This window comes from Saimiri boliviensis, chromosome X, assembly GCF_048565385.1.
Source record: "Saimiri boliviensis isolate mSaiBol1 chromosome X, mSaiBol1.pri, whole genome shotgun sequence".
NCBI classification, from domain to species: domain Eukaryota; kingdom Metazoa; phylum Chordata; class Mammalia; order Primates; family Cebidae; genus Saimiri; species Saimiri boliviensis.
The window spans coordinates 116,803,071-116,947,249 of NC_133470.1; the positions used below are offsets into that span (position 1 = coordinate 116,803,071).

The following is a 144,179-nucleotide window of genomic DNA, read 5'->3' on the forward strand; positions in this document are numbered from 1 at the left end:
CAAAGGAAGGAAGGAAGGAAGGAAGGAAGGAAGGAAAGTTGGTTTACATGTCAGCTCTGGTTTCACAAATGAGGCAATTGAACACTAGAGAAGGCAAGTGACTTGCTGCAGGTCATAATGAATTTGATACAGCCAAAATTGGAAGCTAGGGCTCATGTCTCTTTGTTTATAGGAATTTTTCCATGTGATCAGAAAGCTAAAGGGCAGAGAATATCTCTTTCTTCTTACTTATTGTAAGAAATTATTTCAGATTTCCCACCTACAATTTTTCATCAGTTCAACAAATATTTATCGAACATATGCTATGTGCTAATGGAGCTGGCATTTGTAGGGCAATAATAGGATATGACACAGTCTTTATCCTCTAGTAGCTAACTGAGGAAACAAGAGACAAAGATTTAAAAAATAACAGGCAGTCTGGAAGAAGTGCCAAAATTAAGGGAACAATGTGTCCACGGAAGCCCTCAAAGGGATCAGACTGCAATGCAGTCTCATGGAAAAGGTGCTTTTAAGCTAGGTTGGAGAGGATTTAAATCGACAAGTGACGGGCCACTCTGTTGCTCAATACCAGGGGACTTCCTTTATATTGGGGGATAGGTGGCCAAGGAAAAAGAGAATACCAAGTCAGTTGGACTGGTCAAGTGCAGTGACACAATCTCAGCTCACTGCAACCTCCGTGTCCCAGGTTCAAGCAATTCTCCTGCCTCAGCCTTCTGAGTAGCTGGGATTACAGGCATGCATCACCATGCCCAGCTAATTTTTATATTTTTAGTAGAGATGAGATTTCAGCATGTTGGCCAGGCTGGTCTCAAACTCCTGACCTCAAGTGATCCAACCACCTCACCCTCCCAAAGTGTTGGGATTACAGGCGTGAGCCACCGCGCTGGGCCAGGAATTTGTATTCTTAAAGGCTACCCATGTGATTGTGATGCTCAGTTAAATTTGATGTTCCCCTTGTAAAGGATGACGCAGAATACATTGGAGGAGTTTACCCCGGTCCTCCTCCCACTATCTCATCCTCAGTTCCGCTGGGATGGTGGCATTAATAATTCTTCCCAACATTTTACTGAAGGGTAAACGGAGAGTCCAGAGGCTTTCAATGACGCGCAGAAGGTCATTCAGCCAGTAGTAGAGACTTTGGCCTCCTGTCAACCCCTAGAAACAGAAAGATTGCAAGATACTATCCCAAGGAAGATTTTGCTTCATTTCTCTGCAAGACAAGTCAGACCCACTTGGTTAGCCAGAGAGTCTATTGCCCAGGGTACAAAAAGGAGTAAGTCTTGAGCTGCTCGTTTTGTGGAGCCCAGGGCGAGGTTAGTCGCTGGAAGGTTGGAGTTCCAACTTGGCTGTGTGACTCAGTCCAAGCCACGTCCCCTCTGTCTTTATGTCTGTTCTTCACCAATAAATAACAATGCCTAGTGTCACTGTTGGGATTAGCTACCAGTGATGGAAAATGCACAGTGTTCTTAGTCCCGATGTGAGATGTGATTCCTGGGAACAGAAGGGATGCACAGCCATCTGTTAATTGTTGTGAGTAAGATTTGCGCTGGCTGCCCTCAGAGAAAGCGTTTTCTTCCCAAGAGGAGAGTAGGCAGGAGACTTGAGCCTGGGCCCTGCTCTCTTCAGAAACATTGACCAATGTGGAGGCTCTAGAGGATCAGACAGAGCAGTCTGGTCATGGGAGGAAAAAGAAACAAAAGGCAGGTTCTCTGGAGGGAAAGCGTCAAACATTCATCAGGAACAAATGATCTGAAGGCTTTGGCAGGACTGAGAAATGGTTAGACTCAGGGCTTGGATCTTTTTATTCAATTGTAGTAAATATATATATAACATAAAATTTACCATTTTAACCACTTTTAAATGCATGGTCAGTGGCATTAAGTACATCCACATTTTCGTGCAATCATCATCATCATTCATCTCCAGAACTTTTTTTATCTTGTAAAACCAAAACTGAATACCCATTCAACATTAATTCCCCATTCTGTTTCCCCCCAATCCCCTAGTAAGTAACTATTCTACTTTCTGTCTCTTATCAATTGGACTACTCTAAGTACTTCAAATAAGTAGATACATACAATATATGCCTTGTTCCGACTGGCTTATTTCACTTAGCATAATGTCCTCAAGGTTCAACCACATTATACCTTGTAAGATTTCCTTGCTTTTTTTTACTCTTTCTCCCTTCCTTCCTTCCTTCCTTCCTTCCTTCCTTCCTTCCTTCCTTCCTTCCTTCCTTCCTTCTTTCCCTCCCTCCCTCCCTCCTTCCTTCCTTTCTTCCTTCCTTGTCAGAGTCTCACTCTGTCGCGAGGCTGGAGTGCAATGATGAAATCTAGGCTCACTGCAACCTCCGTCTCCCGGGTTCAAGCAATTCTCCTGCCTCGGCCTCCCAAGTATCTGGGACTACAAGCATATGCCACTACACTCAGCTAATTTTTGTATTTTTTGTAGAGACAGTGTTTCACCATGTTGACCAGGATGGTCTCGATCTCTTGACCTTGTGATCTGCCCACCTCGGCCTCCCAAAGTGCTGGGATTACAGGGGGAGCCACCAGGCCCAGCCAAGAATTTCCTTGCTTTTTAAGGCTGAATAATATTCCATTGCATGTAAATCTCACGTTTTGTTTATCCATTTGTCTGTAGATGGACACAGGTTACTTCTCCCTTCTGGCTATTCTGAATACTGCTGCTATGAACATGGGTATACAAATATGTCTTTATTTTTATTTTTATTTTTTGAGACGGAGTTTCGCTCTTGTTACCCAGGCTGGAGTGCAATGGCGCGATCTCGGCTCACCGCAACCTCCGCCTCCTGGGTTCAGGCAATTCTCCTGCCTCAGCCTCCTGAGTAGCTGGGATTACAGGCACACGCCACCATGCCCAGCTAATTTTTTGTATTTTTAGTAGAGACGAGGTTTCACCATGTTGACCAGGATGGTCTCGATCTCTCGACCTCGTGATCCACCCGCCTCGGCCTCCCAAAGTGCTGGGATTACAGGCTTGAGCCACTGCGCCTGGCACAAATATGTCTTTAATGCTCATTCATCATCACTGGTCATTAAAGAAATGCAAATCAAAACCACATTGAGATACCATCTCATGCCAGTTAGAATGGTGATCATTAAAAAAATCTGGAGGCAACAGATGCTAGACAGGATGTGGAGAAATAGGAACACTTTTACACTGTTGGTGGGAGTGCAAATTAGTTCAACCATTGTGGAAGACAGTGTGGCGATTCCTTAATGACCTAGAAATAGAAATTCCATTTGACCCAGCAATCCCATTACTGGGTATATACCCAAAGGATTATAAAACGTTGTATTATAAAGATACATGCACACGTATGTTCACTGTGGCACTGTTTACAATAGCAAAGACCTGGAACCAACCCAAGTGCCCATCGATGATAGACTGGACAAGGAAAATGTGGTACATATACACAATGGAATACTATGCAGCCATAAAAAATGATGAGTTTGTGTCCTTTGTAGGGACATGGATGAACCTGGAAACCATCGTTCTCAGCAAACTGACACAAAAACAGAAAATCAAACACTGCATGTTCTCACTCATAGGCAGGTGTTGAACAATGAGAACTCATGGACACAGAGAGGGGAGCATCAAACACTGGGGTCTGTTTGGAGGGACTAGAGTAGGGACAGCAGCGGGTAGGGAGGTTGGGGAGGGATAACATGGGAAGAAATGCCAGATACAGGTAACAGGGGATGGAGGCAGCAAACCACATTGCCATGTATGTACCTATGCAACAATCCTGCATAATCTGCACATGTACCCCAGAACTTAAAGTGCAATTATATATATATATATATATATATATATATATATATATATATATATACACACCAAGCAATGGAATTGCTGGTTCATATGGTACTTGTATTATTTTTATTTTTTATTTTTTGAGGAAACAGCACACTGCTTTCTACATTCCCAGCAGCAATGTGTAAGGGTTCCAATTTCTTCATACGCTGGCCAACTCTTGTTATTATTATTATTATTTTTTGTAGTAGTCATCATAATGAGTGTGAGTAGTATCTCATAGTGGTTTTGATTTGCATTTCTCTAATAATTAGTGTTAAACATCTTTTCATGTGCTTTATTGGCCATTTTTATGTCTTCTTTGGAGAAATGTCTATTGAAGCCTTTGACTACTTTTTAATCAGTTTGGTTTTTTAAAAAATCAATTGCTGCTGAGTTTTAGGAGTTCACCATATATTCTGGATATTGATCTCTTACTGGATATGTGAGTTGCAAATATTTTCTCCAATTCTGTGGGCTGCCTTTTCACTCTGTTGATAGTTTATCTGAAGACTTTGGCAGGGCATGGATCTTGAACTTGAAAAATCTGGATTCAAAAATTGGCTATGTAACATTGGTCAAGCTGTGTTTTCATCTGAAAAATAGGGACGATGCTTATAATAGAACCTTGCTTATAAGATTGCTATAATGATAAGTAAATGAGACTGTACATGTAAAATCTTACTGCAGAGCCTGGACCAGGTTAAGTGCTCAATAAGTGGTAGCCTTTATTATTAGGCTTAAGAAGGAGGCAGAATAATGTGCTTGAAATATGATATTCTTTATTCTCAAATGGGTGAGTATGCCAACAATAACTAAGCAAACAATCTGAACACAATAATGTTACATAATACTTTAACACTTGTGTAACAAGTTGCAATTTACAAAGCATTTAAACATGCATCATTCATTCAACGAGCTCCCCTGGGGACATAATGATGAGTAAGACACAGTCCTGCAGAAGTGAGTGGGAGAAATCAACAAGGAAAAAGGCCGTTTAATCAGGCTGATGAGTGCTAAGGAGACAGAAGCATAGGATGCTGCGGGGGCGTGACGGGGGAGACACAGAGGAAGAGCAGTTCAGACTCGGGAAGGGTTTCCCAGGTGGGTAATATAGATACAGAATATTACCGGGTTAGAGGAAGGAAAGTGGGAGCGGAAGCTGGAAGGCACTGAGTGTTCTGGGAATAACAAGAAGCTAGTGCAAAGGCTGGAGGTGAGAGAAGCTGGCTCACTCAGGAACAGCTGTTTATTATGGCTGGAGCCTAGGAGCCTAGGATTTAAGAGGGAGGAGCAGTGTGGGATAAGTCCAGAGAAACCAGCAGATGCTAGACCATGAAAGGCCTTGCAGATCAGGGTAAGGAACTGGGATTTTTATTATGAGAATAACAGAGGCCTATTGAAGGGTTTTGAGCAGATGAGCTACGTAACTGGGTTTGCCTTTTCAAAAGATCTCTTTGGCTGCAGTGTGGAGAGTGAAATGACGACTCAGCTAAGGAGAGAACAGAGGATAGAGAGAAGAGGCAGTTAGGGTTAAGACAGAGCAGATGTGAAGAGTGATTGATTCTCTTTGGGAGTAACTAGATATTAGCATCAATGGAATCTGAGGAAGGCTAAGTGATTTGTACAAGGTCTCGCAGCCAAAATAATTTGATCAGGGCTCCGGCTCTCCACCTTGACATCTTTTGTTCACTTCATCAGAAGTTGCTGTTAGATGGGGTGCTAGAACTTTGTGTGTAAAGCCACTTCAAGGAATTCAAGTCCTGTTTTTCCATTGACTGCTATGCAGCAAATATCACTTCAGAGGTATAGTACTTCATCTAAATATTGAACTGGTCATCAGTGTACTATGGTTTGGAATCCTTGAGCTTCGGGTCACTCTTTTACCTTCGATTCTCCCTTTAGTGTTTAATGGGTAGCCTGTAAGCAAACTCTTCCAACCCAGGGAGGCTCATATAAAGAGGCCAAGGCTCAGGAAGAAAAAATGGTCTTTGCGTCCTAGCCCAGACCACTAATTAGCTGTGGGATGTAACTAGCCACTTTCTTTTTATAAACTTATATCAGAAAACCCAGGGGAATAAAATAAACAAGTACATACTCACTCAAATTCAGTAATTTTATGAATGTCTTTTAAAATAACTGCACTTTCAAACTGTGAGTAGCCACTCTCTCATCAATCTATTTGGTAAATTGGGTCTCTGACCTCATAATATACTCATACTTGAGAGCAATTTTCTCTGAACCCTACTGTTTGCTCACCCGGGAGTGTGTCCCTACCCTGTAATTGCTGAGCATGGTGTTAGCAGACTCAAAGTGTCAACCAAGATACATGGGTATGTTTGTTTTTTTCTGACAAGCTTGTACTGCTAATATATTTTTGGAGGGGGAGGGGTACTCACTGAGTTAGAAAACCAGCAGGAAGGGGGAAAATGACTGAGGAAGGAGATGAAATTACAGTTTATGAAAAACCCAACTGATATGCCAATCCTGAGACATCAGGAGCCTGTGGTGGTACAGACTTGTCCAGAATCAGGGCCCAGTGGGGCTGCAGTTCCTGCTCAACAGGAAGGATGGAGCCTGACATGCAACTCCGTTCCCAGGGGCTGAGCTCAAGGTCACAGAGCCTGTGCAGTGACTGACCCCTTGGGATGTGGAAATCAAGATCAAATTCCAAGAGAGACCAGCATTCCAGACTGTCCCCTGCTCCTCCCGTGGCTTCCACAATCAGCAGGAAGTTCTGGGCTTGAGGACAGTGGGCTCTACCCCGCCTGGAGGGAGATGGCACTCCTGCGCTGGTGTTTCTCTTCGGTAAGCACCTGCAGCCTGCTGTGGCCCTGACACAGTAGGAGGCCAGCAAGGGACCAAGTCACTCCCTGTATGTCGGGGGTGGGGGCAGGGTCTCCCCTGAGGGGTGAGATCCCTCATTGTCCCCAGCCTCACAGGAGAATCACACTAGACCGCAAGAGCAGAAATCTCACTCAAGGCAGAGGAGACGATCCCAAGAAAGAAAGGAAGAGGGGATTGCAAGGCCCTTTGTAGACAGTCAAGCCCTACACAGGTAGAAGAGAAACACCGTTCACGGTGATAGTGATTCCAAAGCCCTTTGATTCATTCAGCAAACGTTTACCAAACACTGACCTAGTGCAGAGCCCTGTGGCAGCCACCGTGGGTGTTAGAAACCTGAAGCAGGCCTGGCCCTTCCCCCTAAAGGGCCTGTGCTTTCTCAGAGGAGCTAAACCATGTCTACACATATCACTGTCATTCAGGATGGCCTCTGATGAGGGTGGTGGGGGGCAGATATAGAAAAGGAGGCTGCCTGGAGGTGGTGAGTTTTGAGCCAGGCTGTGAAGGAGCTCTTTGGGCTGGTCTTCCAGGGGTGTTCCCTGTCATCCCAACATTAAGTGGAAACCTCTGCGGATTATTGTGGCTTTAGGACTCTCCCTCTGTCCCACCCTGACCCTGATGGTGGGTCTGCAAATGGAAAGGGCTTGGCCACTTCTGTTGACTGACAGAGGGAGTAGGTCGGGGAAAGGAAGCACCTTTCCCTAAGGAAAACTGTCATCATCGTCCAAGTGTCTATCTTCTCATCTAGACTGAACTAGGGCAAGCCACAAATCTTAGGCAACTATGAGTCCCTAGCCCCTAACACAACTTCAGGCATATAGGAGATGCTCAATCCATGCTCACTGCATGATTGCATGAGTAGAGTCTAGAGTGTTTGTCCTGCAGCTTTGAGTGGACAGCTCTGCTCTTCATAATCTGGGAAGACACTTTTTGCTTTCTATGAAAACTGTCTACCTAGGTGGATTTGATTTTGCAGTAAGCATAAAGATGCCTTGTTATCCTCTCACCATAGAACTTCCATTAAATCTAGCTCTGGGCCAGGCGTGGTGACTCACACATGTAATCCCAGCACTTTGGGAGACTGAAACCGGCAGATCACGAGGTCAAGAGATGGAGACCATCCTGGCCAACATAGCGAAACCCCGTCTCTACTAAAAATACATGGTGGTACACACCTGTAGTCCCAGCTACTTGGGAGGCTGAGGCAGGAGAATCGCTTGAACCCGGGAGGCAGAGGTTGCAGTGAGCCGAGATCACACCATTGCACTCCAGCCTGGCGACAGAGCAAGACTCTGTCTCAAAAACAAAAAACAAAAACAAACAAAAATCTTCTAGGTCTGCCCAGCGGACAGGACAACATCCCTTTTCTTCCTCTCTACCACAAGGCTCAAGCTTCTTTTTCTTTTTTTTCAGCCACGAACCCTCTGAGGCCTCATGTGCATTTTGACATTAGTCCTGTGGAGACAATGTCCTGCATTTACTGCCCAACCAAGTCAGGGGATTCTGCCTATATTTTGAAGTCCAAGTCCCTCCTCTTCTGGGAAGCCTTTCTTGGGAAAAGGCTACACACTGTGCCCCTTCCTGACTCTTGGCTGCACACTTGAGCAAGTCATTATATTATAGGTAAACATGATTGAGTCATGTGAGTCATAGAGATGTTTCAAGTGTAGCCTTTTCTCCCAAATAGGTGGTGGTGACCACCCCCCCACCTCCCAGCCCCTAATTGACAGAGTTGGTAGCACTGACTTCTCTATCCTTGGTAGTGTCTCCCAAAAGGCATTGTGAGTAGGTATGTTGCAAGTACTTGCTGATGGAGGGGAAGGCAGATAACTGATCTGAACCTTTCAGGGATTGTCAAGTCACACATATTTGCTTTTTCTATGGCTGATTAATCAACCTTCTGCTATCAAGTTGTCCCAGAAGTTAGATAGACAAGAAAAAATTCTGTCTCTACTGCAGATTAGAAATCAGGGAATCTTGGTTATAGTCCGAAGTCGTGTGAACTTTGGCAAGCCAGTTAGCTGCCTCAGTTTCTCCAGTGAACAAATAGGGAGACTTCCATTTCTGGCAAAGATAGAACAACAGGGTTTGTATTTACCCTCTTGAATGAAACAACCAAATAAAATCAAATAAAGACAGACAACATGAAGCAAGTTTTCAAGGCACTATATATTAATAGTAAGTGACGAAGGATGGTGATCTCGGGAAGATGGGAAACAAGGTGAGCCCTATGAATGCCCCAGGTTACTATTATTTTTTAATTTTAGCAACTTTATTGAGATAATCCATGTAAATACAGGTTATTTAAAGTGTACAATTTAATGGTTTTTAGTATATTAACAGAGTTGTGCAATCATAACCATAATCCATTTTAGAATATCCTCATCACTACGAAAAAACCCACACCCACTATGAAGAGCATTTATTACTCACAATAAGTGTCAAATTAATACTATTATTTTTCCATTACAGATTCAATAAGTTGAGTCCTAGAGAGGTGAAATAGTGAGCAGTCCCTCCCAACCACTCCCAGCCCCTGGCAACCACTAAATATTTCTTGTTCCTATATGTTTGCCTATTTGGGAACTTCATATAAATGGAATCCTATAATACGTGGTCTTTTGTGATTAACTTCTTTCACTTAGCTAGGTTCATCTATGTCATAACATGTATCAGTTCTTCATTCCCTTATCAAATAATGTGCCAGTTTAAGGATATATCACATTTTGTTTATCCATTTATCAGTTGATTCATATTTGGGTCTTTCCACCTTTTGGCTGCTATGAGTAATACTGCTTTGAACATTCATGTACATCTTTATTGAGCTATAATTAGCATACCATACAGTTTACCCACTTAAAATGTAGAATTCAATGGTTTTAGAATATTCACAGATACTGCAACCATCACCAATTTTGGAACATTTTCATCACCTCAAAAGGAAATCACATGTCCTTTGGCTATCACTGTTTTATTCCCTATTCCCCTCAGCCCTAAGCAACAATTTACTTTCTGTCTGTATAGATTTCCCTATTCTGGACTTTCAAATTAATAGAATCATATAATATGTGTTTTTTGTAACTGGGTTCTTTCACTCAATATAATGTTTTCAAGGTTTATCCATGTTGTAGCACGTATCAGTAAGTATTTCATTCTTTTTTAATGGCAAAATAATATTCCCCTGTACGGAGATACCACACTGTGTCTATTCATTCATCAGTTTATGGACATTTGTGTTGTTTTTCACCTTTTGGTTATTATGAAGGATGCTGCTATAAACACTCATGTACAATTTTTGTACAAGTTTTTGTGTGGACATATATTTTCCTTACTCTCAAGTATATATCTAGAAGGGGAATTGCTGGGTCATATGAGAACTTTATGTTCAAACCTTTCAGGAACTGCCAGACAGTCTTCCAAAGTGGCTGCATCATTTAACCTTCCTGTCAACAATGTAGGACAATTCCAATTTCTCCACATCTTTGCTCATACTTGTTATCTGACTTTTTAATTATAGTCATCCTCGTGGGTATGAAGTGGTGTCTCATCGTAATTTTGCTTTGCATATCCCTGATGATGTTGAGCAACTTTCATGTGTTTATTGTCCATTTGTACATCTTCCCCCAAAGGAATGTCTATTCAGATCCCTTGCCCCTTTTTAATTGGTTTGTCTTTTTATTATTGATTTTTATATAGTCTAGATACCACTCCCTTATAATATTAATGAACTGAAAATATTTCCCCCATTCTGTGGGTTGACTTTTCACTTTCATGATGGTGTCCTTTGAAGCACAAGTTTTACATTTTGATGAGATCAAATTTAACTGTTTTTTATTTTGTTATTTGTCCTTTTGGTATCATAAATAACAATCCCTTGCCAAAGCTGAGGTAATGAACATTTAACGCTATGTTTTCTCGTAAGAGTTTTATAGTTATAGCTCATATTTAGCTTTCTTTCTTTTTTTTTAAATGGAGTTTTGCTCTTTGTCATCCAGGCTAGAGTGCAATGGCATGGTCTCAGCTCACTGCAACCTCCACCTCCCAGGTTCAAGCGATTCTCCTGCCTCAGCCTCCCTTAAAGTAACTAGGATTACAGGCTCCCGCCACCATGCCCAGCTAATTTTTGTAATTTTAATAGAGACAGGGTTTCACCATGTTGGCCAGGCTGGTCTCAAACTCCTGACCTCAGGTGATTCACCCGCCTCCGCCTCCCAAAGTGTTGGGATTATAGGCGTGAGCCACCAAGCCTGGCCATATTTAGGTTTTTGATCCATTTGAATTCATTTTTATATATAGTATGGGACATGATCCAATGTCATTCTTTTCTGTGTGTCTATGCAGTTGTCCCAGCATTATTTCTTGAAGACACTATTTTTTTTCCTCATCGAATGGTCTTGGCACTCTTGTCAAAATCAGTTGACCACAGACAACATGGTTTTATTTTTGGACTCTCAATTCTATGCCATTGGTGTATATGTCTATCCTTATACCACTACTGCACTGTCTTGATTACCATTTGTTGTAAAATTTGAAATCAGGAGGTATGAGTCCTCCTGCTTTGTTCTTCTTTTTCCAGATTGTTTTAACTATTCTGGGTCACTTGCAATTCCATATGAATTTTGGAATCAGCTTGCCAATTTCTAAACAAAAGCTAGCCGGGATCTGACTGGGATTGCATTGAATCTGTAGATGACTTTGGGAAGTATTATCATTTTAACAATATTAAGTCTCCTGACCCATGAGCATAGAATGTGTTTCCATTTATTTATATCTTCTTTAATTTCTTTTAACATTTCCTTGTAGTTTTCAGAATATGATTTTTGTACTCCTTTTCTTAAATTTATTTCTGAGTATTTTATTCTTTTTGATGATACTGTAAATGGAATTGTTTTCCTTAATCTCATTTTTGATTGTTTATTGCAAATATAGATAAACAATTGATTTTTGTACATTGATCTTATATCCTGCAACCTTGATGGACCTTTTTGTGTGGATTCTTTAGGATTTTCTATATACAAGATCATGTTATCTGCAAATAGAGGTAGTTTTACTTTTTTTCTTTTCCAGTCCAGATGGCTTGTATTTCTTTTTCCTGCCTAATTGCCCTGGATAGAACACCCAATACAATGTTGAGATGCTGACATCCTTGTTTCGTTCCTATTTTTAAGAGTAAGTCCTTTACTCTTTCATCATTAAGTATAATGTTAGTTGTGATATTTCCTTGTTGCTCTTTATCAAGTTGATGGAGTTCCCTTTTATTCCTAGTTTATTGAATATTATTATCATGAAAGGGTATAGGGTGTTGTGTATTGGATTTTGTCAAATGCTTTTTTTTTTTGAGATGGAGTCTCACTCTGACACCCAGGCTGGAAGGATGGAGTACAATGGTGTGATCTCGGCTCACTGTAGCCTCCACCTCCCGGGTTCAAGCGATTCTCCTTGTTCAGCCTCCCATGTAGCTGGGATTACAGGCACCTGTCACCACGCCTGGCTAATTTTTGTATTTTTTTGTAGAGACAGGGTTTCATCATGTTGGTCGGGCTGGTCTCGAACTTCTGACTTCAAGTGATCCACCCGCCTCGGCCTCCCAAAGTGCTGGGATTACAGGCATGAGCCACCACGTCCAGCCTGTCAAAAGCTTTTTCTGCATCTATTTGAGGTGATCATGTGAATTTTGGTTTTTATTCTATTGCTATGATATATTGATTTTCAGATGTTAAATCAACTTTATATTCCTGGGATAAACCCACTTTTCTTTTCTTCCTTCCTTCTTTTTTTTTTTTTTTTTTTTTTTTTTGAAATAGAGTCTCACTCTGCCACCCAGACTGGAGTGCAGTGGTGCAATCTTGGCTCACTGCAACCTCTTCCTCCCAGGTTCAAGCAATTCTCCTGCCTCAGCCTCTCAAGTAGCTGGGACTACAGGCATGTGCCATCACGCCCAGCTAATTTTTTTTATTTTTAGTAAAGATGGGGTTTCACCATGTTGGCCAGGCTGGTCTCAAACTCCTGACCTCAAGTGATCCACCCGCCTCGGCCTCCCAAAGTGTTAGGATTACAGGTGTGAGCCACCATGCCCGGCCAAATCCCACTTTTCCTACTGCATTATTTTCTTTATGTTGTTGGATTCAGTTTTCTAATATTTTGTTTTGGATTTTTGCAACTATATTCATAAAAGTTATCGATCTTTAGGTTTGTTTTCCTGTTATATCTTTGTCTGATTTTAGTATCAGGCTAACACTGGCCTCACAGAGTAAGTTAGGAAGAGTTCCATCATCTTCTATTTTGAGATACTTTGTGATGAACTGGTGTTAAATTAACTCTTCTTTAAATGTTTGTTAGAACTCAGCGGTGAGCTATCTGGGCCTGGAGTTTTCTTTGTGGGTAGTTTTTAAAAATTACTAATTCAATCTCTTCATTTGTGATAAGTCTATTCATATTAGTTTTTTTCTTGAGTCAGTTTCAGTAGTTTTCAGCTTTCTAGAAATTTGTTCATTTTATCTAATTATTGATGTCCAGTTGTTAACAGTATTTCTTTATAATCCATTTTATTTCTGTAAAGTCAGTAGTAATGTTCCCTCTTTAATTTGTAATTCTAGTAATGAAACCAACCCAATAGTTCCAGAGACGGTTTTTATGGATAAACATAGAAATGGAGGCTTCTGTTCTTAAAGCTTGAAACTTTCATTTGCTTCATTTGAGTTCCTTCCTCAGGAAAAGACCCTCGGGCCTCTCACAAAGTATGAAAGAACTGAAACTCACCAGATCACTACATCCAGACAATGAGATGCCAAATCCCTCATTCCTCATGATTGCTTCTTTACCCTTCCCTAGTTCCTGATTTCCCACACAGTTACATTTCTTCCCCACTAAATAAACCCCTAATTTTAGTCAGCCAGGGAGACAGAATTGAGACGGATCTCCCAACTCCTCAACAGCAGCACCCGCCACCCACCCTATTAAAGCCTTCTTCCTTGCAATCCTCATGGTCTCAGTGACTGGCTTTTTGTGCTGGGAGCAGCAGGATCCTAGACCAAACCTCGGGTGTTTTGGTAACAGTAATTTGAGTCTTCTTTCTTTTTTTCTTGGTCAATCGAGCTAAAGGTTTGACAGTTTTGTTAATTTTTTTTCAAAGAAGCAGCTTTTAGTTTCATTGATTTTTCTCTATTGCTTTTCTATTATCTATTACGTTAATTTTTACTCTAATTATTCCCTTCTCTTAACTTGCTTTAGGTAAATAACACTGAGTCAAATGTTTCCTTGCATTATTTGTTTTTGTTTCAGCCTACCTTTCCTTGTTTGAAAGCTATCACATTCAATCACTGGGTAAGCTTAAGTTTCTTTATTGCTGCCCAATATAAATTAAAATGTCAAAACAATATCTGTAAAGACAGAGATGGACGTCTTGCTTCTCATACCTTGCTACCAAATATGTGGTCCATGTATCAACAGCATCAGCAACACCTAAAAGTGTTTTGGAAATGCAGAGTCTTAGGCCTTCTGTGAACCTAGTGAATCACAATTGCACTTTAACAAGATCCACAAGTAATTCCTGTACACATTAAACTTTAAGATGCACACTGTTATTGAAAGCAGCATTATCAAAGAAAACCAAAGTTATGATCCAGATAAGCCTAGAAGTCCATGTAATGTTAAAGAGCCTAGGCCCAGATTTTGGTTTAGAGAGCAATATGGGAAGAAGCTGAGCTTCGTTTAAGGTAGGGCCAGGCCTAATTCATCGGCTTGGGACTGTTGCAGGTAAACTGAATAGAACACCAAAGGCTGGGCTGGGGAGGAGGCTAGAAGTTACAGGGGCTATGAGAGAAAGACCTCTTGGAAGAGCAAATACTGAGTGGTGGCAGTAGAAAATGAATAAGGGAAAAGCTAGTTCCAGAATGATACAAATATTGCAATAGCACTTATATGGATTTTTTTAACTTTTTTTTTTTTTTTTTGATGGAGTCTTGCTCTGTTGCCCAGACTAGAGTACAATGGTGCAATCTTGGCTCACTGCAACCTCTGCCTCCCAGGTTCAAGCAATTCTCCTGCCTCAGCCTCCTAATACCTGGGATTACAGGTGCCTGCCACCACGCCTGGCTAATTTTTGCATTTTTTTTAGTAGAGACAGGGTTTCACCATGTTGGTCAGGCTGGTCTCGATCTCCTGATCTTGTGATCCACCTGCCTCAGCCTCCCAAAGTGCTGGGATTACAGGCGTGAGCCACCGCGCCCGGCCTTTTTAATACACTTAACACAACTTATTTATGCTTCTTCCATGTCAGACAGGAATGAAAATATTTAATCAATTTATATATATATATATATATATATATATATATATATATATATATACACACACATTCATGGGAATGATCATACAAATATTAAATATACATATTTATAGACATGTATGAGATTGATAAACAACACATTTAGGACAGTGGTTACCTCTTGGAAGGTATATTAGTTCATATTGCATAATAAATTAATAAATTACCCCAAAATTCAGGAGCTCAAATCATAATCCAGATATGGCTTCGCTGAGTCTTTTTTTTTTTTTCAGGGTTTCTCTCAAGGCTGCAATCCAGGTGTCAGCTGGGGGTTCAGTCTCATCTGAAGACTCCACCAGGAGGATCTGCTTCCAAGTTCACTCACATGGTGTTGCCAGGATTTGGCTCTTTTTGGGCTGTTGGATGAAGGACTCGGTTCTTCACAAGGTGTTGGCTAGAGGTTTCCCTTGATTTCTTGTCATGTGGGCCACCTCATAGAGCATCTCACAACATGGCAGCAGGCTTCATCAGAATGAGCGAGTCCAAGTGCTGGCAGGATGGAAGTCACAATCTTTTGCGACCTAATTACAGAATTGACATCCCACCATTTTTGTCATATTCTATTCATTAGAAGCAAGTCGCTGAGTCCAGGCCACAGTCAGAGGGAGGGGATTACACAAGGGCATGAATACCAGAACACGGGGTTCACTGAGGGTCATCTTTCAAAGCTGCTAGTAAAAGCAGAGGATGGCAGGGCACGGTGGCTCATGCCTGTAATCCCAGCACTTAAGGAAGCCAAGACGGGCGGATCATTTGAGGTCAGGAGTTTGAGACCAGCCTGGCCAACATGGTGAAACCCTGTCTCTGCTAAAAGTACAAAAATTTGCCCGGTGTGGTGGCAGGTGCCTGTAATGCCAGCTACTTGGGGGGCTGAGGGGCTGAGGCAGGAGAATCGCTTGAATCTGGGAGGTAGAGGTTGCAGTGAGCCGAAATCACGCCACTGAACTCCAGCCTGGGTGACAGAGTGAGACTTCATCTCAAACAAACAAACAAACAAAAAGCAGAGGATGTTAGTAAAAGAATTCTAGTGTGTGGATACTTCAACTATATCTGTAATGTTTTATTTCTCAAGTGCACACACGGGTTATTTATTACGGTTTTTTAATATACCATTTGCAGGTCTGAAGTATTTCCTAATAAAGAAAAAAGAGAAAAAATTAAAATTCAGTGGGCCTAATCTCTGAATATGTTGAAGAAAAATAGGATGAAGCGGTAGTTGTTCAGAGAAGGGGTAGGGTCCAGGGATTTGAGGATCGGTAGCCTTGTTTCTGCTTTTAGTTAAGGCTTCCTAGGTGCTCTCTAGTTAGCATCAATGCCTCCTTCTCCCATATTAAGCAATAGTATATCTCATAGTATGTCTTGCATTAATATTATTTACATACGTATGTGTGTGTAGTGTCATATGTGTGTGTCTATTTATCCCCCTTCTAAGGACTGTCAGGTTCTGGAAGGTTCAGATGGTATAGAATTTTATTTATCTTTCTATCCTATGTCACCTACACTGTGCTTTATACATAGTACATGCTCAGTAAACACTTGCTAAACTTAAGTGGATGTAATACTTCCCCTCCTCATTTTGGCATTTGTGTTAACATTTTAAAATGTATTATATCCTGGTATGTGTTATAACCATAGCTACAGGGTGAAATAAAACACAGATATCCCTTTGTCATCATTATTAAACAGACAGATCAAGAAAAAGAAGTAGTTGTCTATATCATGTGGTGAAGTACCCCAAAATCCTCTCCTAAATAATATGTTCCCCATCGCTAGAGCCTACTTTTCCCTTATTATAGAATTCTTAGCCTGGCATGGTGGCTCACACCTGTAATCCCAGCACTTTGGGAGGCCGAGGCAGGCAGATCACGGGATCACGAGGTCAAGAGATCGAGAACATCCTGGCCAACATGGTGAAATCCTGTCTCTGCTAAAAATACAAAAATTAGCTGGGCATGGTGGCACACACCTGTAGTCCCAGCTACTTGGGAGGCTGAGGCAGGAGAATTGCTTGAACCCAGGAGGCAGAGGTTGCAGTGTGCTGAGGTCATGCCAGTGCACTCCAGCCTAGCAAGAGGACGAGACTCTGTCTCAAAAAAAAGAAAGAAAAAAAAATGCTTTCTTTAGGTTAAGGGATTCTTTCCAGGAGCTCTCGGAAATGAAACTATATCATTTGAAATGAACTGAAACTATATCAACCTTAGTGCCTTAGACCTTAGTACCATACTTCTTAATTTTTGGGGGGAGATACTGATCTCTTTGAGAATTCAAAACAACCTTTGAATATCCCTACTCCAAATGCATAACATTTTACTTTCAAGTGATGATTCATGAACTTTCTATAGGAACTTCTTTTTCTTAAAAAGATTGAATTGTGGTCTTGCAGAAGGGAATTAAATAATAGCAATAATAGTAAAAACAAAACCTTAAAATTTGTAGTTGCTGTATAATAAATTTTGCTGTGTTGTATGCTGTTTAATATAAAACCTAACCCCCAGCTCTGCTTAAAATTCACTCCCTGTAAAACCTACCTTATCTGTTCTCCCCACATTCTCAGCAAGGTTCCCAGGCATCTCAAGACTCCTGTTTCTCTTGGTGACCACCTACAAGGTCACGGGCAAGATAATATCCAAAGAATGTACAATGTGTTTCTCAAAATGCTATTTTTCAAACGTACATCACAAAACATGTTGCAAATTAATTAACTGTTCTTTGTTCTGACTTCTGTAAATCTGTTAGCTATGGCATCCTGGATGTATAAAAGTAACCATTTTCTTTCACCAGGGCTCAGACTTGGAATGCTAATCCTCTGAGCCAGTGGCCACCTTAATAAAATCCTCCTGTTTACCCACTGGTCTCTCCAGCGTCCTGGATATTCTGTAACAGCCTTGAGGGAACAAATATCCATGCTTGCATATTTTACGCTTGAGGGACCATAGAGGAGGGATAGTGATTGGGAAGTGGGAGCACTGCCTAGAGAGAATTAGGTGGGGCATTGCAACATGGAAAGGACTCAGGCAGCTCTGAGGTAGCAATCATGACTGAAAGTGCATGCTTGGATTTTTTGTTAATCTTGATATTAGAAGGACAATAAAAGTTATAGTAGTTTTGGTTGGTGAAAAATTCATTTTCCGAATCTTTAGGAAGTTCTGGGTGAGGTTGGAAACCCTAGGAATCATTACTCATGTCCAGAATGGGTGTTAATCATGTGCATGCTCAGAATGCAGGGCTTCCTCACAATATTAATACGCTTTATGATTGCTCTATTCATGATCCATGTAGCAGAATAAAATCTATCACTTTACGATAAACTGTTAATAGCCGTTGAGGGGAAATAAAGATGACAGCTGTGTGCTTGTTTTGTACAACTTAGAGTGGTATCTTCCCCATTTCCAAAATAGTAATTCCAAGCTTTAAGCAGAAAATTCAGTTCAACTAAGTAGACCTGGAACAAATGCCAAATATAGTACATGACCCCAATTACCAATTCCATATTCCGTTTCTCTTGTGGAAGAAAACACATGTGGGGCCCCACCACAGATCTCTTCTTAAGAATTGATATAATAACCGACTGGAGATGGTGGCTCATGCCTGTAATCCCAGCACTTTGGTAGGCCGAGGCGGGCAGATCAACTCAAGTCAGGAGTTCGAGACTAGTTTGGCTAACATGGTGAAACCCCATCTCTACTAAAAATACACACACACACACACACACACACACACACACACACACTCAAAATAGCCAGGCGTGATGGCGGGTACCTGTAATCCCAACTACTCAGGAGGCTGAGGCAGAATTGCTTGAACTCGGGAGGCAGAGGTTGAGCCGAGATCGTGCCATTGCACTCCAGCGTGGGCGACAAGAGCAAAACTTGGTCTAAAAAAAATAAAGAATTGATATAGTAACTTTACCTCCTTCTTCCTCTCTTGTGAAAGAGAAATGTTTCAGCAAGCACCCTACCTCCTGCTTGCCCTTGGGCCCGGAGCACAGAGTATGTCATTTTGGAAGGGTTGCTGGCCCACACTGTTTCTCTTTGTAATTACTTTAATTCCCCCAAATTCCTTGACTTCTTCGAACTTCTCAGAAGAGAAACTGAAAAGATGGGTGTGCAGGAACATATATGTAACCACATTGTTTCATGCTATGCTTATTACTTCAAGTCCATTTTCTTCACAAAATGAAGCCTTTGCAGAATTCATAAAGGAGGGCCTGAAATAAGCCCTGAAAGGGTTTTAAAGTTCTTAAAAGTTCAGAGTCTGGTGCAGTAGCTCATGCAGGTAATCCTAGCACTTTGGGAGGCCGAAGTGGGAGGACTGCTTAAAGCCAAGAGTTGGAGACCAGCCTGTGCAACATAGCAAGACTCCCCCTCTAAAAATAAAATAAAATAAAAAATAGGCATGGTGGTACAGGTTTGTGGTCCAAGCTACTCAGGAGGCTGGAGTAGGAGGATCCCTTGAGCCCAGGAGGTCAAGGCTGCAATGAACCATAATTGCACTCCTGCACTCCAGCCTTGGCAACAGAGTGAGACCCAAGTCTCAAGAAAAAAAGTTCAGAAGTAAGATTTACCAAATGTTCAAAAATAATTACGATGAATCACAATCTTGAAGAAACAGTTTTCTGTCTTTATTACAAGGTTATTTTAAAAAGTGTTTCTTCATGAATCATACAAAATAACTGATTGCAATATATATTGTCATCTTCATAACTACTTCTGAGAGAGAGAAACGCTAGTTAAAAAAATGAAATCAATATTTTAATTGAAAAATATTTTCTGCACAGTAAAATAAATGACAGTAATGAAAGAAACAATATACTTCCCAAATGTAGATTATGCCATTATTAATAATACTGTTCTTAAATTTTGATTCAATTTTAATCCATAGTAAAGCTGTAAGTTATTTTGGTAAACTGGCAAGCCCTTCTAGATTATTCACTTCGAGGATCAGAGCAGCATTATATCTTTGTTCTTGAAAGTGAAATTGATTTTTTTTTAAAATATAGAGACATATTAATGGTAAAGTCTATGAATTCTCTGTCTGGAATGGATTACATTCAGAGTGATGCGTGGAACATTGAATGCTTTCACAGGCATTAACATCACACACCATTACTTTGTTTAAAAAACAAATGGGCCAGGCGCGGTGCTCACACCTGTAATTCCAGCACTTTAAGAGGTCGAAGCAGGCGAATCACCAGAGGTCAAGAGATCGAGGCCATTCTGGCCAACACGGTGAAACCCCGTCTCTACTAAAAATACAAAAATTAGCTGGGCATAGTGGCATGCGCCTGTAGTCCCAGCTACTTGGAGGCTGAGGCAGGAGAATCCCTTGAACTCGGGCGGCGGAGGTTGCAGTGAGCCGAGATCGTGCCACTACACTTCAGCCTGGGTGACAGAGTGAGACTCCATCTAAAAAAAAAAAAAAAAAAAAAAAAAGTAGGGGAGTATTTTAGTCAGGTCTTTCTGCTCCCATCACTATCACTAGGCTGAGGCAGGAGAATCGCTTGAACTGGTGAGGCAAAAGTTGCAGTGAGCTGAGATTGTGCCATTGCACTCCAACCTGGGCAACAAAGCCAGACTCCATCTAATAATAATAATAATAATGACAGCTAGATTAATACCTTATTTGTCCAACTTGTTTCTGAATAACATTTGTTTTCCAAAAATCTTTCTCCATTAAAAGAATAAAAATTTGCTGTTGTTGAAGACGGTCCAAAAATGTGATCCCAAGATATTTTTCAATCAACTAATAAACATTTACTGAGCAACTAGTCCCGTACATGCTTGGTCCCAAAGGTACAAAAACCAAACAAGACATCGTCCCTATCTTCAGGGAGCACTCAGTCAGGTGAAGGAGAAAGATAATCCAGTGTGGCAAGTGCTTTGACTGATGCAAGCACAGGATGCCACAGGAGCCCAGAAGAGGGGCATCGACCCCAGGCTTAGCGGTGAGAGCCAGCTTTTGGAAAGAAAGAAGCGATATCTAATTTTAGTACCAAAAGACAAGCAGTTGTTGCCACATCAATAGAACAAAGGCATGGACTCTCAAGGTGACTACATTAAAGGGGAGATTACATCTTTGAATGGGTACACCTTATTATGTTTGTTTTGAAAAGATAATAATCACATTATTTTATAGTCACACGTGGTACTCAAGTTGTTTTTGCCTTAAAACTGGAAACATTTGTAGACGGTGGTTTAAAAGTGACCTGAGTTGTAAGTATGTTTGAGTGTTGTTTGTTTTTGTTACTGAACGAGTTACATGAGTTTCCCTAAAGAAGTTTGCTGATGGGACCGGGCGCAGTGGCTCACGACTGTAATCCCAGCACTTTGGGAGGCCGAGGCAGGTGGATCATGAGGTCAGGAGATCGAGACCATCCTGGCCATGGTGAAACCCCGTCTCTACTAAAATACAAAAAATTAGCTGAGTGTGGTGGCACGTGCCTGTAGTCCCAGCTACTCAGTGGGCTGAGGCAGGGGAATCGCTTGCATCTGGGAGATGGAGGTTTCAGTGAGCAGAGATAGTGCCACTACACTTCAGCCCGGTGAAAGAGCAAGACTCCGTCTCAAAAAAAAAAAAAAAAAGAATTCTGCTGATGGAGTAAACAGAAAACAAAATGATACATTAAGAAGTTAATTCTATCAGAATCTACCACAGTGGGTTAATAGGTCTCGTATATAGCAGGCATATGATGACCATTTGTTTGAGAAACTAAAGGAGTAACTCCTGAGTACTGATTCTCCATCTTTTTTTTTTTTTTTTTTTTTTTGAGATAGAGTTTCACTCTTGTTGCGCAGGCGAGAGTGCAATGGCAGGATTTCAGCTCTGCAATCTTCGCCTCCCGGGTTCAAGCGATTCTCCTACCTCAGCCTCCCAAGTAGCTGGGATTACAGGCATGTGCTACCATGCCTGGCTAATTTTTGTATTTTTAGTCAAGACAGGGTTTCACCATGTTGGCCAGGCTGGTCTCGAACTCCTGACCTCACGTGATCCATCCCCCCGGCCTGCCAAAGTGCTGGGATTACAGGCACGAGCCATCGCGCCCTGCCTGATTCTTCACGGTTTAAACAAACAGCTTGTTTCCTTCACTACTGTGAGCCAAAGTAAGCCAGGATAACCACACACTGGGAGAGAAATGACTGCTCTGGTAGTGGCTTATGCTTTTTTCTCAATATATCAATTTGAAGGACCGTAACTTTGAGCCATGAGAGGTGGGAGATATGATAACTCAAGAAACGGATGCCTTATGTTTCTGTAGCTTATCTGCCCTTAAAAATAAAGTGACTTGGGCTGGGCGTGGAGGCTTATGCCTGTAATCCCAGCACTTTGGGAGGTCAAGGTGGGTGGATCACGAGGTCAGGTGTTCAAGACCAGCCTGACCAACCTGGTGAAACCTCATCTCTACTAAAAAAAAAAATACAAAAATTAGTCGGGTGTGTTGGCGTGCACCTCTAATCCCAGCTACTCGGGAGGCTGAGGCAGGAGAATCTTGTGAACCCAGGAGGTGGAGGTTGCAGTGAGCCGAGATCACACCACTGCACTCCAGCCTGAGGGACAGAGTGAAACTCTATCTCAAAACTTAATTAATTAATTAATTAAATAAAATAAAATGACTCTGGGATCACACAAAACTGTCCTTTGCGGGAAAAAAGGTCTCGGGAGGTAAGTGTTGTTCAGCTTGGGTGGGGCTAAGTGCTTAGATACAATGAGACATGGTGGGCACTGTTCTATTCTAGTTGCACTCAGAGGCAAGAGTTTGAAGACTCGCTTTTCTGTCATCTTCTTCCTCTAGGTGGCCTGATGCTAACTCTAAGACTTACAGAGAGCAAGAAGTAGGACTTACAACAAGGAAGCCTAGAGGTCCTAGAGCCCCTTCTAGAGGATTAGGAAAGGTCTGAGGAATGAGATACTACATGGGAAGAGAGCCCTTTCTGGGATTTGAGAGTGAAATGATCTTGGTTGGGAGGATACACTGGGTACTTGGGAGAAAGGAATGCAAAGAGCACCAAAGATAAACTTGATCTGACTGTCTAGAGCCGAGTCCAGTGAGTTTGAAGAGTATGGGCCAAGAGATAATTGGAAGGAAAAGGTAATTTTCCTGCTCTATCTGCCTTCCTACCATTTATTGACTCATTTGCACATGAAATATTTACAGAATCATGACAGGCAGCTGAAAGAGCTTACAGAAAAGAAGGTAATAGAGTTTCTGCCCTCAAGTAGTTTGTAATCCTGAGGGACTCTGTTACTGTACAGAAGTTGTCTTGTTGCTAAGATGTAAAACAGTCAGTGAAGTAATACACTGTCCTTCCCCAGACCTGCCCCACTCCCTCCCCAACACTGCCCTTAAAGGCTGCTCATCCAGCACACTCTTAATTATTTCAGACTCACGAAAATCCACAGGTATGGATTTTACAAAGAATGCAAGAACGTTCTTTCAAAAGGTTTCCCTGTGTGTTCCCAGTGCATAGAGAAATAAAAAGTTAAATTTACATTCACATTTTCAATCACTTACCTATTATATAAAGCAGGGCTGTTCAAATACATTTTTTTCTTAGCAGTTGAATTTTTTTTCACATTTCACAGAGAATATCCACACATAAAATACGAAAACAGAGCAATTCTGACTAAGATAGTGTGGGGGTCAAAACTCTGACTTCTCAGCTCTTTTTTAATACTTTTTTTTTTCTTTTTTGAGACAGAGTCTCACTCTGTTGCCCAGGCTGAAGTGCAGCGACACGATCTCGGCTCACTGCAACCTCTGCCGCCTGAGTTCAAAGGATTCTCCTGCCTCAGCCTCTGAGTAGCTGGGACTAAAGGCACACACCACCACACACAGATAATTTTTGTATTTTTAGTAGAGATAGGGTTTCACCATGTTGGCCAGGCTGGTCTCAAACTCCTGTTCTCAGGCAATCCATCTGCCTCAGCCTCCCAAAGTGCTGAGATTACAGACATGGGCCACTGTGCCTGGCTTTTCATCCATTTTGTAATGAGACCTGTGAAATACCTCTGTCAGTCTGTTAGAGTGGGTATAACAAAATACTTGAGACTCAGTGGTCTATTAACAACAGAATTTTCTACTTCACAGTTCTGGAAGCTGGTAAGTCCATAACCAAGGCAATAGCAGACTGGTGTCTGGTGAGGGCTTGCTTCCTGGTTCACAGATGGCAACTTCTCACTGTGTCCTCACATGGTAGAAGAAGCGAGCTAGCTCCCTGGGGCCTCTTTTATGAGGGCACCAATCCCATTCAAGAGAACTCTGCCTGTATGATCTGATCACCTCCTAATACCATCACCCTGGGAGTTTGAATTTCAACATATGAATGTTTGGAGGACATGAACATTCAGTCCATTGCAACGACATTCTGCAAAATGTAGTTCAAAAAGCACCGATGTCAAATATTTTGTGTGAAATCATTGATTTTTCAGGTTAACAGAAAATAAAGTGGAAACCTTAACAAAAAGCTCTGCTGCTCTGGGTTACATTTAAGACTACTTACACCACATAGTCAACCTTCAAGTTTCCATCCAAAAAAGTGAAAGCAATAGCATATGAAATCCAAAAGTCAATAGTATTGAGCCCTGGAAAGCATGACATTCTGTTCTGGGGCTGCACAGCAGATTTACATTTCCCTTTGAGCTCAGATTAGGCCAGTGATTCTCAACCTCAGCACTTACGACATTTAAAACCTGGTAACCCTTTTATTGTGTGATGTTGTCCTATGCCTTGTAGTGACATTTAAAAGTAGCATCCCCGGCCTCTACCCACGAGATTTGACAAACCCCCTCCCCAAATTGTGACAACTGATATTGTCTCCAGACATTGCCAAATGTCATCTAGAAGGCAAAAATTACCTTTAGTTGAGAACCACTGATAAAAATATGTACCTGATTGAGTACACAAACATATCTGTTGTTGCAGGTGGCACAAATGATGCAGGGTGCATTTAAACGATGATGAGGATAATTTATACTCAGATCATAAAAAGTTGGCCATATCAGGTGTTAGATCTGATCATGGTTTCATGCCACCAAAAAAAGGTCAGTTTTAACATTCCTCAGCTTGGGTCCATGCAGAAGTTACTCTATTGGCTAGGCTGGGGCAATCAGAAGCTTGCCTCTACCACCAATATCTCTTTCTATTGACCCTACCATGGTATCTAAAAAGGAACTTTCTCTGGTTTTCTGGGAAAGGGAACATTCTATGCCATCATAATCCATGAACAACGAACTATTTTTTTTTCCATTTTTAAATATTGTAGTAAAATACATATAACAAAATTTACCATCTTAATTTTTTTTTTTTTTTTTGAGATGGAGTCTCATTTTGTCACCCAGGCTTAAGTACAGTGGTGTGATCTTGGCTCACCACAACCTCCACCTCCAGGGTTTAAGCAATTCTCTGCCTCAGCCTCTCAACTAGCTGGGATTACAGGAGCCTGCCACCATACCCAGCGCATTTTTGTATTTTTAGTAGAGATGGGATTTCACCATCTTGGCCAGGCTGGTCTTGAACTCCTGACCTCGTGATCTATGTGCCCCGGCCTCCCAGAGTGCTGGGATTACAGGTGTGAGCCACTGCACCCAGTCCATCTTAACCATTTTAAGTGTGTAGTTCAGTGGTATTCACTGCATTCATAATGTGCAACCATCACCATCCTCCATCTCCAGAATTCTTTCATCTTATAAAACTGAAATTTTATACCCATTATCAGCCTTTATTTATTTACTTACTTACTTATTGAGATAGAGTTTCACTCTTGTTGCCCAGGCTGGAGTGCAGTGGCATGATCTCAGCTCACTGCAACCTCCGTCTCTCAGGTTCAAGTGATTCTCCTGCCTCAGCCTCCCAAGTAGCTGTGCTTACAGACACCCGCCACCACATCCAGCTAATTTTTGTATTTTTAGTAGAGATGGGGTTTCACCATGTTGGCCAGGCTGGTCTCGAACTCCTGACATCAGGTGATCCCCCCGCCTCAGCCTCCCAAAGTGTAGGGATTACAGGTGTGAGCCACTGAGTCCGGCCACCCAGACCTTAAAGAAAGATACCAGGAAAAAATATCTCCTAATTTGAGGAATTTATATCGTAGTAAGCAAAGAGGATTATAATCTGGGATGCACAGCTGTGGCAAGCCACAGATGCATCTGAAGAAGGGAGGGGAAAGGGAAGCTTTTATTGGTGAAAATAAATTCACATAAGCTGTTAGAAACAAAGTTTATCGGTTCAGGAGGCCCAAAATGAGAGTTGGCATTAGTTCGTTGATGGAGATACTGTGCTAGGTAAGTGTTCTTTCCAGAGCATCTTATCTGAATTGCTGCAGTCCTATAAAAGGAATATCTTATGGGGTTATTGTAGAAAGTCCTTGAGACATAGTCTTTATTTCATACATGCAGGCATGAACTCTCCTCCTTCCTGCTTTCCTGGCTCCAGTTTGTTTGGGTTTGACAAAAGTGAATTTATCCTGGTATCTACAACATTTAAACCATTAAACATTAACTCCCCATTGCTGCTTTCCTCTGGCCCATGGGAACCACCTTTCTTTCTCTATCTATTATTTCGACTACTCTATGCATCTCATACAAGTGGAATCATACAGTCTTTTTGTGACAGGTTTATTTCACTTAGCATAATATCCTCAAGATTCATCCATGTTGTAGTATATATCAGAATTCCTTTCTTTTTTAAAGCTTAATAATATTCAATTGTATGTATATACCACACTTTGCTTATCCATTCATCTTAGGTTGCTTCCATATTTTAGTTATTATGAATAATGATGCTATGAACATGGGCATACAAATGTATTTTTGAGACTCTTAGAGAAAAGAATTAAATTGCTTTCTTTTTTCTATTTTGAGACAAGGTGTCACTCTGTCACACAGGCTGGAATGCAGTGGCATGATTGCAGCTCACTGCAGCCTCAACTTCCCTGGGCTCAAGCGACCCTCCGACCTCAGCCGCCTGAGTAGCTGGGACTACAGGCACGTGCCACCATGCTACACTAATTTTTGTATTTCTTTTATAGAGATGGGGTTTCACTGTGTTGCCCAGGCTCGTCTTGAACCCCTGGGCTCAAGCAATCTATCCGCCTCAGCCTCCCAAAATGCTAGGATTACAGGTGTGAGCTACCACGCCCAGCCTGGACTGCTTTCAATCTTTTGAATATATACCCAGAAGTGGAAGTGTTGGCTCATATGGTATTTCTTCTTCTGGTTTTTTTGTTTGTTTGTTTGTTTGTTTTGAGACAGAGTTTCGCTCTTGTTACCCAGGCTGGAGTGCAATGGCGCGATCTCGGCTCACCGCAACCTCCGCCTCCCGGGTTCAGGCAATTCTCCTGCCTCAGCCTCCTGAGTAGCTGGGATTACAGGCACACACCACCATGCCCAGCTAATTCTTTTGTATTTTTAGTAGAGACGGGGTTTCACCATGTTGACCAGGATGGTCTCGATCTCTTGACCTCGTGATCCACCCGCCTCGGCCTCCCAAAGTGTTGGGATTACAGGCTTGCGCCACCGCGCCCGGCCTGTTTTTTTTTGTTTTGTTTTGTTTTGTTTTGTTTTTGAGATGGAGTATTGCTCTGTTGCCCAGGTTGGAGTGCAGTGGCATGATCTCAGCTCACTGCAACCTCCACTTCCCAGGATCAAGCAATTCTCCTGCTTCAGCTTCCTGAGAAGCTGGGACTACAGGCACACACCACCATGCCCAGCTGATTTTTGTATTTTTAGTAGAGACAGGGTTTCACCATGTTGGCCAGGCTGGTCTCAAACCCCTGACCTCAGATGATCCACCTGTCTCAGCCTCCCAAAGTGTTGGGATGGTAGGCATGGGCCACCATGCCTGGTGTCATATACTATTTCTAGTTTTAATTTTTTGAGGAACCATCATACTGTTTTCCATAGCAGCTGTATCATTTTATATTTCCAACAACAGTGCACAGGGGTTCAAATTTCTCCACGTCCTCATCAACATTTGTATTTTCTGTTTTCTTTTTTTTTTTTTAATAGTAGCCATCCTAATGGATGTGAAGTAGTATCTCATTGTGCTTTTGACTTGCATTTCTCTAATGATTAGTAATGTTGAGCATCTTTCCTCATGCTTTTTGGCCATCTGTATATCTTTGGATAAATGTCTATTCAAGTCTTTTGCCCATCTCTGAATTGGCTTGTTTTATTGTTGTTGCAGTTGACTTTTAGGAGTTCTCCACATGTATTCTGGATATGAATCTCTTATCAGATACATGATTTGCAAATATTTTCTCCCATTCTGTAGGTTAGCTTTTTACTTTGCTGATTCTCTTTCTTTCTTTTTCTTTCTTTCTCTCTCTCTCTCGCTCTTTTTCTTTCTTTCTCCCTCCCCCTCCCCTTCCTCCTCCTCCTCTTCCTCCTCCTTCTTCTTTGAGACAGGGACTCACTTTGTTGCCCAGGTGAGAGTGCAGTGGCATGACCATGGTTCACAGCAGCCTTAGCCTCCCAGGTTCAAGTGATCCTCCCACCTCAGCCTCTGAAGTAGCTGGAGCTACATGCATGTGAACCACCACACCCGGCTAATTTTGAATTTTTTTTTTTTTTTTTTTTTGGAGAGATGAAGTCTCATTATGTTGCCCAGGCTGGTCTCAAACTCCTGAGCTCAAGCAATCCTCCTGCCTCAGCCTCCTAAAGTGCTAGGATGACAGGCATGAGCCACCACACATAGCCTGATGCTATTTCTTTTATTATGATGATGTTTTAGAGACAGGGTCTCCTTATGTTGCCCTGGCTGGCCTCAATCTCCTGGACTGATCCTCTTGCCTCAGTCCCAAGTAGGTGGTATCAGAGACACATGCCACTGTACCAGGCTGATACTATCTATCTTTCAATGTTCAAAAATTTTTAAATATTCATGAAGTGCAATTTGTTTATTTTTTCTTTCATTGCCTGTGCCTTTGGTGTCATATCCAGTAAATCATTGCCAAATCCAATGCCATGAAGCTTTTGCCCTATGTTTTAAGAATTGTATAGTTTTAGGTCTTCTGTTTATGTATTTAATCAATTTTTAGTCAATTTTGGCATATGGTGTTAAGGGTCCAACTTCATCTTTTTAATGTGTTTTAATACAGTTTTTTTAGCATTGTTTGTTGAAAAGACTGTCTTCTCCCCATTGAGCAGTTCTTGGCACCATTGTCAGAAATCATTTGACCATATATGTGACAGTTTTTTTCTGGGCTCTCGGGCTCTCTATTCTATTCCATTGGTCAATATGTCCGTCTTTTGCAGTACCACACTGTTTTTACTGCAGCTTTGTAGTAAGTTTTGAAATTAGGAAGTATTAGTCCTCTCGCTTTGTTTTGCCATTTTTTTTTTTTTTTTTTTTTTTTTTTTTTTGGAGACAGAGTTTCGCTCTTGTTGCCCAAGCTGGAGCACGATCTTGGCTCACCACAACCTCCACTTCCAGTGTTCATGTGATTTCCTGCCTCAGCCTCCCAAGTAGCTGGGATCACAGGCAGTGTGCCACCATGCCCGGCTAATTTTGTATTTTTAGTAGAGACAGAGTTTCTCCATGTTGGTCAGGCTAGTCTCAAACTCCTGACCTCAGTTGATCTGCCCACCTCAGCCTCCCAAAGTGCTAGGATTACACGTGTGAGCCACCATTGCCCTGCCTGCCATGATTGCTTTTTAAGATAAACCTTTATTGAAAAACAGTCCCAATGAAAAGTGACAAACATATTGTGGTTTTGACAGGAAGATGGGAAGAGATACTCCGGGAGGCTGTTGCTGAGAAGGATAGATCTAAGTGCTTGAAGGATGATGATGAAGAAATTAATAAAAGGAAATACTACATATTGAGCATCTACTCTGTGTCAGATGTTTTCATAAATCATCACAACAAACTCTGGGAAGCAGGTAATATTATTCTCACTTTTCCTGGTAACATTCTCCTCATTTTTCCTGGTAATATCCTGAGAATTATAGAGATGAAGTAATTTGCTTGTACCACTATTAAGTGACAACTGAACCCATGTCATTAAGATTCTAAGGCCTGTCACCATACTGCCTTGATAATGAAACTACCTGAATAAACGTATCAAGCAAGGTCTAATCAGAAGAAAGAAATCACATGAGCTATTTGATCAAAGACAATTTAATATAAATAATTATTAACTAGATTTATAATTGTTAACTAAGTAGCTTAAAGGGTAAAAAGATAACTTTTTGCCCAGCACAGATAAGACAGTGCTGTCCAATACAATAGCTACACACAGGTTTTGAGTGCTTGAAATATAGCTAGTACAACTGATGAGTGAATTTTAATTTTTATTTAATTTTAATTCATCAAAATTTATATTTAGAAATCATTAGTTGGTACTTCCACTTCTAGCCAGTATAAAATAATAGAAATTGAATTTACCCTCAGATTTGAAACGGCTGAATATTGGATCAAATATATGAAATGGTTTTCAATACACTGGACAGTAGACAAGCAGAGCAGTGATCCCTGAGAGAAAAGAAATAAGTGAGGTGAGCTCTAGGATTGTCTCAGATTACTGACTGAAGAAAGTTTTCTGTCTGTGGCACAGGGAATGAGAGGTAGAGCCAGGAGGACTCCTTGAGTTGAAGAGACAGGCCTGAGAGTTCAGGGAGCTCAAAGCAGCTAGACTTTGCAGGGAAGAATACCAGAAAGGAGAGAACTATACAGAGGAGAGCTCTAGAGAGCTTTCGTGGGTCACCTTCAAGTACTGATAGGTATGTACATATGAGGAAACTACCAGAAGCCAAGGAAAGGACTATACAAGAGGATTAAAAGGAACAGTACCCAACATATACGCTAAACCTGGAATAGTGTCTGTCCCGAATAGGTAGACTGGAAAACCTCATAATTCAATGTAAATTGATAGATTATTCAGAAGGGTCTTCCCCTGTAGTGGGGAAATAATTAGTCCTAGAAAAAAACACTGCTGTGCTCCAACCTAACAGATATTAAAAGAAAGACTGAAAAGGATAAACCTACGTCTAAGTAATTTAAAAATCAATTAATTAAAATGGACCCAGAACTAACATAGATGTTAGAATTAGTAGACCAGCATATTTAAAAATTTATAATTGTATTCTAAATGGTAAAAAAAAGTTATGTAGAACCACACAAGTATTAAAAAGATGAAAATGAAACTTAGATATGAAAATTATAATTTCTGAGATAAAACACACTGATAGGATTAACAATAGATTAGACATTTCAGAAGGAAAGATAAATAAACTTGAAAACATGTCAGTAGAAACTATCCAGTGAAAGAGAGAATAATAAAATAAATATTAAAAAATGAAAAGAGATTCAATGAGCTATTAAACAACTTTAAGCAGGTTGATATATGTGTAATTGTAATCCCCGCAGGAGAGGAGGAAAAAAAAACATTTTCAGAAATATTTGCCCGTGTTTTGCAAATTTGATGAAACCTATAACCTACATATCACAGCAGCTCAATGAACTCCCAGCACAAGAAACATGAACAGAACACCATCAAGGCAGGTCATAATCAAATTGTTCATAATCAGTGATAAGGAGAAAAAGTTAAAAAGCAGCCACAGAAAAAAGACATGAACAAAGGAACAAAGATAAGGATGGTGGGAGATTTCTTATGGGAAACAATACAACCACAAAAGCAGCGGAGAAAGATCTTTAAAGAGTTGAAAGAAAGAAGAAAAAGCTGTCATACCCAGTACAAATATTTTTCAAAAACAAAAGTGCCGGTCAGGCGCCATGACTCGTGCCTGTAATTTCAGCATTTTGGGAGGCTGAGGCAGGTGGATAACGTGAAGTGAAGAGTTTCAGACCAGCCTGGCCAACATGGTGAAACCCCATCTTGACAAAAAATACAAAAATTTTCCAGGCGTGGTGGCAGGTGCCTGTTGTCTCAGCTACTTGGGAAGCTAAGGCACGAGAATCGCTTGAACCTGGGAGGTGGAGATGGCAGTGAGCTGAGATCATGGCAGTGCACTCCAGCCTGGGCAACAGAGCGAGACTCTGTCTCAAAAAAAAGTGCCACCTCACATCCATTTGAAATAGAAAAAAAAAGTGTTGGCTAACCTGTGGAGCAACTAGAACCCTTGTGTACTATTGGTGGGAATGTAAAATGATACAGTCTTTACTATGGAAAACAGTATGGCAGTTCCTTAAAACGTTAAAAACAGAACTACCATATAATTCAGCAATATCACTTCTGGGTATATACTCAAAAGAATGGAAAGGCAGGATTTTCAAGAGATATTTGTATACTGGTGTTAATGGCATCATTATTCACAATAGCTAAAATGTGGAAGCAACTCAAGTGTCTACTCTTGGATGAATTGATAAACAAAATGCAGTATATACATACGATGGAATAGTAAGCCTTGAAAAGGAAGGAATTCTGACATATTTTGGAACATGGATAAACCTTGAGTACACTGTGCTAGGTGAAATAAGTCAGTTACAGAAAGACAAATACTGTATGATTCCACTTATATGAGGTACTAGAATGAGTCAAATTCATAGTAGCAGAAAGAAGAATGCTAGCACTTAGGGAGGCCAAGGCAAGTGGATGATCTGAGGTCAGGAGTTCGAGACCACCCTGGGCAACATGGTGAAATCCTGTCTCCACTAAAAATACAAAATTAGGCAGGCATGGTGGCAGGTGCCTGTAATCTCAACTACTCAGGAGGTTCAGGCACGAGAATCACTTGCACTCAGAAGGTGGAGCTTGCAGTGAGCTGACATCATGCCATGACACTCCAGCCTGGGTGACAGAATGAGGCCCTGTCTCAAAAAAAAAAAAAAAAAAAAAAAAAAAAAAAAAAAAAAAAGAAAAGAAAAAAAAGAAAGAAAGAAAGAAAGAAAGAAAATAGAATGTTAGTTGTTAGGGCTGGGAGTAGAGGAGAATGGGGAGCTGTTGTTTAATGGATACAGAATTCTAGTTTTGCAAAATAAGAACAGTTCTGGAGATGACTGATAATGATTCACAACAATGTGAATATAGTTAGTGCTGCTGAACTACACATTTAAAAATGATTAAGATGATAAATTTTGTTTTACATGTAGTTTGCCATAATTAAATTTTAAAAAAAAAAAAAAAGGGTGAAAATAAAGACTTTCTAAGCACACAAAAGGTTTAAAAAGTCATCACCAACAGACTTGAATTATAGCAAATGTTGAAAGACATCCTTTTTTTTTTTTTTTGAGATGGAATTTCGCTCTTGTTGCCCAAGCTGGAGTGCAATGGTGCAATCTCGGCTTGCTGCAACCTTTGCCTCCTGGGTCCAAGCAATTCTCCTGCCTCAGCCTCCTGAGTAGCTGGGATTACAGGCATGCGCCACTATGCCTGGCTAATTTTGTATTTTTAGTAGAGACAGGGTTTCGTCAGATTGGCCACGCTCGTCTCAAACTCCTGACCTCAGGTGATCCACCTGTCTTGGCCTCCCAAAGTGCTGGGATTACAGGTATGAGCCACCAAGCCTGGCCTGAAAGACATCCTTCAAGCAGAGGAAATGACCCCAAATGAAAATATGGATCTATATTAAAGCAATAAAGAACACTGGAAACAGAAACTTCATGGATAAATACATATTATATTTTTCTTATTTCATAAATATCTTTAAAAGATAATTGACTAAGCAAAAATAGTAACAACGCATTGCGGGCTTTATAATTTATGTGTAAGTAAAATATGTGCAAACAACAGCATAAAGGCCAGGAGAGAGGAAATGTAGGTATACTATTGGAAGGCTCTTATATTATTTGTGAAGTGATATAATATCATTTGAAGGGAGACTACAATAAGATATATATATGTAGCTTGAACCCAGGAGTTTGAGGCTACAGTGAGCCATGATCAGGCCACTGCACTCCAACCTGGGGGACAGAACAAGACCCTATCTTAAAAAAAAAAAAAAAGAAAGAAAAAGAAAAAGACCATCAGACTGGGTAAAAAAGCAGGACCTAAGTGAATGCTGTTCACAACAAACACACATTAAATACACAAACCAGTGGGAAAAAAAGGGATGGAGAAAGATATACCATGTGTAGTTGACTCAATGGTGGCCCCAAAGATATGTCTATGTCCTAATCCCCAGAACCCTGTAACTATTACCTTACATGCCAAAACATGTGATTAACTTAAGGCTTTTGAGAGGAGCTTGTCCAGGTAGGCCTTAAATGCAATCACATGTATCCGTATAGGAGAGAAAGAGAACTAATTTAGCTACACTAACACAGAAGAGAAGGCAATATGAACACGGAGCAGAGAAAGAGAAGGAGCTGTAGCCACAAGACAAAGAATGCTGACAGACACCAGAAGCTGGAAGAGACAAGGAACCTATTCTCCCCTAGACCCTATGATGGAAGTGTGGTCTTACCTATACCTTGATTTTGGACTTCTCACCTCCAGAACCATGGGAGAAGAAATTTTTTTTTTTTTTTTGAGACAGAGTTTTGCTCTGTTGCCCAGGCTGGAGTGCAGTGGTGCAATCTCAGCTCACTGCAACCTCTGCCACCTGGGTTCAAGGGATTCTCCCGCCTTGGCCTCCCAAGTAGCTGGGATTACAGGCACACGCCACCTTGCCTGGCTAATTTTTTGTATTTTTAGTAGAGATGGGGCTTCACAGTGTTAGCCAGGATGATCTCGATCTCCTGACCTCGTGATCCACCTGTCTCAGCTTCCCAAAGTGGTGGGATCACAGGCGTGAGCCACGGTGGCCGGCTGAAATTTTTTTTAAGGCACCAACATTTCAGTAATTTGTTATAGGAGCCATGGGAAACTAATAGATCTAGTTAATTAATGCTAACACCAGATACAGGAAAGACAGATGGCTATGTTAGTGACAGACAAGTAGATTTCAAGGCAGCAAATATCATAGTAGGATGATAATAATAAAGGGGTCAATTCATCAAGAGTGCATAACTGTCCTAAATGTTCGTGTACTTAACAAAGCTTCAAAATACCTGAAGTAAAAAGTGTATTTAAGTAATACAAAGTATGTATTCTGATGTCAATGGAATTAAATTATATTCTAATAACAAAGATAGCTGGAAAATCCTCAAATATATGTAAGCTAAATGGCATACTTAAAAACAAAACATGAATCCAAGAAAAAATCAAAAGGGAAATTGGAAAGCATATTTAACTGAATGAAAATGGAAATACAATATATTAAAATATGAAATGCCATAAAGCAATATATAGTGGAAAATTTATAGCACTACATTCATATGTAAGAAAAGGAAAAAGATTTCTGATCAATGACATCATTTCCACATTAATAAACTGAAAAACTAGATCAAATTAAGCCAAAAGTAAGAAGTAGAAATTGATAAAATAGAAAACAGAAAATCATTAGAGAAATGTAATGAACCCAAAAGCTGGTTCTCTCAGTTAATAAGCAAAATTGATAAAACTCTGGCTATGTGGATCAGGAAAAAGAGAAGACACAAATTACCAATGTCATAAATGAGATAAAAATATTAACACAGATTCTACAAATATTAAAAGGTTAATAAGAGAATATTATAAACACATTTATATCAATAAATTTGAGGACTTAGATGAGATGGGCTAATTGCTTGAAGGATATAAACTAGTAAAGCTCATTAAAGGAAATTACATCTATCTATCTATCTATCTATCTGTCTATGTATCTATCAATAAATACATACACATACATACAGACAAACACACAAACATTAATACCCGAAACCTATCATAGAAATGGAATTTGTAGTTAAAAAGCTTCTCACTAGTAAACTGCAGTTTAGTAACTACAGACCCAGATGTTTATACTGGTTATCACTACCAAAAACTTAAGGTTTGAAATAACATCAATTTTACCTAAACTCTTCCAGAAAATTGAAAGGAGGAAGTATTTCCTAACTCATTCTATGAGGACAGCATTACCATGATACTGAAGCAAGACAGATAAAACTACAAACCAATATCCCCTCGTGAACTTAGAAACAAAAAACTCCAACAAAATCTTAGCAAATTGGCTGGGTGCGGTGGCTCACGCCTGTAATCCCAGCACTTTCGGAGACCAAGGTGGGCAGATTACCAGGTCCGGAGATCGAGACCATCCTGGATAACATGGTGAAACCCTGTCTCTACTGAAAATACAAAAAATTAGCCAGGTGTGGTGGTGGGCACGTGTAATCCCAGCTACTCGGGGAGGCTGAGGCAGGAGAATCGCTTGAACCCTGATGGTGGAGGTTGCAGTGAGCCAAGATCCCACCACTGCACTCCAGCCTGGGTGACAGAGCAAGAATCCATCTCAAAAAACAAAACAAAACAAAACAAAAAAACAACAACTTAACAAATTAAATCCAGCAATACAAGCATATAAAAATATAATAGGTCTAAAAAAAAAAAAAAAAAGTAGAAAGAATGACTAAGACCTAATATTTGATAGCACAACAGGGTGACTATAGTCAATAATAACTTAACTATACATTTAAAAATAACTCAAAGAGTGTAACTGAATTGTTTGCAACTCAGTGGATAAATGCTTGCGGGGATGGATACCCCATTCTTCATGGTGTGCTTATTTCACATTGCATGACTATATCAAAACATCTCATGTACCTCATAAATATATATACCTACTATGTACCCACAAAAATTAAAAATTAAAAAAAATATATCATGTGTAAGTGTGGTGTATATCAGGAATGCAAGGTTAGTTTACATTTGAAAATCACTCAATATAATTGACCGTATTAATAAATTAACAAAGAAAAGCCATGGGCTCATCTCAATAGATGCAGAAAAACCATTTGACAAAACCCAACATCTATTACTAGTAACAACTCTCAGCAAAATAAGAGTAGAAGGAAACTTCCTCAACCTATTAAAGTGCATCTGTGAAAATCCTATACCTAACATACTTAATGGTGAAAGACTGAATGCTTTCCTTACACAATCAGTAACAAGTCAAGGGTGTTTTCACCTCTTATAGTCAGCATTGTCTTAGTCTGTTTTGTGCCATTATAACAGAATACCTGAGACTGGGTAATTTACAAAGAACAGAAATTAATTACTGATAATTCCGAAGGCTGTGAAGTCCAAGATCAAGTCAGTGGCATGTTAGAGCCTGACCTCTCTGCTGCCAAGATGATGCCTCTAACACTGCATCCTCTGGAAGAGAGGTATGCTGTGTCCCCATGTGGCAGAATAGAGCAAACCCACTCCCACAAACCCTTTTTATAATGGCATTAATCCATTGAGAAGGCAGAGCCCTCAAAACCTAAACATCTCCTAAAAGGCTGCACTTCCCAACACTGCTGCACTAGGGATCAAGTTTCCAACACATGAATTTTGAGGAATGCATCCAGACCACAGCAAACATTGTATTGGAGGGTCTGATCAGATAAATTAGGCAACAAAATGCAATAAATGCTCACAAATGATAAAGGAAAAAGTACAGTTCCCTTTACTTGCAGATAACTGTTCATATGCAGAAAATCATTACAATCTAAAAATGTTCTAGAACTGAAAAGTGAGTTTAGCAAGGTTGCAGGCTACATCATTAATGTCTTTTAAAATTTCATTTCTATATACTAGTATTTGACAATTGAAATTGAAATTTAAAAACACCATTTAGGTAAGGCATGTTGGCTCACGCCTATAATCACAGCACTTTGGGAGGCTGAGGAGGGTGGATTGCTTGAGGTCAGGAATTCAAGACCACTCTGACCCACATGGTCAAACCCCATCTCTACTAAAAATACAAAAATTAGTTGGGTGTGGTGGCACACACCTGGAGTCCCAGCTACTCAGGAGGCTGAAGCGGGGGAATCGCTTGAACCTGTGAGTCGAAGGTTGCAGTGAGCCGAGATTGCACACTTCACTCAAGTCTGGGGATCGTACCACTGCACTCCAGTCTTATATACAAATGTTCATAGAAGCTTTATTTTCAATAGCTACAAACTGAAAAGAGCCCAAATGTGCATCAGCAGGTAAATGGATAAATTGTGGTATAGCCATATAGCAAAATACTACTCAGCAAAAAAAGAAATGGACTACTGATATATATAGAAACATAGGTGAATCTGAAAATTACTATGCTCAGTAAAAAAAGTCAGAAAAAAGTGATGTATGATTTGATATATGAATCAAAATGTATATATATATATATATATTTTTTTTTTTTGAGATAGAGTCTTACTCTGTTGCCCAGGCTGGAGTGCAATGGTGCAGTCTCGGCTCACTAGAACCTCTGTCTCCTGGGTTCAAATAATTCTCCCACCTCACCAAGGTAGCTGGGACTACAGGTGTGCACCACCACACCTGGCTATTTTTTGTGTTTTTAGTAGAGGCAGGTTTCCACCATGTTGTCTAGGCTGGCTGTGAACTCCTGACCTCAAAGTTATCTTTGGTCTCCCAAAGTGCTGGGATTACAGGCGTGAGCCACCGTGCCCAGGCAAAACACATAAATTCTTAAAAAACACAAACTAGGCCAGGTGCGGTGGCTCACCCCTGTATCCTAGCACTTTGGGAGGCCGACGTGGGAGGATTGCTTGAGTTTGAGACCAGCCTGGGCAACACAGTGAGACCTCGTCTGTACTAATTTTTTTTTTTAATTAGCCAGTCATAGTGTGCATGCCTGTAACTCCTGGACACTTAGGAGGCTGAGGTGGGAGGATCATTTAAGCCCAGCATGTTGAGGCTGAAGTAATCCATGTTTGTGCCACTGCACGCCAGCCTGGGTGACAAAGTGAGACCCTTTGAGGATCAAAATAAGATTGTACACTTAAAATATGTGCAGTTTATTGTATGCCAATCACACTCCAGTAAAGCTGTTAAAAAGAACTGACCCACACAGATATGTCCAACTGACGTTTGACAAAGATGCAAAAGTAATTTGGTGAAGTATGAGAAAAGGCTAAGGCCCGACAGACTTTGCCAATAAAAAAGACACCATGAGTGCTTTTAAGATTCAGACAGTTTACTACTTATATGGAGAATGAAAAGAAGAGTAGCCAAAGGTGCCAGCTCCCTGTGGTCCTTATTTCACACACCAAAAAGGACTACATCAAAACAAAAGGGACCGCTTATCCTCTTGTATACTGAGAAGATCACAAGTTCTGCCAAGATTCAGATAAACTGCAGGTCAAGTCTTTGTCTGTGTGGTCTGTGTTGCCAGGTTGCCATGACAGAGCTGTTCCTCTACACATAAAAGCCTCAGACCCCAATAACAGGTTTCTCTGGGCAGAGTTATTCCTCACATGCTCCTGGAGTTCCCTGCAAGAGAGAAAGCACATCCTGTATGGCTTCAGATGGGGAAGTCTATGTCTGACGTCTCTGGACTCTGTCCAATGCATGCATTTTTCCTGTTGATTTTGCTCTGCTTCCTTTCCCTAACAAACTTTAGCAGTGAGTAAAACCTGCTATATTGACTCTTGTGATTCCTTCTAGTGAGTCACAACTGGGGTGGTCAGGGGACCCCAGAAACACGGGAATTTTCTTTTCAACAAATGGTGCTGGGAAATTTGCACATCCACAGGCAGAAATAAACAATAAACCTATTCCTGAGCCTCATACTTTATACAAAAATTAACTCAAACTCGATCCTGGATTTAAATGTAATACTATAAAGCTTTTAGAAGAGAACACAGGAGGCTGGGCATGGTGGCTCACACCTGTAATCCCAGCACTTTGGGAGGTTGTGGTGAGCCAATCATTTGAGCTTAGGAGTTTGAGACCAGCCTGGCCAACATGGTGAAACCCCGTCTCTAAAAATATAAAAATTAGCTGAGCATCATGGTACTCGCCTGTAATCCCAGATACTCGGGAGGCTGAGGCAGGGGAATCACTTGAAACTGGGAGGTGGAGGTTGCAGTAAGCTGAGATCACACCACTGCATTCCAGCCTAGGCAACAGAGTGAAACACTTCATCTCAAAAAAAAAAAAAAAAAAAAAAAAAAAAAAAGAAAAAAAGAAAAAGAAAAAAGAAGAGGCTGGGCATGGTGGCTCACACCTGTAATCCTAGCACTTTGGGAGGCTGAGGTGGGTGGATCACCTGAGGTCAGGAGTTTGAGACCAGCCTGGCCAACAGGTGAAAGCCTGACTCTATCAAAAATACAAAAATTAGCTGGGTTTGGTGGCACACGCCTGTAATCCCAGCTACTTGGGAGGCTGAGGCAGGAGAATCCCTTGAACTTGGATGGTGGAGGTTGCAGTGAGCTGAGATCACACCACGGCCCTCCACACTCCAGCCTAGGCAACAGAGGGACACTTGGTCTAAAAAAAAAAAAAAAAAAAAACAGTCTCAAAATGTCACATAATGTATGAATCCATTTATATAGCATTCTCAAAATGACTAAACTATATAGACGGAGACTATATACGTGGTTGCCAGGGTTAGTTGTAGGGAAGGGAGGAAGTGAAAATAAAGGAACTTCCACTGTACTAATGGAACAGCCCTGTCTCTTCATTGTAGTGGTAGTGGTTACACAAATCTAAGCACATGAGAGCTACTGTATGATCAAGCAATCCCACTACTGGATATATACCCAAAAGAAAGGAAATAAGTATATCAAAGAGATATCTGCACTTCCATGTTAGTTGTAGCAGTGTTCACAATAGCAAAGGTTTGGAAGCAACCTGAGTGTCCATCAATGGATAAATGGATAAAGAAATGTGGTGCTTACACACAATGGTGTACTATTCAGCCATAAGAAAGAGAGAGAGCCTGTCATTTGCTACAACATAGATGGAACTGGAGATCATTATGCTAAAAGAAGTAAGCCAGGTACAGAAAGACAATCATCACATGTCATTTATTTGTGGGACCTAAAAACCAAAACAGGGCCAGGCGTGGTGGCTCATGCCTGTAATCCCAGCACTGGGAGGTCAAGGTGGGTGGATCATGAGGTCAGGAGTTTGAGACCAGCCTGGCTAACATGGTGAAACCTCATCTCTACTAAAGATACAAAAAAATTAGCCAGGTGTGGTGGCAGGCACCTGTAATCCCAGCTACTCGGGAGGCTGAGGCCGGAGGATCACTTGAACCCAGGAGGCAGAGGTTGCAGAGAGGTGAGATCGCACCACTGCACTCCAGCCTGGGCAACAGGGCGAGACTCTGTCTCAAAAACAAACAAACAATTAAACTTGTGGAGTTAGAGAGTAGAAGGATGGCGGCTGGGCGTGGTAGCTCATACCTGTAATCCCAGCACTTTGGGAGGCCAAGGCAGGTGAATCACTTGAGGTCAGGCGTTTGAGACCAGCCTAGCCCCCATGACGAAACCCCATGTATAGTAAAAATACAAAAATTAGCCAGGCATGATGGCACATGCCTGTATTCCCAGCTATTCGGAAGGCTGAGGCAGAAGAATCACTTGAACTCAGGAGGTAGCGGTTGCAGTGAGCCAAGATCTTGCCACTGCACTTCAGCCCAGGCGACAGAGTGAGACTCCATCCAAAAAAAAAAAAAAACAAAAAACAAAGAGACTTCCAGTCTGGTTAGTTGCATTATGTTCCAGTTTTGACAATGCACTATAGTTACAGAAAATGTCACTAATGGAAGAAGCTGAGTGATAGGTACATGGAACCTCTCTGTACTATTTTCAACTTCTTCTGAGTGGATAATTATCCCAAAGCAAAAAGCTAAAAATTTATAATTCAGCCAACGAAAAATGTTAAGTATACTTGGAACAACTTGAGTATGTGAATCCATATTTTCTTTTCTTTTCTTTCTTTCTTTTTTTTTTTTTTGAGATAGAGTCTCGCTCTGTTGCCCAGGCTAGAGTGCAGTGGCACAATCTCAGTTCACTGTAATCTCTGCATCCCAGGTTCAAGTGATTCTCCTGCCTCAGCCTCCTGAGTAGCCGGGATTACAGGTATGCACCAGCACACCTGGCTAATTTTTGTATTTTTAGTAGAGACAGAGTTTCGCCATGTTCACCAGGCTGGTCTCAAACTCCTGACCTCAGGTGATCCACCCATCTCTGCCTCCCAACATTCTGGGATTACAGGTGTGAACCACCATGCCTGGCCAATCCAATTTCCCCGCAAGCCTAGGCTAGGGGGGAAAGGGAAGGGGTTGTAATCATTAAAACTTGGGGGAAGGGCTCCATGGAGCTAAAATCCATACTTCTGAAAAGGGGTCATCTGCTTACTTAGTACTGAAATCTCTGAGCTTGGAAGAGGGTCCCTGTGATGTTGGGACCCAGACTTCTAAGGAGAAGCACAGGCTGTTGGTGTTGTGTATGAGCGGGGTATGATGAGATTGGTTCTTTCAAGTGATGGAAAAACTGCAAACTGGACTCATTCAATGCTATAGGAAGGACTTGCTCTTTCCAGGGTAAAGAGGCAAGGTTGGGGTGGTGCTCATAGGAACGACAAGCAGACAGGACAGGCAACTCAGTCAGCAAACACCTCGAAGCAAGTCCTTTTCTCCTTCAGCTTTGTAATCTCCCTCTCCTGCCCCCAATTGGCAGAAGCTAACACAAAGCCACCAGACGAAATTGACTTGTGGTTTGCGGTGTCCTATTGCTAGCATCACAAAGTAGGGTATAGAAGAGTGGGTTTGGGGCCGGGCACAGTGGCTCACTCCTGTAATCCCCGAACTTTGGGAGGCAGAGGCGGGTGATCACTTGAGGTCAGGAGTTCAAGACCAGCCTGGCCAACATGGTGAAACCCCGTCTCTACTAAAAACACAAAAATTAGCCAGATGTGGTGGCAGGTGCCTGTAATCCCAGCTACTCAGGAGGCAGAGGCATGAGAATTGCTTGAACCCGGGAAGCAGAAGTTGCAGTGAGCCAAGATCGCACCACTGCACTCCAGCCTGGGTAATAGAGCAAGACTCAGTCTCAAAAAAAAGAAAAAAGAAAAAAAAAAAAAAAAAAAAGAATGGGTTTGGAGCTGAGACAATAACCTAATAACTGGTAAAATACAACAGTGGCAAACCCACTTAGCTATCCCCCAAATATCAGCACTGCCTTTTCATCATGCTAAATTTTGGCAGTGAGGTGACTCTGCAGATAGGAACTTATGACAGGTATTTGTGACATTCAGGTCAATCTAAGAAGCCACTCTTTCTCGTTTCCCATGTGTTGACTGGTTGTCAGCATCCACAGTGACTTTGGATGCCATATGTTGAAAGTGACAGAGCTAGTGTTACCATAACAGATACATAATAATTCTCTAGACAACTTGGCACTCCTCATAATTGCCATGAGATTGCTAAGGAGGTTTTAAAATCCACCAGCAGGGAGCTCACAAATGCTTATCAAAACACTACTCCCAAATACATGCCACCTTCAATATAAGAAGAAATATTCTTTTTACCTTTCGAACTTAGCTTATTTAGCTGAGAAAACTGATACTCTTAAGAGTTTGAGAGAGTTTATTCATGCATCCTAAATTGGAGAATACATAGTACTGATAACACTTATTAAACTTGTAAAAACATCGTGTGGTTTTCTGTAAAATACACTGGGTGGGGAGTGGACAATAGGGATGAATTCCAGTGCCTCTCTCTTCACCAGAACGAAAGTGCTGTGTTTTTTTTAAATGATGCAGTGTGAAATTACTAGCAAGAAGCCATCTTCAGATTCTTATTAAAGTCACATGTTAATACACAAATTTGAACTTCTACCAGCTCCTTCATTCAACAAAGGTGTAAAAAAAAAGGTGGGGTTTTCCTAAGGGAATGACCCTTAGGCACCAATCCTGGAAAAAAAAATGATGTTTAAAATTCTCTCAGCTATGGGGGCTAGATTCAAAGGAGATAAAGGAAGATTTTTACCGGTTAGTCAAAAAGCAGTTGCTTTAAAATCTCCCATCCTTTTGTAAAAAAGGAAGCCTAGACCCTCTGCAACAAAGTCATATGTTTACTTAAATTCCCTTTTAGGTTGTTCAAATTTATTTAAAGTTTAAGTTTTCTGCCTTTAAATTTTGAAATATCATGAAGAAATCTGGTCAAATACGTTTTGAGAAAGGTAACCAACAACCTCTTGTGAAGATCATGTTGAATGCTGGCTCAAGAGGCCAGAAAGTGAAGAGGAGGGAGCCATAGCAGTGGCTCAGAGGAGTGGTTGGAAGGTCTTCCCGGACCTCAGAGATCTGCTTCCCAAGGGACAGATGTTCTGGAAGACGAGTGAAGATGTCTTAGAGAGAAATCTGATGCTTCTTCTTCTTTCCCTTCCTCTCAGTCAAGTTTCCCTGGTAGCAGAGAAGCGGAGTGATTGACAAAGGGACTAGAAAGGGGATTGGGGTGGCTTTGATGACTAAGGACAAGCATCAGGAGGGCTGTGACACAGTTACCAGGTGTGGGAGAGCAGCAGGCTTGCATGAACACGTGGGTGCACGTGTGTGTATGTGTGTGTGTGCCTGCTCCCTCCTTCTCTCCTCTTCCCCGCTGCTCCTCCTACCTTTTTTCTCTTTTCTTTCTCTCTCCCTCTCTCCCCTCTCCCCTTTTCTCTCCCTTCTTCCTCTCCCTCTACCTAGGCACATGCTGACATACCTTGATATAAACTTGAACTCCCTGAACCCCGATCCTACCAAGTGCAACTCTTTGCTATGCTCACTTTACTTTCACTTGCTTGCTTTCTCCTGAGACATCCCTATAAAAACGTTTGCTACTTGTATGCCTACGCTATTATCTTCTTTTTAAGTGTTATCAACCCCCAGTTCTCTCTTCTAAGTTAGGCTCAAAGGAATGATATATAGTTGTTGTTTACATACAATAGAATCAAATTTACAAAGTTGTGCAAAAGTACACAAAATACATTTATTTTATTAGAAATCTGTACCAGTAGAAGTAAACAGGTTTACCCACTGAAGTTTAAGGGGCAGTCAAGTCACTCAGAGATCAGTGTGGATTAAGGCACACTAAGTGATTAAACTATTTGTATCTGAGACTAGCTGCCAACCTCCAAAATATTCCCCTCAGTAGCTTTCCACTTATCCTTGAAATTCTCATCAATTCCCAGCACAGTCATACAGCTCACTGCAGCCTCGAACTCCTGGGCTCAAGGGATCCTCCCACGACGTCTCGCAGAACCTTTCCTTGGAAGGCAGGGCCTTCCAAAGAGATACAAATAGGTTTCCAGGGTCTTGGCACAAAACAGTGAAGTAATTTACATTTATGATAAATGCTTTGGTATAGTCCTGGTCTAACAACTGAGTAGTAATTAAAGCTCTGAGCTTTTGTTTCTTCATTTGTTTAAAAAAATTCTCTCTCTTCTTTGTACCTGACACCCATTTTGTGGGGTCCTTGAGCAGCTGACATTAATTATCCAATAAGATGCAAGCTGACAAGACTGAAGGTGGTCTCTCTTCCTGTGATATCTGCATTTTAATAATAGTATCTCAATAACTTATATCTAATGGATATTTGTGAGCTCTCATCTAATCCTCCCACTAGCTATGTGTGGTAGCCTAATTATAAATCTATCTTACTGACAAGGAAATGATCAAAGAGAGGCTTAAATGACCTCACCACCATTATAGAACAAGTTAGTAGTAGAACAAAGATCAGAAATCATATTTTCTGCTGGACATGGTGGAAGGATCATTTGAGCCTAGGAGTTCAAGACTGCAGTGAGCTATGATCGTGCCTGTGAATTGCTACTGCACTTCAGCCTGGGAACTATTACAAGAAATCGTCTCAAAAAAAAAAAAAGAAAAGAAAAGAAAAGAAAAAGAAATAATATCTCCCACTCCTAGCTAATGCTTTTCCCTAGGGGTGAGCATTTTCAGTCTCTGAGTTTCTGGACCTTCCATGGTTTGTTTCTGACAATTTGGACAGAAGAGAGGACAATTCCAGTCTTGCCCTGAGCATAAAACCACTAGCATTGACCCTAGTTTATTATTATGGCATACTACGTCCTTTGCCTCACTTCCAGATCTTCTTCCTCAACTCTGGAACCCCCTACCAGTCCTTCATGGTCTGGCTAGAGACTTTTCCAGGCTTCTCCTGATCAAAACCACTGTAGATTCCTTCTTTCTTCACATTAAATCCCCTCAGCACCTGTGAATTCATAACCCTCCACTAGCTGGGCTTTTGTGTGTGTGTGCTGGTGGTGGGTGGTAGGTTCCACACACCATCTTTTAGGGAAAAAAGAAAAGTTACAAAATAACAGACTATTAGTTCAACTATTTCGTTCAACTGCCAGATTTTAGTCAGTGACTGGGATTAATACGTGTTCAGTTCAATTTCATCCATTTTCTCTTTCTAACTAAACTTCTGAGAAGTGATCACTGATGATAACGGGGTTGACCTAGAGGCTCTTCAAGATCTTCAAAGGAAGAGAAAATCAATTGTCGCATTTGGGGACATTCGTTATCACAACACTCTCCAAAGGTGACCTGGGCATGTCTGATAACTACATTTTTCATCCATTTGACAAATAAAATTCATCTCACAAAGGATCAAAGCCCTGGGATGCTGAGAAGGAAATTTGCATAGGAATTTCAATACTGAAAAGGTCAGAGATCCATGAGACTAGCTAGCCCTGGGGAGTTCTGAAGCCCTTGTTCTAAGGAAAGGAAATGAAATGGGGTTCTCTTTCATTTTGAATGATGATGAGATGACTTACGATAACAAGTCTCACTTCAAAGTGATGAGTTATCCCATCTGAGCTTCAGCTGCATTAAAATTGATGGCTTCAAGGACCAGAAAGATATGCTTATTAGTTGCATGACTGGAGAGTTACAGGGCTATCTACTCTTCGGAGGTAAAACTCTTTTGGGTGCCCTAAGCAAAGTAAGGTAGCACATTCTGCTTAACTACAGAGAATCATTTCTGAAGTCATATATACTAAGATATACTTCAGATATCTATGCCAGCCTAAAGTTTTCCAAAATAGTTCAGTTCAACAAATAGTTCTCAAGTGTCTATTGTCTAGGCACTGTGCTGGTTGCTGGAGATGCAGAGCTATTAATAACAAGTTATAAGTGTCAGGCATTACTCAGAGTTTCTTACTATGTAAGACCCTCTGCCAGGTGCTTTAGATACATCATCTCATTTCATTCTTTCCATTACCCTGTGAGGTATTCTTAGCCCCACTTTATATGGTCTCTAGCCAGATCATGAAGGATCTGTAGGGGGTTCCAGAATGAGGAAGAGGATATAAACTAGGGTCGATGCTAGTGGTTTTATGCTTAGGACAAGGCTGGGATTGTCCTCCCTTTTTCTGTCTAGATGGTCAGAAACAAACCATGGAGGGCTCAGAAATAGAGAGATTGGAAATGTTCACCTCTAGGGAAAAGCACTGGCTAGGAGTGAGGAGATATCACTTTACAGGTGAAAAAAGCAAGTCATAGAAAGGTTAAATAATTTGGCCAGGTGCAGTGGCACATGCCTGCAATCCCAGCGCTTTGAGAGGCCAAGACAGGTGGATCACCTGAGGTCAGGAGTTCAAGACCAGCCTGGTCAACATGGTAAAACCCTGTCTCTACGAAAAATACAAAAAATTGCTGGGTGTGGTGGTGCACACCTGTAGTCTCAGCTACTCGGGAGGCTGAGGTGGGAGAATCACTTGAACCTGGGAGGCAGAACTTGCAGTGAGCCAACATCGTGCCACTGCAGTCCAGCCTGGACAACAGAGCAAGACTCTGTCTCGAAAGAAAGAAAGAAGAAAGAAGAAAGAAAAGAAAGAAAGAAGAAAGAAGAAAGAAAAGAAAGAAGAAAAGAAAGAAAGAAGGAAAGAAAGAAAGAAAGAAAGGAAGGAAGGTTAAATAATTTGCCTAAGGTTACACAGCCAATACATAGCAGAGATAGAACTTAACCCCAGTTCTGTCTAATTCCAAACTCCATGATCTTAACCACTATACCATACTGCCTCATATATTAATATGTTTTAAGACCTTCATGGTAGACTAGCAGACACATACGCAATGAGACATTTTTGAATTACTATGCTAAATACTAAGATAGAAGCATGCCTGGGATGCTGCAGGAATACAGAGAATGTGCCCTTGGGAAGTAGCACTGAATATGGATTAAGAGCACAGAGCCCAAAACTGCCCAATGGGTTCTTCTGCCCACAGCACAGACAAAACTAGACCACAGCATTGCAAAAGAGAAAGAGTTTAGGCTGGGCACATGGCTCATGCCTGTAGTCCCAGAACTTCAGGAGGCCAAGGTGGGTAGATCACTTGAGCCCAGGAGTTGGAGACCAGCCTTAGCAACATGGCGAGACCTTGTCTCTACAAAAAATACAAAAATTAGGCTGGGCACAGTGGCTCATGCCTGTAATCCCAGCACTTTGTGAGGCCGAGGCAGGTGGATCATGAGGTCAAGAGATTGAGACCATCCTGGCCAACGTGGTGAAAACCCGTCTCTACCAAAAATACAAAAATTAGTCAGGCATGGTGGTGCGTACCTGTAGTCCGAGCTACTCAGGAGGCTGAGGCAGGAGAATTGCTTGAATCTGGGAGGCAGATGTTGCAGTGAGCAGAGATCGCGCCACTGCACTCCAGCCTGGTGACAGAGTGAGACTTCATCTTAAAAAAAAAAAAAAAAAAAAAAAAAAAAAAAAGCAGGGTGCGGTGGCACATACCTGTGGTCCCAGTTACTCAGGAGCTCAGGAGACTGAGATGGGAGGATGTCTTGAGCTTGGAAGTTTGAGGCTGCAGTGAACCATGACTGCACCACTGCACTCAGCCTGGATGACAGAGTGAGACCCTCTCCCCCACTCCCTCCGCCCAAAATAGAATTTAGTAGATATGAGGCCAGCCATACCATGTGGGAGATGGAGTCATCACTTAAATCAGTCTCCCTGATAATTTTGGGGCTAGGGTTTTTCAAAGACAGTTTAGGAGAATGGGTGGGGGTGGCTAGGCAATGGGTGCTTGCTGCTGATTGGTTGGGGATGCAAACATAGGGGTGTGGGAAGCAGTCCTCATGTGCACTGAGTCAGGTGGAGTCATCAGTCCGTCAGATATGGGAAAAACCTGAAATGATAGCTCAAAAAGCCAATCTTAGGTTCTACAATAATGATGTTATCTGCAAGAGTAAATGGGGAAGTTGCATATCTGGTGACCTATAATGGTTGGCAATCTTTATGTCTACACTTCGGCAGGATTCAGGCTACTCTACCCTCCTAACCTGGTGGTCTCTCATTAGCTTTTAAAAGGCAGTTGAGTTTTGAGGAAGGGCTACTATCATGTAAACAATAGGTCCAGCACAGTGGCACATGTCTGTGATCCCAGCACTTTGGGAGGCTGAGGCAGGCAGATCACTTGAGGCCAGGAGTTTCAGACCAGCCTGGCCAACATGGCGAAATGCTGTCTTTACTAAAAATGCAAAAATTAGCCAGGTGGGGTGGTGCATGCCTCTAGTACCAGCTACTCAGGAGGCTGAGGCACGAGAATCACTTGTACCTAGGATGCAAAGTTTGCAGTGAGCTGAGATTGCACCACTGCACTCCAGCCTGGATGACAGAGCAAGACTTTGTCTCAAAACAAAAATTAACTATAAACTAAATATCTCCCAAAATTACGTTGGCCCAAGCCCAAGAATAATTAAGGGCAGCCTGAAGGCTAAAAGCAAGATGGGGATTGGCCAGATCAGATCTCCCTATTGCCATAATTTTCTCACTGTTATAATTTTTGCAAAGGCAGTTTCAAAGCCAGACAGCCTGGATCTGAAGTGTGGATTTGTCATTTACAAATTATGCAAATGTGGGCAAGTTAAACCTCTATGTGCCTCAGTTTCCTCATCTGAAAATCAAGATAACAAAACCTTATTCATAGAGTTGTGAGGGTTAAATGTGCTTAGAATAATTCCTGACACAGAGTAAGCACTATACAAGTGTTAGATAAAATGAGTAAGTTTAACTCCAAATGAGGTTACAGGAAAGGCTTTTTGAAAGGATTGATGCCTGGAGTTGAGTCACAGAAGATGAGTAAGAGTTAGCCAGGTGAAGGTGGGAAAGGTGTACCAGGCAGGGGGACAGCATGAGCACAAAACACAGGCATACTGCAGTACTGTTGATGAGGCTAAGTACAAGCAGTTTGGCAATTCTCCACTAGAGCATAAAGCACAAAGAAGGAGGAGGTAGGGGCCATTCTGGACAGGGGCAGTTCTGTATGCCACTTGATGGAATTTGGACTTTATTTTGTAGGCAACAAGGAATCATGGAAGAAAAGAGTTTTAAGTAGGGGAACAATGTAGACGGATATATATGGGAGGGTAGACTTGTTATACAGTGTACAATTTACTCAAAAATACTCAGGCCAGGTACGGTGGCTCACATCTGTAATCTCAGCATTTTGGGAGGCCAAGGCAGGCAGATCACAAGGTCAGGAGATCAAGACCATCTTGGCTAACATAGTGAAACCCCGTCTCTACTAAAAACACAAAAAATTAGCTGGGCGTGGTGGCACATGCCTGTAGTCCCAGATACTTGGGAGGCTGAGGCAGGGGAATTTCTTGAACCTGGGAGATGGAGGTTGCCGTGAGCTGAGACCATGCCACTGCACTCCAGCTTAGGCAACAGAGCAAGTCTCCGCCCCCCAAAACAAAAAAAAAAAAACCAAAAAACTCGGCAGAGACAGTGTGAGATACACATACACTTATACGCATGTACACGTAGATACACATATACTCTAGGGGCAGTTAATATCTGAAGTACCCTCAATGAGGAACACATTCCAGCAGCACTTAGTTTGCATATAAAGACACTAACTGTGAGTCCATACTCCAGAGGCAGCTACTAAAAAAATGCAACCAATCTACCTAAACCTACACTACAGGGTTTGCTCATTAACATAAAAGAGTCATTCATTCATGAAATAAATGGTGTTTTACCACATGTTCTCACTCATAGTGGGAACTGAACAATGAGAACACATGGACACAGGGAGGGAAACATCATATACTGGCGCCTGTCGGGAGGTCGGGGCTAGGGGAGGGATACCATACCTAATTTAGACGATAAGCTGTTGGATGCAGCAAACCACCATGGCACACGTATACCTATGTAACAAACCTGCACGTTCTGCACATGTATCCCAGAACTGAAAGTATAAAAAATCAGTTAATTAATTAAATGGCTTTTGAGATATATGGATGGACACTTCTCTCTACCCACAAATGAATGAAACCTAAAAAACTGGTTATCCCAGAGTGGCATCTTAGTTCTAGGAATCTACTAGTTCCCAGAGCCTAACACTTAATGAACGATCCCATCGCCTGGTCTGGCCAGTTAGCTAAAACGCTACTACTGGAGAACTGCTGCATGTGCTTCAAGTGAACTGTTCTGACATGGGGTTTAATGGAGCTTATGAAGACAGGTTTCAAGACCATGTCTAAGTGCTAAAAAAAAGCACAATTGTTGGGAGATTGCGGGAGATGATGAAGAACTAAATCCCACAGCTACCTTGAGTCATTAGAAGCTACTGAGATCACTGAAAAGTACCTGATGTTGTGAGAGGCTAAACTGGCTTAAATAAATTTGCAATAGAATTGAAGAAGTGCAATTACAGAGGCAGGGAGACAAATTAGGTGGAGATTCTGCAAGTGGTTCTATCAATAGATGATAAACTACAGAAAAATCAAATAAAAGATGATAGCAAGAGAGAAGTGAAAGAACTGCAAAACAGATAAAAAACAATAAAATAGCAATAGAAAGTCCTTATATGTCAATACTTATTTTAAATGTTAACTAATTAAACTCTCCAATCAAAAGGCATGAAGTGGCTGAATAAGAAACAAGATGCAGTGATATGCTATTTTCAAGACACTGACGTTAGATACAAAGACATGCATAGGCAAACTATATATCCAATAAGGGATTAATATCCAAAGTATATAGGTAAGGAACCCATATAGTTCAATGCCAAAAACACAAATAAGCCAATTAAAAAGTGGGCAAAGGACCTAAATATACACTTCTCAAGAGAAGAAATTCAAGTTGCTAATAGGTATATGAAATGATTTTCGATATCTCTAATCAAAGAAACAAAAATCAAAACCACAATGAGATATCACCTCACACCTGTTAGAATGAATGGCTACTATCAAAAAGAGAAAAGGCAAGTGTTGGTGAGGATTAGTACAGCCATTATGGAAAACAGTATGAAGGTTCCTAAAAAATTAAAAATAGAGTTACCATATGATCCAGCAATCCTGCTTCTGGATATATATCCAAAGGAAATGAAATTAGCATCTTGATGAGACATCTACATTTCCATGTTCACTGCAGCATTATTCACAGTAGCCAAAGTACAGAAACAATCTAAATGTCCTTTGATGAATGAATGGATAAAGAAAATGTGGTGTATAGATATATAATGGAATATTATTCAGCTTCAATAGAGAAGGAAAGGCTGGGTACAGTGGCTCACCCCTGTAATTCTGGCACTTTGGGAGGCTGAGTTAGGAAGATTATTTGAGGTCAGGGGTTTGAGACCAGCCTGGGCAACATAATGAGACCTTGTCTCTACAGAAGATCAAAAAATTAGCCAGGTGTGGTGGTACAGACCTACAGTCCCAGCTACTAGGGAGGCTGAGGCAGGAGGATCAATTGAGCCTAGGAGACTGAGGCTGCAGAGCAAGACACTGTCAAAAGAAGAAAAGAAGAAGGAGGAGGAGGAGGAGGGGGGAGTGGGGGAAGAAGGAAGAACAAAGAAGGAAGAAGAAGAAGAAGGGGGAAATTCTGCCATTTGTGACAACATGGATGGAGCTGAGAACACAATGAAAGCTAGAATCAACTCTGGATCTGATAGTTTAGGATGAATCTTTAATTTGGATTTACCTTTCCCTACCACTTATATGGTTCTGGATCTTTTTTTTTTTTTTTTTTTTAACACCAAATTGGTTATACACATCCCAGGAATGCCAACTAATAACCTTTGCAAATCATAATTAGAATGGAAAGTATGTGGCAATAAAGTCATATATCATATTCTGGAAAGAGAACAGGAATGGGAATCATGAGATTTGCCACCTTCTCTCTCTCTGGGTTTCTGTTTCTCCAAACATAAAAGTGATGAGCCGGCTTCAGTTACTTCTATGGCTCTTCCAGTTGGAACAGCCTGTGACTCTTTGACATTTGGTTTATCTACGCTTTCCTGTAGCTGTATCACTGCTCTCCTACACTAATACAAATGGGTAGAAGCTGACCATATTCTTTTCAAGGTCATGACAAGAGAAGAAGACCCCAAAAACCCAGTCACAAAATATGGTAAGAAAAAGGAAGTGAGTCATAGGGGAAAATGTGATTGACTTCTTGCTGTTAATATCAGTGCTCAGCTGTACAACAGTAAGGCTGTGTCCCCTTGAGATCAAATCAATGGTTCAAAAGAGGGAAACTCAAACCACCTTTTTTCCTAATCAAATCAAGGTTTACTCCCTAATCCTGTTAATTTTTGAGGAGATAGTGAATATTGTTTTCTCTTAATTACTTCTTTCACACTTGTCATAAAGTGTTAAGAATTTTTTTTGTGTGTGAGACAAGGCCTTACTCACGCTGGAGCACAATGGCATGATCTCGGCTCATTGCAACCTCCAACTCCCAGGGCCAAGCAATTCTCCTGCCTCAGCTTCCCGAGTAGCTGGGACTACAGGTGGGTGCCACCACGCACTGCTAATTTTTTTTTTTTTCCAGACAGAATCTTGCTCTGTCACCCAGGCTGGAGTGCAATGGCACAATCTCAGCTCACTGCAACCTCTGCCTCCCAGGCTCAAGTGATTCTTCTGCCCTCAGCCTCCTGAGTAGCTGGGATTACAAGCACATGCCACCATGCCCAGCTAATTTTTGTATTTTTAGTAGAGATGGGGTTTCACCATGTTGGTCAGGCTGGTCTCAAACTCCTGACCTCATAATCTGTCCACCTCAGCCTCCCAAAGTGCTGGGATTACAGGCGTGAGCCACCACAACTAGCCTAATTTTTGTAGTTTTAGTAGAGACAAGGTTTTGCCATGTTGCCCAGGCTGGTCTCAAACTCCTGAGCTCAGGTGATCTGCCCACCTCAGCTTCCCAAGATGCTGGGATTACAGCTCTGAGCCACTGCCACCATGCCCAACCCAGAATATTTTAATATATGTAAAAGAAAGGGTGTATAGCTACTGTTCTCAACTTCCCAACTATTCTTACCAAACCTTCAAAGCTTAATTGGAGGGAAATTAGTCTAGAGACAGTGTACCCTCCTCACCTTCTTTAATACTGCCAGCTTGGAATGATTTTCCAGTGTAACACCAATTTCCCTGCTTCTATTCTGAAGTTTAAGAATACTTTTAGAGAGAAGTTGTGAATAAAGATCATGTTGCCTTTCTTTTTTCTTTTTTTCTTTTTTGAGATAGAGTCTTGCTTTGTCACCAAGGCTGGAGTGCAATGGCATGATCTCAGCTCACTGCAACCTCAAACTCCTGGGTTCAAGCAATCCTCCTGCCTCAGCCTCCTGAGTAGTTGGGACATAGGTATGCACTACCACATCTAGCTATTTATTTTGAGACAGAGTCTCGCTCTGTCACCAGGCCGGAGTGCAGTGACACAATCTCAGCTCACTGCAACCTCCACCTCCCAGGTTCAAGTGATTTGCCTGCCTCAGCCTTCTGAGTAGCTGGGACTACAGGCATGCACCACCACACCCAGGTAATTTCTGTATTTTTAGTAGAGACAAGGTTTCGCCATGTTAGCCAGGATGGTCTCAATCTCTTGACCTTGTGATCTGCCTGCCTAGGCCTCCCAAAGTGCTGGGATTACAGGCATGAGCCACCACGTCTGGCCTGTTTTTTTTTTGTTGTTGTTGTTGTTTTGTTTTGTTTTTGTTGTTGTTGCTTTTAAAGACAAAGTCTCAATCTGTGGCCTGGGCTGCAGTGAAGTGGCTCGATCTCAGCTCACTGAAACCTCTGCCCCCCAGGTTCAAGCAATTCTCCTGCCTCAGCCTCCTGAGTAACTGGGATTACAGGTGTGTGCCACCACACTTGGCTAATTTTTGTATTTTTAGTAGAGACGAAGTTTCACCATGTTGGCCAGGTTGGTCTCAAACTCCTGACCTCAGGTGATCTGCCTGTCTCGGCCTCCCAACATGCTGGGATTACAGGTGTGAGCCACTGCGCCTGGCCATACACCTGGCTATTTTTTTTTTAATAGATGGGGTCTGCTATATTGCCCAGGCTGGTCTTGAATTCCCAGCGTCAAGCAATCCTCCTGCCTCAGCCTCCCAGAGTTCTGGAATTACAGACATGAATCCCTGTCCCTGGCCTGTGCTGTCCTTTCTAAGAAAAGATGATACAACTGATCTATGAATAAGCCATGTCCTTTCAGTTCTTTTGCTAAGATTGGGGAAGGGATTATTCTGAATCATCTATACTCTCTCACCCTCTTGTGACCAAACAGCTATCATGTGTACCCAGGTGGCTACTGATAGAGGTAAAAGTAGTGGCCAAGAAATTAACTTGTTCCGTTACATCAGACCTAGGATCATGAACCTCACATGCCTGATACTCTTAGCAAACTACTTTCACCATGTTTATCGTGTCATCGGGTCCACCACTTAGGCAACGTGTAGACGTAGGCTGAGTCCCAAAATCTCAGTACTGAAACCCACAGGCAGAGGCTCCTGCTTGGAGAATGGGTTAAGTTCTAGGTTTCTGCTCCAAACTGTAAAGCTGATTCAGTCCCTGGAGCAGGGTATAGGGGTCAACACACTGTCTTCTGTTTCTTGAACCAGGGCAGGTAGACGCAGGCCATAATTTTGGAAGATGGGGATTGCCCAGCTGCCAGCTTTTTCAGCAGATGGTATAACCACCATGAGATAATCTGCGTGCAGTCCCACAGTGGGGCTGGGTACAGAGAAGAAGCAACTGAAATGGAAAATTAATCAACAAAAATGGAGGAGAGGTTGCTACCCCAGTTGAAAATGTTCACACCTCAACATGAAAGGCTCTTGACTGCATCAGCACTAAAGATGCATTTCTTTCCCATTCTCATTTGGGTTTCAGAATCTTTACCTGCTTCCTAAGTGCATTTTATTCCTGCTCTTTCTCAAATAGCACTTCCTTTATGACTACTAATTTGAAGAGATCTGGAATATCTTAATGCTCTGATCTTCCACTTCCTGGGCCACACCTAAACACACCTGCTTGGTATACAGGTGTCATGGCCAGAACCCATCAGAAATGGAACTGTGCCTGCCTCAATACCTCTATTGGCAATCTGTCATTTTGCTTATGAAACCAAAGGCTGCTATCATTATATGGTTTGAATCTGTTAAGAATCGAGGTGATAAATTATGCTTGTGATCATTCTTTTGTTGTTTTAAACATCCTTTTGATGTACTAAGAACCCCTTATATGTGAATCAAACAAGCAGCCATCTGTTTTATGAACCATTGGATTGTAAAAGTGTCAACTCGAGCACAATCTAATAACTTGTCAATTGTTAAGCATTGGCCAATTGACAGAAACTAGCTGTGTTGCTGGACATACACACCCTTACTTCATTAGTTGCATATGTCTGTAGTGGGGAGGGGAGCTATAAAATAACATTAGTGAAAAAGACCATGGCCCTGGTTAACCCCAGGCAGAGCAAAGCTTTCTTTTTTCTTTTTTCTCTTTTTTCAGACGTATTTTTGTGCTGTTGTCCAAGGTGGAGTGCAGTGGCGCAATCTCAGCTCACTGCAACCTCTGCTTCCTGGGTTGAAGCGCCTTATTACAGGTGCGTGCCACCATGCCCAGTTAATTTTTGTATTTTTCATAGAGAAGGAGTTTCGCCATGTTGGCCAGGCTGGTTTCAAACTCCTGACCTCAAGTGATCCACCCACCTCAGCCTCCCAAAGTGCTGGGATTACAGGCATGAGCCACCGTGTCTGGCCAGAAGGGAAGCCTACTTTTGGATGCAATGTGCAAAGATTGTCTTAATGCCCTCAGCTCCAGGTTAATTCTTGCCACCTAAGACTGCCTTCCTTCCTGTTAGAAACTGTCAATACTTGACAACTGAGTTCCTTAGGACCTTGGTGATGGCTTGTGTTTCAGGAGAAAGGGGAAACAAAAGAAGAGGAAACTAAACAAAGAATAAAGCCCTCCTGCAACCAGAAGGCATCCTTATCCCTCGTTTTGGCTAAGTACACTGGATTCATAAACTCTTTTTTACTGAATTGAATCTCAAAGCTTTTACTTAGTCTTTTTCTGGTAAGTAGATAAGGCAGAAGCCAACAAGCATCTAGCTATCCAACTCAATAGTGGGACCCACCAGGGCATGATCCAGATATATTTGTGAAACAAGAAAAGTTTGTACTCGGTATGCCACAACTCTTCCTTTGGCACTTCCCTCCCCTTCTGGCCCACCTCTCTGAGTCCCGGCATCTCCTGCTGACACCTGGCTGAGCAGGGTCAGTCCCTATTCTACCTCTTAATGTAAGGCGGCGTTCCTATTTCTTAGCACTGAGCACCATTCCAGACCTTTCACACATTTCAAATCCAAAGGTATCATTCTAATCCACAGGGCCAAACTTCATCATGGAAAATCCTCATAAGTGACACATCTGCATTTCTAAGGAAGTCTTCTGGAATTCCTTAGTCCAGATGGATGATTCTGATTCTGGAAAGTTCAGACATGATTAAACCTTAGCAAGAGACATTTTGGGTTACTCAGGAGGGCAGTTTAAGAATTCATTAAAACACGACTACCTGAAGCAGTTGTACCTATTTTGTGTGTGTGTGTAGGACTGGCTCTAGAATCACATGGAGGGACCCGGGCAAGAACCATATATATGTACAGAAGTCAGCTGGCTACTTCTGTCCTGGAAGGATCCCCAATTGGTGAGAGAAGTGATCTGTGAATAGTTCAGAGAGTCCAAGATGCTGATTTCTGGCTTCAGAACTCTATGATGAGGGTGAAGTAATAGACATTGGAGAAGACTCCAAAAGACAGGAAGGTGGGAGGTGGGTGAAGGATGAGAAATTCTCTATTGGTACAATGTATACTATTCAGGTGATGGGTACACTAAAAGCCCAGACTTCATTAACTATGCAATATAACTGATATAGTTTGTATATTTCTCCTCACCCAAATCTCATGTTGAAACGTAATCCCCAATGTTAGAGGAGGAGCCTGGTAGGAGGTGTTTGGATCATGGGGACAGATCCCTCATGAATGGCTTGAGCCACCTCCTTGGTAATAAGTGGGTTCTCACTCTGAGTTCACATGAGATCTGGTCATTTTAAAGTGTGTGGCACCTCTTCTCTGTCTTTCTATGTCTCTCTCTCTCACCTGGCTACCCCATTCTCACCATGTGATGTGCCTGCTCCTGCTTTGCCTTCTACCGTGATTGGAAGCTTCCTGAGGACTTCACGGAAGCAGATGCCACTATTATACAGCCTGTAGAACCCTGAGCCAATTAAATATCTTTTCTTGTAAATTACCCAGCCTCAGGTATTTCTTCATAGCAATGCAAAATTCACACTGTCTCCAAAAAAAAAAAAACCTCTCAAAACTCAAACAATCCAATTAGAAAATGAGCAAAATATATGAAGAGATATTTCACCAGAAAGGATATATAGATTGCAAACACACATGACAAGATGCTCAATCAAAATCATTAGCCATAAGGAAAATGCAAATTAAAATCACAATGAGATATCACTAAACACCTATCAGAATAGCTAAAGTTAAAAAATAGTTAACAACACACATGCCGGCAAATAAGCAGAAAAACTGTATCACTTGTACACTGTTAGCATTCTTCAACAGATTAATGATTAAACAAACTATAATTCATCCATGCCATGGAATACCATGCAGCAATAACAAGAAATCAGGGGCCAGACACAGTGGCTCAGGCTTGTAATCCAAGCATTTTGGGAGGCTGAGGAAGGAGAATTGCTTGAGCCCAGGGGTTTGAGACCAGCCTGTGCAACATAGTGAGACATTGTCTCTACAAAAATTTAAAAATTAGCTGGGTGTGGTAGCACATGCCTGTAGTCCCAGCTAATCATAAGGCTGAGGTCGGAGGATCACCTGAGTGAGTTCAAAGCTGCAGTGAGCTGTGATCACATCACTGCACTCCAGTCTGGGTGACAGAATAAGACCGTCTCAAAAAAATGAAAACAGAGAAATCAGGTATTGGTTTGTGCAATAACTTGAATGAATTCCTGAGAATTTTCCTGAGTGAAAAAAGCCAATCTTAAAAGGTTACATGCTCTATGATTATGTATATAACACTCTTGAAATGACAAAATCATAGAGATGGGGAAGAGATTAGTGGGTACCGGGCATTAGGGAATGGGGCATATAGGAGGTAGGCATGGTAGCTGGGCACAGTGGCTCACACTTGTAATCCCAGCACTTTGGGAGGTGGATCACCTGAGGTCAGGAGTTTGAGACCAGACTGGCCAACATGGTAAAACCCTGTCTCTACTAAAAATACAAAAATTAGCTGGGCATGCTACTCAGGAGGCTGAGGCAGGAGAATTGCTTTAACCTGGGAGACAGAGGTTCCAGTGAGCCGGGGTCACACCACTGTACTCCAGCCTGAGCAACAAAACCAAAACTCTGTCTCAAAAAAAAAAAAAAAAAAAAAAAAAAAAAAAAAAAAAAAAGGAGGTAGGCATGGCTACAAAAGGTTCCTTGTGGTGACAGTACATTTCTGTATTGTATTAGTGGATAGATGAATCTACATGTGATATAATTGCATAAAACTTCTGGTAAAAAAATTCTGTTGTTTTAAAAAATGCATATAACTAAATATATAGACACATAAGCAGAAACAAATAATTACAAGTAAAACTTGGGAAATCTGGACAAGAGTGATAGGTTGTAGCAATGTTCTGGTTGTGATATTATAGTACAGATTTATAAGATGTTACCACTGGAAAAAAACTGGATAAAGGGTACATAATAACTGGATAAAGGGTGCATAATATCACTGTGCTGTTTCTGAGAATTGTATGTGAACCTACAGTCATCTCAAAATAGAAAGTTTAATTTTTTTAAAAAAGATAAAAACAAAAAATTGGGGCCTTGAACATTTTCTGGCTCATTGTGCAGGCATGAAACTCATCGGCCATCTGGCTACCAGACTTGATAGTTACAAAGAATAATAATTCCCCAAACCTGAGCATGTAGCACCTTAGGGCCTCTGGTAATCCAAAGAAGAATTGTTTGCTTTCTGGAAATTCTCAGTAACCAAGTTTAATTGAACATCACTTTAAGGAAAAAAACAAGCCTTTGCTATATAAATCTTCATACCAGGAGGCAGCACTAGGAAATCAAAATAGAGTGTCTCTTAATCTGCCTCCACCCCAGAGGCAGGGTTTTACTCTATCACCCAGGCTGGAGTGCAATGGTACCATCTTGGCTCACTGCAGCCTCGACATTCTGGGCTCAAGCAATTCTCCTGCCTCAGCCTCCTAAGTAACTAGGACTATAGGCATGTGCCACCACACCCAGCTAACTTTTGTATTATTTGTAGAGATGGGGTCTCCCATGTTGCCCAGGCTGGTCTACAACTCCTGACTTCCAATGATCCACCCGCCTTGGCCTCCCAGAGTGGTGGGATTACAGGCATGAGCCACCATGTCTGGCCCAAAAGTTCTTGATATATCCTACATATGAGTCCTTTGGTGGGTATGTGGCTTGAAACTATTTTCTCTCAGTCTATAAGCTTGTCTTTTCATTTTCTTAATAGCACCTTTCATAGATCAAAGCTTTTAATTTTTATGAAGTCCAATTTAATGTATTTTTTTTTTACATGGATAACCCTTAGACAGTATCAAGCCTAAGAACACTTTGCTAGGCCCTAGATCATGAAGAGTTTTCTCCTGTGCTTTTCTTTTCTTCTAAAATGTTTTATAGTTTTATGCTTTACATTTAAGTCTGTGATCCATTTTGAGTTATTTTTGTATGAGGTGGGATGTTTAGGTAAAAATTCACTTTTTTGGTCTATGGACGTCAATTGCTCCTGAACTGTCTGTTGGAAATGGTATCTTTTCTTCATTAAGTTGCATTTATACCTTTGTCAAAAATCAGTTAAGCAAGTTTGCATTAGTATATTTCTGAGTTTTCTGTTCCATTGATGTATGAGTCTACTCTCTGCCATTACCACGCTGTCTTTTTTTCTCCTTTTTATTTGTACAATATTGGGGTACGTGTGTAATTTTATTATATGCATAGATTGCACAGTGGCCAAGTTAGGGCTTTTAGTGTATCCATCACCTGAATAGCATACATAGTACCCATTAGCCAATTTCTAATCATCCTTCTCCCTCCCTCCCACCCCTCACCCTTCCAAGTCTCCATGATCTATCATTCCACTCTCTATACCCATGTACCACAGTGTCTTGATTACTATAGCCATATATGGTAAGCCTTTACCTTGGGAAGAGTGATTCCCCCCAATTTATTCTTTATGAAAGTCACTTCAGCTACTCTAGTTCCTTTCCACATAAATTTTAGAAGAAGCTGTTCTATGTCTATGAAAATCCCTGCTGAGATTTTGATAGGAATTTCATTAGCCTATAGATCAATTTGGGGATAACTGACATCTTTACCATGTTGAGTCTTTTAACCCACAACATAGTATGTCTCTGCAATTATTGTCTTCTCTGAGTTCTTTCCTCAATGTTTTATAATTTTCAACATACGGATCCTTGCATGTTTTGATAAGTTTATACTTGCTCTTTGGCACAAGTATGAATGGTATTGCGTTCTTTATTTAGATTTCCACATTGTTAGTATATAGATATGTGATTGATTTTTTGTGTGTTTATCTGGTATCATATGACCTTACTGAATTCAGTGATTAGTTCTACAAGGGTGTTTTTTTAGAAAAAAAATCCCCATGATTTTTATGTAAACAATTAAGTCTTCTGCGAATCAAGACAGTTTTCACTTGGTCCTTTTCAATCTATATACCTTTTATTTCCTTTTCTTGCCTTGCTGTGCTACAGCTATTTTCCCCCTTTCTTGCCACTGTACTGGATAGAACTTCCAGTATAATATTGAATGGAAGTAGTGAGAACAGTCAGGCATGGTGGCTCACGCCTGTAATCCCAGCACTCTAGGAGGCTGAAGCAGGAGGATCACCTGAGGTCACGAGTTCAAGACCAGCCTGGTCAACATGGTGAAACACCATCTTGACTAAAGATACAAAAATTAGCCAGGTGTGGTGGCTTGCCCTTGCAGTCCCAGCTACTCAGGAGGCTGAGGCACAAGAATCACTTGAACCCAGGAGGCAGAGGTTGCAGTGAGCCAATATCATGCCATTGCATGATACTGCATGTCACCCAACCTGGGTGACAGAGTGAGATTCTGTCTCAAGTGAGAGGAGGAGGAGATGGAGGAGGAAAAGGAGGAGGAGGAGGAGGAGGAGGAGGAGGAGGAGGAAGAGGAGGAGGTGGTGCAGGAGGAGGAGGAGGAGGAGGAGGAGGTGGAGGAGGAGGAGGAGGTGGAGGAGGAGGAGGAGGAGGAGGAGGAGGAGGAAGAGGAGGAGGAGAAGAGGAGGAAGAAGAGGAGAGAACAGATGTGCTTGCCTTATTCTGACTTGAGAAAGAAATCAGTCTTTCACTATTAAGTATAATGCCAGTTGTAGGTTTTTTTGTAGATGTTCTTTATGAAGTTAAGGAAGTTCCCCTCTATTTCTAGTGTACTGAGAGTTTTTAATCTGGCTGGGCGTGGTGGTTTATGACTGTAATCTCAGCAATTTTGGGAGGCTGAGGTGGGTAGATTGCCTGAGCTCAAGAGTTCAAGACCAACCCAGACAACATGGTGAAACCTTGTCCCTTCAAAAAATTAGCCAGGCACGATGGCATGCACCTACAGGACCAGCTACTGGGGGGACTGACGAGGGAGGATAACTTCGGCCCAGGAGGTCAAGGCTGCAGTGAACCATGTTTGTGTCACTGCACTCCAGCCTGGGTGACAAAGTGAGACCTTGTCTCAAAAAAAAAAAAAAAAAAAGTTGATTGTCATTAATGATTTTTCTGTGCCAGTTGATACGGTCAAATGATTTCAGTCTGCTGATATGGTGGATTATACTGATTACTTTTAAAATATTGAACTGCATACATGGGAATGAATCCCAGAGCACAATTCTTTTCTACATTGTCGGATTCATTTGGCTAACATTTTGTGGTGGTTTCTGTGTCTAAGTCCATGAAAGATATTCATCTATAGCTTTCTTGTTTTCTACTATCTGGTTTTGTTATCCTTCTGGGACTCTGATTATATGAATGTTGGATCCTTTGTTATTTCCAATAGGTCCCTGAGGCCCTATCCAGCTTTTTTTCAGTCTATTTTCTCCCTGTTGTTCAGGCTGGGTAAATTCTATTGATCTATACACATGTTTACTGATTCTGTCCTCTGCCGTCTCTACTCTATAATCGATCCTATCTAGTAATTTTAAAAAAGTATTTTTCAGTTCTGTAATTTTCATTTGCTTCTTTTAAAAGTGTGAACAGGTAGTTTAATCATGTATAAAATAACTGATTAAGTATGAGTTTGAAGGAAGAAGAGATCAAAGAAGGACTCCTGGAAGAAGGCATGTCAGAAGGGGCCTTCAAGTAAAGAGGCACAGACTATCCCTGCCTGGGGCTGCTCTGAGCATCTTCCCGTTTCTTCTTCACAACAACCCAACAATGATTATAGCAATACTTACACCCATTTTACAGATGAGGAAGCTGAGACTCAGTCAGGTTAAGTTCTTTTTTTTTTTTTTTTTTTTTTTTTTAGATGATTTAACCAAGGTCCCATTGCCAAGATGCAAAGGAGTTGGGACTTGGGACTTGAAAGCAAGTCTTCCTGATGCCAAAGCCCATGCTTTCACCAGTATCTGGAGGTCCAACTTAAATACGCTGCCAAGGGGAAATCTTATCAAACACTCCCAGAATGCGGCCACTTGTTCCTTGGGACCTGCACGTTGTTCCATCCCAGGATCTTGCTTGCCCCCTACCTGCTGTGAGCTCTAGTCACATGTGTCTACGAAGGGTGTCATCATAGCATCACTTATACTATACCTGGCACAGGGCTTTGTAGGCTGATAGCTACCCCAGGTGCCTACTGAGGGAACTTTAACTCAATTAAACCCAAGATCTCAAAAATGCCCTCAGTGGAGGGCTGCTGTGAGGATTCCATGAATGGATGCTCACGAAGAGATCTAGTTCAGTGTTTGGCACACAGTGAGTACTCATGGGAAGGGAAGGTTGCCATTGGGCTGTTGATCGTTATTTGTATTTGACCAGACTCCCTTCCTGGATTTGAAGTAATGCCTATTCCCCAAAAGAGGCAGATAAGAGATAGTCACACAGCCACATAAAGGTTAAAACCAAGTTTCCCAATATCTGACTCCCCAGGAAGTACTCCATGCCACTGAGAAAACTACTCGGTCAAGATTCAGGTCTGTGTCCTTTAAGAACAGAAGAGCCCCTTGTGATGAAATAATTCAGCTGCAACACCATCACAGAACCACACATGTATTTCCCATCTTATCCTGTCCTTGCCCTACTCTAGGTTTCTAACCAGAAACTGAATGTACCACATCAGACTGGCCTGGAGTATATTTGATTCTTTTTTATAACTTCTATTGCTATACTAAGATTTGATGGTTTTTTTCCATTTATTTCAAGAGACTTTGCAATTACTTATTAAAGCATTTTTGTGGTGGCTACATTAAAACCCTTGTCAGATAATTTCAACATCTAATTCATCTTGGTGTTGGTATCAGTTGATTGTCTTAGGGTGATTTTTATCATATTCTGGATATGCTGACTATTATGTTAGAAGGCTCTGATTCCTACTTAAATATTTTATTTTAGCAGATAGTCAGTCTGTTTAGGTTTAGCATGCAGGTCCTGGCCTACTTTCAAAGGCTGTGATTCCAATGACAATTTAGTTTCAGCGCCTCTGTAGTGCTATTTTGGTCTGCGTGCTTCACGTGGTGCTAATGGATCCACTCTGCCCTGCTGGTGCTACCTGAGGAAGCAGAGTCTTCTTCAGACAGGGTTGCCTTGTGCCTCCAGGTGGGGGAAGTGATTTTTCTAGTCTATGGAAACAAAGAATCTTCTGTGTCTCTGCTTGTTCTGGTGGGACTCCCCTGAATTTGCTGCCTGACTTCCTGGTATCTCTCAGAGGAGAGAAGCCTCAAGACAATGAAGACAAACAGGCTTCCCGGGCCAAGCTACTTGTCATGGTCAGGTTTCCCCTTGGTGGTACACTTGCCTGGAGAGTATCTTTCAGTGGGGTAGGGCAGTCTCTGATCTGGTGGGAAAGGACAGCACTTCCACTGGCTCCTTATTGTCAGTGGGGTGCCTTGCTAAATCCCACTTGCTGGAGTTGCTAGGCTTACCTGGTGGTGCCGGTAGGACTCCCATTCAAGGCAGAGGAGAAGGAAACCTACAGGAACCATTTTCTGTTGCTAGGTTTGGGGTTTGGGAAATGCTGGGCCTGGGTCACATTCTTTTGTTGAGTTGAGAGTCACAAGGTACCCGGCTACTATGGTGCTCCTCCAGTTCTGGGATTCCTAATCATTCTGCCTTCCCTTTATACCTTTTAGAATTCTCCTGTGGCCACCTGTTGAATTATTTCCAGGGTTTCTGGTTGGACTTAGCTGGGAGAGGCAGGGAGAAATGAGTCTATGCCATCTTGCCCAGACTGGAAGTGAAAGACCAATTCTGCATTGGCGTCTGCTGCTGCTTCTCCTAGGAATGATTCAGACTTTTATTTATCATCCTTTATTTTAGGCAAAGAGAAGCTCAGAAGGCTTGGCTTTGGCTAATATATCAAGTCCCCAGTTTTTTGTTTGTGTGTGCATCTGTATCTCTGTGTGTATGTGTGTGTGTGTTTGAGAAGAAAAGTTGGCAGAGATTAGCCCTGAAATAACTGCATTACAGTAGCCAAACACTCTGATAGGGTATTGAGTTAGCTGTGGATTTGTCTTGCTGATAAGACACTCCTATACCACTATACTCACAGAATCATCATATTTTGAGAGTCAGAATAATTCTATTTTGGTGTTTCCAGATAGGCTAAAGGCAGAAAATGTGAAAAAAAAAAAAAACATTCGCCTGTCCAAACCCCAAAAATGGACTCGGAGACATAAAGAACAATGGAAGCAAGACTTTTAATGGCAGTCTTGCAAGATTGGGTGTCTGGTAGGCAGGCACACCCGGGGCAGTTAGAGCAGATAATTTATCTCCTAGAATGCAAGTCCCTCCCCCAGTTCTTCATTGGTTGAGTACTATGGGGTTACAATAATACCAGATGTCACCTAAGTTTTATTATCCCTTATAAGGTTATACCCCAGTCCCCTTCCCTGCTTAAGTTTTGATTTATCAATAATGAAACTTTCTTCCCTTTTATGGGCTGACCCCTCCTCTACATTCTGTTCCCTTATCATGACTTCCTAGGTACATGAGCCGTGCGGTTTGTTACATCCACAGCCTGGTTGCCAGTACTTAGATTTATCATGCCTTGAAAATGGACCATGTAAGATGTTTTCTCACAAATTCCCTCCTCTTTTCCATTTACTTCCTTTGGTCTCATTTTTGTCTAAACCCTGTTGGTCTTCGAATCACTATAGAAGTCATCTACTTTCTTCCTTATAGGAGAGTGAGTTTAATTTAGTTTCTAATAGTGGCAGGTTATTATGCTGGTAAGTCATGGACATTTGTTTATTTTATTATTTTTTTATTGCATTTTAGGTTTTGGGGTACATGTGATGGACATGCAAGATTGTTGCATAGGTACACACATAGCAGTGTGGTTTGCTGCCTTCTGTCCCCTCACCTGTATCTGTCATTTCTCCCCATGCTATCTCTTCCCACCGAATTTACAAAGAACTAAAGCAGATCTACAAGAAAAAAACAAACAAGCCCATTCAAAAATGGGCAAAGGATATGAACAGATACTTTACAAAAGAAGACATACAGGAGGCCAACAAACATATGAAAAAATGCTCATCATCACTGGTCATCAGAGAAATGCAAATCAAAACCACATTGAGATACCATATCACACCAGTTAGAATGGCGATCATTAAAAAATCGGGAAACAACAGATGCTGGAGAGGATGTGGAGAAATAGGACATTTGTTTATTAATAGCTGTTTCAATTAATCTCTGTACTACTCCCCTCACACAAGGGATAATACAACATCCCACTGCTGTTAAGACTACTGCCACAATTATGAGAGATGTAAGGATTGAAGCTACCATGTCTTTCCATATTCCAAACCAACCTTCTAGCCAACCTGTAAATGGGTCATCAATTCCAGTATTTTCTGCCAGTTTGTTGGCTAGAGTTGTGAGTCCTTGTAAAGTTTTTATGATGGTCCCATCTGGGGCAGTATTCTTGGGAATGAAAATACAGTATTTTCCACCCAGCATAACACATATACCCCCTTTTACTCCTAGTATGTCTAGTGCAAGCCTGTTTCCCAGGCCATTCGGCTGGTGGCATCTAACTAGCTAGCCACCCCTTGGAGGGCGTTCTGAGTGCAACTGATGTATCTCTGTTGATTATAACAGATGTGGTTAATCCAATCCACATTCTTATTAATAGTTGATCACCAGAAGAGTGCTGACTCAAACCCAGCAGCTATTTGGCTTTGGGCCTTAAATTTATTAGGTAGCCCTCTGGGGACTCCTATTGAGTCAATATATATATTGGGATCAAAAGAACTTGTCAAATCTCTCCAGTTTTGGTGGTCATGTGTATTTTTGGGTATCTTATGGAATGCCAGGGTGAAGAGAATGGCCAACTGGACTATTGCACAAGTCCCAGACAGTAACTAACAGGTCATGGAAGTTCCTTTTCCCATAATACCACCACATATCAGCCCAGGGTATATGGGGAGCTGAGTTATTGCCATTGCCTGACTCACCAGTGATGTTTAGGATGTGGGTACAAATTGAGAGTTCTCCCATGGGCTTGTTGAACTCTGCTCCCTGCCTAGAGAGGCAAGAGGAGTGGTTCATATTCCCTGTAGAGAACAAGGGGATTGCTTTCGGATCTGACCTCCACAATGAGGGAAAGAGCTCTTACAGGCTCTTACAAGTCTCATTTCCACATGCATCCTTGTCCTGGTATAGAGCCAACACGCAACACATGACTTCAGGATCGGTATCCCATCCTAGAGGAAATGAAACCACCTGTGCCTGAGGTCATCCCACAGCACACACACAACAATTACTCTTTTTGAGGGCTTGTACCGAAAATTTGACCCATTCGACGCAGACACTCACATCCCTGAACCCTGTCTCAATTTCTAAAGTTTGCCTTAAATCCTTTACCTCAATTATTTCTACCCTTTAGGGACATTATTTGGTGGACTAAAGTGTTTATTTCCATCAATGACAGCATAACCATTATGTCTCTTGCCATCTGTCACTTGGGACGAACCATCCACAAACAGCCTTATCCCATCATGTAGTGGAGCTTCCCTAAGCTCTGGTCTAACTTTGGTTTGATATCTAAGCAGTTATAGTCTGATGCCTCTTTGTTCTCCTCTCCTTTCCACAGGAGACTGGCTGGATTCAAGCAAGGATCTGTTGTTACGACAAAATTATCTTTTTCTGGTAATATGACTTCATGTTTTAGAATCCAAGAATCCATTAACCACCTCCTGGCTTTCTGATTTAATATATTCCTGACCCGGTGTGGAGTGCGTACAATTAGAGCCCCACCAAATGTTAGCTTTTGACGTTACCAGCAGAGCTGTGGCAGCTACTGCTTGCACACATTTGGGCCACCCCCAAGAGATAGGATCGAGAAGCTTGGAGACAAAAGCAACAGGTTGCCTCTTCCCTCCCCAGGTTTTAGTGAGCACCCCAAGGCCACATGCTGGTCTACTGTTACAAACGGATGGAATAGTTTCTCTAAAGATGGGAGGGCCAGGACCAGGGCTGTAATGAGGGCCTGCTTTAGTTCTTTCACTGCCTGAATATCCTCTAGGGACCATTGCAAGGGATCGGGTTCCTCTTCTAGTAACTTGAGATACAGAATTTTTGTCTTTTGAGCATATGAGTCAATCCATAACCTACAGTAGCCAGTTGAACCTAAAAATTTTTGGAGTTCTCTCTTTGTCTTAGGCAAAGGCAGGCCCACTATTCCTGATATTCTCTCTGGGTTTATTCTCCACTTTTTTTCACCAATCAGGTGTCCTAAATATTTAACTTCTTTTTCTACAAACTACAATTTTTTCTTAGAGACTCACAATCCCCTTTCTCCTAGGAAGTTAAGCAAGTTTATGGTGGTTTCTGATACCTTGGCCCTCCTCTCCCCAGAAATTAAAAGATCATCTACGTATTATAATGACTGGGTTCCCCTGGTTGGTTGGAATTCCTCCAGGACTTTTTCTATGATTTGACCAAATATGTTTGGGGCTTCCGTGAAACCTTGTGGCAGCACAGTCCAGCGGTACTCTTGTTTTCTCCCAGTTATAGGATTTTCCCATTCAAAGGCAAAGAAAAGGTGATCCCCTTCATGACCGTTGATGAAGACTAGCGGGGCCAGGGGTTCCTTCTGAGTAGGACCCACCAAGAACCCTTGATAAATTTGAAGGTGGGACCCAAGGATGAAGAAGTGACATTTTTGGTTAATACTGGGATGGCTTGCTCCTCCCTAATCCACCAACCAAGGTATACAGAACTCTCTAAGGAAAAATTGACAGTATCAGGGGTAAAAGGGGAGGGATTTCAGGTTCCAATATTCAAGAAAATGTTAATTAGATTGGTACCTGAACAAACTGAGGGTCACTCTTACATGTTCCATTCAAGACATTCTCTCTTTTTTTTTTTTTTTTTGAGACGGAATTTTGCTCTTGTCACCCAGGCTGGAGTGCAATGGCGCGATCTCGGCTCACCGCAACCTCCGCCTCCTGGGTTCAGGCAATTCTCCTGCCTCAGCCTCCTGAGTAGCTGGGATTACAGGCACGCGCCACCAAGCCCAGCTAATTTTTTTTTGTATTTTTAGTAGAGACGGGGTTTCACCATGTTGACCAGGTTGGTCTCGATCTCTCGACCTTGTGATCCACCCGCCTCGGCCTCCCAAAGTGCTGGGATTACAGGCTTGAGCCACCGCGCCCGGCCAAGACATTCTCTCTTAAAATGCCCTGGCTTTCCACACTTCTAACCTCCACTCATAGTCTTAAGAGCTTTTCCCTGCACTTCCCTTCTTTCTCTGTGTTAAAATCTACTATTCTGTTGTTCAAGAGGGATCTTGATCTAACCTTTTTCTGACTACCTCTTCCACAGTGGAAACCATGCTTTTCGTTTTTGTTTCTGCTTCTCTTCCTCTCTCCTTACAAAGACCTTCTGAGCTTTCCTCAGTAATTCCTCAATTGGTTTCTCATCCCATTCATCACTCTTTTGTAATGTCAGACCAGCTCTTAGTTACACAGTTAACCTTCAAAAGGCCTTGCCTTGCTGGGTCCTCCAGATCTAATCTGGAGTATTTTCTCAGGAGTCTCTGCAAGAATGCAGAGGGAGTTTCCTCTTTTTCTTGCTGAATCTTGAACGCTTTTGGGAGATTTTGTGTCCTAGGAGTGGCCTCTTTGATCTCTTTAATTGTTAGTTCCCTGAGGTCCTGCATTTGGGCCCAGTGCCTGGGATTATTATTATCCCATTTGGGATCAACATTTGAAAATTTTTGTTCAGCTGGCAAGACTCCTTGCCCAGGAGGGTGTTGCCTCTCCCAGATGGTCATGGCCACTCTCCCAATCATTCCTCTTTCTTCTGTGAACAGGGTATTCATGATAGACATCATTTCGGCCCAGGTGTAAAAGCTGGGTCCTAGGAATTGGTCCAGCTGGTCTGCTAAACCAAGAGGATCTTTTAGGAGTGGTTTCATTTCCTTCTTGAAATTCCTAACTTCAGTACTTGTAAGAGGAGCATTTACAAAGCCCGTCTCTCCCTGTCCCCTGGGAACTTCCCTAAGAGGGAGCATGCTAGATGCCTGCTGTGTGGAAGGGATAGGGAAGTTCTCAATAACCCTCTTACACTGTTCTTTTTCTTAAATTTGGGTAAGGACCTAAAGAAGCAGTTGGTTCAGCTCCCCCATGGTCTCCAGGTCTTTCTTCCTCTAACCCTCCTGCTGCTTCTTGATCTTCCTGTCCCCTATTTTGTGAGCTGTATGGAGGGACATGTGTGATAGTGGGTCCCAGGGCTTTTCACTGGGCAAGGGTTTTTTACTAGGTTCTTTTTCTTCTTTGAGAAGGAATGTGGGGATTCATTCCTTGATCCTGCAGAGAGTATAACCTATCTCTTCTTGTGAGGATGGGGTTTTATCATTCACATAGAGAATTAAAGCTTGGCACACCCAATCCTTATCGGAGCCAAACTTAAGCCAAAAGACTGAAGGCTTACGAATGGGATTTTTGGGACACATAAAACAGCAATACTTTATCATCGTTTGCTTTTCCTTGTCCCTGGTTTGAGGGTTACCCCTCCAAACCTGCAGCATTCTCCCTAAAGGGCTATCTGGGGGAATGTCACAGAGAGTCTCTTTGGCTTCCTTTTTCCTTTGTCCCCTAGGCCTAGAATTTCTGTTTCCCATTTTTGGTCAGGCTCCGTGTCTGAGTTTTTCTTGTGTACTCAAGCCCCCCGCTGGAGGTTTCTTGCATACTCTGAGAATCACTTCATCCATCTCTGGCTGTTTCCCTTGTGAGAGAACAGAACCGCGGATTGGGACTCCGCACTTGCTTCATACTAGGATATGTCTCAGTCACACACACTTCAACTCCAAAAAGGCCCAACCACCAAGGAAGTACTGATAGTCCAATTTTCCTGCCTTAGCTCATGCAGGAGGCTGCCTGGTTGACACGGTGCCTGCTTTTCTCCCTGTGTCACCACCATTGCCTCCTGAATAACAGCCTCAGGTTTGCCTATGGCCTCTGCAGGGAGCTGGGATGCCCAGAAAGAACAGGCCACCTAAATTAGGTGGGACACGCCTTCCCTCTCAGCTGGAGTCAAACTACATGCAGGCACAGAGATCCCGAACAGGCCCCCAAGTTTGTGAGAAATACATTCATCTGTCCAAACCCAAAGAATGGACTCAGAGACATGAAGAACAGTGGAAGCAAGACTTTTTTTTTTTTTTTTTTTCCAGACAGAGTTTCGCTGTTGTTGCCCAGGCTGGAGTGCAATGGCGTGATCTCAGCTCACTACAACCTCTGCCTCCCAGGTTCAAGCAATTCTCCTGCTTCAGCCTCACAAGTAGCTAGGATTACAGGCATGTGCCACCATGCCCAGCTAATTTTATATTTTTAGTAGAGACAGGGTTTCTCCACGTAGGTCAGGCTGGTCTCGAACTTCTGACCTCAGGTGATCCGCCTTACTCAGCCTCCCATAGTGCTGGGATTACAGGAGTGAGCCACCGTGCCCGGCCGAAGCAAGACTTTTAATGGTGGTATTGCAAGATCAGGTGTCTGGTAGGCAGGCACGCCCAGGGCAGTTGCCACAGGGAATTTACTTCCTAGCACAAAAGTCCCTCCCCCATTTCCTCATTGGTCAAGTACTATGGAGTTACAATCTTCCTGGATGTCACCTAAGTTTCATGATCTCTTCTAAGGTTATAAACCCCATCCCCTTCCCTGCTTAAGTTTTGATTTCCCAACAACAAAAACTTCTTCCCTTTTATAGGCTGACTCCTCCTCTATATTCTGTTTGCTTATTGTGACTTTCTAGCTGCATGAGCTGTGCAGTTTGTCACATCTGCAGGCTGGCTGCCAGTACTTAGATTTATCACACCTTGAAAATGGACCATTTAAAATGTTTTCTCACACAAAATAAGACTTCAAAACATTATCCTCCCTTTATATAAAACTTTGGGATATCAACATACTGTGTGCATCAGTGGTCTTAGAAAACAAGGACCACTGAATCACTGTACATCACAGGAAAACAAAATGCCACTGCAGAAAACTGTCTGTGGCAGGCTGAGTAGTGGTCCTCACAACATACTGGGATAACGTAATGGTAAAATGGTAAAAGGGACTTTGCAAGCGTGATTAAGTTAATAATCTTGAAATGATGTGATTGCTCTGGATTAGCCAAGGGGGCCTAATCTAATTACAGACTCTTCATAAAAGAGAGGCAGGAAGGTCAGAGTCAGAGAAGGTCATGTGACTATGGAAGCAGAGGTCAGAGAGTCACAGAGAGGCATGAAGATGCTACACTGCAGGCTTTGAAGACAGAAGAAGGAGCCATGAACTAAGGAATGTAGGCAGCATCTAGAAGCTGGAAAATGAGTGATTTTGAACTTCAATCTCCAAAACCGTATTGTATTAGTTGGTTTTGTGTTGCTATAAAGAAACACCTGAGATGGGGTAATTTATAAATAAAAGAGGTGTATTTGCCTCACAGTTCTGCAGGCTGTATAAGAAGCATGATGACAGCATCTGCTTCTGGTGAGAACCTCAGAAAGCTTCTAATCATGGCAGATGGCAAAGGATGAGCAGCCATATCACATGGTGAGAGGGGGAGTGAGAGAGACAGAGGGGAGGCATACTATGTACTTGTAAACAACCAGATCTCCTGTAAACTAATGGCATGAGAACTCACTCATTACCATGGGGACAGCACCAAGCTATTCAAGATGGATCCACCCCCATGACCTAAACACCTCCCAGTGGGCCCCACCTCCAACGTTAGGGGTCACATGTCAACATGAGATTTGAAGGGGACAAATATCAAAACTATATCGTATATGATAATAAATTTGTGTTGTTTCAAGCCACTAAACTTGTGGTGATGTTATACCAGCCATAGGAAATTAACACTAATAGAGGGCAAATGACAACGATCAGGGGTTGGAATTCAGAGAGTGTTGGAGAATAGTATGAGCATGGCTGCTGTACAAGGGTGTACTAAAAATATGAGACTCTAGTTTGGAAACAAGAAGCCTGAGAAGAGACTGGCTCAAAGTCTAAACCATTGCTGCTCTACAGAACTTTATTTGATGATGAAAATGTTCTACATCTGCACTCTACAATATGGTAGCCACTAGCCACATGTGACTACTAAGTGCTTGAAATGTGGCTAGTACAATTAGGGAACTGAATATTGTACTTACTCTTTTTTTTTTTTTTTTTTTTTTTTTTTAGGCAGAGTCTTGCTCTGTCACCCAAGTTGGAGTGCAGTAGCGCCATCTCGGCTCACTGCAACTTCTGCCTCCTGGATTCAAGCAACTCTTCTGTCTCAGCCTCCCGAGTAGCTGGGATTATAGGCGTGTATCACCATGCCCGGATAATTTTTGTATATATAGTGGAAACAGGGTTTCACCATGTTGGCCAGGCTGGTCTCGAACTCCTGACCTCAAATGATCCACCCGGCTCAGCCTTCCAAAGTGCTGGGATTATAGGCGTGAGCCACTGTGCCCAGCCTACTCTTAATTAGTTTATGTTTAAATTTAAAAATCCACATGTAATGGCTACTGTATTAGACAGACAGTTTTCTACCCTTAAAAATAATGTGGATAGGGTGACTGTGAACTTATTCATTCATTAAATTAGTCAATGCTAGAAAACTAGCTCGCCAAAATAGTCTATGCCAAATTAAAGAAATACCAACACTTCTCTGGAGATCAGATTTCTTATAATCTCTGCCATAATACAACTAAAAACCTAGATTAGAAAAAGCATCTAAGCAGCATGAAAAATTGCGGTCATAAAACCTATGAACTTTACTTCATAGGAGATACATGGAGTCAGTCCTTGGTCAAACAGGTATACATTAGAAGAACCAAGAATACGCGGATCTCAGAACTTCTTCAAAAGCACAAAAATCCAGAACACACTTAGGGAAAAGACATAGGGAAGACATATTCCTACATGCCTCAGAGGTCCAGGCCAAAAGCATAATGACCACCTGAGTCACAAGACAAGGTTATATTGTGTTCTGAATCATCTGTTTAAGAAGGCAAAGCAGGCCAGGTGCAGTGGCTCACGCCTATAATCCCAGCACTTTGGTAGGCCGAGGTGGGCATGTCACTTGAGATCAGGAGTTCAAGACCAGCCTGGCCAACATGGTAAAACCCTATCTCTAATAAAAACACAAACATTAGCCAGGAATGGTGGTGGGCATCGGTAATCCCAGCTACTTGGGAGGTTGAGGAACAAGAATCGCTGGAATTTGGGAAGTAGGGGTTGCAGTGAGCCAAAATTGCTACTGTACTCCAGCCTGGGTGACAGAATGAGACTCTGTCTCAAAAAAAAAAGAAGGCAAAGCAGTGAATAACTCAATATTAAAAAAAAAAAAACTAAACAGAAGGAATGGGTAAATACGAAACAAAACAAAAAGCTATCTTTCCACTTCCATAGAAAACCTCTTCTTTTAGGGTTCTAGCCACTATGCTATGCCATCTACTCCAGCTCCTTGTCAGTCACTTATACACCAGATTGATCTGTACCACATGGTCGATAAATTATTTCAAATCCTCTCTCACCATTACCATCCACATTCTTCTCACTTCCAAATCTAGATCATGTGAATTGGTCCACCATCACTGTTTCTATTTCCAGGCTTCTAAGCCCTGGTGGAAGAAATAACACAATGATACAGGCAGGAACATCTTGAAAAGCATGATTTCCATGGAATATTATGCAGCAGTTAAATATGTAAGATACCGGCTGGGCACAGTGGCTCATGTCTGTAATCCCAGCACTTTGGGAGGCCAAGGTCGGTGGATCACCTGAAGTCAGGAGTTTGAAACCAGCCTGGCTAACATGGCAAGATCCCATCTCTACTAAAAATACAAAAATTCACCAGGCATGGTGGTGGGTGCCTATAATCCCAGCTACTTGGGAGGCTGAGGCAGGAGAATCATTTGAACCCAGGAGGTGGAGGTTGCAGTTAGCTGAGATCATGCCATTGCATTCCAGCAGCCTGGGCTACAAAGCGAGAGTGAGATGTCATCTCAAAAAAAAAAAAAAAAAAAAAAAAAAAAAAAAAAAAAAAAGTAAGATATCTCTACATGCTGGTACAGAAAAATATTCCATACACATTAAATAAAAAAGCAAGTGATATCACACCCCTTAGTATGGCTATAATCAAAAGGACAGATACTAACGAGTGATGGCAAAGATGTGGAGAAACTGGAAGCCTCATGTACTGCTGGTGGAAACGTAAAATGGATTAGCCACTTTGAAAAATAATCCAGAGGTTCCTCAAAATGTAAAACATAGAGTTACCACATGACCCAGCAATTCTACTCCTAGATACATACCCAAAGACATGAAAATGTCCATACAAAAACGGGAACACGAATACTCATCACCATGTTATTTATAATAGCCAAAAAGTAGAAACTACCCAAATGTCCAAATGATGAATGGATCAACAAAATGTAGTATATCCACCCAATGGATATACCAAGAGCAAGTTCCGGGTTGTTTTTTGTTTTGTTTTGTTTTTTGCCTATTGCCCAGGCAGGAATGCAGTAGCACAATCATGGCTCACTTCAGCCTTGACCTTCTAGGCTCAAGCAATCCTCCTACCTCAGCCTCCTGGTTAGCTGGGACTATAGGCACACACTGCTATACCCAGCTAATTTTTTGTATTTTGTAGAGACAGAGTTTTGCCTTTGTTGCCCAGGTTGGTCTTGAACTCCTGAGCTCAAGTGATCCACCTGCCTCAGCCTCCCAAAGTGCTGAGATTACAGGCATGTACCACCATGCCTGGCCTCCAAGAGCAATTTTATTCAGCAATAAAAAGAATGAAGTTTTGAGTCGTGCTACAACATAGATGAACCTTGAAACACTGTGCTAAGTAAAATAAGCCAGTCACAAAGATCACATATTCTTCCATTAATAGGAAAGTCCAGAATAGGGAAATCTATAGCGACTGAAAGTAGATTAGTGGTTGCTAAGGGTTGAGGGATAAGGAGGCAATAGCTAAAGGATACAGGGTTTCTTTCTGGGGTGATGAAAATGTTCTAAAAATTGACTATGGCAGTGGTTGCACACATTCATGAATATACTAAAAACAACTGAACTGTACACTTTAAATGTGTGAATTGTGTAATGTGCAAATTATAGCTCAATAAAGCTGTTATTTTTTTAAAAGCAAGTGATAGAATAATACATGTATTATGAGCTCATTTATATAAAAACCAAAACTACATATGCACGTAATATAAACATTTGTGAATGTATGTAAATATATAGAACATGATTTGGAAGGATACCCACCCATCTGTTAGCATTGGTTGCTTCTGGGGAGAAAAGTAGGCTTGCCTTCTGTAACATCACACTTTCCTGTTTCTCCTCCTACCACCCTGGTTGTTCCTCCAAATTGCTTTGTAGGCATTCTTTCCTCTGCTCGTTCCTTTACAAACCACATTTAACTCTTTGGGCTCTTCTTGAGGTGATCATATGATCATATTTCCCATGGTTTCAACAACTTCCATCCATATCCTGACTCATTCATTCAACAAATACCCACTGAGCACCTACTAAGTACCATGTTAGTTGCCAGACATTCAGCATGACCAAGGCAAATAAGGTTGCCATCTCATGAAGTTTATATTCTAGTGGTATTGAAGATACATAATAATAAGCAAAACAATAAATGAACAGACAATTTCAGATAATGTTAGTGGCAGGGAGAAAATAAAACAGGATGATGGGCAGGCGCCACAGCCGTGCTGAGCACATCTCGCACCATGCCCCATGCTGCCGTCCACTGCATACGTTGCTCCCTGCCACCCAAGGCCCGTGTGCTTGCCATGTCCTGTCCACCACCACTGCAGGCCGCCTTGGGTGTCCCGGCCTGGCCCGAGCACCATGGAAATGGGACACTGCATGGATACATCCGCCAGCGCCGCAGCAGTGCACGCCTTCCTGGAGTGCAGCCACACTGAGCTGGACACGGTCTTCGTGTACAGTCTGAGACCACCCTGGGTGGCCTGGGGCTGGGACTGGGCAGCAGTGACTGCAGAGTGAAATTTGTCACCAAGGCCAACCCTTGGGATAGAAAATCACAAAAGCCTGACAGTGTACGGTCCCAACTGGAAACGTCATTGAAGAGGCTGCACTGTCCCCGAGTGAACCTCTTCTACCTACATGCACCTGACCACGGCATCACAGTGGAAGAGATTCTGTGTGCCTGCCACCAGCTGCACCAGGAGGGAAAGTTTGTCGAGCTTGGCCTCTCCAACTATGCCACCTGGGAAGTGGTCAAGATCTGTACCCTCTGCAAGAGCAGTGGCTAGATCCTGCTCACTGTGTACCAGTGTTGTACAATGCCACCACCTGGCAGGTGGAAACAGAGCTCTTCCCCTGCCTCAGGCACTTTGGACTGATGTTCTATGCATACAAGTCTCTGGCTGGGAGCCTGCTGACCAGCAAGTACCAGTATGAGAACAAGGATAGGAAACAGCTCGTGGGTCGCTTCTTTGTGAATAGCTGGGCTGAGACCTACAGGAATCACTTCTGGAAGGAGCATCACTTCAAGGCCACTGCCCTGGTGGAGAAGGCTGTGCAGGCTGCATATGGTGCCAGTGCCCACAGCATGACCTCAGATACCCTCCAGTGGATGTACTACCACTCACAGCTGCAGGGTGCCCACAGGGACGTGGTCATCCTCAGCACGTCCAGCCTGGAGAAGCTGGAGTAGCTGGAGCAGAACTTGGCAGTGGCAGAGGAAGGGCCCATGGAGCTGGCTGTTGTGGACGCCTTTAATCAAGCCTGGGATCTGTTTCCCCGTGAATGTCCCAACTACTTCCGCTAGGCCCATCGTGGCTCAGGCTGCCCAAGGCTTTTCTGTTACCTCTTTTGTTCTCTCACGCTGACCAGTCTTGGCCTTAAGCTGACTTAGCAGGGTCTTTCTGGTCTGGATCCATATGTTATTTTTCTAGCTTCCTGCCTTGCTCCCTGTTCACTTTACACTGTGAAAGGTGGGGATGGGTCCCACTTGAGCATTTCCTATTGAATAAAGCAGGCATTTGACCTGGCCACAGCCCAGGTCTTGAGTGAACCGCCCCCACCTTCAAAACAAATAAAAGAAAAACAAAACCAGGGTGATGTGATGAGATACTGATCAGAGTAGGGGGCTACTTAGTTGGGATGACCAGGGAAAGCCTCTCTGAGGAGCTGACCCTAGAGCTGAGACGTGGATGATGAGAAAGATGATGAGAGAACATTTTACACAGGGTGCAAAGGCCATGAAGAGAGAACAAATTATAGCTGGAAGCATCTCAAACAAACAACATACTATAGGATAAGATCAGATATTTTGGTAGGGGTTGCTCTATCTTATTAGCTCAAAGTAAAGAGCTTGGACAATATACAAAATGCAACTGGAAGCCATTGGAGGTTTTGAAACAGGTAGTGTCCTAGTCTGTTTCACGTTGCTTTAACAGAATACCACAGACTAGGTAATTCATAATAAACAGAAATTTGTTTGGCTCATGGTACTGGAGACTGGGAAGTCCAAGAACATGAAGCCAGCATCTGATGAGGGCCTTCACACTGCATCATGCCATAATGGAAGGCAGAAGGACGAGAGACGGTATGAGTGAGGGAACAGAAAGAACCAAACTTGCTTTTAGAACATAGTGATTCTTGCAGTAACTAATCCACTCCTGAGATAATGACATTAATCTATTAATGAGGGTAGAGCCCTCACGACCTAATCACTTTTTTTTTTTTTTTTTGAGATGGAGTCTTGTTCTGTCACCCAGGCTGGAGTGCAGTGGCACGATCTCAGCTCATTGTAACCTCCACCTCTTCGGTTCAAGCAATTATCCTGCTTCAGCCTCCTAAGTAGCTGGGACTACAGGCATGTGCCACCATGCCCGGCTGATTTTTGTATTATTAGTAGAGACGGGGTTTCACCACATTGGCCAGGCTGGTCTTGAACTCCTGACCTCATGATCCGCCTGCCTCAGCCTCCCAAAGTGCTGGGATTACAGGTATAAGCCACCACACCTGGCCAACCTCATCACTTATTATTATGTCCCACCTCTCAACACTGTTCCATTGGGAATTAAGTTTCCAACACATGAACATTAGGGGACACATTCAAACCATGGCATTCTACTCTGGCCCCCAAAATTCATGTCCTCACAATGGAAAAATACATTTATTCCATTGCAGTGGCCCCAAAATTCTTTTTTTCTACTTTTTCTGTATATTTTTCTTTTTAAAAAATTTTACTTTAAGTTCTGGGGCACATGAGCAGATCCTGCAGGACTGTTACATAGGTATACACATGCCATGGTGGTTTACTGCCTCCATCCCCACGACACCTACATTAGTATTTGTCCTAATGTTATCCCTCCCCAATCTCCCCACTGCCTGCTATCCCTCCCCAAGCCCCCACCCCCCAAACAGACCCCAGTGTGTGATGTTCCCCTCCCTGTGTCCGTGTGTTATTGTTCAACACCCACTTATGAGTGACAACATGCAGTGTTTAGTTTTCTGTTCTTGTGTCAATATGCTGAGAATAATGGTTTCCAGATTCATCCATGTCTCTGCAAAGGACATGAACTCATCCTTTTTTATGGCTGCATAGTATTCCATGGTGCATATGTGCCATATTTTCTTTATCTAGTCTATCTTTGATGGGCATTTGGGTTGGCTCCAAGTCTTTGCTATTGTAAACAGTGCCACAATGAACATATGTGTGCATGTGTCTTTATAATATACCAATTTATAATCCTTTGGGTATATACCCAGTAATGGGATTACTGGGTCAGATGGTATTTCTGGTTCTAGTTCCTTGAGGAATTGCCACACTGTCTTCCACAATGATTGAATTAGTTTACACTCCCACCAACAGTATAAAAGTGTATTTCTCCACATCCTCTCCAGCAAATGTTGTCTCCAGATGTTTTAACGATCACCATTCGAACTGGTGTGAGATGGTATCTCAATGTGGTTTTGATTTGCATTTCTCTAACGACCAGTGATGATGAGCATTTTTTCATATGTTTGTTGATCACATAAATGTCTTTGTTTGAAAAGTGTTGATATCCTTCGCCTACTTTTTGATGGGGTTGTTTGTTTTTTCCTTGCATATTTGTTTTAGCTCTTTGCATATTCTGGATATCAGCCCTTTGTCAGATGTGGTAGCTTGCAAAAATTTTTCCCATTCTGTTTGCTCTAATGATTGTTTCTTTTGCTGTGCTGAAGCTCTTAAGTTTAATTAGATCTCATTTGTCTATTTTGGCTTTTGCACATCAAAAAGCTTATCCATCATGATCAAGTAGGCTTTGTCCCGGGGATGCAAGGCTGGTTCAACATACACAAATCTATAAACATAATCCATCACATAAACAGAACCAAAGAGAAAAACCACACGATTATCTCAATAGATGCAGAAAAGGCCTTTGACAAAATTCAACAGCCTTTATGCTAAAAACTCTTAATAAACTAGGTATCAATGGAATGTATCTCAAAATAATAAAAGCTATTTATGACAAACCTACAGCCAATATCATACTGAATGGGCAAAAAGTGGAAGCATTCCCTTTGAAAACTGGCTCTAGACAAGGGTGCCCTCTCTCACCATTCCATGCAACATAGTATTGGAAGTTCTAGCCAGAGCAATCAGGCAAGAAAAAGAAATAAAGGGTATTCAGTTAGGAAAAGAGGAAGTCAGATTGTCTCTATTTGCAGGACATGATTGTATATTTAGAAGACCCCATTGTCTCAGCCCAAAATCTCCTTAAGAAGGTAAGCAACATTAGCAAAGTCTCAGGATACAAAATTAATGTGCAAAAATCACAAGCATTGCTATACACCAATAACAGACAAACAAAGAGCCAAACCATGAGCAAACTCCCATTCACAATTGCTACAAAGAGAATAAAATACGGAGGAATACAACTAACAAAGGACGTGAAGGACTTCTTCAAGGAAGACTACAAACCTCTGCTCAAGGAAATAAGAGAGGACACAAACAGATGGAAAAACATTCCATGCTCCTGGTTAGGAAGAATCAGTATCATTAAAATGGCCATACTTTCCAAAGTAATTTATAGATTTAATGCTATCCCCATGAAGCTACCATTGACCTTCTTCACAGAACTGGAAAAAACCACCTTAAACTTCATATGGAATCAAAAAAGAGCCTGCATAGCCAAGACAATCCTAAGCAAAAATAACAAAGCTGGAGGCATCACACTACCTGACTTCAAAGTATACTACAAGGCTACAGTAATCGAAACAGCATGGTACTGGTACCAAAACAGAGACATAGACCAATGGAACAGAAAAGAGGCCTTGGAAGTAATGCCACACATCTACAACCATCTGATCTTTGACAAACTGGACAAAAACAAGCAATGGGGAAAGGATTCCCTGTTTAATCAATGGTGTTGGGAAAACTGGCTAGCCATGTGCAGAAAGCTGAAACTGAACCCCTTCCTTACATCTTATAAAAAAATTAACTCCAGATGGATTAAAGATTTAAACATAAGACCTAACACCATAAAAACTCTAGAAGAAAACCTAGCAATACCATTGAGGACATAGGCATAAGCAAGGATTTCATGACTCAAAATTCTTAAATTGTTCCAGTGTCAACTCAAAGATCCAAAGTCCAGTTTCATCTGAATCAGATATGAATGAGACTCAAGGCATAATTCACCTTGAGGCAAATTTTCCTCCAGTTGTGAAGGAACAGATTAAAATTAAACAAGTGTTTTACTTACAAAATACAATGCTGGGTGATGTGGTTTGGGTATGTGTCCCTGCTCAAATTTCCTGTTGAATTGTAAACCCCAGTGTTAGAGGTGGGGCCTGGTGGGAAGTGACTGGACTATTAGGGTGGATCCTTTATGAATGGTTTAACACCATCCCCTCCATGCTGTTCTCATGATGGTGAGTTCTCATGAGATCTGGTTGTTTAAAAGTGTGTAGTACCTCCCCTCTCTCTTCCTCCTGTTCCAGCCATATAAGACATGCCTGCTTCCCCTTCACCTTCTGCCACGATTCAAAGTTTCCTGAGGCCTCCACAGAAGCTGAGCAGATGCCAGCACCATGCTTCCTGTACAGCCTGCAGAACCATAAGCCAATTAACCTCTTTTGTCTATAAATTGCCCAGTCCCTGGTATTTCTTTATAGCAGTGAAAGAATGGACTAACACAGTGGGATAGGCATAGGATAGACATTCCCATTCTAAGAGGGAGAAATAGGTAAGAAAAAAGTGGTCCCAAGTAAGTCCAAAACCCAACAGAGAAAACCACATTAAGTCTTAAAGTTGTAGAATAACCACCTTTGATTCCACGTCCTGCATCTTGGGCACACTAGGACAGGGGTTGGGCCCCCAAGGCCTCAGGCAGCCCTGCCCCTATGGCTTTGTTGGGCTCAGCACATGTTTCAGCTGTCTCACGTTAGAGTCTCATGCCTGCAGCTTTCCCAGGTTGGCACTGTACGCTGGTAGCTCTACAGCTCTGGGGTCCCAGTGGTGGTTCCACTCCCACGGTTCCACCAGACACTGCCCTAATCGAGACTCTGCAGGATTCTTGTTTCCACAGCTCCACTAGGGCATTGCCCTAGTGAAGGCTCTCTGCAGTGACTCTGCCTCTGCAACAAGTCTCTGCCTGGGCCCCAGACTGTCTGATACATCCTTTGAAATCTACGGAGATGCCACCATGGCCCCATAACTCATGTACTCAGCACTTCTGCAGAGTAGACACCATGTGCATGCTGCCAAGGCTTACCCTTGTGCCCTCCAGAGCAGAGGCATGAGCTGCACATGGGCTCACTTGAGCCATAGCTGGAGCAGCCAAGGAACTCTGCACAAAAACATGGTGAGCAGAGTCCTGAGGTGGCCCTGGGCACCGAATGCTGAGGTCTGGTGGGCACTTCTCTAGAAACTCTGCCCTCAAGGCCCTGCTCTGAACTGGGAATGGGAGGGACAACCTACTCAATGATCTCAGAAATCTTTGGGTCTTTGTCCCACTGTTTTGACTGGCAATATCACCCTTCCTATCTCCCTACTGTTCCCCTCACTTCTGCTGCTGCTTGTGATTCATCTTCATTCCCCATCCTAGCTTACCCCTCTCCTCTCTAGTTCTGTGAATGCAGAAGTCCTGTTGTCATTCATCCACATTCTACCTCCAACCCAGACACTTTATAACCACAAGTATGAATGCCTACTCCAGAAGTAGAGACTCCTGGCTGTTGCGTACAGCCATGTCCTGTCATACCACCTGCTACCTGTCCAGCTCTTCAGAGGATGGGTTCATCCTAACCCTGGCCCAGCTGGCCTGAGATCAGCTAGTTGCTGAGGTGCAGCCTCTTGTGGCCAGTATGACTACAATGTGATTTTTTTCTTTATATATATTTTATAATTGTATTATTTATTTGAGATGGGGTCTTGCTATGTAGTCTAGGCAGGTCTCAAACGCCTAGCCTCAAGTGATCCCACTGCCTTGGACTTCAAAAGTGCTGAGATTACAGGTGTGAACCACTGTGCTCAGCTGGTACAACTTTGGAAAATAATTTAGCAATATTTTGTAAAGTTGAAAGTAAGCATACTACAGGACCCAACAATTCTAATTCTAGGTATTTATTGGTCTAGAGAAACTTTTTGCACATATGCACTAGGAGACATGTAAAAGGAAGTACATTGCAGCACTGCTTATAAAATACAAAAATTGGAAATAAGTTAATGTCCATCAAAAGGAGAACATATAAATAATCAGGGTATGTTTATATGATGGAACGATATAAAGTGGTTGAAATGACTTATCATGAATTAGGCTTAGTCTTTCAGTCTGTGTTTTGCTACATATATACCTATCTGCAAACAAAAGATACTCATTTGTGTGTTAATTTCTATCCAAGTTGGGAAAAATAGTAGCATCCAGTATATATCTTTCTGCAACTTGCTTTAAGAAAAAAAAAAAAAAAAAAAAAAAAAAAAAAAGGCGGGGCATGGTGGCTCACACCTGTAATCCCAGAACTTTGGGAGACCGAGGTGGGTGGATCGCTAGGTCAGGAGATGAAGACCATCCTGGCCAACATGGTGAAACCCTGTCTCTACTAAAATACAATTAGCCAGGTGTGGTGTTGGGTGCCTATAGTCTCAGCTACTCGGGAGGCTGAGGCAGGAGAATCACTTGAACCTGGGAGGCAAAGGTTGCAGTGGCTGAGATCATGCCACTGCATTCCAGCCTGGTGACAGAGTGAGACTCTGTCAAACAAAAACCAAAAAACAAAAACAAAAACAAACAAACAAAAAAAACCAAAAAAAAACAAAAAACCCAAATCATTGCTTCCTAATGTATGTTGATTGATTTTTTTTTCTTTTTCTTTTTCTTTTTTTCTTTTTTTTTTTTTTTTTTGAGACAGGATCTCACTCTGTCACTCAGGCTTAAGTTCAGTGGCACAGTCTTGGCTCACTGCAACCTCTCCCTCCTAGGCTCAAGTGATCTTCCCACCTTAGACTCCCAGGCAGCTGGGACTACAGGTGTGCACCACCATGCCTGGCTATTTTTTTGTATTTTTTGTACAGACAAGTTTTGCCATGTTGCCAAGATTTCCAATATGACTTTGGAGCTGGTGAAAAAGGACTTGGAACCTTTTTAAAAGACCATGTTAGCACTTCTGGTTTGTTGAGAAAGGGTCTTGCTTTGTTGTCCAGGCTATTGTGCAGTGGCATGATCAGAGCTCACTGCAGTCTCAACCTCCCAGGTTCAAGCAGTCCTCCCGCCTGAGCCTCCCAAGTAGCTGGGACTACAGGCTGTGCCATCATACCTGGCTATTTTTTAATTTTATTTTTTGTAGAGACGAGGTCTCACTGTGCTGCCCAGGCTGGTCTCTAATTCCTGGGCTCAAGTGATCCTCTTACCTCGGCCTCCCAAAGTGCTGGGATTACAGGCATGAGCTACCACACCTGGCCAGCACATTCGATATAAATGAAATTTGACAGGATTCTAGAAGGCAAGCTGGTTATAATCTGTTGTATACACAAGGACAAGGGAGGAAGAAAGGAAACATAGTGCCCAGGGATAGGGGAGCAAAATAAGATATACTCAGTTAGCCATGGTCATGGAGAACAGACACACCAGGTTATTAAAACTGGCAGATAATCCAAAAGGCACTCTGGAATACGTACATTATATGACCCATCTACACCTCGCCTCTGAAGCCCAGCAGATTTATTCCTCTAGCTAACTTTTCTCAGACTGACATTAAAATGAGCATGTATTTTCCAAGCTGCTTCCAGCTGATGGCTGGAGGGAGTGGGCAACAGCATGTAGCTTGCGAAGGGTAAGGACAGCCTAAAATGATCCATTTGTCACAGAGAATCTCAGCGTGGGTTTTTGAGAGTCATCTGTACACGCTCAGCAAAGAGAGACTGCTTGTCAAGGCAACTGAGTGGAGCCACCTGACTCTTCTTGGAGTAAGTCAAGTCAGGGGCCTCAAGCTGAATGCCTCTCGGTCCATAATGCTACCAATGCCATAATGCATGGCATGTGTGGCCAAAACCAGAGACATTCTGTTGATTCCCAAAATTCTTGTGTAGAAGCAACTTTAGTCTATCTTATACTATTAAGCAATGAATTGTAGTAGGGAAAGGAAAAGTAGGGAGGGCTCTGCCCCCGTCCCTGTGATATGTGGGCCATAGTTGCTCTGAAAACCCAGCTACAGAATGGGGACAGTAAGCAACAAGCAGAGCTCTAGTTCAGTCAGGAGCCATTTTCTTGTGGTTATAGCAGAGTGACAATGGAGCAGGGAAAGGACAAGGGGCCAAAACACAGAGTCAATGCTCCTGAAAGCAAGATTACTCACTGGAGACATTTATTGGTTTCTGTTTTTCCTGTGAAGGGAAGAAAGTAGGTCAGTACACTCAAAGAACTGTGACCAGGAACAGTGGCTCTGAGAGGGAGTCATTTGCTGCACCCTGTGCCAAGATGAACGAGTAATAGACACGCCTCTCAATTGAGGGCATTTGACTGAGGTCACTTGGCTTTGGGAAAAACTCAGGCTGTTGATCCCTTGGTGTGTATTCTTTGCAGGCCCTAGGAGTTAGGTACAAGGGAAGGCTCACAGTTTTAAAACCAACATCTAAATGGTTGGCTGGCATGAGCTGGGGAGCACAGGAATGTTTATGAGCAAACCGTGTGCCTACTTTGGCTTTCAGACAAGGTAGACAAGGCACAGGGCAGCTTGGCTAAATATAGATGGCACAGAGGGGACTAGGAAGCAGGAGAGCTAGGTTTCATTCCCAGGTCTCTGAGTTAACCTTCAGGCAAACTTCCTGAGTGTCATTCTTTCGTATGTTGATTAGATCTCAGTAAGCAGGAGTATTGAGTAAGTTTTCCCAGGCCTAGAGAAGGGTTCACGTGGACTCTGCTACATTTTCTTATCTCATCGTTCCTCAAAAGATCCAAGTTTGAAAAAACACTGCTTGTGATCAGGTGGAAGGTGGAGTAGCTGACACACGACGGAACAGTACCAAGCTATGATGACCCACTGGGAGCCACGAGTCCTTCTGGACTAACCAAGGTGGCTGCCCAGCCAGAGCCAAAAGGAGGCTCCCTGACCCTGGGTCTGAAGGCAGAGGTGGCAGAGAAGTAAACAAGAGGCACCAAATCAGAACTCCTAATGCATAACCCACGGCTATGAGGTGGGCAGTGTGAAATGCAAAGCTTTAAGTAGGCAATTTAGGAGATTCAGAAAGCAGGTAGTTCCTGCCCTTTGTCACTGCCCCACATGCCATTCCCTTCCTCAGCAAGATTCTCCTTGCTCAGAAACAAGGGTCCAAACCGAGGCAGCCACTTTTCTAACGTGTAGTTGGGAGGTTAATATTCTTAGAAAAAAACTGAACTATTCACAGAGCAGGGGAAACTGAGCACAAGGAAACTATTTTGTACCAGGCGCAGTGGCTCACTGCTGTGATCGCAGCAGTTTGGGAGGCCAAGGTGGGCAGATCACCTGAGGTCAGGAGTTCGAGACCAGCCTGGGCAACATGGCGAAATTTCATCTCTACTAAAAATAAAGAATTAGCCAGGTATGGTGGTGGGCACCTGTAATCCCAGCTACTTGGGAGTCTGAGGTGGGAGGATCGCTTGAACCTGGGAGGTAGAGGTTGCAGTGAGCCAAGATCACACCACTGCACTCCAACCTGGGTGACAGATCGAGACTCTATCTCAGAAAAATACAAGATTTAAAAAAAAAAAACAAGCCGGGTGTGGTGGCTCGTGCCTGTAATATCAGCACTTTGGGAGGCCCAGGTGGGCGGATCATGAGGTAAGGAGATAGAGACCATGCTGGCTAACACAGCAAAACCCTGTCTCTACTAAAAATACAAAAAATTAGCCAGGCATGGTGGACGTGCCTGTAATCCCAGCTACTCAGAAGGGTGAAGCAGGAGAATCATTTGAACCCAGGAGGCAGAGGTTGCAGTAAGCCAAGATCACGCCACTGCACTCCAGCCTGGGCGACAGAGCAAGACTCCAACTCAAAAAAAAAAAAAAAAAAAAAAAAAAAAAAACCAGAGAGAAAACTATTTTGTACTTCCTGCCTCAAGACCCTTGGGCCTACCCTCATCTCAGGACACTGTCCCCAGAAGTCAGTGCATCTCTGTGTGGCAAGAATATCTAGGAGGAGCTACTATTTTTTTTTTCTGATTACAAAAGTAATAAGTGTTTATTTTATAAAATTAAGATTTTCAAAATAACTAGAAGATTCTAAATCTTCTCTCTCACCTCCCAAAAATTATACATGTTTGAGGTGATGAGTATGCTAATTACCATAATTTGATCATTACACAATGTATACATGCATCAAAACATTACACTGTATCCCATAAATATGTAGAATTATCATTTACCAATTAAAAAATAAAAAATTGCAAGCATCAAGGGAAATATAAAGTAGAAGCCTCAGCACTTCGGGAGCTGAGGCAGGCAGATCACTTGAGGCCAGGAGTTCAAGACCAGCCTGGCCAACATGGCAAAACCCCATCTCTAGTAAAAACACAAAAATTAGCCAGGTGTGGTGGCACACACCTATAGTACCCACTACTCAGCAGGTTGAGGTGGGAGGATTGCTTGAACCCAGGAGGCAGAGGTTGCAGTGAGCCAAGATCATGCCACTATACTCCAGCCTGGGCGACAGGGCAATTCTGTCTCTAAATAAATAAAATAAATAGCAGAAAACAAAAATCACTATAATTCCATCACTTAAAGATTATTAGGGTTAACAGCCTTTACGTAAATTTGGAGTATTCAGCCTTGACTCTATTGCTTACTTACCATGGGCAAGTTACTTAAATTTTCTGAGCCTCAGTTTTGTTATTTACAAAATGAGAATAATCATAGTACTCACCTCACAGTGTTATCTCAAGGATGAGAGAATTCATGTAGAGGTTTAATAGTCCCTAGCAAATACTGAGCAATCAATAAATATTAGCCATCACCATCATTATCACATTCTATGTGCTTATATTCAAAACTACTCATATTGATGGCTGCATAATATTTTGTATTGTGACTATACCATTTTCCTAGTGTTAAACTTACGTTGTTTCCAAAACTTCATTATTACAAGGCTACTGCAAAGCTACATCCTGTACCTATAACTTCTTGTATACCTCTGATTATTTCCTTAACATAAATGTTCTAGAATTGAGTTTAGTGGGTAAAAGTTTCCTAAAAATGAGCATTTTTAGGCCCTTGTTACAGACTTCAAAATGGCTTTATTGTAGTTGGCCAGGTGCTGTGGCTCATGCCTGTAATCCCAGCACTTTGGGAGGCCGAGGCAGATGAATCACCTGAAGTTAGGATTTGAGACCAGTCTGCCCAACATGGTGGAACCCCATGTCTACTAAAACAAATAAACAAACAACACCCACCCCGCCCCCGCAAAAAAAACAACAAAAATTAGTCAGGTGTGGTGGCAGACATCTGTAATCCCAGCTACTTGGGAGGCTGAGGGAAGAGAATTGCTTGAACCCAGGAGGCAGAGGTTGCAGTGTTGTAGTGATCCGAGATTGCACCACTGCACTCCAGCCTGGGTGATAGGACAAGACTCCGTCTTAAGAAAAAAGAAAAAAAAAAGATTGTAGTCATTTTAATTTCTGCCAGCAGGGCATATAAGTATCCATCTCTCCATACTTTCATCAACACTGAATAACACTTTTTAAAACATCTTTGACAATTTCATGGGGAATAATGGTATCTTGTTTTCATTTCTATAATTTTGATTATAAGGGATAATAAACCTTTTTTTTTTTTTTTTTTTCCTGAGATGGAGTCTCACTCTGTCACCCAGGTTGGAGTACAGTGGTGCAATCTCAGCTCACTGCAACCTCTACCTCCTGGATTTGAAGGTTTCTCCTGCCTCAGCCTCCCAAGTAGCTGGGATTACAGGCGTAGGCCACCACACTGGCTAATTTTTGTATTTTTAGTAGAGACAGGGTTTCACCATGTTGGCCAGGCTGGTCTCCAACTCCTGGCCTCAGGTGATTGGCCCACCTCAGCCTCCCAAAGTGCTGGGACTACAGGCATGAGCCACTGTGCCCCACCATGAGGGACAATAAACATTTTAAGTTAACTCTCTGTTAAGCTCATACAGTAACTTACAAGTTCCCACAGACAAAAATCCATACCAAAGTCCTCAGGGGTCCTGAAGTGAAAACATACCAGAGACATGTCCATACAAATAATTCACATTTGAGTAGTTGATATATATATTTTTAACCATTTTAATTGCTAAATATAGTAATAGAAAACTGCATATCTTAATAAAGTATTATAAAGTAAATACACTTTTAGATATTTACTTCTAGGTCAAGAAATAGAACTTTGCCAGCTACCTTAGAAGCCTGGCACATGTCCCATCCCAATCCTAAAATTAAACACTATGCTTTTTTTTTTTTTTTTTTTTTTGAGACGGAGTCTTGCTTTGTTACCAGGCTGAAGTGCAGTGGCGCAATCTCGGCTCAGTGCAACCTCCGCCTCACGGTTCAAGCGATTCCCCTACCTGGGACCACATGCACGCACCACCACACCCGGCTGATTTGTTGTATTTTAGTAGACACGGGATTTCACCATGTTGGCCAGGATGGTCTTGATCTCCTGACCTCGTGATCCACCCGTCTCGGCCTCCTGAAGTGCTGGGATTACAGGCGTGAGCCACCGCACCTGGCCTACGCTGACTTTTATGGAAACCCCTTCCTCTCTACCTTGCTTTTATCATAGTTTTATCACTCAGGTTGCAACCTTAAATGTAATAGTTTAGTTTTGCCATTTAACAATATTTTAAGTGTTTTTCGTTTAGTTGCTGATATACTTGTAATCAAAATTACACCAGACTATAACAGCAATCAACTTAAAGAAGTAAATGCTTTAAAATGCCATTTTTGAAAATAGTGCTTTACAGGCACATGAAAACACATATAATTTTTCCCAGGCATGTGACTAAATAAATTGCTTTGTCTCAAACGTAGCATGTCATTTGTATATGGTTATGTTTTGCTTAGTTTTGAAGTAATGCCTCCAATGTCAGTCTAATTTTAACACTTTCTATCAAACTTAGGTGTCAGTTACAAGTCATTCTAAAGTTCAATCTTGTTTTCCAACCTATTAGATAGGTCTGAGTTCTTTTTTTTTTTTTTTTTTTTTTTTTTTGAGACAGAGTTTCGATCTTGTTACCCAGGCTGGAGTGCAATGGCACGATCTCGGCTCACCACAACCTCCGCCTCCTGAGTTCAAGCAATTCTCCTGCCTCAGCCTCCTGAGTAGCTGGGATTACAGGCACGTGCCACCATGCCCAGCTAATTTTTTGTATTTTTAGTAAAGACGGGGTTTCACCATGTTGACCAGGATGGTCTCGATCTCTCAACCTCATGATCCACCTGCCTCGGCCTCCCAAAGTGCTGGGACTATAGGCTTGAGCCACCACGCCTGGCCCAGGTCTGAGTTCTTAATGGCAAACTGCAAAATCCACTCTGACTAGTTTGAGCAGAAAGGAAATGTATTAAACAAAACATCCCACAGGATCCCTAGAGACCCATAAAGTGAGGCCCTGAAGAGGCCAGAAACAAGGTGCAGCCATACTGTGGGTGCTTTGCTGGCAAAAACTCCACTGCCACTACCCTAGAGAAGACATTGTCTCTCCACGATCCTTGCTTTCCCTTTGGAATTTCTAAGCTTCTGGTATCTCTCTTCAAACAGCCCCCAGAAACCCCTGCCAGAGAGAATGCTGAGCTGGATAGATTCCAGCTGTTTGATGTGGTCCCTCTGGTGCTTGTTGGTTTCTGCTGTCCAGAATGCTGACATGTCCTGTGTTGGATCCCAGACAGTACAGAAAAGTTTTCCATCTATTTTGGGTTTCTTTCCTATTCAACTCTTCAGTAGAACATAAACCTTTTAAGGGCAGAGGCCAGTTTATCACTTTCAAGTAATCAAATACAATTATTAATAAACTATTATATTTAGCCAGGAGCAGTGGCTCACACCTTGAGTAATCCCAGCACTTTGGGAGGCCGAGGTGGGAGGATCACAAGGTCAAGAGATCAAAACCATCCTGGCCAACATGGTGAAGCACCGCCTCTACTAAAAATACAAAAATTAGTTGGATGTGGTGGCGGGTGCCTGTAGTCCCAGCTACTCACGAGGCTGAGGCAGGAGAATCACTTAAACCCGGAGGCAGAGGCTGCAGTGAGCTGAGATTGCACCATTGCACTCCAGCCTGGGTGACGGAGTGAGACTGTCTCAAATTAATAAATAAACAAACAATTATATTCATTAACAAATATTTATTGGAAGCCTACTCTAAATTTGGCATAGTGCTAGGTGCCAAAGATATCATTATGAATGAGAGACAAAGGTCTTCTCTTGTGAGTTTATAGTCTAATCAGTGTGGAGTGACAACAAATACATAAACAAATAAACAATCATGATTTCAGGTGAGGAGAGGAGCAGGGCTACCTTAGCTAGGGTTTCAGAGAAAGTCTCCATGAGGGGCTGATAGTGAAGGTGACACTGAAAGGCAAAGGATCCGCTGGCCGGGCGCGGTGGCTCAAGCCTGTAATCCCAGCACTTTGGGAGGCCGAGGCGGGTGGATCACAAGGTCAAGAGATCGAGACCATCCTGGTCAACATGGTGAAACCCCGTCTCTACTAAAAAAAAAAAAAAATACAAAAAATCAGCTGGGCGTGGTGGCGCGTGCCTGTAATCCCAGCTACTCAGAGGCTGAGGCAGGAGAATTTCCTGAACCCAGGAGGCGGAGGTTGCGGTGAGCCAAGATCGCGCCATTGAACTCTAGCCTGGGTAACAAGAGCGAAACTCCATCTTAAAAAAAAAAAAAAAAAAAAAAAAAAAAAGGATGCAGGCATTTAAAGCACTAGAGGAAGAACAGTCCTGGAAGATGGAATGTCATGTGAGGAGGAAACACACACATTCACTAGGTCTTAGGCTAGAGCACAATGAGTGGAAGAGTAAAATGTTTCAGTTTTATTTCAAGCATACTAACAAGCAATTGGAAGTTGTGAGTGGCTGGAAATGACACAGTCTGATGTACATTATTTTGAAGGATCATTCTTGATGGTGAGTGGAGAACAGGTTAGAGAGGAGGCAAACTGAAACATTTAGGAGGCAAGTGGTCCAGATGAAAGATGATGAGGGTTTATACTAGGGTGGTTGAGAGAATGAGAGATCACATTTGGGAATATGCTTCAAAGTTAGAATCAAAAGAAATTCCTGATTGGTTGTGGGAGGTAAGGGGGAGAGGAGACTCAATGAAAACACAAAGATTTGGGGGCTTGAGCAACAGAGTGAATGATGTTGACAGTTACTAAGATGGAGAAGAGTGGGATAAAGGGGGAATCTAGTTCATATTTGCATATGTTGAGGTGTTGATGTCTATGGGACTGAACATGAGAAGAGATAGTGAAATATATGAGTCTTGGGCTTAGAGAAGATCTGTCTGTGCTAAGCACTCTGAGGGGATATATGAAATGTATAAGACACAGCATTGAAGAAAGGGTTAACACAGAAGCTCTAATTGATCAGTCCTTGCACATCTCCAGGGGAGCCTAGAATTATGATTTCCCCTAGGCCTACCTCTGGGAATACAGCCCTCAGATGTTCTTTATGTCACTAACTGATGATGTCTTGATGTCATTTTATACATCCAGAGCAACGGGGTATCTGTATCTGCTTGTCAGGACTTCTCTGGATTGTTTTGGCAAGATGCATGATGTACCTGGTTTTGACGTTGGGATCCTCAGTGTCATTTCACAAAACCTCAGAGACTCTGAGATTTGGGTAGGCTTTCCTAGACAGAGACATTTCACAGGTGTCCCTGTAGTTTGCTCTACAAACTACATAACTGTAGTTTAAGTGGCTAAGGGCTCTTGTGCAGCCCTGGATAGACCTGAAAGCCTGTGCCTACTCAATGTGTATTTTTCCTGCTGCTTTTGTTCTGTATCCTTTGGTGTAATAAGCCTTAGCTATAAGTAAAACCTGCTATTGAGTCTTATGAGTCTTTCTAGTAAATCACCCAACTTGGGGTGGTTGTGGGACCCCTCAAAACACAATTTGCCCTCCAGAGCTTACAGTTCAGCTGCAGAGGAAAAAGAAACATACATGAAACAACAGTGACCCAAGCAGGACAATATAGTACTGTCAGCCAGAGGCCAGGCACTAAGTTTTTATTCCTCTGTATCCTTAAAAGAGGGCTGGGTCATTGGGTAGTCCTCAATAAAGGTTTGCTGAACTTAAATAGAAGAGATGGAATTTGCTGGATGGGTCGAACTTTGAATAAGCTAGAAGGAGAAGGAGGGCATGCCAACTGGAGAAAACTTGATATAGGCCCAAAAGCAAGAACAGGCAGGGTTTGTTTGCAGAAAGTTGTCCTTGGTCTCCCTGTTCCACAATGCCTGGCTCATTTGCCAAACAGTGGGCATTTCATAAAGTCTGCCACTTGTCTGGTATCCTTGTCCAAGTTTGCTACCACACCCTTTTCAGTCTCTCCCCTGCTTTTTCTGGGGAGTGCTAATGACAGGAGGTGATGGGATAGCATATTCCTTCTGCTCCCACCCCAGTTACTTGCAGCAGAGAACTGAGGCAGAGATGTCTAGTTCCAAATCTAACTGCATCATGTATGGTTAGCTTGGCTGCTCTCCCTGTGATTCAGTGATTAAAATTCCAGATGGAACCACAATAACTCTATTAATCTTGAATTCCCTACATCAGTTCCAAAATAAAAACTCCTAGAACCTAGGCACCTCTATACAATCTTCCCAAATTCTCAGGGCAGCTTTAAAATGAAATAGATGAGAGGTTCCAGTGAAAGAAGATGCGGATACAAAGAAAAAGAGAAGACACTCTAGGAAATAAACTAATACATTTCTGTCTGTCTGAACAAGAAAGAAAATGGAAGATTTAATGTTTCGATCTCAGGGATTGACTAGTACAAGCATCGCCCCCTTCCCACTCCGGCAGATGAGGAAGAGATTTAAGATCACACAGCAATCCACAGCTGATTCAGGACCAGAACCTGGTTAGGATCAGGACCAGGTTTCCTAACTCTAAGTCCAGTGCTCTGCCACGTTTTAGTGCCCTGTTTCATAGTTCTATAGCCATAACAATCATCCTCAAAGAAGGATGTACAAAATTTCGCAATCAGCGACCACCCCTCAGTGAAGCATGTTAAGGGCCAGAACAGGGAAGGGTGGCAAATGGCCAAGCCAAGACATCACAGTTACAAGGGCTAAGTGAGACATGTTTCTGACTGCTTTATGGGCTCTGCAGCCTTGCTGCTTCTTTGCTTTGAGCCAAGTCAATCATACTCTCTGTCATGGAGCGGGGGTGGGGGGCAGTCAGTGAGGAGTGAATAAAACAGACCTTCCTGCTGGCAAAGATGTGTGGCCAAAGTATGAATCTGCAAACAAAAGAAGGGAGGTAATTGCAGAAGCATATAACAGCAGCAGAAACCTCTGGTGCAACCAGCGTCACCTCCCGCCCAGTGCCTGCCAGTTCACAACAGCCCGTCAGAAAGCCTGCGGCCTTGCGAACGGGACAGACCACAAGAGTAGAATCTATACACCAGCCTCTGTGCCCTGCCCAGGCTTGACTCAGAGGCAGTGACAAATGCATTGGGCTGGTTAGTTGATCGGTATACTGAACGTGAATCCAGGCAACAACAGGGCAGTGACTTCCCTGAAGACTGAAGTCACTTCCTGTTTGAGACCTCCAGTCCAGAGATGCACTCCCCAACAGCTCAGGCTTCCACGCAGGATCAAAAGCAACTCCTGGGGCAATGAAAGAAATGTAAGGAAAAGCCTATGTGTGGTTGAGAGAGCCTTGAATGAAGTCTGAAATGTGACACTTTTTCTTTTCTTTCTTTTTTTTTTGACGCAGAGTTTTGCTGTGTCACCCAGGCTGGATGGAGTGTAGTGGCACAATCTCAGCTCACTGCAACCTCTCTGCCTCTCAAGTGATTCTTGTGCCTCAGCCTCCTGAGTAGCTGGGACTACAGCTATGCACCACCACACCCTGCTAATTTTTTATATTTTAGTATAGAGAGGATTTCACCATGTTGCGTAGGCTGGTCTTGAACGCCTGAGCTCAGGCAATCCACCCATCTCAGCCTCCCAAAGAGCTAGGATTATAGGTGTGAGCCACCACACCTGGCTAACACTTCTATATAAGTACCAAATCAGAGTATGAATGAATTCAGCATTCCAATCACATTCTTATGCAATGCCTGAATCACTCTCACAGAAAATCCTTACTATAAAAAAAGCATTATAGGCTGGGCACGGTGGCTCATGCCTGTAATCCCAGCACTTTGGGAGGCTGAGGTGGGCAGATCACCTGAGGTGGGGAGTTCAAGACCAGCCTGACCAACATGGAGAAACTCTGTCTCTACTAAAAAATACAAAATTAGCCAGGCATGGTGGCGGGTCCCTGTAATCCCAGCTACTTTGGAGGCTGAGGCAGGAGAATTGCTTGAACCCGGGAGGTGGAGGTTGCAGTAAGTTGAGACTGCGCCACTGCACTCCAGCCTGGGTGAAAAAAGCAAAACTCTGTGTCAAAAACAAACAAACAAACAAAACCACATTATATTGTCACTATAGGAAACGCTCATAATTCTGGTTTAGGTGAGTTACAGCAGACTTAGAAATAATTGGATGTGTACAGGTAAGGGAACCTTACCCCTTAAATGCCAAAATTTTTAAACAGTATTTTCATGACATGTGAAATATACATATTTATATTACGTGTCCACCAGATTTCTCAGCCTACTGAAACCTTTTTCCACCTTACTCAGGGTAATCTCAATCACATCCTTCATTATGTTATGCTATTTTGTTTTCCTGTCTCCTCTCAGGATTTCAGGCCTTCAGCAGGCACTTCCTTTCTCAGTTTGAGACCGTTGGAGGGCTGCCACATACTGTGCTCCTCTCACTGACCACCAATGAAAGAGGTGCCTCTTCCTGAAGTGCGGTGGGGGGCCGGATAAATGGCCTTAGGGGGCCGCATGCAGCCTGAGGGCCGTAGTTTAGGGACGCCTGCTTTAGAGCTATGTTATAAACAAGGCACTAGAAAAGGTCTGGAGAGTAACAGACCTTTAAGGCTGTAAGGCTACCTCTGCGTGTTTGAGGGAGTTTGCGACTGTTTCTTCCATCCAGATTTGGAGCAGATTTTCAGAGAGCAGAGGGTGCCAGAGGCACAGGAGAAATGCTGTGCTATAGAAGATCAGCCTGGGATCAGGCCATGCCTCAAGCCCCCTGCCCCCCACTCAACTCTCTAGAGCGCCGAAGGCATTGAGTGACAGAAAATTGGGAGGAACAATTAGGAATAAAGATGAAGCCACACCAGATTCTTCTTTCAGAAAATGAAATAAGTGCTAACAAAGCAGGGGTAACACTAGCCTGGGGAATTTGCTCTAACCTCCACAGAGGAGCATCTCTACATTGTGCCTTACGGAATTGTAAGCATTGAGGAAATTGAAAATGTGGTTTTGGCCAGGTGTGGTGGCTCACATCTGTACTCCCAGCACTTTGGGAGGCCGAGGTGGGTGGATCACCTGAAGTCAGGAGTTCGAGACCAGCCTGGCAAATATGATGAAACCCTGTCTCTACTAAACAGATAAAAACTAGCTAGATGTGGTGGTGGGCACCTGTAATCCCAGCTCCTCAGGAGGCTGAGGCAGAAGAATCACTCGAACCCAGGAGGCAGAGGTTGCAGTGAGCCAAGATCGTACCATTGCACTCCAGCCTGGGTACTGGAGTGAGATTCCATCTTCAAAAAAAAAAAAAAAAAAAAAAAGGAAAATGTGATTTATCAGGCATAGGCAGATGCTGAGGGAAACCCAATGACATAGAAAATATCCTAATCAGGAGTAAACTGAGGTGAATTTGGGTTTCATGATTGTAATAATACTTGAGATCTCTGTGGTCTTCCTTACAAACCTCGGGAGAAAAACAACACATGCTATTTATTTATTTATTTATTTATTGAGATGGAGTCTCACTCTGTCGCCAGGCTGGAGTGCAATGGCACAATCTCAGCTCACTGCAACCTCCGCCTCCCTGGTTCAAGTGATTCTCCTGCCTCAGCCTCCCAAGTAGCTGGGATTACAGGCATGTGCCACCATGCCCAGCTAATTTGTGTATTTTTAGTAGAGACGGGGTTTCACCATGTTCGCCAGGATGGTCTCGAACTCCTGACCTCGTGATCTACCCACCTCAGCCTCCCAAAGTGTTGGCATTACAAGCGTAAGCCACCATTGCACCAGGTAACACATGCAATTTATAATGTCACAGCAATAACCATCATGTCTTTCATATTTTTGCTACTTTAGAAACCACTTTCATAGTCACTAACTCATCTGGTAATCTATAGAGAAGGCCATTCTCTGTGGGGAACATTCCCGTGTGAGACCCCCAAAAGGCGTGGGTCTCACTATACGGTGAGTTTGATCCCAAACACAGTTTCCTACTGGAGGCAGTCGAGCTATCGGGAAAAATGAACTTAAAGATGAATGATCAGTGTCTAATATCAACCACGATATCATTTGGGCCTAAAACTATGCGGTGCTGCTAGACCGAGTGACTCCCTACCAGCAACCAGTTTCTGCTTTTAATCTTTATGACTCTTTAAGTATAGCTTTAACCTTTTCTTTACTTGCCTGACTGCCTTGTACCCTAGATAATGGTTTAACTGTGGGGATATTTGCAAAGCAAATGCCAGCATACGGGATGGCTTTGATCCCTGACTCAGAGACTCCTGAATGGGGGAGTTGAGATAAGTTGAGTCAGGAGCAGACAAAGGAGAATCTGGTTAAAATATATTCTGATGAGCAAAACCAGAAAACCTTTTCACATCTCAGTTCTAAAACAAGATCAAACCAGAAATACCTGAGGAAAAATGAGGAATAATGTCTGGATGTAAACAAGCTTTGTGATCACAAGAAATTCTGTTACTTTTTACAGCCACTGATTGTGTATCTGACTTCTCTATTGTATAGGCCATGTAAGGTATACATTTGCATTTCCTCTTGCAATGACGTAAACCAGAGCAAAGAAAGTGTATTTATTCCTGGCCTTTGAAAAATAAAATTCGCTGCTTAGGCATGGTCTATCCAGCCCTCCAGACGCCTCGCTTTCTGTCTCCCTTTCTTCCACGCACTCTCTCTTCCAGGTATTGGGACCCTCTTGCAGGTCGAGAGACCCCCGGCAGACATGCCTACCCTGCATGGTCGCTGACAATTCTCCCTACTATCCTAAGCTGTCACTTGTTACTCTAGGAAGGAATACTTGAAATTTCTCTATTTCTATTGTCTATAACATTCTTGGCAGCTAAATGCCCACTGCATCCCCATACTTTGTAGGTAAGGAGTTCTGCTGGGAGGGCTGGGCCAGATGCCAAAGGCCCAGTCAGACAGAGGATATCAAAGGATGATTGTTTAGATGCTGGGGTTCCTGCCTTTTAAGGACACCTAAGTACAGAGTTCTGCCTCTGCCAGATCATTCACCCCCATACAATGCACAGCAGTCTCCCTCAGCCTGTCTCAGTGTCATTTTTAGCCAGTGAAGGAGGTAATAATGCAGAATTCACAGGTCATCATTTCATTACTTTTGTCTGGATATCAAAGAACCAGCAGGATAATGATGATGGAAAAGTTATTTATCATCCCTGAATCTCGATTTGTCCATTCTTAAAATAGGAAGGGTAAAAGTCACCCCTACCTAGTCTCCAGATATTTGGAGATGATAAATGAAGAACTACAGTGGAAAAGTTTAATTTTTAAGGTGAATTACTTTGAACTCCTTGGAGAGATCACTTAAGTCTAAAAGATTCTAACCGGCTCAGAGTTATGTATCTTCAGTCACTTAAAAGTTTTGCTAGAAACCACAAAAAATACATCAAATTAAAGATACAGAAAAGGGAATAAAGCTTAGGATTTTATATTGAGAAAGGGAAGGAAACTTAGCAAAGAAAGTGGCAACCAACGGCAGAGACTGAAATAGAAGAGGAAGACAGGAAAATGAGAAATTGAAGAATTAAAATTTTGTTACTGGTAATGAAAGGGGAAATATAGGCATACCTTGAAGATGTTGTGGATTGGGTTCCAGACAATTGTAACAAAGTGAATATTGTAATGAAGTGAGTCACACATATATTTTGGTTTCCCAGTGAATATTAAAGTCATGTTTATACTATACTACAGTGTTTTAATTGTGCAATAGCATTGTGTCTAAAAAAAGCCTTAATTTAAGATACTTTATTGCTAAAAAAAAATACTGATGCTCATTTGAGCCTTCAGCATGTCATAAGCCTTTTGCTGGTGGAAGGTCTTGACTTGATGTTGATGGTTCCAAACTGATCAGGGTAGTGGTTGCTGAAGGCTGGGGTAGCTGGGGCAATTTCTTAAAATAAGACAACAATGAAGTTTGCCACATCAATTGATTCTTCCTTTCCAAAAGGTTTTTTTCTTTTCTTTTTTTTTTTTTTTTTTGAGACAGAGTTTCACTTTTTTTTTTTTTTTAAAGACAGAGTTTCACAGTCTGGAGTACAGTGGCAGGATCTCGGCTCTCTGTAATTTCTACCTCCTGGGTTCATGTAATTCTCATGCCTCAGCCTCCTGAGTAGTTGGGATTACAGGTGCCTGCCACCACGCCTGGCTGATTTTTTGTATTTTAGTAGAGATGGGGTTTCACCGTGTTGCCCAGGCTGGTCTGGAATTCCTGAGTTCAGGCAATCCACCTGTTTCAGTCTCCCAAAGTGCTAAAATTACAGGCATGAGCCACCATGATTGGCCCAAAAGATTTCTTTATAGCATGCAATGCTTTTTGATAGCATTTTACTCACAGTGAAACTTCTTTCAAAATTAGAGTCAGTCCTCTCAAACCCTGCCACTGCTTTATCAACTAACTTTATGTCATATTCTACATCCTTTGTTGTCATTTCAACAATGTTCACAGCATTCTCACCAGGAGTAAAATTCCACCTCAAAAATCCACTTTCTTTGCTCATCTATAAGAAGCAATACTCATCTGTTCAAGTTTTATCATGAGATTGCAGCAATTCAATCCTATCTTCAGGCTCCACTTCTAATTCTAGTTCTCTTGCTATTTCCACCACATCTGCAGTGACTTCTTCCACTGAAATCTTGAATCCCTCAAAGTTGTCCATGAAGGTTGGAATCAACTTTGCATTAGCCCATTCTTGCATTGCTATAAAGAAATGCCTGAGACTGGGTAATTTCTAAACAAAAGAGGTTTACTTGGCTCATGGTACTGCAGGGTATACAAGAAGCATGGCAGCATCAGCCTCTGGAGAAGCCTCAGGAAGCTTCCAATCATGGTAGATGGTGAAGGAAGAGCAAGTCATTTCACATGGCCATAGTAGGAAAAAGAGAGGGGGGAGGAGGTGATCCACACTTTTAAACAACTAGATCTCACAAGAATGTGATGACAGCAACTAAGGGCGGTGGTATTAAAGCATAAGAAACCACCCCCGTTATCCAACCACCTTCCTCCAGGCCCTAGCTCCAACACTGAGGATTACAATTCAACATGAGATTTGGGTGGGGACACAGATGCGAAGCATATCAGACTTCTCAACTCTCCTGTTAATGTTGGTTGGTTTTCTTGTTTGTTTGTTTTATTTTTTGTTTTGAGATGGAGTCTCACTGTGCTGCCCAGGCTGGAGTGCGGTGGCACAATCTCAGCTCACTGCAACCTCCACCTTCTAGGTTCAAGAGATTCTCCTGCCTCAGCCTACTGAGTAACTGGGATTACAGGTGCCCACCACCACACCTGGCTAATTTTTTATATTCCTAGTAGAGACGGGATTTCACCATGTTGGCTAGGCTGGTCTTGAACTCCTGACCTCAAGTGATCCACCTGCCTTGGCCTCCCAAAGTGCTCTGATTACAGGCCATGTTGGTATTTTGACTTCCTCCTATTAATCACAAGTGTTCTTAATGGGATTTAGAATGATGAATCCTTTCCAGAAGATTTTCAGTTTCCTTTACCTAGATCTATCAAAGAAATAGCTCTATGGCACCCTTACAAAATGTAGTTTTTTAAAAAATAGGACTTGAAAGTCTATCCATCGGCAACAGAATGGATGTTGTGTTAGCAGACATGAGAACAACATTAATCTCCTGGGACATAGCCATCCAAGCTCTTGGGTGATTAAGTGCATTGCTAATGAGCCGTAATATTTTTAAAATAATACTATTTTCTGAGGAATAGGTCTCAACAGTGGGCTTAACATATTCAGAAAACCATGCTGTAAATAGACACGCTGTCATCCAGGCTTTGTTGTTCCATTTATAGAACACGATCAGAATTTGGCATAATTCTTAAGGACCCTAGGATTTTTCAGAATGATAAATGAAACACTGGCTTCAATCTAAAGGCACCAGCTGCATTAGCTCCTAACAAGAGAGTCAGATTGTCCTTTGAAGCTTTGAAGCCAGGCACTGACTTCTCCTCTCCAGCTATTAAAATCCTAGATGCTGGCCCAGCGTGGTGGCTCACACCTTTAATCTCAGCACTTTGGGAGGCCAAGGCAGGTGGATCACTTGAGGTCTGGAGATCAAGACCAGCCTGGCCAACATGGTGAAACTCTATCTCTACTAAAATGTATAAAAATTAGCCTGGTGCGGTGGCGGGCACCTGTAATCCCAGCTACTCAGGAGGCTGAGGCAGAAGAATTGCTTGAACCCTGGAGGTGGAGGTTGCAGTGAGCTGAGATGGTGCCACTGTACTCCAGCCTGAGCAACACAGTGAGACTCCGTCTCAAAAAAAAAAAAAAAAAAATCCTAGATGCCATCTCTTTCTAATATAAGGCTGTTTTGTCTACATGGAAAAGCTGTTGTCTAGTGCAGCTACTTTTATCGATGATCTTGGTTAAACTTCTGGATAACTTGCTGCAGCTTCTCCATCAGCACTTGCTTCTCCACTTTGTACTTTCGTGTTATCGAGACAGTTTCTTTCCTTAAACCTCATAAACCAATCTCTGCTAGCTTCACACTTTTCTTCGGCAGCTTCCTCATCTCTCTCAGCCTTCATAGACTCGAAGAGAGTTAGGGCCTAGCTCTGGATTAGGCAGGCTTTGGCATAAGGGAATATCATGGCTTAAGGAAACATCTGATCTTCTATCCAAACCACTAAAACTTTCTTTATATTGGCAATAAGGCTGTTCACTTTCTTATCATTCACATGCTCATTGGAACCACACTTTAATTTCCTTCAAGAACTTTTCCTTTGCATTCACAACTTGGCTAACTGGCACAAGAGGCCTCGCTGGGCTTTTGACATGCCTTCCTCACTTAGCTTAGTCATTTCTAGATTTTGATTTAAGGTGAAAGATATGTGACTTTTCCTTTCACTTAAACACTTAGAAATCATTGGGTTATTAATTGGCTTAATATCAATATTGTTGTATTTCAGGGAATAGGGAGGCCCAAGGAGAAGGAGAGAGTTTGGAGAAGGGCCAGTCAGTGGAACAGTCTGAATACATAAACACTTATCAATTAAGTTCACTGTCTTATCTGGGCACAGTTTGTGGCACCCCAAAATAATTACAGTGGTAACGTCAAAGATCACTGATCACAGCTCACCATAACAGATATAATCATAATAAAAAAGTTTGAAATACTGAGAGAATTACCAAAATGTGAGACAGAGACAAAGTAAGCACATGCTGTTGAGAAAATGGTGCCAACAGACTTGCTCAACACAGAGTTGTCACAAACCTTCCATTTGTGAAAAACACAATATCTTCAAAGTACAATAAAGCCAGGCACAATAAAACGAGGTATGCCTGTATAAACAGCAACTGTCGAGTGATGTTTTCCAGCTAGGATTAAAAGATTACATAAGGAATTTTTTAAAGGAATTCTATCTGGAAGAACTGAGCAACAATTAAGAATGTATTATAAAGGATATGATACTTACATATGTAAAATAAATTTACATAGTAAATTCCAACCAGAGTGAATGCTGCAGCTGGGTGTTAAAAATCTTTTAACCATACTGAGTTTGGCAGTGATTCTATACAAGGATATGATTTATATTCAAGGACTGACTATTTGGGTATCTCATCCAGATTCAAGATATCAAGACCCACATGGAATACAGCAATGAAGCCAAAGGAAGGAAAGGGAGAACTAATCATCATGGCTCTATTTCAGATGTAGCCCCTTTACCCATCTTACATTTCTGCACCTTTCATGCTTCTAAGCCAAATCAAACAGTTATCACAGAGCAGAAAACTTACATCTGGCCTAAGGGCCTACCCTTCAGAAAGGTACACATGCTGGAGGCAAGGAAGCTGGGCTGCAATTCTGGCAGATTTGTACTGCTTGGGTTGATCTACACTGACTCCAGCCACTCCTTTTCTACGGAAGATACTAAAGGCAGTAAGATGATAGTATTTCTTTAGTTTGCTCACCCCTGAGATTCAAAGGGAAAAGAATGACAGCAGGAAATTGTTGCAAGAGCTGGGCATCCAAAGTCACCAACTACCATAGGATTGTGTGTGAATGTCTGCATGTATGTATGCATGTACATACACAAACACTAGTATACTCTAGTGGTATGGTTCGGTTAAACACTATGAGTCAGGTCAGGAGCAGTCAACCACTTTTTACCGCTCAGGTTCCTTCTGGGAATTTGGTTTTTACTTCTAATGAGAAATCTGGAAAAGGCTCCACTGGTCAGCCTTCTCCTGGGAGAAAGATCACATTAATTTTCCTTCTCTCAGGACACTGGGAAATTCTGTTCACTTAGCCTTGTTAGAAGGTTTATCAGGAATTAATTTATGGTGACACAACCATGAGATATTAAGAGTCCCTACAGAATTAGATACAGCCTGCCTCATTCTTGTAAGGTCAACCTCATAGAGAACAAATATCTTTCTATTTAAGAACTCCTATTTGATCTGGGGGCACTTCCTATGTTCTTATGAGTATGACGCTTGGGACAGAAGTAGAAGGGACAACGTGTGTTTCATGGTGAGTAATGAGAGAGGAAAAGGACTGTAACTGACAAACCAGTGAGTACTGCCTGTGCTGCCTCCTCGCCTTAGGTAAAACAAGCACTGTCTATTAGACTGAAGAGGTGGTCTGATGTTCACAATCTAGACTCTTACAGAATTAGAAAATCATTACCAGCTATACATTCCTGGTGAGTAGGGTGGGAAGTTAGTGGTCACTTGGTACTGAGGGGGTATAGCAGAGATTATTAATAGACATAAAATCTACTAGGTATGCTTCTACATATTCCAGTCTTCCTTGTGGTTAGACTGGGGCTAGGTGATAAGTTCTTGCCAATGAAATGTATGTGGAAGTTCTATGCCACCTCTCGGATGAGGAGATTAAGGCACATGGGCTTCCAGTTCTCCTTTTCTTTGCTATGGTGTCCTTGGATGTCATCTGTTCCAGATGGCATGGCTACAAGATAGAAGAGGGCCAACCACTCTATATCAAATATTATTTGAGCAACATATAAACCTTTGTTATTTGTCACTGTATCAGCCTAGCCTGTCCTGACTAATACAGGAACCAAAGCAGTGTTCCATTTAGGATACCAGAAACTTCATGCAAGAAATTAAGCTACTCACACCCACAATGTATAGTTCCTTTTAGAGACACAAACTCTACAAGGATGTTTCCCAAGACTCTCTTCAACAAAACTTTGTCTCTGAAGGAGAATGGTTTGCCATGAAATAGTAACTTCAAGTGTAGAGGCTATCTCTCCTAAGGACACACATATTCCAAATATCATAAAGCATCCAAAATGTACTGAACAGCTCATGAAATCTCTTCCTAGGCACCTATCATCTCCTTCTGCTACTTCCCATTTTACTGATGACACTGGACACAAATGCTGGCTTGTAGCCTTTGTACACAGAACTCTCTCATACATTAGGTTCCCATAAAAAACAGGAGACACAACTAAGTTTCTATTTATCAAACCTATCTGATGGTGTCAAGCACCTGTAGTCCCAGCTACTTGGGAGGCTGAAGCAGGAGGATTGCCTCAGCCCAGGAATTCAAGTCCAGCTTCGGCGACATAGCAAGATTCCATCTCAAAAAAAATATCTCAGTATCTCATAGGCCCTGGTTCAGCATACTTTTAAAGTTTAGAATAGGAGGGAGAGGATCATCCTTCATTCACTGTCTCCAAGATGTCTACCATTCACCTCAATCTCTCATTGAACCAGAAGGCCCAGCATAAGATAGGAAGCACAACACTTCATTTATTTTTTTTAATTTTATTTTTTGAGACAGAATCTCACTCTGTAACCCAGGATGGAGTGCAGTGGAATAATCTCCATTCACTGCAACCATTGTCTCCCAGCTCAAGAGATTCTCCTGTCTCAGCCTCCTGAGTAGCTGGGACTACAGGCATGAACTACCACATTTGGCTATTTTTTTTTTTTTTTTTTTTTTTTTTTTGTATTTTTGGTGGACACAGGGTTTCACCATGTTATCCAGGCTGGTCTCAAACTCCTGACCTCAAGTGATCCACCTGCCTTGGCCTCCCAAAGTGCTGGGATTACATGTGTGAGCCACCATGCCTGGCCAGGAAGCACAGCAGTTTAAACCTTGAAAACAAAAGGGCGGGAACAACTTTGGCTTGACACTCTTCACAAACGAGGGAAGACCTCTTTTAGCTATTTTTCCCTATAACCAGTTGAAAGCTCTGCCTTTCAGAGCATCTACTTACTGAGCTGACAGGGACCCCACTTTGCTTATTGCAAAAGACCAAACTATGTCTTTAAAAATGTTTCTTTAAAAAGCAGGTCACATCACCAATGAAAGTTTGAGAACTTACATACGCAGATAAATATTTTTCTTGGGTTACTGACATGATAAAAATTTCGATATATTCTCCCCCTAAAGGAACTGGTGAGAAGGCCTGTCTGGTGGTAAGGGGCTAGACAAAAGCCATGGCTTGGGTTGTGTGTACAAGCTTACCCCTTGCTCCGCAGCTGGAATCTGGTTCTGTTGGGAGAAGCCAGTCGGAGACGTCCTTACATCTCTGACCCCAAAAACCTCTTCTGAGCACTGCCCAACACTCCTGTTATACAACATGTAAAATAAATAATCAACCTTAAAAGTCAGGCAGCCAAAGCTCTACTCGAATAATAAGTCCTTTTACAAACTGCTTGTCATCTGCCAAAATCAGCTCCAAAGGAACACTAGGAACTCAACATTCTATTGTTCTCATTAACTACTTGGGGGAACTAGACAGGCTTCAGTGGCTTTATTGGTTTTCTGAGAGACAAGCGACATTAAGATTTTCATCTACTTGCACCTTGTCTTTGATCTCAATAACTTAAATGTAGCTCCAGTCCCACCATCTCTGAGAGGCCTCTGTTAAAATGGTGAGCTAGAAAGGGGCCCCAGCCCTTTCTTAGAACATATGCTATTCTCTACTTCTCTCCTGCCTGATTGTTACGGTGGGAAAGAAACAATCTAAATGCCAACTTTTTCAGAAAAATCATTGAAAGGGAGGGAGAGGGCCAGACAGTAGCATCTGAAATTTAGTCTTCTGCTGGTAAGGGCCCTCTGGCTTAAGTTCAAAAGGAAAGAGGCGCTTTGCCCAAGGAAAGCTATTTAAAACTGTTTGGTACACTTTGGAAAGCCTCATGGTACACTGTTGGCCCAGAACAGGTTATCTGGGATTCAAAATGCAGGGTGAGGTTTTTTTTTAGGCATCAGACAAGATTTATTGATGTGACAATTCCATATTTCCTGAGAAGCATTAAAATTTATCTGAGGCCCCTAAACTAGAAGGTAGTATCAACACTGGTCTTGGTTATATGCATTTATCATAAAATTCACTCAAGCAGCAAATTGAAGTTTCCACAAAACAATTAGCCCTGTTTCTCTTTCCATGCAAAAAGGACAGACAGAAGCTATTCAAACATTCTTTTTCAAACCAGATGTGAATAAAGAATCCTCAAGTCTAGATGCAGTGTTGAATCCAGCAACAGTGCTCCTAAAACCAACCAGATCTCTCAAAAGGCAAGGGAGGGAGGGGGAGGTGAATGGCAGTACAGTCACTGTGCTGCCAAGTGAGACAGAGAGCATCACTGTCTGGAGGTCTCTCATTAAGTGGTCTTATTAAGAAAATCTTCCAGGTAAATGCTTTCAGTGAAACAAAACAAACAAAAAAGAAAATCTGATGGGAGAAATCTGTTATAAAACTCATCTCTGATGAACCACAAAAGGGATTTCAATGTGTACTTGACATTAATATCCCAGGACTGTCAACCCACAGATGCAAAGCTCAGGATTTCCCTTCTCTATAAGGTCTTACTACCCTGCCTTTTCCTGTTACTGTTCCCTCCTGTTAAATTGGTCCCTTCTTCTGTTAGGTTCCATACATATGCATTTGATCGCACTTGTTTCCTTCACTAGCTTGTAGGTTTTCTGAGAGCAGGGACCCAGCCTTATTCATCTCTGTACCTCCATTGTTAGCACAATTCCTGGAACATTGTAGGTATTCATTAAATCATTTAATTGCTGATAAGATTGATAATACTTATAGTTGGCTGGATGCCGTGGCTCACTCCTGTAATCCCAACACTTTGGGAGGCCAAGGCGGGTGGATCACGAGGTCAGGAGTTTGAGACCAGCCTGACCAACATGGTGAAACCCTGTCTCTACTGAAAATACAGAAAAAAATTAGCTGGGTGTGGTGGCAAGCAATTGTAATCCCAGCTTCTCAGGAGGCAGAGGCAGGAGAATCGCTTGAACCCAGGAGACAGAGGTTGCAGTGAGCCGAGACGGTGCCACTGTACTCCAGCCTGGATGAACTGCGCTGCAGCCTGGGTGACAGAGCGAGACTCCGTCTCAAATAATAATAGTAATAATACTTATAGTTAACGTTTGAGTGTTCAGAAACTGTATGTTTAACATCCTATATTTCTCCTCATTTTCCAGGTGAGAGAGCTGAGGCACTGAGATGTTAAGTGTCATGCCTAATCTCATCCAGCAAATAAGTAGCAAAGCAACAATACAAACTAGGTGATTGGCTCCAGAACCTTCTTTTTTTTTTTTTTTTTTTTTTTTGAGACCAAGTCTCATTCTGTCACCCAAGCTGGAGTTCAGTGGCACAATCTCGGCTCACTGCAACCTCTGCCTCCTGGGTTCAAGCAATTCTCCTGCCTGAGCCTCCCAAGTAGCTGGGATTACAGGCGCGTGCCACCACGGCCAGCTAATTTTTAGTAGAGATGGCGTTTCACCGTATTAGGCAGGATAATCTAGATCTCCTGACCTCATGATCTGCCTGTGTCGGGCTCCGAAAGTGCTGGGATTATAGGTGTGAGCACCGCGCCCAACCCTATTCTTAACTACTACACAGAGTGGTACACAGGAATGAATGAGTGATCTCATAAAAGGGCTATATACCTATGAAACTATTAAATAAGAACTTAAATTGGTTTGATTTAGAAACCTGGTTCATTCACACAAAAATGGATTAAGTACCTAGTACTCTCTGCCAAGCCCAGCAGCATGCATTAGTGGTACAAAGACAAAAATATGGTCTTATTCCTCAATGAGAAGAGAGACAAATGACAAAAGGTCACTAAGCACTTACTATGTGCTGGGCACTGTTCTAAGTACTTCACATTGTTAATCTCTTTAATCTTTACAAAATCCCTATTATGAAACCCTTATTATATTGTTATTATTAAATTGAGATGAGACAGATAAGAAACTGAGGCTCGGGGAGCTTAAGCAACTTGCAAGAGCCACCATTTGAATACAAACAGCCTAGCTCCAGAACCCACGCTCTCATCACTACCCTCTACTGCCTTTTCAGTTTACAACCACACAACCACAACACAGTGTGATATATGCTAAGAGAAAGAAAGAAAAAAAAATATTAGAGATGCAGAGAGGAAATGATGACTCTTGCCAGAGAGGGGGCTCAAAGAAGGCTCTGTGGAGCAGGTAACATATGAGCTCAGCCTTGAAGGCATAAGAATAGGAAAGAAATGGAGACTGGGCACAGTGGCTCACTCCTGTAATCCCAGGACTTTGGGAGGCTGAGGCAGGCATGTCATTTGAGGTCAGGAGTTTGAGACCAGCCTGGCCAACATAGTGAGACTCCACTTCCACTAAAAGTACAAAAATTAGCCAGGCGTGATAGCAGGCACCTGTAGTATCAACTGCTTGGGAAGCTGAGGCAGGAGAACTGCTTGAACCCAGGAGGTGGAGGTTGCAGTGAGCCAAAATCACACCACTGCACTCCGGCCTAGGCGAAAGAGGGAGACTGTCTCAAAAACATAAAAATAAAAATAAAAAATAAAAAAATGCAAACCAAAACGCTACATGAAGCCCAGTAAAATTTGCATGTGTTTTCAAAGCCATCACTACTAAAGTACAAAGCTAAGAAGCAAACCCAGCACCATACTGTCTTCTGCTGCTGAGGCCACATCTCACCAAGGAACAGGGAAATGACCAGTGACTCTGTGGCTAGAATGTTTATGTCAAGTTTCCCACTTGGTTGAAACATTGCCTGGGGTTTTAGTCAGCTTCACAGTACCTGTAAGAACTTCTTTTCCTCTCCCTTCCATGCAATAGATAATATTTCTGGAAGGAGATCCTTAGACTCTCTTTAGTGTAACTTGAGGCCAGATCTTCCAAAGTTAGAAAAAGAGGCCAGAATCACCATGTAGGTGAAAAGGATAGCTGGACCTCACAGCCCCAGTTTTTTTCCATACATGAAGATACTCCGTTCTGCTAACTGCAGAGGTTCTGAATTCAGTTTTATTAAAGAGCATCCATGGGTTCCCTTAGAGTTCATTCCACTCAAACCTATTGGCAACATCCCCTCCTGTCATATCTGCCTTCCCTGACGATTACTGGGTACAACCCCCAAGAAATGAAGGTGAATAAGTACAAGTGAACTGAACTCTCAGTAAGTACTCCCAGAGCAAACTTGCAATTATTTCTCCCACTCAAAATACCCTTTCTTGATCCCACATACCATTTGAGTTACTGTCTCATTTCTCTGCTCATCTCTAAAACAAAAATCTTCAAAAGATTTGTCTATACTGTCTACAACTTTTTTTCTTCTCTTCCCTTTTCGAACCATTCTCATCAAGCTTTTGTCCACTGAAACAGCTTTTATCAAGGCTACTAGTGACCTCTACGTTGTTAAATTCTACCAAAAATTCCCAGCCCTCATCTTACTTGGCCAACTGGAAGTATTTTTCACAGTTGATCATTCTCTCTTCATTGAAGCATCTTCTTCCCTTGGCTTCCAGGATACCATTCTCTTCTGCTTTTCCTACTACCTTCTGGCCACTTTTTCTTAGCCTCCATTGCTTGTTCCTCTTTACGTTCCTAAACTCTAAATGTTGAGATGTCTCAGGGCTTGGTCCTTGGTCGCCTTCTCTTCTCTAACTGTTCTCACTCCTTGGTGATTTCGTCCATATCATACCTTAAATACTATGTAGATGCCTATGACTCAAAAATCTTTATATCTGGCCTGAGCCACTCCTCTGAATGCCAGGCTCAGACATCCCACAGCATATTCAACATCCCCACTTAGATGTCTAACTGGCAGCTCAAATTAAACACATCCAAAATTGAACTTCCAATATACTCCCAACCCTGTTCATCTGACAGTCTTCACCATTACAGTTAGTGTCAACTCTATCTTTCCGACCATTCAGGCCAAAAGCCTTGGCATCATCTTGGACAGAGATGCTGTGTTACAGAACTCCAGGGGGCACCAGTCACATTTTCGTCAATGCTATTAGTGTTATGCCATATGGTGACCCTACTTTTCTTGATTCCTCTCGTATCCTCCATCTGATCTGTTAGCAAATCCAATTGGCTCTACCTTCAAAATGTACCTAAAATCCAACAACTTCTCCCCAATTCCACTGTTCCTCCCCTGACCCAAGCTTGCCCCCTTATAATTTACTTCCACAAAACAACCACAGCAATCCTTAGAAAATATAAGTCAGATCACATCACTCCCCTACTCAAAATTCCCCAATGCTTCCCACCACATTCAAAATTCTTACAATAGCCTACAAGATGCTGCATTGCTTTTTTCTTTTATATTTATCCCTACCTACCAGACTGTATCTTTTCTCTCTTTATATCACTTACTGCCTGCTGCCCATATGTGAATATAAGCTCCATGAAGTCAGGGACTTGGTCTGTTTTATTCACAGATGAAGCCCCAGCATATACAGCAATATTTGACACAAAGTATGCACAATATGTATTTAATGTAAATGGAATGAATGAAATAGATTGGTTAGGGGGAAATCTTGGCACGTGAGCCAGAATTATACCAAAACACAATATGACAAGTGAAATGGCATTTGAGGAGCCAGCTCGTGCTGTGACATCGTCAAACCCCAGGAGATGTTTTCAGTTCCTACTTCCTACCATTGTTTTGACATTTTGTCTGAGGAAGTCTTCCTTCTTTTGTCTCCTGGAGAGAAAGAAATTGACTATATAGCATAGCAAGGAGCTCCCTCTAGTGGAAGCCACTCCATCAAAGCAATGGAATAGAAAATCATAGCTTGGTGCTTGAAACTACAAAGATGACTGGGGACAAAGGAAGTGACTCCACCATTTCACAGGAAAAATCCTCAGTGGAAACATTGGGGAACCAAAGATTGGATCTGAAGTACATGGTAGAACTTACCAATTCACTTTACTGTTGAACCTCTTTTGCATCTGACGATGGGGAAAAAAATAATTCATTTAAAATCGAACAACAGGCCAGGCACAGTGGCTCACGCCTGTAATCCCAGCACTTTGGGAGGTCAAGGAAGGGCAGATCACTTGAGGTCAGGAGTTTGAAACCAGCCTGGCCAACGTGAAGAAACTGCTAAAAATACAAAAAAATAGCCAGGCCTGATGGCATGCACCCATAATCCCAGCTACTCGGGAGGCTGAGGCACAAGAATTGCTTGAACCCGGGGAGTGGAGGTTGCAGTTAGCTGAGATCGTGCACTGCACTCCAGCCTGGGCAACAGAGCGAGAATCTGTCTCAAAAAAAAAAAAAAAAAAAAAAAAGTTGAACAACATATGTACCTACTCTCAAGGAATTTAAAATCTGGTAGAGAATGTAACTCATGAATACAAATAAGCACAAAGCAATGAGTATGGATGTAAATCAGTGAATATGAGCCAAACGAGATGAATAAACTAAAAGATATGACTCACCCAGGAAAAAGAGGGATTATTTTAGGCTGAGGAAATCCAGGAAAACATCTTGGAGGGAGTAGTTCTTGAGCGGCACCTTGAAAGACAAACAAAATTTAAATAAGCAAGTACTACAAGTAAAGACCGAAATCTAGAGAAGGGCACATCATGTCAGATTCCAAGCAGATCAGCGGGGCTTTGTAAAGGTCACAATTTGGGTGACAACACAGAACCTGAAACCCTCCTTGAAAAGAGCAGAGAGGGATTAGTGAGACAAAGGTCCTTGGCAAAGGTAAACACAGGCAGAAACCAAAGAAAGTCCCTTTCTTCATTTTCCCTTGGATGAAGGAGCACGACTTAAATATATAGGAAAAAAAAAGAAAATAATATAACTGGAAGTAGTTATTCTCTTCCACAGGCATGCCTACTGAGGCAATTTTCTGGTTAATCTAGAAGAGGGGTCCATAAACTTTTTACTTAAAGGGCCAGATAGGCTGGGCACAGTGGCTCATGCCTGTAATCCCAGAACTTATGGGAGGCTGAGGCGGGTGGATCACTTGAGCCCAGGAGTTCAAGACCAGCCTGGGCAACACAGTAAGACCTCATCTCTATAAAAAATTTAAAAATTAGCTGAACATGGCAGGGCACACCTGTAGTTCCAGCTACTTGGGAGGATGAGGTGGTTCGGTCGCTTGAGCCCAGGAGTTCAAAGCTGCAGTAAGCTGTGATTACTCCACTGCACTAGAGCCTGGGTGACAGAGTGAGACCTTGTCTTATAAATAAATACATAAATGAACAGATTGTAAATATTTGTGACTTTGTAAGTCATATACAGTTTCTGTTGCAGCTACTCAACTCTATCATCAGAGGGTAAAAGCAGTGATAGACAATACATAAATAAATAAACAATAAAACTTTATTTACAAAAATAGATGACAGACCAGATTCGGTCCACATACCGAAGCCTGCTGACTCCTGGCCTACAATAAGAGAACCAGTTACATGATTCCAATGCTTAATCACATCAGGCTTTGGTAGCCTGATGTGCTCATGCACACAATAGACATACACCTAACTCTAGTATCAGATTGGGCAGGTTCTTGGGCTGGGTTCCTTCTTTTCTGACCAGTGCTTAGATGTATACTGCCAATATTTGCCTCTCTGGTCTTTCTTTTTAATTGCTGGTCACCCTACAAAATCCCATCTCATTTTGAAAACCTCCATTATAAGAAAGCTATTGATAGGGCTATTGTTAGGGCTCATAAGGTAGCATTTATCTTGATACATTTTCTGCTTTTTCATGGTCTGGACTTCACCTTGGCTTTGCAGGATAAGAAATCCAATCTAGGCCAGGTATAGTGGCTCATGCCTGTAATCCCAACACTTTGGGAGGCCAAGGTGGGTGGATCACCTTAGGTCAGGAGTTCAAAACCAGCCTGGCCAACATGGTGAAACCCCGTCTCTACTAAAAACACAAAAATTAGCCAGGCAACAGTGGTGGGGGCCTGTAGTCCCAGCTACTCAGGAGGCTGAGGCAGGAGAACTGTTTGAACCCAGGAGGTGGAGGTTGCAGTGAGCCGAGATCATGCTACTGCACTCTAGCCTGGGTGACAGAGCAAGATTCTGTCTCAAAAAAAAGAAAGAAAAAGAAAAAAGAAATTCAATCTAGAGTCATCTGAAATTGGGAAGACTATGAAAGCTCTACTTACCAGTAAAACTCCCAGAGGAATGCCAGCAGCATCAGTTTGCATTCAGTAGCATTTCACAGAGAATACCCCGATACTTTGTTACCTGCAAGGGAGAGGGGAGCCTCCATTCTCACATGTTTTCCTGCCCTGCAAAAAACATAGTGACAAATTTGACAATGTGAATACTTACAAGAGGCATTAGCTATCAGCTTTGTTAAAAGAGAGATTATTTTTTAAATTAGAAATAATCTGTTATTTTTACAAAAGCAGTATATATTCATTGTGAAAAATTCAAAAGCAAAAATAACTAAATAGAACATTGTGTTCCCATCACACAGAAATCACCACTGTTAACAGCCTAGTATATATCATTTTACATATTTTTCTAAGTATGTATAATACGTAATGCAATTTATACCAAAAATGAAATAGTATACAAAATGTTTTACAACTGCCCTTTTCAGTTAGTGACCTCTACCATTTCATGTTAATAAGTTTTCACATCTTCTAATAACCATCCATATTCAAATTTCCCTAACTTTCCCAAAAATGTCCTATAAAGCAAATTTGTTCAAATCATGATCCAATCTCGGACCATATACTACATCTTAAGTCTCTTTTCATTGACAACAGTATCCTCTTTCTGGACAAAAATTTTGAAAAAACTTTGTTTCGGCCTGGCTCAGTGGCTCACACCTGTAATCCCAGCACTTTAGGAGGCCGAGGTGGGCAGATCACCTACGGTCGGGAGTTTGAGACCAGCCTGACCAACATGGAGAAACCCTGTCTCTACTAATAATACAAAAATTAGCCAGTCATGATGGTGCATGCCTGCAATCCCAGCTACCTGGGAGGCTGAGGCATGAGAATTGCTTGAACCCGGGAGGTGGAGGTTGCCGTGAGCTGAGATTGCGCCATTGCACTCCATCTGGGGCAACAAGAGTGAAACTCCATTTCAAAAAAAAAAAAAAAAAAAAGGTTTCATGCTATATCCCCAATTCATTTAACAGTTCTTGGTACATAATAGTAACTCAATAAATGTTGGTATAATTAACTAATCAAAAACTTAGGGGGTGGGAGATTCATGCTAGAGTTTATCTCATCAACCCATTACCCTTTATCTCCATTTTATAAATAATAAAAATAAAGACCAGAGACGTAAAGTGACTTCCCAAGGTCACATAGCAAATACATGTCAATTGCTTTCCATATTTCTTTTTATTCTATTAAACCAGGAGTTGGCAAGCTTTTCTGTGAAGGTCAGAGAGTTAATAATTTAGAATTTATGAACCAAGAAGCAAGATCGAGGATATTATATAGGTATTTACATGAGAGCAAACAAAATTCTGCAATTTTTTTTGAGAGGGAGTTTTATTCTCTGTCCCTAGGCTGGAGTACAGTGGCATGACTTGGCTCACTGCAATCTCCACCTCTGGGATTCAAGTGATTCTCCTGCCTCAGTCTCCTGAACAGCTGGGATCACAGGCATGCATCACCATATCCAGCTAATTTTTGTTTTTAGTAGAGACAGGGTTTCACCATGTTGGCCAGAATGGTCTCAATCTCCTGACCTCATGATTCGCCCACCTCGGCCTCCCAAAGTGCTGGGGTTGCAGGCATGAGCCACTGCTCCCAGCCAGTAACATTAATTTTTTATTAATGAAATTAAAAATGTAATAACAATTGACTATAAGGTTTTATAATACAGTTCTACTAATGAAAACATTAGAATAAGAAATAAAATTTTGCTCCATTGGGGTTGAAAATTAGTATTCCCTATCATCAAATTTGTTGTCATTATTCATCTGAAAACATTCTTAGCTCACAGGTCATAGATTGCCAATCCATCCCTGTACTACCCCATGCAGCTCATTTGTGGTTTTCTTTTAAAGTTTAAGTGAAAGTAACATTCCTCATAATTGACAGTTACATTTGGGTGCTAGCATATTGGAGCTATATGATAGTAAAGCCCCAATGAGGAAAATAATTCCTCAGCCATATTTTTTTTTTTTCTGTCGCCCAGGCTGGAGTGCAATGGTGTGATCTCGGCTCACTGCAACCTCTGCCTCCTAGGTGCAAGCGATTCTCCTGCCTCAGCCTCCCGAGTAGCTGGGATTACAGGTGCACACCACCACACCCAGCTAATTTTTGTATTTTTAGTAGAGATGGAGTTTCACCTGTGTTGGCCAGGCTGCTCTCAAACTCTTGAACTCAGGTGATCTGCCCACCTGGCCTCTGACGGGATTACAGGCGTGAACCACTGCACCCAGACCACGTTTTTTACAAGTATGTATTGTGTTACTTCAGTTACTCTAGTACCTAACTATTGAGCATGCCTGTCTTCTTTCATTTAAATGGACAAAAGGTAGGCTGCATTGTGACTGTTGCTTCCATAATTTACCATATGTTAATATTTAATAGAGCTGACCAACTTAAAGATCAGTGCAAGTGAGGATGGTAATTGGCCTATGTTGGGGCTTCTTTTTCTCAAATAAAAATATGCTCTTTAAAGATAAACGGGAAAATATTCAAAGAGTTAAAAGAACAGAAAGTAGTTGCTTTTGGGGACAACATGGAATGGGGAGGAAAGTGAATGATTCCTCTTTTAAAAAAGCAAATCTTGGCAGGGCACAGTGGTTCACGCCTGTAATCCCAGCGCTTTGGGAGGCCGGGGCAGGTGGATCACCTGAGGTCAGGAGTTCAAGACCAGCCTGGCCAACATGGTGAAACTCCATCTCTACTAAAAATAAAAAATTAGCTGGGCATGGTGACAGGCGTCTGTAGCCCCAGCTACTGAGGAGGCTGAGGCAGGAGAATCACTTGAACCCGGGAAACAGAGGTTGCAGTGAGCCGAGACTGCACCACTACACTCCAGTCTGGGTGACAGAGTGAGACTCTGTCTCAAAAAAAAAAAAAAAAGCAAATCTTGTAGAACTATTTGATTTTTCAAAACTACAGTATGATACCTGTAATCCCAGCACTTTAGGAGGCTGAAGTAAGAGGGTCACTTGAGCCTAGGCGTTCAAGACCAGCCTGGGCAACATGGTGAAACCCTGTCTTTTTTGTTTTTTCTTTTCTTTTATTTCTTTTTTTTTTTTTTTTTTTTTTTTTTTTTTTTTTTTTTTTTTAGAGGTAGTCTTGCTCTGTCACCCAGGCTGGAGTGCAGTGACACGATCTCTGCTCACTGCAACCTCTGCTTCTTGAGTTCAAGCAGTTCTCCTGCCTCAACCTCCTGAGTAGCTGGGATTACAGGTGCACACCACCACAGCCAGCTAATTTTTGTATTTTTAGTAGAGACAGGGTTTCGCCATGTTGGCCAGGCTGGTCTTGAGCTCCTGACCTCAGGTGATCCACCCACCTCAGACTTCCAAAGTGCTGGGATTACAGGGTGAGCCACTGCACTTGGCTGCAAAACCCTGTCTCTATACAGCATTTAAAAATTAGCCAGCTGTGGTGGTGTGCACCCATAGTCCCAAGTATTTGGGAGACCGAGGTGGGGGGATTGCTTGAACCCAAAAGGTTGAGGTTGCAGTGAGTTGTGATCACACACACCACTGTACTCCAACCTGGATGACAAAGTGAGACCCTGCTTCAGAAAAAAAAAAAATCTGCAGTATGTACTAGTACAATTTTGATTACAATAAACAAAAGAAAACCAGAGGCACATCAAGACCTCTCTGGAAAAGGTTTCCTTAGGACTTTCCTCCACCCGCCTTCAAGCATGGTTAAGTGTTCCTCTTCTCTGCTCCCCAGAGCATCTTGTCCTCAACTCCCTTCAGATAACTTAACAAGATGTACTGTCACTGTTTGCTGTCTGTCTTCCCGAAGGAACCATGAGCTCCTTGCAAGGAAGGACTATGTATTATTCATTTCAGCTCCTAATTTTTATAACACTAAAATGGCATTCGTTAAATGAAGTGAAACCCACTAAACCAAATGCACCAAAAGTCACTCAATCTAGGCAAATTAATATCACAATGAGACACCGATCAAAAAGACAGACAAGAAAGTATTGATAAAGACGTGAAGAAATAGAAATCCTCATACATTTACCAGTGAGAACAGAAAATAGTGCAGCCACTTTGGAAAACAGTCCAGAAGTTCCTAAAAACTTAAACATACAGTTACTGTATTACCTAGCAATTCCACTCCTAGGTACATACCCAAGAGAACCCAAAACATATGTCCACACAAAAACCTGTATACAAATATTCCCAGAATTATTCATAACAACCAAAAAGTGGAAACATCTCAAATGTTTATCAACTGATGAATAGAAAAACAAAATATGGTATATCCATACAATGTAATATCATTTATCCAGAAAAAGGGAGTACTGATAATGTTACAAAATGGATGAACCTTGAAACATCATGTTAAGTGAAAGAAGCGAGACACAGGCCGGGCACAGTGGCTCACGCCTGTAATCCTAGCACTTTGGGAGGCCAAGGCAGGTGGATCACCTGAGTTCAGGAGTTCAAGACCAGCCTGGCCAACATGGTGAAACCCCATCTCAACTAAAAATATAAAACAATTAGCTGGGAGTGGTGGCAGGTGGTACTCCAGAAGGCTGAGACAGGAGAATCACTTGAACCCAGGAGGCAGAGGTTGCAGTGAGCCAAGATCACACCATTGCACTCCAGCCTGGGTAACAAAAGGGAAACTGTCAAAAAAAAAAAAAAAAAAAAAACAAGAGAGAGGGAAAGAAAGAAGTCAGACACAAAAGGCCACATATTGTGTGAGTCCATTCATATGAAATGTCCAGAAAAAGCAACAATATAGAGACAGAAAGCAGAAAAATAGTTGCCTAGGGCTAAATATGCAAGAAGCGATGAACTGCAAATAGCTTCTGGGAATTCGTGGGGGATAGGATAAATGTTCTAAAACTATATTGTGATGATGGTTACATATCTAATAATGTAATAATCTATTATATTATTCCCATGCGCCTCCCCACTGGTCTTGGAGAGATGAGCTTTAAGCATACATCAAATTGTGCACTTAAAATCAGTGGATTTGATGATATGTAAAGTACAAAGCTGGGGAAAAAAATCCACAATTTACTATATTATTCAGTTTCTTTCTAAATTGTTTTTCCTCAAGTAGAGTACCTCAATTAAGAACTGTGGTAAGGCAGGGCATGATGGCTCATGCCTGCAATCTCAGCATTTTGGGAGGGCAAGGCAGGTAGATCACCTGAGGTCAGGAGTTCAAGACCAGCCTGGCCAACATCGTGAAACCGTCTCTACTAAAAATACAAAAATTCGCTGGGCGTGGTGGCAGGAGCCTATAATCTCAGCTACTTGGGAGGCTGAGGCAGAAGAATTGCTTGAACCCAGGAGGCGGAGGCTGCAGTGAGCAGAGATCGCACCACTGCATTCCAGCCTGGGTGACAGAGTGAGACTCCATTCCCACCCCCACCTCCCAGAAAAAAAGGAAAAAGAAAAAAGAAAAAGAAGGAACCGTGGTGAAGGAAGTTGCTGAGGCATTTCTGTCGGCTGGGGCTTGGGGCTGTGCTGCATAGACATCACAGCCAGCATCTCAGTGTGTGAAATTGTAGGATGTCTTGAGGTGTACAACGTGTTTCCAGTTAAGTGACCTCAGTGTGTAGTCTGGACACTCCCTGGCCTCTCTGGCAATTTAAGTGTGCGAGTGCCTAAGGCCTCTACACCAAGCAAGAAACTAATCAGGTAACAAACTCCTTGAAACTCCCCAGCCCAGTTCACAACCAGGTGAATTGTTCTATTACGGCATATCCATGAAAATGATTGATCAAATGACTGATTTGATTTTCTCCTTTTTTTTGGAGTGTGGGCAACTGGGTAAGTGCTTATTGGGCAAGAATGTCTAACCAGATCAGCTAAGAGATAGAAAGTCCATCCCGTCGGCCCCGCTCCCCTGGGATACTACAGGGGAAAGCTCATCTCTCCAAGGCCAGTGGGGAGGCGCAATGGGATTTAACAGCACCTCTCCTGGCTAGGAGAAAGGCTGGGACAAAGTCACTCCTTTGTTGCATTGAGAGAAGGGCCAAACCTGCCACAATGTCAGGGTGAGGTGTCTGTTCCCGGGGCCTCCCAGGGACCGGGAAGCTCACGCGGCTGCTCCCAGACTTTAGTCGCTTTCGCCGCTGCAGCCTCACTGTCCGGCCCGCGCGCGGCGAAACGAGCAGGCGGTGGAGGGAGGAAAGCAGCCAGAAACGGCTCGGCACTTCGCCGCTCCCTCCTCGCAGCCGTCCGGGAATCCCAGGCGGTCCCCCACGACCCTGCGCGTGACCCCCTAGTCACGTAGCCGCCGTCCCTTTCGGTTTACGCCATTGTTTCTGGCGCCCCCTGGTGACCGGAGGAGAGCAGAGCTGGCCCCGCCAGACCTAGCCGGTTGGTCCGCTGGACCGCACATGAGCCGGCGGAGCGGTCTCCGCCTCTGCGGCGGAAATGGCCGCGTGGGTGGCACCGGGGCGGGCTCCGCGACGCCCAGGGAGCTGACCCAAGCCCGAGCTGGAGTGAGTGGAAGCTGCTTCCACCCTTTCCTCCCTTCTCCCAAAAGGGAAAAGGACCCTTGCGAAGACAGAATGGCCAGATAATTATTTGAACCTGGATTCCAGCTCCCTTGTGCAAAAACGGAAGAATGAAGCAGGGTTTGGGGGTGTTTGTTTGATTAACAGGGTTTTGCTGATGTCCTTGGAAACATGTATTTGTAGCCCCGAGATTGTGAGCTAATTATTAATTTTGAGTCTCATTCTCCTCTTCTATAAAATACGGACAATAATGATGACGTGTTTGTGAGGATTCACAGGTGTTTGTGAGGATCAAATGAAATAATCCACCTGAAGGTTTTAGCAGACACGTTAAAACTAGTTGTTTACCTTTGAACTACCTAGTTTAGCAACTAATTCAGGTCTCAATAAACACCTTCCGGAAACGAAAAGATTTTGACATTATATAAAATAAACACGTGCCTAAGGTGAATTGCCCATTAAAAATGTATGTATATGGGAATTAAAATCGTCCATCTCCAAACTCGGCTTGCACACTGAGAATCAAAAACCACCCTTCAGCATCTGCATAAAAAGGACTTTGCTAGTCCCCTGTCTTCATTCACATTACTTTTCCAGAAAGTTCTCTGCAGGCAAATCCACAAAGACCCATCAACTCGTCAATGAACAGCACCAACATTTCCCACACTACAATTTTTTGAATGCCTCATTAAAATCCTCCCCTTGCTGCCCCACCAATCCTAGACTGTTGGTATCTCATGGTTCTTACCCAATCCCAATCAAATCCCCGCATTGAAAGATCCACCACCTTAAGCTCAATTTTCCTTTGTCAATAAATTCTGATCTTACTTTTCCTCTCTGAAGCACCGCTAAAGCTTCATGAAGTGGTGTTCTTCCATAGTGAGGGAAGCAATAAATGCAGCTTTGTCATATCATCAGGTGCATTGATGATATATGGGGAGTCAGCATTTCATTTTTATTTTTTTATTTTTGTAGAGATGGGGTCTTGCTATGTTGCCCAGGTTGATCTCCAACTACTGGCCTCAACTGATCCTCCCACTTATTCAATTAATGGTGTTGGAATAATTAGCTAAGCATTTGCACGAATTGTTTTTTTTTTTTTTTTTTTTAAGATAGACTCTCACTGTCGCCCAGGCTGGAGTGCAGTGATGTGATCTCGGCTCACTGCAACCTCTGCCTTCTGGGTTCAAGTGATTCTCCTACCTCAACCTCCCAAGTACCTGGGATTACAAACACACGCCACCACACCAGGCTAATTTTGTATTTTTTAGTAAAGACACGGGAATCTCACCATGTTAGCCAGGCTGGTCTTGAACTCCTGACCTCAAATGATCCACCTGCCTCAGCCTCCCAAAGTTCTGAGATTACAGGTGTGAGCCACCATGCTGTGCCTCACACTTGTTTCATTCCCAGTGAACTACATACTGGCAAGCCTATTGGAGCAACGGGCCCCTGAATTGTAATTGTCAGGTTGGCCTATGATGTGGCTGGGGCCTGGATGATTTTATGGTGATATTTTCTTCTTCACCCCAGCCACCAGACCCACCACCCTCTGGCTAAGCTTGAGTTTCCTCCATTCATTCAAATCTTCAAACAGGTGCACTCACAAGAGTGGTATCATTTTCTTCTCCTAAGTCGTTCAGTTTTATGTTATTGTCCCTCATTGCTTTATTTTCAGCTGTGTTTCCATCAATTCTCTTGATTTTTCTAGGAAGAGTCATATTTGTTACAATTTATGGTCAATATTTGTCAACTAGTAAAAACACAGTGTTTATTACAGTTTTTTTTTTTTTTTTTTTTTTTTTTTTTTTTTCCCCCTGAGACGGAGTCTCACTCTGTTGCCCAGGCTGGAGTGCAGTGGCGCCATCTCAGCTCACTGCAACCTCTGCCTCCCATGTTCAATCAATTCTCCTGCCTCAGCCTCCCAAGTAGCTGGGATTACAGGTGCCTGGATATCCATGCCTGGATAATTGTGTGTGTGTGTGTGTGTGTGTGTGTGTGTGTGTGTGTGTGTGTGTGTATTTTTAGTAGAGACAGGGTTTCACCATGCCGGCCAGTCTGGTTTCGAACTCCTGACCTCATCATGCACCTGCCTTGGCCTCCCAAAGTGCTAGGATTACAGGCATGAGCCACCACGCCTAGCCTATTAGTATGTTTTTATATTTGCTCAGGCCTTACCCCCTTCCTTACTCCTCTTTTTTGACAAATAATCTTTAAGTTTGTTCTCAAAATTATCACGTTTGTCGGTAGAGAAAGAACAAAAACAATTTTATAAATACATCATATGTAAAACTCCCATTTTAGAGAGTACAATCCCAATAAAGTAAATTATACATATATCTACATTCACAGAGTTAGAAAAAAAGATTTAAAAGAAATGTGCCAGGCTGGGCATGGTGGCTCACACCTGTAATCTCAGCACTTTAGGAGGCCGACATGGGAAGATCTCTTGAGTCCAGGAGTTTAAGACCAGCCTGGGCAACATGGCGAAACCCCATCTCTCCTAAAAATGCAAAAATTAGTCAGGTGTGGTGGCACTTGCCTGTAGTCCCAGCTACTTGGGAGGCTGAGTTGAGAGAGTGGCTTGAGTCCAGGAGGCAAAGGTTGCAGTGAGCTAAGATGGTGCCACTGCACTCCAGCCTGGGTGACAGAGCTAGACCCTGCCTTCAAAAAAGAAAAAGAAAAAAGAAATGAAAGAAATACGCCAAAATGTTCAGTGTTTACCTATGATTTATTTTTATTTTGCTGTATACTTTTATGATTATTTAAATATTAACTATATTTTACATAATTTTGTGACATTCTAAATATTTGACTTTTATAACAAACCTAGAATTATTCAATAAACAAAATAGTTTTACAAAACATTCTGGCAGACAGAGAAGGAAAAAATTTGCATTTCTTTTCTTTTTTGTGTTTTTAGAAACAGTCTCATTCTGTTGCCCAGGCTCAGACACCATCACAATCCATTGCAATCTCGAACCCCTGGCCTTAGATAATTCTCCTGCCTGGGCCTCCCAAGGTGTTGGTATTACAATCATGAGCCACTGTACGTGGTCAGGATTTTTTTTTTTTTTTTTTTTTTTTGAGACAGGGTCTCACTCTGTTGCCCAGACCAGAGTGCAGAGGCATGATCAGGGCTCACTGTAGCCTTGACCTCCTGGGCTCAAGCTATTCTCTCATTTTAGCCCCTACAAGTAGCTGAAACCACAGGCATGCCTTGCCTGTGGTTTTGTAGAACTGGTATCTCACTATATTTCCCAGGCTGGCCTTAAACTCCTGGGCTCAAGCAATCCTCCTGCCCAAAGTGTTGGGATTATAGGCATGAGCCATCATGGCCAGCCTCAAGATTCTGTTTTAAATTCTATTTTCCTGAGCCAAAATTAGATCGTGGTCCATCCAGGATATTTAAAACCAACCTCTATCATGTTCCCAGTAGTAAAATTTAAATTCCTTTACTTATAGTTTTTCAAACAGCTTTGCCCTGTGCTTGATGAATAGGAAATTGATCAAGTATTCATATCTGCTTGTTTCTCCTGCCCCAAAAACTAATCTTCCATTATGATGCAGTTTTTCTAAGCAATGTCAATATTTTTACTTGAAATACATATGGAAAGTTCACAGGCTTTGGAGCCAACTTATCCTTCACTTACTGACTGTATAACCTTAGTCCTGTTGCTATCTTTTTCTGAGACTCATTGATCTCCTTTTAAGTGGGATTAAGAATTATTACCATTTTATTGGCATGTTCAATACATAGTGATTGAAAATCATATTTATTATCATTTTTTAAATTGAGACGGGGTCTCACCCTGTCACCCAGGCTGGAGTGCAGCGGTGAGACCAACCTTGGCTCACTACAACCTCTACCTCCCAGGTTCAACTGATTTTCCTGCCTCAACAACCAAAGTAGCTGGGATTACAGGCATGCACCACCATGCCCTAACTTTTTTTCTTTTCTTTTTCTTTTCTTTCTTTCTTTTTTTTTTTTTTTTAAGTAGAGACAGGGTATTACCATGTTGGTCAGACTGGTCTCAAACTCCTGACCTCAAGTGATCTGTGTGCCTCAGCCTCCCAAAGTTCTGGGATTACAGGCCTGAGCCACCATGACTGGCCCTATTATCACTCTTGATTGTTCCTTAATAGAAGGAAAATAGCAAAGGGTACCCAAAACACCCACATTTTTCAAGACAGTTATTTTCTTTTTTTTTTTAATTTCATTTAATTTTTACAACACTATGTGATTGAGGCTATTATTTCCATTTACACATGTTCAGATTGAAGAAGGTGGTAGTCTCATTATATGGATCTGATGACACCTGGAATACTCTGTATAGAGAATAGTAAACTGCAGGGAAACTGCAATAGATGGTGAAAATGTTCATGAAAAGGAATTGAAGTTAGGCACAGTCAAGGAGACTTCACCAAATTCTACTCCTGAAGTTAAGCATAATCTCTCAGAGATGTCTTATAATGTTAAAATTTATAAAGGAGGTTGGGACTACTAGCTATGATTTTCCTCAACTTCCCTTCTTAACATCTTCATACTTTCCCAAAGCCCCAGTCAAAAGATAAAATAAGCCAGGCATAGTGGCTTTCACTTGTAATCCCTGGACTTTGAGAGGCCGAGGGGGACAGATTAGTTGAGTCCAGGAGTTTGAGACCAGCCTGGGCAACATGGTAAAACTCCGTCTCTACCCCAAAAATACAAAAATGAGTTGGGCATGCTGGCACATGCCAGTGGTCCTAGCTACTCAGGAGGCAGAGGCGAGAGAATCATCTGAGCCCAGGAAGTCGAGGCTGCAGTGAGCCATGATCGCGCCACTGCACTGCATCCTTGGCTCCAGACCAAGACCCTGTCTCAAAACAAACAAACAAACAAAAAAGATAAAATGCCCTCCTGGTCAGTTACCATCCCCAAACCTGGGTAGCTTCATATTTTTAAGGAATGTAGTGGATTCCTTGTCTTTCTGTCTTTAGTGGTTTTCCTTACTCTAAGCATGTGAATATATTCTAAAAATAAAGCACTAATAAAGAAATCCTTTTATAAAGACAAATAAGGCATAGCCCCAGCCCTCAAAGAGCCTGGATTCTAGGAAAGAGAAAAGACACGTAAAACATGAATATTGTGGATATTGAACACATGAGTAAATATCAAAACAAACATGTTTTTGTGACAGGTTCTGTTTTGTGTTTTTTGTTTGTTTTTTTTTTCTTTTTTTGAGATGGAGTTTCACTCTTGTTGCCCAGGCTGGAGTGCAATGGTGCGATCTCAGGTCACTGCAACCTCCATCTTCTGGGTTCAAGTGATTCTCCTGCCTCAGCCTCCAGAGTAGCTGGGATTACAGGCACCTACCACGATGCCCAGGTAATTTTTTGTCTTTTTAGTAGAGAGGGGGTTTCACCATGTTGGCCAGGCTTGTCTTGAACTCCTGACCTCAGGTTATCTGCCTATCTTGGCCTCCCAAAATGCTGGCATTACAGGAGTAGCCACCATGCCCCGCCTTTGTGACAGTTCTATATGTATTATGGTAGAAGTCTACATAGGAGCAGAAAATGAAGGACTGGGCAACTTTCCCGGAAATGGGGGTTGATAAAGAAATTGTAATGCTTGAATTGACCCCGCGGCTCTCTTTGGCTATATTAACCTGTTGCTGATCTCCCCATATTTCATGATTTGGGTAAAGAAAAATATAAACTTAATGTCTCCACTTTCCTCTCATTCATTCCTCAAACCTGTGCCTATAGGCATTCATATTTGTTAAATGATAATGGCTTATGATAGCTAATATTTATAGAGCTCTTACCTGTTGCCAGGCACTGTAATATGAGTTTCACATACAGTAACTTGCTTATTTCTTACAACTACTCTCTAAGATAGGTACTGTTATTGTCCCCATTTTAGAGACAGGCACCTGAAGCATAGAGAGGTTAAATACCTTGACCGGGATCACAACTAGTAAATGTTGGGACTGGTCTTCAGATCTGGGCAGTTTAGCTTCAGGACCTATGAGTTATTATCAGGCTTGTATCCCCTATGCCTCATACAATGTTGTTGGGGCATCCTGCAAATGCCCATGGGATTAGAAAACAAATGCACATGGGATGATTTTTGAGACAGATTCTCACTCTGTTGCCAGGCTGGAGTGCAGTGGTGCAGTCTCGGCTCACTGCAACCTCCACCTCCTGGGTTCAAGTGATTCTCCTGCCTCAGCCTTCTGAGTAGCTGGGACTACAGGCACATGCCACCACACCCAGCTAATTTTTGTATTTTCAGTAGAGACAGGATTTCACCCTGCTGGCCTGGATGGTCTCAATCTCTTGACCTTGTGATCTGCCCGCCTCAGCCTCCCAAAGTGTTGGGATTACAGACATGAGCCACCATGCCCAGCCATGGGAACCAATTTCTAATTGCCATACTCATGACCAAAGCCTGCACAGTATCATAGCCTCCGTCTCCTTTCTTTTATTAAACAAGACAGGGAAAAAATGATAAATTTAAGAAAGCTCCTTCTTAGAGCCTGAAACCATCTTCTCTTCATATTTATTTTTATATACAATTTCTGGGATAAATGCTAAAAATAACAAACTGTTGATGAGGATGTGGACAAGCAGTCTCTCTCCTACACTGCTGGTAGCACTGAGGATTGATGCACTCTTGCTGAAAGGCCGACTAGGAAATGCATCAAAGGTTGACATATGAAAATCCGTGGATCTAACAGTATGATCTGCTGAAATTGATGCCGAGAACATAGCTGGAGAAGGGTAAAAAAATTTCATGAACAAAGATGTTTACCCTAGCTTATTTTTTGTAATAGCAGAAAACTGGAAACAAGTTAAAAGACCATGAGTAAAACTTGGCTGAATAAATTAGGCTTCATACTTGCAAGAGAATGCTCTGTATTTAAAGCTCTCCGTGTGCCTTCAGATCATTCAGTCTAATTGGAAAAAATGAAGTGTGCCTGCTCGAAAACAGGGCTTGAAACACCAGGCCATCTGTGTTCTCTGTGTTCTCTCTGACCCCCAGTGTGCTGTTCCATCAGTCAGGAACTCTCTTCACCTGGCAAAACCGTCGTCAAACAAATATCCTCTCATCTGGCACTCCCTCGGGCCAGCTTGCCCTGACCCTGTTAAAGCTCATTCCCCGAATCTTAGGTAGCATTTATCACTTGGTTGTAATTGCTTATATAACTAGCTGCCTTCCCCACTATGCTTTTATCCTCTAAGCCTAGCACGATGTTATTGGGGCATCTTGACACAGACTTCAAGCATGCTCCCACCTCACCGGTTTGCGCTGGCTGTTCTCATTGTTCCTCCAAATAGCCTTGTGCCTTAATTGCTCCCCATGTTCCCGTGTTTGCTCAAGTGCCATCTTCTCATTAAAGCTGACCCTGGACAGCCCTTTCAAAACAGCGTATCTGATCATCAGCACCCCCATTCTCCCTTGCCTCTTCTGTTTTTCCATCGCACACCCCTCTTCTAATATACTACATCATTTACTGACTTACTATATTGTACGTTGATGTCTCTCCCCACTGGGCTCAACAACAGCAGACATTCTAGTTAACTGTAGCATCACCAGCTCCTGGAACACTCCCTGGAACAGAGCTGTTTCTCAATCAATGTCTGTGGCTGGAATGAACAAAGTGCCTGGCACACAGTAGGCATTCAGTGAATGCCTGTCTTTGCTATTGCCTCCTACCTGGAACAGGTGCTGCCAGAGAGGAGATAGTCAATGAGAGAACAGTGCACATTGCTGAGCCACCACTCATGCAGCAGATGAAATCAGAAACCTGAAAGACATTCTATACCCATTGCTTGGTTCTCAGTTCCCCAGGGTATCACTTATTAGTTGGACCATTCACTCCTAGCATGGCAGAAAGTGGGAAATGGATTTCATTGTAGCTTCATCTATGTCACATTATCAAACTTTAGGTTTAAGAGTTTCAAATCCCTTGGCCGGTCATGGCGGCTCACACCTGTAATCCCAGCACTTTGAGAGGCAGAGTCGGGTGGATCACGAAGTCAAGAGATTGAGACCATCCTGGCCAACATGGTGAAACCCAGTCTCTACTAAAAATACAAAAATTAGCTGGGCGTGGTGGCAGGTGCCTATAGTCCCAGCTACTTGGGAGGCTGAGTCAAGAGAAACGCTTGAACCCGGGAGGCAGAGATTGCAGTGAGCTGAGATTACACCATTGCACTCCAGCCTGGGCAAGAAGAGTGAAACTTCATCTCAAAAATAAATAAATAAATAAATAAATAAGAAAGAAAAGAAAAAAGAAAAAGAAAATAACAGCAAAAAAGAAATTGGTTCCCAGGATGCAACAGACAGAATGATCAGATATATTGTACTCATTAGGAAGGACTTTGTAGTATAACTGTAAAGACTTCTGGCTCTGGGGAGAGGCAGATCTGAAGTTCAATTCTAGCCCCAACCCTTACTAGCTGTGTAATCTTAGGCAAGTGATAATAACTGTGTGCACCTCAATGTCCTAGTCTGTCAAATGGAGATGGTGAACATGTTATACATATCTGGAGGGAGCATTTGTGCGAGGCCAACCAAGTTGTCAGCTCTGGTCTGCAACGAGCTGCTGCAGCTGAGGATCCGTACATATTTCCTGCCAGGATGAGAACTCAAGACCCAGAGCTAGTCTTGCTGCCTCCTTTCATCCTGCCCCTGAGAACCCTGGCAGTGGCAGGATTTCAAGGTTACCTGAATTATAAAGGACTCTTCAGACCTGAGTCACACCTTCCTACCATGCACGGTGGAACCTGTGTATCACTCTGAGATCAGCACCACTCACGCATCGCTCCCATCTGTTGCTAGGGAGAATGGTTGTAGTGGAGGAAGATGTTGCTAGTCTCGAGCTATCTGAAAAGATAGGGGTACCTCTGACTTGTGAGGGAAAGAGGAAGTCCCTGGGAACATACATACCATGTGTAGGGGATAGGAGTGAGTTAGTATCATTTCCTGTCCAAGGAATCTACTTCAACATTCACTAAGAGTTTCAAATCCCTTGGCTGGGAGTGGTGGCTCACGCCTGTAATCTCAGCACTTTGGAGGCCGAGTTCCCTTATCGTCCTGTCGCCAATCATCATTAAACTCTCAGGCATTTCTGAATTCACTTTTGTGCCTATTCCCAAGCTCAGTGTAGCTCCTGGAACCAGACTGTCACATCCTCAGATTAACACTGAATAAGCATTGTATGCATGGTATGGAGAGCATTTAATTTTTCCTGCCCTTTCTTCAGTAGCAGAGTAATGCATTTTAGCAGATTCTAGTAGCTGCTGTTTCTTGAGAGTCCGTGGGAGTCTACAGTGGACTAACCCTGTGTTAATCACTCAAACACAGGATACACTTGGAAAGACAGGTCTTATTATCCCGAATTTACAAACCTCAATTTCGTTGCATGTCACATGCAGATAATAACACCTACATGACAGGGTGCCGTGAACATGAGAGACACGTAAGAAGTATAGGCTTTGGGCTGGGCACAGTAGCTCAAGTCTGTGATCCCAGCACTTTGAGAGGCTGAGGTGGGCGGATCACCTGAGGTCGGGAGTTTGAGACCAGCCCCACCAACATGGAGAAACCCCGTCTCTACTAAAAATACAAAATTAGCCAGGCGTGGTGGCACATGCCTGTAATCGCAGCTACCCGGGAGGCTGAGACAGGAAAATCGCTTGAACTTGGGAGGCGGAGGTTGCGGTGAGCCAAGATTGCACCATTGCATTCCAGCCCCGGCAACAAGAGTAAAGCTCCATCTCAAACAAACAAACAAACAAAAAAGAGTATAGGCTTTGGAGCCAGTCCCTGGGAATGTGACCTCTGGCTCCATCACTAACTAGCTGCCTGACCCTAGGGGAGCTGCCTAAGGTTCCAGGTTATTTCCTCATCTAAAACATGTAAAAATGGCAATACCGTATGGGGTTGAGATGAGGATTCAAGGAACCAATGCCTTTAAAGGGCCTGATACATGATGTTTGGCACACAATATGCTCTTGAAAACAGCAATTTTCCAGCCTGGGCAACATGGCAAAACTCTGTCTCTACTGAAAATTAAAAATTTACCCAGGTATGGTAGCCTGCACCTGTGGTCCCAGCTATTCAGGAGGTGGGAGAATTGTTTGAGCCGGGAAGGTCAAAGCTGCAGTGAGCCATGATTGTACCACTGCATTCCAGCGTGGGCGACAGAGCCAGACCCTGTCTCAAAAAAATATATAATAATTTTAATGATGTTTATTGTATAAGTATTATGGAAGGATCAGGAAGAAGAAGATTCAGCAAGGGAGAACGAGAAGTGGGCAACAAAAGGTCACGAAGCGAGAACTGTGAGAGAGGGATGCCATGGAAACGGAGGGACAAGATGCCAGGAAGGAGGGAGATTGTGCAAAAGGGCACTCAGAGATTGGTTTCTTCTGACAAGATGAAATAGCAATTTCTCATCTCTTAGCGACCAGTGAGAATGAAAGCAGAAAGGGAGAAAATAAGCCCTTAGCTTTAAATGAAGGCTATCCGACACAAAATTCTCTAAAAGCCTTTTGGGGGACTCTATTTGTCCTATCTGAATGCCCAGGTATCCAATTAGGAAGAATACATATTTCTTGAATAAAATAAAAGCCAGTGTTATACAAAGTGTTTTTTTTTTTTTTTTTAAAGGAGGGGGTGATAAAGGATGAGTCACAAAACAGGTTTTCAAAGCCGTGAAAGCAGTGGTTATACTAAAACATCCAAGCTCACTGCAGTGAAAGGGAAGGTAGTGGTATGGATAGGATTTATTCATTTTTCTTTTCATTTCTCTACTCCCCCTGGTAATAGAAAGAAATAACAGCATAATCTGTGTCTTTGGACAAATCATTCAACAAGTGTTTACAGAGTAAAACCGAAAACATGAGCAGGAAATGGAACAATATTCGAATCTGTACTAGATGAGAAGGGTAGATGTCACCCAGGAGTATATTTAGGGACTAATTAAGGGTTCAACTCTATGCAAGCTGGAGAATGTTGGGGGCCTCTGTGGCTTTGGGGCCTGAGTGGAGCTACCTCCTGTCTGGGGATGCACAAGATGGCTCTTTTTGCTCTGGAGAAACTGAGATTGCTGACAGGGGTCCAGAGATGCTCCAGAAGGATGCAAGGAGTGGCTCTCTTGAGTCTTTGCTCCTGACTCAGTTTTTGGCTAAAGGGTCAGAAGCAGATACCTGGCACGGTGGCTCATGCCTGTAATCCCAGCACTTTGGGAGGCCAAGGTGGGCAGATTACCTGAGGTTAGGAGTTCAAGACCAGCCCGTCTCCACTAAAAATACAAAAAGTAGCCAGGCACAGTTGGCATTTACCTATAATCCCAACTACTCGGAAGGCTGAGGGAGGAGAATCGCTTGAATCTGGGAGGTGGAGGTTGTGGTGAGCCAAGATTGCACCACTGCACTCTAGCCTGGGTGACAGAGTGAGACTCTGTCTTAAAAAATAAAAATTTAAAAAAAAAATGGGAGGGGGATCAGTGGCAGAAGGGCCCTCCCAGTCTCCTTATGGTCATGAGGGTAAAGGAGGCTGAGGCTTAAGGCAAACATTGAATGTTGGGGGAGGAGGGAAGGGAGACTGCTCAGAGCACAGGAGACTGAGCCTCCACACCCGCCACCAGCAGCTGGATGTGTCTCCTGGGGTGGAAGGTCAGATGGCGGGGTCATGAGTGGAACACAGGCAATAAACCAGGGAGTAACCAAGAGACTCTTTCTGGAAAGAGAAGCACTTCAAGCCAGGTTCTCAGCATGTCAGCCCAGGGAAGACTTCCTGTAGTGCCTGGCTACCACTTCTTCCCTGAGGCCTCAGCCTGAATCCCTTTTGTCCCTACTGAGTGGACCATCAACTGGCAACATAATCAGTACCCCAGTAGCCTTCCCTGGGACCTTCAACCTGAGGCATCTCTGGTACAACACAACCCAGAGACCAGTTTGAAGCCCTAGGATCTATGATGTCTCCCAGGCCCCCCTTCTCAGTCAATGTAGTTTTGAATTGACTGATCACAGCACTCTCTCCTCTCCCCTGCCCATCCAGCCCTGTGCGTCTCCCCCACACAGCAGCTCTCACTGTGGCAAAGTCTATCCTCTCAGCTCAGAGGAGCCCCTATTTCTGGCTAGGCAGACTCCCCAAGGGCTCCAAATCTGCATATTCATTTCATACTTGACCCCAACCTCGCCTTCAGTGCAATCATCTCCACCCCACTCCCCAGCCTTGTCCTGCTCGCAAAAATAGGAACCTAGGCACCTACAAAAAACACAGGGACCTTTGCAGCCTGAGGTCACACACACGTCCTCTTTTATCACCCTCCAAGATGAGACAAGTAGATGGTCCCTCTTTTCTCTCCCTCTCCCGTGAATGCCCTTCTTGGCTCACATAGCGCTCAGGGCTTCCCGGCTTTCCGATCCCCATGTTTCTTCACATGCCCCAGCAAAAAAATTACTTTTTGTGCCTCCCAAGCTAACTTGGAGTCCGTGGGCTGCCGGGGTCCTCTAGCGCATAGCTTCAGAGTTTACAGGGGGAGAGTCTGGTGCCATCAGGAGCTGAGCCTGCTAATGCTGAGCTCCCGTAAGTGGCTGCTCTCTCTTTTCCTTAATTGGGAAGGGGGCAGAAGGTGGTATCAGCCCACAGGAGAGATTCCTTGTTGTGACCAGGACGTTTTCCAGAGGCAGCCACAGCAACAACGATCTAAGGAATCTGCCCAGATGAAGGAGAACTGCCCATCCTCAAAGTGAACAGAAGTGGAGCCCCTGACATCCCCATATTGGGCTATTACCTTAGCACCAAACTCCCCCATCCCCCATCAGACTCCTGGGTATGTCAGAGAAGAAAGCATTGGGGTTTTGTCAACAAGCGGGTGTCACGAGTTGGCTCTCTGAGCGAAGCACAGGCTGGTTGTGGTAAGGGAGCTCTGCCCTTTAACCTTTGGGAAATATCTCAGCCCATTTCTTACTTTTTTCCTCATCTGCAAAATGACGTTGATTAAAAACCCCACCTCAGAGTACGATCCCCCTTTATAGTTTTTTACTATATTTTCTTTTTTTAATTTCCTAAAATAACAGCACAGACACATTAAGATAGATGCTGATATATTTATTTATTGACATAGAAGCTCACAACATATATCGTCTGGTGAAAAAATACAGAGTATAGAACAGCACTTATATTTCATCACTTTTATCTCTACATATATCTACCTGGGTACACAGGTATAGGAACATATCGAGAAGGGCACTCATCAAAGGGTTGACAATGATATAAGGGTGGAGAGATTTGGGTAATTTATACTTTACTTTTTTACTTTTTTATAGTTCGAAGATTTAACAATAATTTGTACCACTTTCACAAAGAGAATAAAGCTGTCAAGGGAATGGGCACACACAGAAAACAGACCCTTAGGCTGCAAGGAGAAGGAGCAAGGACAGAGGTCAGGCTATCTCCCTCCAATGTGCTATTATCCAAGACCCTTTCTCCTCCACCCCGAAAGATAGCCGCTTTGTGGATTAATTCATGCAGTTAGAAGCGGAAGCCCCACCCCACCCCTACCCTCCCCCCCCACCCCACCCCACCCCAGTTTTCCCAGCGCTGGATGCTGAATATAGGTAAGGGTTTACTGAAACTTGGGGGCTGGTCCCTTACAGAAGCTGAGAGAAGATATTGTATCGGCCAAGGGCCCCTCTGGATCGCTCCATCTCAGTATGGGTCAGCTCCTGCAGGGTGATGATCAAATTCTCAAAAACCTGGGCCCTGTCACTCTCGTTGTCACAGGTTTCCTTGGAGTGGCCCTCCTCACCACAATACGAACAGCGGAGAATGTGTTTTCGCTTCCTGGCTCTACGCATCTGCATCTCCCCAGGACCATTATTCTTAAAGCCAGAACCACCACTGGTGGAAGGAAACTGAGCCCTGGAAGTTTGGGGGGAATCAATGACCAGCACTTCATCCTGAGGTCTGGCCCTGTTTCTGAGGGAAGGGGCACCCCAGGATGGAAGTGGAGGATCCTGAGACTCCACCAGGATCACATCCTCATCAGAGTCGTCATCGAGGGTGTCGTCAATCTCTATCACATTGCAGTCAGCACTGCCCATCACTATTGGGGGGGAGCCCTGAAATGCCACGGGGCTGACTGCCCTCTCCACCATTGACTCAGACCTTTTGGACCGCTTTCGATTAATAGCATCATCATCATCCCAATCGTCTTCCTCCCTCACCATTCTGATTAACTCCAGGAAAGTGGGAAGCCGATCCTGCTCATTTGCATACATCCTGAGAAGCTCCTTAAGTCTGAGGCGGAGGTCCCTACTAAGGTCAGCGCCTAAAAGGAACTGCTGCAAGCGAATCTGGTTTGCATCTTTCTCAGCTATGATGCCTGCCTGAATAGCGTTCTGGAGCTGCACTTCTAAACGGATCACATAAAGGTAGGTTTTCTCCCCTTGTGCCTGCAGGGTGTTAAAAAATTTTCCATGGGCAGTCATACTGCTTTCAGACTCCCCAAACACCAATTTCATGGCTCGCAAGGAATCTGCCACATTTAGGTTAGGGTTGGTCGCCTGAAGCACACGCATGACCTCCCGGGCAGGGCCCCTAAGGGTTTTCATCAAGCGCTGGAGCTTCTCCTCCTCAGACACATTCCAATCTGGCAGGACCTCATTGACTTGGGTCAGCCAGTTTTCAAAGGTTTCTTCCCCCTGGGCTGGCACCATCCTCCCCGAAAACAACTTCATATTTCTCTCTGCCATGCTGGCCATTATCGGACTCAGACTCCTCCCCAGGGACCTCATCATGGAATAGAGCCAAGGCGGCAAGGGTGAGTTCTGCCGCCGGCTTTTACCCACACGTGCAATGATGCTAGCCATGACTGACAGCGAGAGGGTATCTGAATATAACAAGAGGCCTAGGCTTTTTAGAAAAGCGTAATCTGCAGGTGTGAGAGGAGAGGAGGTGGCTCGGTCTTCCTGTCTCAGCAGGGGCTGTAAAAGAGAAAGGAGGGGGTGCTGTTAGTAAAGGAGCGGGCTGCAGCTGCATTCTCCCTACCTGAATATCCTGCAGTACATTTTATATTTGCCCACTACCCTAAAAATAATCCCGCAAGAGATTGGCACTTACAACCTCCCAGAGCTACCTGATGTCTGCGTGCTAGCAAGGTGCTTTTTGCAGACACATCCATCCCTCCCTCCAGTCCTCTATGAGGGATCGCAACTGTTGCTCCAAATTCTAGATGTAACAGTGTCTGGAGCCGATATTGGGCTCTCCAAATAGAGTACAATGATCACAGTTTGTGGAAATAAAATAAGATCTCATTAACCTCACGGTCTCTGGTCTCAACCACACCCCCTTCTCACAGTGCCCCCCCATCCCTCTCGTTATTTCTCAGATTCTTACAGGAGCTCGGAAACAAGAGCACACCTTTATTTCCAGTCTCTTCAACCAGTGCTCTCCGTGAGAAAGCTCGTCTGGGGAGGGGGAGGTCAACCTCTGTCCACAGGGGGTCGCAGATCCGGGTCCTCGAGGTTTCAAGATTGCGCCACAGCGGAGAAGGCCAGAGAAGGGGGGGGGGGGTGGGTTAGAAGCAGCTTCACCCGTCATCCTGCTACCCACCGCCTCCGCTGTTGCCAGGCGGAAAATTCTCTGCCCCTTCCTGAATATAAGCCAGAGACCAGCCCCCCCACCCCTCAAGCATTACATTTGCCCCGGGAAACCATCGTCAGCCTACCAGCTCTGCAATCAGCTGTAGAGAATTCAAGTTCAGATACGGCTTTGATGGCCTGTCACGGAGAAAAGGAATGAGTTGGACACACCCACTCACATATTCCTCCCAGAAACAGATGAGGAGATGCAAAGGAGGCTTCAGGCAAACAGCTTGAATTCCCCCCCACCCCCGGCTACTCCTCGCCTCTCCCACCACCCCCAAATCCAGGCAAATCCTACCCAGTCCGCAATATCCAGGTGAACCCCACCTCCTCCCTCAGCGCAGCCGGCCCGAGAGCGCTCCTACCCCTGCGTCGCAGTCACCAATTCTCCAAGCGGAGAGCCGCCCGGTACTGGTGGGTCTTCCCCCACCCCTCTCCGCGCCGGGCTATCGCGCCCCCTTTCTTTACCTGCGCTCCGCTGGTGGGCAGCTAATGCTCCCGCGTCGCCAGCTGCGGATTCCGCTTTCTGGTCTCCTCCGCCCTGCAGGGGAAAAGAACGGGAGCCTCCTTGGCCGCTAAGCGACCCGGGGCTGCCCAAAGGAGCTGCTTCGCAGGGCTGCCCAACCAGGGGTAGCCGAGACGAGGCAGCGCGGTTCCTAAGGCAGCGGCGGCAGCTTTTATTCTGCAGCTGAGACAAAAGAGCGTGACGAGTGGGCCAGTGCGGCCAATCAACGAGGTGCGGGGGCGGACGGCCCGCACAGCCTTGGGCAGGGATGAGTGTTCCGGGCGGGCTGGCGGGCAGGCGGAGGCGGGAGGGCACAGCAGGCCCGCGGAATCTCAAGTGCCCCTTGATTAGACCGATGGAGCCAGTCTTCCTGTTACCCGGCAATTTGCGACTCTTTCTTTCTCGCCCAACCCCCTCCCTTCTCCGGGGGCTCAGCTCTGCATCTTAGGCCAGGTGCATTAAACACAAAGTGGGTCCCAAATCAAGTAAATAATAAAAGTTCTTCGCTTTGGTATAGGGGAAAGAGGAAGAAGAGGGGAAGGGGCGGGAAGAGCATTAGCCTGTGCATTGTGTAAACAGGCTTTTACAGACATCTCCTCTTTTATTGTGAAGGAAGTGGCAGTATGTCCATTTAACAGAGGGGAGTCAGAGCACCAAGGCTCTCAACCAATACCCATTCGGGTATGGGTGCAAGACATCAGAGTCATTTGGGAGAGTTTGTTAGAAATGCAGGCTTCTGGGCCTCAACTCTGGTGGATTCAGATTGACTAGGCCTAGGGGTTGCGGTGTGGTTTTGTATTTAGTATTTTTAAAATTGCATTTTAACTAGCGCTGCGGTTGGTTCTGAGGTGTATTGACGTTTGTGAATAAGTAAATGAGCCTGTCTCAAATATCTGTCCACAGTTATCTGTGATGAAATGCAACTCCAGAGCAGATGTGCCTACCTGGAATCCGTGATCTTCCTGAAACTTTAGGCAAAGATTTTGGACTCTGTATGAGGCTAAATAATGTCCCCCACCCCCAATATATCAAGCCCTAATCCCTGAAAGCTGTATATGTTACCTTATGAAGTAAAACGGTCTTTGCAGGTGTGATTGAGTTAAGGCTTTTGACTTGAATTTCCGGGCAGGCCGAAATCCAAATCCCAAGTGTCCTTATAAGAGAGGCAGAGGGAGAGCCGGTGCACCAAGAAGAGAAGGCAGTGACCAGAGATTAGTGATGAAGTCATAAGCAAAGGAATGCTAGCAGTCACCAGAACCTGGAAGAGGCAAGGAATAGACCACAGTCCTACTGACACCTTGAATTCAGCCCAGAGAAACCGATGTTAAGCTTCTGGCTTCTAGAACTGTGAGAAATTGAACCTCTCTTGTTTTAAGCCACCAAGTTTGTAATAATTTATTATGGTGCTGTCTTAGTCTGTTTGGGCTGCTATAGCAAAATACCATAGACTGGGTGGTTTATAAACAACAGAAATGTACTGCTCACAGTTCCGGAGATTGGGAAGTACAAGTTCAAGGTGCCAGCAAGGTTGGTTTCTCCTGAGGCTTCTCTCCTTGGCTTGCACATGGCTGCCCTCTTGCTGAATCTTTTCATAGCCATCCTCTCTGTGCATATGCGCCCCTGGGGTCTCTCAGTGTGTCCAAAGTTCGTCTTCTGATAAGGACACAAGTCAGATTGGAGCCTACCCTGAGGGCCTCATTTTTCCCTTAATTACCTCTTTAAAGGTATCTTTAATACAGTCACACTCTACAGCAGGCGTCCCCAAACTACGGCCCACGGGCCACATGCGGCCCCCTGAGGCCATTTATCTGGCCCCCCGCCGCACTTCAGGAAGGGGCACCTCTTTCACTGGTAGTCAGTGACAGGAGCACAGTATGTGGCAGCCCTCCAATGGTCTGAGGGACAGTGAACTGGCCCCCTGTGTAAAAAGTTTGGGGACGCCTGCTTTACAGTATCTGAAGGGTTAGGACTGCAACATATGAATTTGGGGGAACATAGTTCAGCCTGCAGCACTCCATTTTTCATTATTCTGGTTCTGAGAAAGCAAGTCTTCCTTCCCTCATGTAAAGTGTGGTTAAGAGACTCCTGTGGGGACTTTGGGGAGGTCAAGACCAAGTGCACTTGGACAGTCCAAGTGCAAAGGAGTTGCTTATTCTTGACTCCTGATGCTTGGAAGTGAGTGAACAGTCTGATACCTTTCAGCTGCTATTAGGTTCAGCTTCAGTCTGCCAAGGTACTTCTCCTGCTCCTTTCTGCCTTCTTATTTCCAACCCCAATACCTAGAATTCCTTGGAGTAAACAATCTACATCTAAAGACAAAGCATCTTCATCTCAGAGGCATGACCTTTCTCTTGTGGATGGAACACTGGAATGGTGATGATGGTGGGTGCAGGATTTTGGAGGTGCAGAGAAGGCAGGTTGCTTACTGCACACAGTCGAGGGGTGATGCTGGCAATAGCTTAGGGATATTCTTCAGACTCTTGCTTCTGCTCCCCAGTGCTACAACCTCTGACCCTGGCCTCTAAACAGAATCTTGTTCTGCATTTAAATTGGCTTCATCGCCAAATCAGGTGATCTGTAGTTGGACCTGGTGGCATCAAAAAGGACAAAGACTGTATCTCAGAGCTGTGTAAAAGATTTTTATTGTGTAAAGGTGCCTGGGTTGGGTCATCAGAACCAAGCAAAGTCTCTTCATACAGGGCTTGGAGGAGCATTTGATAAATTGGCTCCAGTTGGATACGGAGCATACCTTATCTCTGGCCTCATATTATAGGAGAGGGGTTGTGGGTAAGGGGACTTCCAATTACAAGGATTCTAGCTCTGGTGGTTCTAAGGAGGCCACATTTCATTTTCCAATTGAAAAAAAAAAAACCCTTAAAATCTGGAAGTTTCAGAGCCAATGCCTTCAGCTGAAAGAATAATAACTACCTTTAGTTGCCTTCGACCTCTGTGCCAGGAATTTTCCATCCTTATCTCATGTAAGTGCCTCATCAATCCTATTCAGATAGGCATTGTTATTTCACAAGGTTTCTGAGAGCACATGGGCACTTCAAACTTGGGCTTCAGCTCAGGCATATCAAAGACTGGATGGGGAGATGCTGCACATATTAACCTGGCATTTTAAGGGCTGCGTCACTCACAAAAGTTTTGAAAAGGAGGATAAAATAGTTATTTTTATACAAACAAAACAGAGTTTGTAACCAGCAAACCAAGCTAATGGAAAATGTGAAGTATGTACTTCAGGAGGAACATAACCTTAAAAGAAATAAATACAGGAAGGAATGAAGAGCAAAGAAAGTGGTAGTATGTGGGCAATGTAAGAGAACACTGGCAGAATAAGAAATCAGAAAAACATCTATTTTCCTTTTGCAAAAAATAAACTGAAAGTATCATAAATCAGAAAAAACATCAGGAGGGGCTTAAATGGATTTCGACATTTCTAAGAGTCTAGTATTATATTGGAAGTTATGTAGGTGTTTATTAAATTTACATTCTGATAAGGTAATTATATATCTAGAAATTAATAGTATGTGACTATTAAAATAATAGCAACAGGATGTACATTTCCAAGTTATTAATAGTAGGAAGGGGGAAAAGTTGAAAAATCAACACAAAATTCTCAAATATTTTAAAATCAAGAAAGAAATACAAATAGGATGAATAAAAGCAAAAACTGAAATTATAGCTTTAAACCCAAATATATGAATGCTTTTATTAAATGTTTGTGATCCACAACATCAAAAAAACCAAGTAATCCCATTTAAAAGTGGGCAAAGGATCTGAATAGACATTTCTCAAATGGACATGTAAATGGCCAATAAATACATGAAAAATGCTCAACTATTCATCAGAGAAATGCAAATCAAAACCACAGTGACCCTAGTTAGCATGGCTATTATCAAAAGACAAAAATTAACAAATTCTGGCAAGGATGCAGAGAAAAGAAAACTCTTATACACTGTTGCTGGGAATGTAAATTATTACATTCACTATGGAGAGCAGTTTGGAGGTTCCTCAGAAAATGAAAAAGAGCCATCATACCATCCTGAAATCATATGACATATAGCCAAAGGCAATGAAATCAGTATATCAAATTAATACCTGCACCCCCAGGTTTATTGCAGCACTATTCACAATAGCCAAGATATGGAATTAAACTAAATGTCCATCAATGGATAAATGGATAAAGAAAAGGGAGTAGAGATATACACGCAATGGAATACTATTCAGCCATGAAAAAGAAAAAAATCCTATTATTTGTAGCAACATATATGGAACTAGAAGTCATTATGTTAACTGAAATAAGCCAAGCACAGAAAGATAAAAATTGCATGTTCTGACTCATCTGTGGGAGCTAAAAAGTGCATCTCACAGAGGAAGAGAGTAGAGTGATTGTTATCGGAGGCTGAGAAGGGTGTTTGTGGTGGGGAGGGTGAAGGGAGAGTAGTTTATGGCTACTAGGAAATAATAGGTTATAGTGTTCAATAGAACCATAGGTTGACTATAGTTAAAAACAATATGTTGTATAGTTCAAAATAGCTAGAAGAGAAGATGTGAAATATTCCCAACACAAAGAAATGACAAATGTTCAAGGTGATAGCTATCCTAATTAACCCTAGATACATATTGTATTCATGTATCAAAAGATCCCATGTATCCCATAAACATGTACAAATAGTATGTATCAATAAAAGGATTTTTAAAATTATAAAACATAAACAATTTTATGAGCCAAATGCTCAAGTTAAAAACATCATCAAATGGGATTAATAAATATAACTACATGCTGTTGAAAAGAGACATATCCAAAATATAAGGGTACAGGTAGGTTGATGGTAAAAACATGGAGACAGATAAATCATGCAAATAATATATATCAGAAAACTTGTATAGCTATATTCATAGCAGACACAATATACTTAAAAGTGATAAGCATTATGAGAGATTAGAAGGTTATTTCATTATGATGAAAGTTTCAATTCACCAGAAAGCTTGGCAAATTTGAATGAGTATGCACTGATAACAAAACTTTGAAATATATAAAGAAAAAATTAATTTACTAAAGGGGAAATAAGCAAATATGAAACTAGAATCAGAAGTGTTACCACACCTCTCTTAGTAGTTCATCAAGGAGACAAAAAAAAAAAAGTCTGTAAGGATATAGAATTTTTGAACAATGTTATTAATAACAAACTAATAGCCAATGTATACAACACTGGAGACAACAACTACAGAATACACATACAAAACATTCATAATATTTGACCATATGTTAGGCCAGAAAGCAGGCGTCAACAAATTTCAAAGTATTAAATCTGATTGCAATGCAAGTAAGTAACAAACCAATAATAAAAAGATAACTGGAAAAATGTCAGTATGTTTAGAAAACAAGACATACTCTGAAATAACTGATGAGTCAAAGAACAATGATAGTGAAGTTAAAAATATTTTTTGCTGAACAATAATAGAAATACTCATATCAAAAGTTGTGGGAGCTGGGTGCAGTGCTGCATGCCTGTAGTCCCAACTACTCAGGAGGCTGAGACAGGAAGATAGCATGAACCTGGGCAACATAGCCAGACCCTGTCTCTAAAACAAAACAAAACAAAACAAAAAACCCGCCCTTGTATGTGTAAGCAATGATGAAAAACCAGAAGTTAATGAGTTAATGAATTAATCGTCCATCTCAAGATGTAAGAAAGCAAACAAAATAAGCCCAATAAAATTTTTAAACAATGATATGATAAATAGAAATTAGTGAAGTAGAAAGCAATGTTATAACACATCAAGAATGTCCTCTCTTGTCACTATTCAACATTGTACTAGGGGTTCTAGTCTGGGAAATTAGGCAAAATAAATATGAAATAAATGACAGCCAGATTGGAAAGGAAGAAATAAAACTATTTGTATTCATAGATGACATCATTTTGTACATGGAAAATTCTAAGGACATCATTGAAAAACTATGAGAACTAATAGATGAGTTCAACAAGATTGTAAAATACAAGATTGTTATACAAAATTTAATTGCATTTCTATACACTAGCAATGAACAATCTAAAAATGAAATTAAGGAAACAACTGCATTTACAATAACATCAAAAAATACTTATGAATAAATTTAACAAATGAAGTGTAAAGTACTTACACTAAAAATAGCAAAATGTTGTGGAGGGAAATTAAAGATCTAAATAAATGAAAGAAATTTGATCATCATGGTTTGGAAGGCTAAATATTGATAAAACGAAAATCTACAGATTAATCTGTAGATGCAGTGTTATGTCTAGCATAATTTCAGCTGGCGTCTTTGTAGAAACTGAGAAGCTGATCC

The 144,179-nt window shown here is 42.5% G+C and overlaps 1 protein-coding gene, 1 long non-coding RNA gene and 1 pseudogene across 6 annotated transcripts; 1 reads left to right on the forward strand and 2 right to left on the reverse strand.

The window, feature by feature from the left end:
• Nucleotides 1-8,913: 8,913 nt before the first annotated feature.
• Nucleotides 8,914-121,470, reverse strand: LOC104651887 (uncharacterized). 5 transcript variants are annotated; one of them, XR_012515758.1, is made up of 9 exons: nt 121,215-121,470; nt 115,203-115,328; nt 113,515-113,590; nt 107,281-107,383; nt 18,749-18,863; nt 17,518-17,589; nt 16,956-17,072; nt 15,157-16,122; nt 8,914-14,124 (listed from the first exon to the last, which is right to left on the reverse strand). It is a non-coding gene; the product is annotated as an uncharacterized LOC104651887 (long non-coding RNA). The 5 variants fall into 5 exon arrangements; XR_012515755.1 differs by having other exon boundaries at nt 8,914-16,122; XR_012515759.1 differs by lacking the exon at nt 107,281-107,383 and having other exon boundaries at nt 8,914-16,122.
• On the forward strand, nt 73,257-78,595 carry LOC101032535 (aflatoxin B1 aldehyde reductase member 2 pseudogene; annotated as a pseudogene).
• Nucleotides 121,471-135,277: 13,807 nt separating the features above from the next.
• ZCCHC12 (zinc finger CCHC-type containing 12) lies at nt 135,278-138,141 on the reverse strand. The gene is made up of 4 exons (XM_010341693.3): nt 137,812-138,141; nt 137,427-137,478; nt 137,120-137,217; nt 135,278-136,683 (listed from the first exon to the last, which is right to left on the reverse strand). Exon 4 carries the CDS (start codon nt 136,567-136,569, stop codon nt 135,349-135,351), a length of 1,221 nt encoding a protein of 406 aa, XP_010339995.1. The 5' UTR covers nt 136,570-136,683; nt 137,120-137,217; nt 137,427-137,478; nt 137,812-138,141; the 3' UTR covers nt 135,278-135,348.
• Between the last annotated feature and the right edge of the window lie 6,038 nt (nt 138,142-144,179).

What these genes read in the sequence shown, in the direction of transcription:
- ZCCHC12 (XM_010341693.3), bottom strand. Translation starts at nt 136,569, where the DNA reads ATGGCTAGCATCATTGCACGTGTGGGTAAAAGCCGGCGGCAGAACTCA.